The following is a 144179-nucleotide window of genomic DNA, read 5'->3' as shown; positions in this document are numbered from 1 at the left end:
CCGATCCCCACTTAACCAAACGACACCGTTTCCACTCAAGCAAATGATCCAGGCCATCAATCTCGTTTGATCAAATGGCCAGAATTAAAAACCCCACCCACTATATAAGCCTAAAAAAACCTACCCAGCCCCCCCATAGCCAAACCCCCCCTCTCTCACTCTTTCGTCTCTCTCAAACTCGGAGACAGGTTCCCCCTGAAAACCCTAGCCGTCACTCCACCCCTTTGCCTGAAAGCTGGCGGCAACGGTGCCGTTGGCCATGAAATTAACACCCCTGAACCACCATGATCCCCTCTCTCCAAATCCACACTCAGCTTACCTCGAATCTTCCCTGAATGTCTCGAATCTTCATTTGAAGGTTCGAGCAAAAATCTGATCTACACCAACCGACCCCAAATTCACACCAGTCACTCCCCCGGCCTCACTCGTAACCAAACCAAGCTTGGTTTGGTTCAAATCTAAGTAGAAACCTTCGAGCCCCAAATCGGACCGTATAAACCCTAGAACTCAAAACCATGGGGGTCTGTCCAGTTTAAAGGAAAAGTTGGGGTCCAATAGACCTTAATCGAAGTGTTCTCAGTTGAGGACACTTCAATTAAAGTCCGTTCAACCTCAAAGAGGTCGAGTCCAGTTCGAGCATGGGTCATTTTTGTTCTTAAGCTTCCGAGGTAATTTCTCCTTTCTTTCCTTCTGTTTGTGTGCTATTTGTGTTTGTTTACATGTTAGTTTAATTTTTTTGATTTTTCTGTCATTTTTTCTTTTAGTTCTGTCCGTCTTCATAAGACCTTTTATCTGGTCGACTCTTTTGTTTGTCTGTTAATTGTACCTATCGAGATGGACTACGTGTTTAATCTGATTAATGTGGTCAAATGGTTCATATAGGTGCCCTGTTGAGTCTAATTGTGTATCGATTATTTGTTATCCGTTATAGCATGTAATCGAATGTTTAAATATCGTCGTCTAGTTTGATTAAAGGAAGGAGGAAGCATGACAATAGTTTATCTCGTTGACTCATTCCAGTGTTTGTCATTTCTGTTTTTTCTAATCTTATGTGATTGAGTTGAAGTTGTTGAATGAATCTAATTGCTTCTTTGAACCAAGCTGGCTCGCTTATTTTAAAACCACATGAACCTCATTCCCTCATCCCTTCTGCCTGGAATCATTTTGTGTGTTTGGATAGGATTGAATTGGTCATAGCTGTATAATCTGATAGGTAGTAATCAGTGATTAGTTTGAATTTAGAAGAGTTTATATACTGATTATTAAGAGTTAGGGCATAACAGTAATCTTCAGAGGGTTAAGGGTGATTTTGGCATTTGATAGGGTTTTATCAGAATTAACTTAAGGGGGTTGTCAATAGGGTATTAAAATACCATTAAATTGATACATTGTTTAAGAATAGTGGGGAACAAGACTTAATGGCATGGGGAGGTTGATTAAAATAAGTTAAAATACCCATAACTTTGATTAAAAAAGGAGAAAAACATGCGGTATTGGGGCTGTCAGGAATGTCATGGGCATTTCCTGATTAGTTTTAGTATGTTTAAGGGGTATGGGCAGAATTAAAGGCTGAAGGTATCAAGGCAGCCTGGTGCTTGCTTACTCTGCCTATAAATAGGCTCATTTAGAACAAAATAGGGGCTGGTTTTTCTGATTCTAAGAAGCCAGAGAAAAACAAGAGTGTTGAAGCTGGAGAGTTAACCTAAAACTCTAGAGAAATAGAGGGCATATAGGCTAAGCTTTACAAAGAGAGCTTCAGCTTGTCCTTTTCTTTTGGGTGTCTAACAAATCAGAAACTGCTATTTTTTGCATCTGCCTGTGTTCTTTTGGTACTGCTGGATTTTATCTTGGTATTTCCTAGTTTTCTATTGGTTGAGCACTGTTCTATTGGGTTACTGCTTGGTTTGCTGCTTGGTTTTCCTTAAATCTGCCACGGGGTGTCTATTACTGGTTATTATTGGCTTCACTGGTTGTTGCTGTGTTGCTGAATCTGCTGTTGTGCTACTGCTACTACTGCTGATTTCTTTTCAACTCTGTTTCTGTTTCTCTACCAGGTACATGACTTTATCATGGATGTTGTAAGCTGAAAAATGTGAAGCATGAATTCATGTGAAAAGTTGAAGTTGAAATGAAAACCAGAAAAGCAATCTGTTTGTTTAAAATTTGTTGTTACTGTTTTATTTAGTTCCTTAAAGCATTACTGAATCTGTAATTTGTAAAAAATATAGTTTCGTCATTCTAGTTGTTTGTAATGGGATGCAAAAAACTGCTTTGCATTAAATCGTGTTATTGGAATAACGTAGTTTATCTTGTATTCAATCAGAACTCGACCATGTAATGGATGTTGGATATAACTTCCGATAATTTGTAAAGTAGCACTTGTGGTTTGATCCCTGAAATAGCTAGTAGATTGTTAACTAATCTTGGATTATAGCATGATTGTTTGAGTTCTTGGTCAACTAGATCTTAGCATTAATCTTACCATCAATTGTTACTTAAAAATTACTGCAATATTTTAAGGAAAAAGAAGCGTAGTGGTAAGTCTAAGGTTGTTAGTTAAAATAACAAGTAAGGATAGGCAGGCGTGATTGGGTGAGTTAACGATTTCTTGTGGCTCGAATCATGCCAAGATTCCTGTCCGACATTTCGGAACTAATCAAGTATGCAAAAATTATTAAAAGGCTCGTACTTTTCAAGCATGTAAACTAATTAGGACTTTGTCTTCTGTCATATTTAAAGACAAATTTAATAGAAAACCATAGTCACTTTTAGGATTGCCCTTTTAATAATAAGGACGAGATGAGCCTCGATGGATAAACACATAAATGGCGGGGCCCTCGTTAAATGTATGTATTAAATACTTAGATTCTGGGATGGGCCGTTTAGCAAATTTCACGACCCTACCCAAAATAATGATACGCTAGTCGCTTTAGGCGCGTATTTAATAATGTTATCTTCTTAAATTCGGGTGCACATTTATGTGACCCAAATCCAAATCTCAACGGAGTCGAAATGTGTCGCTAATCACGGGTGCATTGACTGTGACATGGTTCGAGATGCATGTCCATGACATTGCAAATTCCTTTAAAAAATAATGAATGAGATGAGCCTCGACAAACAAGAATACACAAATTGCGGGGCCCTCAACGGATAGTTATTTCGAATGCTGAGATTTCGAGACAGGTCGCATAGCGAACTTTACGGCTTTTCTAAAAATAACAACGCGTTAGTCTTTAGGCGCGTATTTAATAATGTTATTTTCCTAAACTCGGGTGCACATTTATGTGACCCAAATCCAAATCTCAACGAAGTTGGAACGTATCAAAAATCGTGGATACCTTTATGTGGCGCAATTCGAGATGCATTCTCACGATGTTGCAATTCTTTGAATAAATAATAAAAAAGCGGTAAACAGTTAAAATTTGCACGTAGGTTCATAATTGTATAAAATCAGATAATCAAGCCGAATATGACAGTTGAGCGATCGTGCTAGAACCACGGAACTCGGGAATGCCTAACACCTTCTCCCGGGTTAACAGAATTCCTTATCCGGATTTTTGGTGCGCAGACTGTTAAATAGAGTCATTCTTTTCCTCGATTTGGGATTCATCCGGTGACTTGGGACACCATAAATCTCCCAAGTGGCGACTCTGAAATAAATAAATAAATAAATCCCGTTTTGATTGTCCTTTAATTGGAAAAAACTCCCTTTCGCGCCCCTTTGCGGCGGCGTGTATGAAAAAAGAGGTGTGACAATGGCAACCATGGAACAAAGCAAAAAACATCTCATACTTGTATTTATATATCATCCAAAAATAGAGTCATACTTACTAGAATTTAAAGACTAAAAATGGCTTTCAAACAATATGTCTAACGTTGCCACTACCAAGAAATGACCAAAAAATTTCTAAAGCAAGGAACTTTCTTTCTTGGATCAAACATTTTAATGCCAAGAACAAGAGCATAATTGTTCAAACATTTCAATGCCAAGAACAGGAGCATAATCGTTCAAACATTTTAACGCCAAGAACTAAAGCTCAATCGTTCAAACACTTCAACGAGCAGAAGCTTAATTCCATCCAAATTTTGCGGTTCTAAAAGAGTACGGTGCAATTTTTGACAAGAATATTATACGGAATTTTTCCTATTACGGTTATGTTAAGGCCATCCATTCTTTCTTTTGCCACGGTCCAAATTATACAGAAGAAACGAGCAAAAGTACAGTTTCCATAAATTACTCTATTCATAGAAATACTAAGGGTGTCTATATTCTTGATCCCCTATGAGGATTATTATTATCTTCTGTTCATAGGTCTCAAAATAGTACGCAGTTGAAAAAGTTTATCCAGAAGAAATATTGAGATTATTACATATTTTTCATGCATTTCACCCATTTATACATGTGCATTGGCCCATGACCAGATGGCATTATATACACGTATATATGTAAATATATGTATATGGGATATGGAAAAAGGCTATGGCGTTATATATGCATCACCACCTGATCAGCTGGTATATGTTGATGATGTTTCCCATAGAGGTCGAGACGATATGATGTGATGCCCTCAGTGGCTTGATGATGTTATGTACACACATACCTATGCATGACACGATATTTATACGCACGTGCATGACATTATAAATGTTTCAAAATTTACAAAGTTATTCATATTTAAAGACGTGTTACTTCATTCCACGTTTCATCTATGTCTTTTACGTACTAATTTTCATGCCTTACATACTCAATACATTTTTTGTACTGACGCCCTATTTTACGGGACCTGCATTTCATGCCCGTAGGTGTAGGTAGGCAAGCTGATGGTCCCCTTTCTTAGGATCCCTGATCAGCGAGAGTTGGAGTGCTCCACTTGAACCGGAGCTACTTTTGATTTTGGTGCGATACGTTTGTGTATATATATATATATGGGGATGACGTGGCTCAATCCCATCTTTGTATAATTATGTTTCTATTAGAGGTCTGTAGACATTATATCTAGTTGGGTTGTATGTGTCCTTGTCGGCTTTCAGTTATTGGATGTATAGTTGTCTATTGCAGCCTTGTCAGCTCGCCCACAGTATTCTGCATGTATACATACATATGCCTTGTTGGCAGGTTTCCTTCATGTATGTTACCTTCATAATTCAACAGATGTTATACAAGTTCATATCCTAGACGCATGCTTAGGGGTGTTTGACATGTAGGACTCAGGCACCCGTCGCGGCCCATCAGTTTGTGTCGTGATAAAAGTGGTATCAGAGCAGTTCTGTCCTAGGATTTTCTACATACTGTATCTAGTAGAGTGTTGTTTATGGGTATGTTGTGTACCACACTTATAGACAGGAGGCTACCGGATATTTAGGATGGTTACTTTTTTTTCTAATCCAGATTGTGCGATAGAACTGAGCTATAAGTATTCACTCCTAATTTTTACATTATTTATGTTTTTAGCGATGCCAGTTACTACTAGACGACAGGCGCAAGACGCTAGCATGGGTCAGAAGGTTATGAAAGTGTTAGACAGAGATATAAGTTACACTATGGAGTCATACCCATCAGAGATCATGATTTCTATTGAGGAGGATCTATCCGAGGATACATATGAGTCATCTGTTCGAGCTATTTCGACCACTCCGGCAGCAGATGGGGTGAGAGGAATTCCTACCTCGCCAAGGCACTTAGTTTCATTATCACAGTCCGTTGATCAGGGTATGAGGGGAGTAGTGCATGGATTGGCATAGCCGGGTTTCCCTCAGGCTCAAAACTATGTCAAGGCATTTGCGGACACCAGCTCTTCTGAGATTCCAGATAGTCCACAATCTTGGGAGTCCATTAATCAAGGTTTGCCAGTGTATGTTATGGGATATACAAAGGAAGAGGATAGTAGTCGGGCCAAGAGGAGGAAGGTAACCGATGAGGATATGAAGGTTCTGCTTCGAAGTGTGTCTAATCGAGGTTCTTGTATAGGACGAGGCAAGGACCCTCTACTGTAGACTTCCTCCAGGTGTCAGCTTTTGGTTAGTGAGTTCCACCTCTTCTTGGAATATTACCAATTCAGGATTCTAAATGTGTTACGTTATTTTATGAGGACGTAGGGAGCCCTGTATATTATGGTTATGCATACTTAGAGGTTTTACAAACATTACCTTGTGTATAGTTTTGGGTATGACATGTCTACGGCCTAGTCGACCCCCATGTATATAAACCTTTTTGTAAGTTAGTTGTGCAAGTTATGTTTTAATATTTGTATCTATATATATGGATGTGGCCCAAAATGGCCCGTGATAGATTTGATAATAAACAAGTATAAGGTACATGGTGTTCAGTTGGGTAGAACTTGATATTATAATGGGTATGGATTGGTTGGCCTTTTGTTATGCTAACATCAAGTGTAGATCAAAGAATGGTTTGATTTCAGTTCCCAGGAGAACCTGTTTTAGAATGGAAAGGTAATACAGCAATCGCCAAGAGGTAAATTTATCTCCTACCTCAAGGCAAGAAAGATGATCAGAAAGGACCATATTTATAACTGAATTTGGGTTTGGGATGTGAAAGTAGAGTTACCAACCATTCAGTCCTTCCCTGTAGTTAATGAGTCTTCCCGATGTTTTTCCCGATGAACATTAGGGTATTCCACTAGAGCAAGAAATTGAGTTGTTATTGACCTACTACAAGATACGCATCCAATATCTATTCCTCCCTATAGAATGGACCCCGCAGAGCTGAAAGAATTAAAGGAACAACTAAGGGGCTTGCTTGAAAAAGGTTTTATCAGACCTAATACATCACCGTGGGGAGCACATGTGTTGTTTGTGAGAAAGAAGGATGGTTCCTTACAAATGTGTATTGATTATAGGCAGTTGAATAAGGTGACGATCAAGAATAAGTACCCGCTCCCAAGGATTGATGATTTATTTTATCAGTTACAAGGTGCCAAATGTTTTTTAAAGATAGGCTTGAGGTCCGAGTACCATCAGGTAAGGGTTAAGGAGGAAGATATTTTTAAGACAACATTCAGGACCAGATACGGGCATTTTGAGTTTCATGTTATGTCGTTTGGTTTGACCAATGCCCCAGCAGTATTCATGGATTCGATGAACCGTGTGTTCAGGCCCTTTTTAAGATCTGTTCATAATCGTATTTATCGACGAAATATATTGGTATATTCTCGTTCAGGGGCTGAGCATGCAGATCACTTGCGCACCGTGCTCAGAGTTCTACAAAAAGGGAAGTTGTATGCAAAATTCTCTAAATATGAATTCTGGTTGAACTCTGTAGCTTTCCTTGGGTATATCATTTCGGGTGATGGCAGCCGGGTGGATACACAAAAGAGTGAGGCATTGAAGACTTGGCCTAGGCCCACAACACCGACGGAGGTTCGTAGCTTCTCCGTTTGGCAGGTTATTACAGGAAACTTGTAACGAAATTTTCTTCTCTTCTAAGCACTTTCGGCCAAAATGGTATGTGATGTCTCGCTTAATGTTCCAGAATAACATAAGAAAATCTATGATGCAAGTAAGTTGAATAAAGGGTGCGAATAAGTATAAATAGATATGTGTAGTTCGCAAGCTAAAGTATGGTAGAGCAGCAAGGTTTTAGGAAGACAGGAGGAAGGATAAGAAAAGATGAGTGAAAAGCTGATGAGAATGGATTAGTCCTTGGGAATAAGTTCATAAGAGAGCTGATGGTTTCTCTAAGTTATAGAAAGCTCAGTATAGCCCGAATGAACTCAAAGGAGTCTAAGACTAGTAACGTTTAGAATAGATGAAATGTTGCCCTAATAGTGGGATAAAGGCGTAATTGTGATGGATAAGGATAAAATTTGGGCCTTCGAAGAGGGGAATTTCCTGAATTGTAAAAGACTAGGATACCCATGTAAGTTAACTCAGAAGAGAACTAAGTTTCAATGGACCAATCCTTGCGAACGAAGTCTTCGGGCATTGAGGACAGATTAACTTCAGCACCGGTTCTATCGCTCCCAGAAGGGACCGATGGTTATATTATCTATTGTGACGCTTCAGGTATTGGATTGGGTCATGTGCTGACGTAGCATGGTAAGGTTGTAGCTTATGCTTCTAGAAAACTAAGAAAGAAAGAGAAGAACTACCCGACCCACGATTAAGAGTTAGTTCTGGTGATTCGTGCACTAAATATGTGGAGGCACTACTTGTATGGAGTTCATGTTGATATCTATGCGGATCATAAGAGCCTGCAGTATATCTTCAAGAAAAAAAGAACTGAATTTACGTCAAAAAAGATGGTTGGAGCTACTTAAAGATTATGACGTTGATATTTCATGCCATCCGGGGAAAGCGAACGTAGTAGCCGACGCCCTCAGCCATAGATCTATGGGTAGCCTGTCATATTTACAGCCAGAAAGAAAAGGGATAATAGCCCATGAGGTTCACCAGCTAGCTAGTCTTGGAGTTCGGTTTCTAGACTCAGGTCATATTGGAATTTCTATTCAGGATACGACAATATCCTCGTTAGTAACTGAAGTAAAGGAACGCCATTACGAGGATCCTGTGTTAGTTCATTATAGGGATACCACCCCTCAAAAGGAGAAGACACCATTTGAAATTATAGAAGATGGGGTCCTCAGATATCGAGGATGATTATGTGTCCCTAATGTTGCAGGGCTGCGTTGGCAGGTTATGGGAGAAACGTATCCTCGTTATACTATCCATCAAAGAGCAACAAAGATGTATCATGATATCCAGGAGATATATTGGTGTGACGGAATGAAAAAGGATAGAGCGGAGTTTGTTGCTCAGTGCCCTAACTGTCAGTAGGTTAATATTGTACATCAAAAACCCGGTAGATTATTGCAGGCTATGGAGATTCTGACTTGGAAATGGGAAATAATCAATATGGATTTCATCGTAGGCTTACCTCATACCCATAATAAGTTCGATTCGATATAGGTGATTGTTGATAGGCTTACAAAGTCAACCAATTTTCTGCATGTTCAAACTACATATTTCTCAGAGGATTATGCAACGCTTTATATTAAGGAGATAGTACGACTACATAGTATCCCTATATCTATTATCTCGGATAGAGAAACTCAATTTATAGCTAACTTCTGGAGGTCCTTCCAAAAAAGGATTGGGGACTCAAGTAATTCTTAGTACAACATTTCATCCCCAGACAGACGTACAGGCTGAGCGTACTATTCAGACACTGGAGGGTATGTTACGAGATTGTGTAATAGACTTCAAAGGTAGCTGGGATGATTATCTGCCGCTTATTGAGTTCGCATATAATGATAGTTACCATTTCGGTATTCATATGGCTCCATACAAAGCTCTTTACGGACAAAAGTATAAGTCGCTTATAAGGTGGTTTGATGTTGGAGAATCTGGATTACATGGGCCAGACCTGGTTCAGTAAGCCATAGAAAAAGTAAAGCTTATCTGGCAACAACTATTGACAGCTCAGAGTCATCAGAAGTCATATTCTGACGTGTGGCGATGAGATATAGAGTTTGGGGTTGATGACTGGGTATTCTTAAAGTGTCACCTATGAAGGGTGTGATGAGGTTTGGAAAGAAAAGTAAACTTAGCCCACGGTATATTGGGCCTTATAGGATCATTCAGAGAGTGGTCCAAGTAGCTTATGAGTTGGAATTGCCCTTGGAATTGGAGTCTGTCCATCCGGTCTTTCACGTATCTATATTACACAAGTACATTGGCGATACTGCCCGAGTGGTGCCCACGGATGATGTACAAATTACAGAAGACTTGTCATACAAGGAAATTCTGGTTGCCATCCTAGACCGACAAATCCACAAGCTATGAAATAAGGAGGTAGCCTCCGTAAAAGTACTTTGGAGAAATAACAATGTGGAAGAAATGACTTGGGAGGTCGAAGAAGACATGAAGTCTAGATATCCTTACTTATTTCCTCCTCCAGAGAAGGGTCCGAGTGAGATGTCATAATCTCAAGGTACGTGTACGGATACTTGTTTTAGTTATTGTCGTTGGTCGTGTGAGGCCATTATCATTATTCATAATTATGGTCATGTGTGGTGTTGGGTTATTAAGCTTTTACGAGGAAAATTGGTAGTAGTGTTGTTACAAAGGCGACTCTGCCAAGGTTATATAGATCCCGGAGAGTTAAACATTCAAGGACGAATGTTTCTAACGGGGGAAGGATGTTACATCTCGCGTTTTCGTACGTTAAAAGTTTCGTCTTCAGTTAATTGACGTAGACTTGGGGATGAGATCATCTCGACGTTATCATATTTACGCTATTTATAACAAGAGATAAAGAAGTGTCATGAAGGATAAAGGGTACACGAATTAAAGAAAATGAGTTTCGTTGAAAGTGGCCAATTTGGGATAAAATACGGGTCGAGCGATAATACCCGATAATTATGGACTAGTACCACGCAAGGTACCATATGACCACGGTAGTATAATGTATAAAGTATATATGAAGTATATTAAAAATAAGTAAAATTTTAAGTAATTTGTGTCAATTCTTAAATATACGGGTAATTGGTTAATTACCGGGTAACGAAATAATACTCGATTATTTAATAAGTGGATAAAAATTTATAAAACCTATCCTCCAAAAATGTGACAGTTGGCCACAATGACTCCTTAGTCATTCAATATGTGGCAACCAAGGATCAAAGCAAAAAACACCTCATACTTGTATTTATATATCATCCAAAAATAGAGTCATACTTACTGCAATTAAAAGACTAAAAGATGGCTTTCAAACAATATATCTAACGTTGCCAATACCAAGAAATGACAAAAAAATTTCTAAAGCAAGGACCTTTCTTTCTTGGATCAAACATTTTAATGCCAAGAACAGGAGCATAATTGTTCAAACATTTCAATGCCAAGAACATGAGCATAATCGTTCAAACATTTCAACGCCAAGAACTAAAGCTCAATCGTTCAAACACTTCAACAAGCAAAAACTTAATTCCATCCAAATTTTTCGGTTCTAAAAGAGTACAGTGCAATCTTTGCCAAGAATATTATACGGAGTTTTCCCTACTCCAAGTATGTTAAGGCCACCCCTTCTTTCTTTTGGCATGGTTCAAATTATACAGAAGAAACGAGCAAAAGCATAGTTTTCATAAATTACTCTATTCATAGAAATACTAGGGGTGTCTATATTCTTGATCCCCCATGAAGATTATTATTATCTTCTGTTCATGGGTCTCAAAATAGTATGCAGTTGAAAAAGTTTATCCAGAAGAAATATTGAGATTATTATATATTTTTCATGCATTTCACCTATTTATACATGTGTATTGACCCATGACTAGATGACGTTATATACGCGTATATATGTAAATATATGTATATGGGATATGGGAAAAGGCTACGACGTTATATACGCATCACCACCTGATCAGCTGATATATGTTGATGAAGTTGCCCACAATGGCCGAGACGATATGATGGGATGCCCTCAGTGGCTTGATGATGTTATGTACACCCATACCTACGCATGGCATGACATTTATATGCGCGTGCATGACATTATAAATGTTTTAGAATTTACAAAGTTATTCATATTTAAAGATGTGTTTCCTTATTCCATGTTTCATCTATGTCTTTTACGTACTAATTTTCATGCCTTACATACTCAATACATTTTTTGTACTGACACCCTATTTCATGAGGCCTGCGTTTCATGCCCACAGGTGTAGGTAGACAAGCTGACGGTCCCCCTTCTTAGGATCCCTGATCAGCGAGAGTTGGCGTGCTCCACTTGATCCGGAGCTGCTTTTGATTTTGGTACGATACATTTGTGTGTGTATATATATATATATGTCACATCCCAGCCTTGGATATGTATATGGGTATGGCGTGGCTCAGTCTCGTCTTTGTACAGTTATGTTTCTATTAGAGGTCTGTAGACAGTATATCTAGTTGGGTTATATGTGGCCTTGTCGGCTTTCAGTTATTGGATGTATAGTTGTCTATTGTAGCCTTGCCAGCTCGCTCACTGTATTCTGCATATACACATACATATGTCTTGTTGGCAGGTTTCCTTCATGTATGTTACCTTCTTAATTCAACAGATATTATACAGGTTCATATCCTAGACGCATGCTTAGGGGTGTTTTACAGGTAGGACTCAGGCACCCCTCGCGGCTCATCGGTTTGTGTCGTGACACCAAGGGACATAAACCTGACTGGAGGAGCTGTAAACTTTGCAGGTATTGTTGCTTGTTTTCTATTGAATACAGTAATCAGTTGTGTGAACATTCAAAATCAGATGTTGACTTGTGGATTCTTGATTCCGGGGCCACAAACCATATGACGTACAATAGAATATTACTATGCAATACCAAAACCTTATTATACCCTTACCTAGTTTCACTGCCCAATGCATACAAAGTGAAGGTGACAATTATTAGTGATGTGATTCTTAGTTCAAAATTCATTCTAAGAAAAGTGCTTTATGTATCCAATTTCAAATTCAGTTTAATTTCTGTCCATTCCCTAAATGTGCAACTAGACTACATAGTTGTATTCACAAAATTCTCATGTATTCTTCTACAGGTCCCTCTACCGAATAGGCCACTGGAAATTGGTAAAGCCAAAAGCATCCTTTACTTCCATGCACAAATTCATGCAATAGTAATTCAGCTTTTTCATCTACATTTGACACTAATGTTTCATCACATAGTTATCAAACTACACCTTGTGCATCCACTACCACTTCCACAAATAATAGAAATAACGTGAAGTCCATTGTAGGAACTACTGTTCAAGCAATAAAAATGGATGTTTTGTTTCAAATGCCTCTTATTACTCTTTTTCTGAAATCTATAAAGTTTGTAGTTCTGTTCCAAATGCATATGCTTCTGAAAATATAAATTAGACATTTTGTGGCATAATAGATTGGTCCATGTGTCTTTTGTCAAAATGAGGGGAATCTCACCCATTCTAACTACCTTTGCGTACAAACAACCATTTTTGTGCCATGTCTGTCCAACGGCCAACCAAAGCAGATCCCCCTTTCCACAAAGAACCACAAACACACTTAAAACTTTTGAGCTAACATATGTAGACCTTTGGGTCCCTATCACATTCCAACTCATGATAGTTGTAAGTATTATTACAGCAGGTCCACATGGACACATCTTCTGACTTGCAAAATCAATGCTTCGTATGTCATCAAAGCTTTTATTGCTATGGTAGAAAATCAATTTTAGACTACCATTAAGACAGTTAGAACAGATAATGGTCTGGAGTTTGTTAATGCTATCAGCACCATATTTTTCCAAAATAATGGAATCATACACCAAAAGACTTGCCCTTATACACCTCAACAAAATGGCATAGTGGAGAGAAAATACAAATATCTCCTTGAAACAGCTAGGGCATTGTTGTATAGATCAAAAATGCCTTTACAATATTGGGATGAATGTATCCCCACCTTAACTTACTTTATAAACAGACTTCCCTCATCATCTATTGAAAACAAGTGTCCATATGTACTACTCCACCAGAAAAAAATACTTTATTCACAGCTTAGGAGTTTTGGTTGTCTTTGCTTCCCAGCCACACCCAAAACTCACAAAGACAAGTTTGAACCTAGATCAACCGCACATATTTTTACAGGATACCCTTTTCGGACAAAAGGTTACAAGGTATTAAATCTTTCCACAAAAAGAATACATATTTCAAGAGATGTATTGTTTCATGAAAATATTTTTCCATTTAGCTTGAAATCAAATTCTAATTTTAACGACCCGGCCGGTCATTTTGAAAATTTAAATATTGTTCAGTGACATAAGGTCTTGAGCAGCTTCGTATTATGTGTTACAACTCGCGTGTGTGGTCGAGTTCATTTACCGGATGATTTGGTGTCAAATCGGAAGAAGGATTCGAGTTTTGGAAGCTTAAGCAGTAAGAGTTGAGCCGGAATTTGACTTTTGTATAAACGGCTCTGAAATGGATTTTGGATGATTTCAACAACTTCATATGGTAATTTTGGACTTAAGCATGAATCCAGATTTGGAGGTTTGCAAGGTAATTTGGAGCATTTCGATAAAAGTTGGAAAAGTTGAAGTTTGGAAGATGGATAAGTTTAACCAATAGTTGACTTTGGTGATATTGGGGTCATAATACGATTCCAAGAGTTAGAACGGCTACGTTATGTCATTTGGGACTTGCTTGCAAAATTTAACGTCATTCCAGGTTGATTTGATAGTTTTCGGCCCGAGTTTTAGAAGCTGGAAGATTTGAAAGTTCATAAGTTCGATTCATGGTTCAATTCATAGTATTGACGTTGTTTGATGTGATTTTAGACCTTGAGCGAGTCCGTGTTTGGTTATGGAACTTGTTGGTATGTTTAGACGGGGTCCCGGGGGCCACGGGTGTGTTTCGGATGGGCTACGAGCCATTTTCTTCTATTTTTGAACTACTGAATCTGTCATCTGGTTTTCTGCTTCGCATTCGCGTCTGCTCCTCCGCATTCACGAAGAGTAATTTTGGAGGAGGAATTAATTGTTCTTCGCATTCGTGAGATTCATTCCGCGATTGCGTACTGCTGCCTTTCCCTTATTCGCGTTCGCAGCTCCACCTTTGCGTTCGCGTAGTAGAAAATAGGAGATGGGTGTTGAAGGCTATTTCCTCTTTGCGTTCGCGACCTTCATTCCGGGTTCGCGAAGGTATGCCATTTCGTTCTTCGCGTTCGCGTTCTACTTCACGCGATCGCGTAGCCCAATTATCGAGCCATCCAATTTTTCCTCTCTACGTTCGCGAGCCATCTTTTGCATTCGCGAAGCACATCTGGGCAGCCTTAACTTTTTCTTCTTCGCGAACACGGTCACTCTTCTACGTTCGCAATACATAAATACCTGGGCAGCAGAATATATCTTCCAAATCGAGGGTTAGGCCATTTTTATCATATTTTGACTTGTAGAGCTCGATTTTGAGCGATTCTTTGTGGGGTTTTCAAGCAAATCGATTGGGTAAGTGTTCTTAACCTACAATTTATTATATTCCATGATTTTATCTTTATTTTTATCATTTAATTTGTGTTTTGAGTTGAGAAAAATGGGGATTTTTGAAGAAAACTTTTAAAATGAAAAATCATGATTTGAGGGGCGAATTGGTATCGGAATTTGTTAATTTTAGTATGGTTAAACTCGCATCGGAATGGTGTTCGGGTTTTGTAAAAAATTTCAGGTTCTGAGGTGCGAGCCCAAAGGTCGACTTTTAGGACGATTTTTAGATTTTGATAAAGATTGAGATTTTATGATCCGGAATAGTTTCTTATGAGTTTTATTTGTGCTTTAAAGTTATTTCGGTTAGATTTGCGCCGTCTAGAGGTCATCTCACCTGAGAAGTCCATTTTAGAGTACCGTTTTTGTCTTCTTTGAGGTAAGTATCTTTCCTAACTTCGTATGGGGGAACTACCCCTTAGGATTTGAGTCTTCTATGCTAAATGTAGTCCGTGCAGGCGAGGTGACAAGTATGTGCTCAGGCTTATTTGTAGAAAGTTAGCCTTTAGGGTTCTTTGGTCCTTATATTCACTGAGTATGAAGTTGTTTTTGTTATGATTAAGTTTTCTTAATTGGTAGTTTCACTCTACCTGTTTTAATTGGGATTAATTGCTTTATGATTCACTCTTATTGCTTATTTGACCCTCACTTGACTTAGTTGAAGATTTTTACATGTTCTATTGTCATGTTATCTTTTCACAATTGCTTGTCTTTATCTGAAATTATTATCTCTCCTGTAGTTGTTTAGTCTTAAGTGAGGTTATGGTTATCTGTCTATTGTTTATACTTAATTGAATTTGTTATTTCTCTTTTGTAATTGCCTAACCTTGAAAGAAGTTTAGATATCCTACATCTTAGTTGACATGTACTTAGTTGCAATACCTGTCTCGCAAGCAATAATGACTCAAGAATTTAAGGCATTATGCCAATAATACCTAGGATTTGGTGCCACTTCCAGTTGGAAAAAGGGCCATACGGTGCAAATGGGCATATAAGATAAAACATAAGGCAGATGGGAGTGTAGAAAGGTTCAAAGCTAGGTTGGTAGTGAAAGGTTACACTCAATAGGCTGGAATGGGTTACACTGAGACTTTTTCACCTGTTGTGAAGATGACAATAGTGAGGACTCTAATTGGGGTAGCAATTAATAAGGGATGGAAAATATTCCAATTAGATGTGAACAATGCATTCCTCTATAGTGATTTACATGAGGAAGTATATATGAAAGTACCACCATGCTTGCTTGTAGAGCAATCTGGGATAGTGTGCAAGGCGAATAAATCCTTGTATGGATTAAAGCAGGCTAGTAGACAGTGGTATGTCAAGTTGACAGAAGCTCATATTCTAGAGGCTATATACATTTTATGTTTGATTACTCCATGTTCTACAAAGGTAAAAGGAACTCAGTGACTTTTGTAGTTGTATATGTAGATGATGTTATCATCACATGAGCTTACTTGGAGGAAATTACCAGCTTGAAGAAGTACCTACATGAGACTTTCAGAATAAAAAATCTAGGCAGACTTCATTACTTCTTAGGGTTGGAGATAATTTATAAAGGGGATGGAGTCCTGATTACACAAAGGAAGTTCACTCAAGATTAAGGAGTTTAACTGTACATGGTGTTCTGTTGTGACCTCACCTCTTGATTCAACAGTGAAGTTGAAAGCAGAAGAAGGGATACTACTTCCAGATCCTAGTCACGATAGGAAACTAATTGGAAAATTGAACTTCTCTTACAGGAACTAGGCCTGATATAGATTATAGTGTTAAAAACTTGAGCCAATACATGCAAAGTCCTAGATATAGTCACCTTAAAGCAGCAACACATGTGTTGAGATACTTGAAAGGAAATTTATATCTGGGCATCTTTCTATCCAACATCAGAAACTAGGAAGTCTTTCAGTAGTTATATAGTGTTACTTGGTGATAGCCCAATCAGTTGGAAATCTAAGAAACAATCTACTATTTCCTTGTCTTCAGCAGAGGTTGAGTATAGAACAATCAGAAAAGTAGTTGGAGAACTGGTTTGGCTTGCACGACTGCTTGAGGAACTCACACTACCCCTTTCTCTGCCCATACCTGTCTTTTGTGACAGCCAAGCAGCACTTCACATTGCAAAGAATCCAGTCTTCCATGAGTGAACCAAGCATATAGAAGTGGACTGTCATTTTGTAAGAGACAAGCTTCAAGATGGCCTGATTTCATTACACTACATCCCTACTCATGAACAGCTCGCAAATATCTTTACTAAGTCCTTACCAGGATACAAACATACTACTTTTCTTGGCAAATTGGTTGTGGGTTCCCCACCTCCAACTTAGGGGGGTGTTGAGTTTATTTAATAGTTAGTCATCTTATATTCATTTTACATAGGCTATTTCTATAAACATTTAGGCTATAATGTAATAAGGCAGTTAGAGTAGTAGTTAGTAGAGGTTAGAGCTGGTGACAGCTGTGCATGTGTATAAATACATTGTACACATATTTTGGAAAGTAAGTAAGTTTTATTTTAGCTTTTGTCTGCTTCTTGAAGCTTCCCAGAGTGGGATTACTTTCCCCTTTCCTCCATTGAAGCTCAATGTGAGCTCAATTACACTGTCAATCCTCAATATTTTGTTATGGTATCAGAGTATAGGCTCTGATTCTCTCTTTAGACACTCAATTTGTTTATTTTCTCTCAGTTCCTTATTCATTTTTTTCTTCTTCTGAAATTATTGATTTAGCTCAATTAGGGCAAGGATCGCAGGAGGAAAAATCACCGCCACTAATTTTGATCGCTATTCGATTTCTACATTTCGACTCATGGCAGGAGACAAAGAAACTTTAGATTCGACAAGCCTTTTTTACATGCATCCATCATAGAACGTCGAGCGATGCTGGTACCAGTGGCTTTTAATGGCATAAGTTATAGATCCTGGAGGAGAGGAATACTTAGGGCATTATCAGTGAAGAAAAAGGTCAGATTTATCACTGGAAAGGTTAAGAAACCAGATGCGGGTCACACTACTTTCGATCAATGGGAACGATGCGATGATATGATTACCTCGTGGATTCTCAACTCACTGTTGAAGGATTTGGCTGATAGTCTGCAATATGTTAGGGATGCGAAGGAATTGTGGCAAGAATTGGAAGATAGATACAAACTAACGGTGCTAAGTTATATCAGCTTTAGAAGGAAATCAGTGACTTAAGCCAGGGAACTCTCGATATCACTAGCTACTATTCCAAAATGAAGAAACTTTGGGAAGAACGTGATACCGTAAATGCACATGCTCAATGCAATTTCACTTGTACCTATAGAGCCAAAGCAAATACGCACAAGGCAGAACATGATAGAAGATTAATTCAGTTCTTAATAGGGCTGAATGAGGTATACATTGTGGTAAGAGGTAGTATTTTAATGATGAACTCGCTACCTAACATTGCACAAGCATTTTCTATACTCATTCAAGAGGAAAAACAAAGGAAAGTTAAGCCACACAATCAATTTGTGATGGAACTTGCGTCTCTTAATGCAAGTGCTGGAAATAATAATTTCAAGACCAGTTATAGTACAAGTGGATACAATGCTGGGAACAATCAAACTGGGGAGGATATCATCAAACAAGTCTCGTCTATTTTGTGAGTATTGCTACAAGCCAAGACATACTAAAGACAAGTGCTTCAAACTCTATTGGTATCCTCAAAATTCAAAGTATCCTAGCTACGACAATAATAATAAAGGGAAGAGAGTTGCATCAAATGTATTTGGAGCACCAAATGAAGGGCCTAGTGTTCCGGATATCGAAGGAGGTCCTCATGAATAGGGAAGGATTATGCAGCAACTAACTCAAGAACAGTATGGACAGCTTCTCAAAATTTTGGAAAAGCTTCAAATAAGAAACACAAAGGAGAAGCCAGGGGATATGAGCTTGATTGGAGGAGCTGTAAACTTTGCAGTTACTGTTGCTTGTTCTTCTTCTACTGAACACAGTAACCAGTTGTGTGAACATTCAAAATCAGATGTTGACTTGTAGATTCTTGATTCGGGGGCCACAAACCATATGACCTATAATAGAACATTACTATGCAATATCAAAACCTTAGTATACCCTTACCTAGTTTCACTGGCCAATGGATACAAAGTGAAGGTGACAATTATTGGTGATGTGATTCTTAGTCCAAAATTTATTCTAAGAAAAGTGATTTATGTGCCTAGTTTCAAATTCAATTTAATTTATGTCCATTCACTAACTGTGCAACTAGACTACATAGTTGTATTCACAAAATTCCCATGTCTTCTTCTACAGGGCCTCCATTGAAGAGGCCATTGGAAAATGGTGAAGCCAAAGGCAGCCTTTTCTTCCATTGCTCAAATTCATGCAATAGTAATTCAGCTTTTTCTTCTACACTTGACACTACTGTTTCATCACATAGTTTTCGCACAGCACCTTGTGCATCCACCACCACTTCCACACACAACAGAAACAATGTGTAGTCCATTGTAGGAACTACTGTTTCAAGCAATAAAAATGAATGTTTTGTTTCAAATGACTCTTTTTACTCTTATTCTGAAATCCATAAACTTTGTAGTTCTGTTCCAAATGCATATGCTTCTGAACAATATAATGTAGACATTTTGTGGCATAATAAATTGGTCCATGTGCCTTTTGTCAAAATGAGGGGCATCTTATCCATTCCAACTACCTTTGCATACAAACAACCATTTTTGTGCCATGTCTATCCAACGGCCAACAAAAGCAGATCCCCCTTTCCACAAAGAACCACAAACACACTTAAAACGTTTGAGCTAATATATGTAGACCTTTGGGTCCCTATCACATTCTAACTCATGATAGTTGTACGTATTTCATTATCCTTATAGATGATTACAGCAGGTCCACATGGACACTGTTACGGAAGCCAAATGTATATAGTGTGAATAAGTCACAACTACTATACCAAAAATTATGGCAGCCACCAAATAATAAATAAAATAATAAAGCAACAATAAAGGGACACCAGAATTTACGAGGTTCGGCTAATTTTGCCTACTCCTCGGACACAACCAATATTTTATTTCACTCCAAAAATACAAGTGAAATAATACTAAAGAGAGAAGATACAAATGCCTTAAACAGATGAGAAGGAAAATGAGAGGTGTGTTTAAATCCTAAACATTAAGCCTCCTTTTATAGGAAAAAGTTTCCCACCAACTCCTTAACCCACCGATGTGGGATGGAAATTTGACATATAATTCAACAAATCTCCACCTTGGCAAAATTCCACATCTTCAATTTTCTCTCGGTAACAAATTTTGGTTGTGTCTTCATCTTCAATCTTCAGTGTTCAACAATGTTGATCAAATCCAAACAATGTTGAAACTTGATCGCAGTCACCACCTTTGTCAGCATATCAGCAAGATTCTCTGTAGTATGAATTTTCTTCACCGTGACTCCATCTTCTTCTATGATTTCTCGTACAAAATGATACCGAACATCAATGTGCTTCGTCCTTGCATGATAAACTTGGTTCTTCGCTAATTGAATAGCACTTTGACTATCACAAAAAATTGTGATACCTTTTTGTTCAACACCAAACTCCTTTAGCAATCCTTGAAGCCAAATTGCCTCTTTTACAACCTCTGTAATAACCATGTACTCTGCCTCTGTTGTAGACAAAGCAACTGTTGACTGCAAAGTAGACTTCCAACTAACTAGTGCCTTTGCAAAAGTAAACACATAACCAGTAGTTGATCTTCGTTTGTCCAGATCACCCGCAAAATCTGAGTCACAATATCCAACGACAGACTGATTGTCTTCCTGCTCAAAAACTAACCCGACATCTACAGTATTATGAATATACCGTAGAATCCACTTCACAGCTTGCCAATGCTCCTTCCCTGGATTGTGCATATATCTGCTAATAACTCCAACAGCTTGTGAAATGTCAGGCCTTGTACAGACCATTGCATACATCAAGCTACCAACAGCATTTGCGTATGGTACCTTTGACATATACTCTCGTTCAGCTTCATCCTTTGGCGACATAGTAGTACTCAGCTTAAAATGGGGAGCAAGTGGAGTACTAACTGGCTTAGTCTTGTCATCTATGCCAAAACGTTGTAGTACTCTCTTCAAATATTCTTTCTGAGATAAACAGAGTTTCTTTGAACGTCTATCTCTTATTATCTCCATGCCAAGAATTTTCTTTGCCTCACCCAGATCCTTCATCTCGAACTCCTTCTTCAGTTGAATCTTCAACTTATCAATTTCTTCCAAATTCTTGGAAGCTATCAACATATCATCAACATATAGGAGAAGATATACAAAGGAACCATCTTTAAGCTTGTGCAAATACACACAATGATCGTATTTGCTTCTCTTGTACCCTTGCCGCAACATAAACTCGTCAAATCGCTTATACCATTGTCCAGAAGATTGTTTCAATCCGTACAAATATTTTTCAAGTTTGCATACCATATTTCTTTTCCAACAACTTTGAATCCTTCTGGCTGAGTCATGTAGATTTCCTCCTCCAAGTTTCCATGTAAAAATGCAGTTTTTACATCCATCTGAACTAGTTCCAAATCCAATTGTGCTACCAAAGCCAACATAATTCTAATGGATGAATGTTTTACAACTGGAGAAAACACTTCATTGTAATCAATTACCTCCTTTTGAGCATATCCTTTGGCCACCAATCTTGCTTTGTAGCGAACATCTACTTGGTTAGGAAATCCTTCTTTCTTTGCAAATACCCATTTGCACCCAATTGCTTTCTTTCCCTTCGAGAGATTGGCCAATCTCCATGTATGATTCTAATGAAGGGACTGTATTTCATCATTCATGGCAATCCTCCACTTATCTTCTTCTGAACTTTGGACTGCATCTTTATAAGTGGTAGGAACATCATCAGCTACAATTGAGGTTGCACAAGCAACCGTTTCTATGAGACGAACAGGTTTCGTTATTGTTCTTTTTGGCCTGCTGGTTGCTATTGATTCAAGTTGTTGTTGAGGTTCCTGAGTTGGAATCTCCTCTACTGGCTCTCCTTCCAGAGGGTAATCTTCATTTGTTTCCTCCTCTGCTTCTTGTGTAGGAAAAATAAATTTTCCCTTAAACTCCACCTGCTTAGAAGCACCTTCATTTTGTTTGGTATCTTCTGTTACCTTATTTACCATAGCAGATTCATCAAAGGTAACATCCCTGCTGAATATTACTTTCTTTGTCATAGGACACCATAAGCGATATCCTTTGACTCCAGAAGTAATTCCCATAAAAATAGCCTTCTTTGCCCTTGGATCCAATTTTGACTCTGTCATATGATAATATGCAGTTGAGCCAAACATGTGCAAAGAGTTATAATCTACAGCATGCTTTCCATACCATTTTTCAAATGGTGTCTTGCCATCAATAGCAGCAGATGGTAGACGATTAATGAGGTGGCATGCATATGTAATTGCCTCAGCCCAAAATTCTTTGCCCAAGCCAGCATTGGACAACATACACCATACCTTCTCCAGCAAGGTTCGGTTCATACGTTCTGCCACTCCATTATGTTGTGGTGTATGTCTAACAGTGAAGTGTCGGACGATGCCATCATTTTCACAGACCTTATTGAAATGATCATTTTTGTATTCACCTCCATTGTTTGTGCGAATACACTTGATCCTCCTGCCTGTTTGATTCTCCACCATCGTCTTCCATTTGAGAAAAATTCCCAGCACTTCATCTTTGCTTTTCATTGTATACACCCACACTCTTCGGGAAAAATCATCAACAAAGGTTACAAAATAGTGTTTCTCACCCAATGAAGGTGTTTTGGAAGGACCCCAAACATCAGAGTGTACATAATCCAAAATGCCTTTAGTATTATGGATCGATGTACCAAATTTAACCCTTGTCTGTTTCCCTTTGACACAATGCTCACAAAACTCCAAGTTGCAAGCCTTTACTCCTTTTAACAATCCTTGATCTGATAGAGTTTTCAAGGATTTTCCTCCAACATGTCCCAAGCGCATGTGCCATAGCTTGGTTGCTTCTGCCTCTTTGTCGTCACTGGATGTCACTTTCGATGTCCCAATAATTGTACTGCCACGATAGCGGTACATATTATTATTCTTCCGATTAGCCTTCATTACCACTAGTGCACCGGAACATACTCTCATCACTCCATTTTCTGCAATGATTTTAAACCCTTTTGATTCTAGGGCTCCCACAGAGATGAGATTCTTCTTCAAATCCGGTACATATCGAACATCTGTTAATGTTCTGATCATTCCATCATGGTTCCTTAATCGTATTGAACCGATGCCATATGAGGTAAGAGGGCTGTTATCCGCTGTGTGGATGACTCCATATTCTCCTTCTTGAAATTCCACAAACCAGTCCCTGTTGGGACACATATGATAGCTACAAGCCGAGTCCATCAACCATATGTCTGATGATGTTGATGACTCTGTTGTAACTAATGAGAAGTATGAATCATCACAATCAGCTACATTTGAATCCATAATGGCATTTCCATTGTTATGTTTGGCATTATTCTTCAACTTCAGACAGTCTTTCTTCCAGTGCCCTTTTTCTCGACAAAAGGCACATTCATCTTTGCTGGGTCTGGATCTTGACTTGGATCTTCCCTTCTTTGTCCTCGTTTGATTTTGAGGACGACCCCTCACAAATAGTGCTTCTCCTTCTTCGCTCTTCTGTTTTTCTTGCTTTCTTTGTTCATAGCTGTACAAAGCCGAACAAACTTCTCTGAGAGAAACTTCGTCATTTCCATGGAGTAGAGTAGTTTCAAGGTGCTCGTACTCATCAGGAAGTGACGCCAACAACATTAAGGCCAAGTCACCATCATCATAAGTTGTATCCATATTTTGCAAATCTGTGACCAACTTATTGAAACTGGTGATATGTTCATTCATCGTGGTACCAGGAACATAGGTGAAGTGAAACAGTCTCTTCTTCATGTACAATTTATTTTGACTGTTTTTCTTCAAAAATTTATCCTCCAGTGCTTTCCATAATTTACTTGCAGAAGTTTCCTTTGTGTATGGATATTTCTGCTCTCTAGCAAGGTAGGATCGAATGGTACCGCAAGCAACACGGTTGATAATTCTCCAATCTTCTTCTCCAATAACATCTGGTTTCTTTTCTTCAATGGCCAGATCTAGACCTTGTTGAAAAAGGACATCTAGAACCTCGCCTTGCCACATCCCAAAATGTCCGGACCCGTCAAATATTTCTACCGCAAATTTCGCATTTGACACAATTCTTGTCATAAGCGAAGATGCCAATGATGACGTGTTGTTGACACTTGATGTAGATTCTTCTTGTTTATTGTCTCCCATATTTGACACAAATATTATTTAATAGCTGACGACACAAATCAAGATTATTTCCTTTCTAATGTAGAAGATCAGACTAAGCTGCAACCACAGAGCATACACAGACAGAACCTTGACTCAGTTACCAAGATAAATCTTTTCTGATGTGGAAGATCAGACTATGCTGCAACCACAGAACATACTTAGACAGTACCTTGGCTCTGATACCAATTGTTACGGAAGCCAAATGTATATAGTGTGAATAAGTCACAACTACTATACCAAAAATTATGACAACCACCAAATAATAAATAAGACAATAAAGCAACAATAAAGGGACACCAGAATTTACGAGGTTCGGCTAATTTTGCCTACTCCTCGGACACAACCAATATTTTATTTCACTCCAAAAATACAAGTGAAATAATACTAAAGAGAGAAGATACAAATGCCTTAAACAGATGAGAAGGCAAATGAGAGGTGTGTTTAAATCCTAAACATTAAGCCTCCTTTTATAGGAAAAGGTTTCCCACCAACTCCTTAACCCACCGATGTGGGATGGAAATTTGACATATAATTCAACAGACACATCTTCTGACTTGCAAAATCAATGCTTCGTATGTCATCAAAGCTTTTATTGCTATGGTAGAAAATCAATTTTGGACTACCATTAAGACAGTTAGAACAGATAATGATCTGGAGTTTGTTAATGCTATCAGCACCATATTTTTCCAAAATAATGGAATCATACACCAAAAGACTTGCCCTTATACACCTCAACAAAATAGCATAGTGGAGAGAAAATACAAATATCTCCTTGAAACAGCTAGGGCATTGTTGTATAGATCAAAAATGCCTTTACAATATTGGGGTGAATGTATCCCCACCTTAACTTACTTTATAAACAGACTGCCATCATCCTCTATAAAAAAATAAGTGCCCATATGGACTACTCTACCAAAAAATACCACTTTATTCACACCTTAGGAGTTTTGGTTGTCTTTGCTTCCCAGCCACACTTAACACTCACAAAGACAAGTTTGAACCTAGATTAGCCCCACATATTTTTATGGGATACCCTTTCGAGATAAAAGGTTACAAGGTATTAACTCTTGCCACAAAAAGAATACATATTTCAAGAGATGCATTGTTTCATGAAAATATTTTTCCATTTAGCTTGAAATCAAATTCTAATGATCTATCTTCTAACTTTGATGTTCCCTTCTTCCCTTTACCTCAAATGCATCTGAGTGTAGAAAATCATGCACCAATTGACCTTAACTCAAACGATTCTGTTGCATCTCCCACTGCATCACCTTACAGTCACGATATGGTGTTACCAATATTTGTATCAGGAGATTGTGACACTAGAAGTGATCATGATCTAATTGAACCTAGTATCCCATTTCCACAACTCCAGAATCAAAACAACCCACATAGTCCTAACAGCTCTTATAGCCCACATAATACTAGTAGCTCATCTGATTCTAACCAAAATATTCCAGCCCCATCTCCAGAAAACATCATACGCCTAGAGTTCACAAACTTCCTACTTGAGTTACTCTCTTTTTACTTTGAGTTATTCTCTTTTCTATGGTTGTATTTAATCTAAATCTTTTTACTTTGAGTTATTCGTTATCATTGCACAGAGAAAACAGAACTTTATGGTTTGATTTTGGGACTTGCGTTGTTAGTAATAAATGTTGAAGTTTGGCAAAATGCCAAAGTCCCACATTGGTTGGGAGTTAAGTTTGGGGGGGATTTTTTCCCTATAAAAGAAAGCCTAATGTTTAGGATTGAAACACACCTCTCATTTGCCTTCTCATCTGTTTAAGGCATTTGTATCTTCTCTCTTTAGTATTATTTCACTTGTATTTTGGAGTGAAATAAAATTTTGTTTGTGTCCGAGGAGTAGGCAAAATTAGCCGAACCTCGTAAATTCTGGTGTTCCCTTTATTGTTGCTTTATTGTCTTATTTATTATTTGGTGGCTGTCATAATTTTGGTATAGTAGTTGTGACTTATTCACACTATATACATTTGGCTTCCGCAACAATTGGTATCAGAGCCAATGTACTGTCTAAGTATGCTCTGTGGTTGCAGCATAGTCTGATCTTCCACATCAGAAAAGATTTATCTTGGTAACTGAGTCAAGGTTCTGTCTGAGTATGCTCTGTAGTTGCAGCTTAGTCTGATCTTCTACATCAGAAAGGAAATAATCTTGATTTGTGTCGTCAGCTATTAAATAATATTTGTGACAAATATGGGGGACAATAAACAAGAAGAATCTACATCAAGTGTCAACAATACGTCATCATTGGCATCTTCGCTTATGACAAGAATTGTGTCAAATGCGAAATTTGCGGTAGAAATTTTTGACGGGTCCGGACATTTTGGGATGTGGCAAGGCGAGGTTCTAGTTGTCCTTTTTCAACAAGGGCTAGATCTGGCCATTGAAGAAAAGAAACCAGATGTTATTGGAGAAGAAGATTGGAGAATTATCAACCGTGTTGCTTGCGGTACCATTCGATCCTACCTTGCTAGAGAGCAGAAATATCCATACACAAAGGAAACTTCTGCAAGTAAATTATGGAAAGCACTGGAGGATAAATTTTTGAAGAAAAATAGTCAAAATAAATTGTACATGAAGAAGAGACTGTTTCACTTCACCTATGTTCCTGGTACCACGATGAATGAACATATCACCAGTTTCAATAAGTTGGTCACAGATTTGCAAAATATGGATACAACTTATGATGATGGTGACTTGGCCTTAATGTTGTTGGCGTCACTTCCTGATGAGTACGAGCACCTTGAAACTACTCTACTCCATGGAAATGACGAAATTTCTCTCAGAGAAGTTTGTTCAGCTTTGTACAGCTATGAACAAAGAAAGCGAGAAAAACAGAAGGGCGGAGAAGGAGAAGCACTGTTTGTGAGGGGTCGTCCTCAAAATCAAACGAGGACAAAGAAGGGAAGATCCAAGTCAAGATCCAGACCCAGCAAAGATGAATGTGCCTTTTGTCGAGAAAAGGGCACTGGAAGAAAGACTGTCCGAAGTTGAAGAATAAGGCCAAACATAACAATGGAAAGGCTATTATGGATTCAAATGTAGCTGATTGTGATGATTCAGACTTCTCATTAGTTACAACAGAGTCATCAACATCATCAGACATATGGTTGATGGACTCGGCTTGTAGCTATCATATGTGTCCCAACAGGGACTGGTTCGTGGAATTTCAAGAAGGAGAATATGGAGTCATCCACACAACGGATAACAGCCCTCTTACCTCATATGGCATTGGTTCAATACGATTAAGGAACCATGATGGAATGATCAGAACATTGATAGATGTTCGATATGTACCGGATTTGAAGAAGAATCTCATCTCTGTGGGAGCCCTAGAATCAAAAGGGTTCAAAATCATTGCAGAAAATGGAGTGATGAGAGTATGCTCCGGTGCACTAGTGGTAATGAAGGCTAATCGGAAGAATAATAATATGTACTGCTATCGTGGCAGTACAGTTATTGGGACAGCGACAGTAACATCCAGTGACGACAAAGAGGCAGAAGCAACCAAGCTATGGCACATGCGCTTGGGACATGCTGGAGGAAAATCCTTGAAAACTCTATCAGATCAAGGATTGTTAAAAGGAGTAAAGGCTTGCAACTTGGAGTTTTGTGAGCATTGTGTTAAAGGGAAACAGACAAGGGTTAAATTTGGTACAGCGATCCATAATACTAAAGGCATTTTGGATTATGTACACTCTGATGTTTGGGGTCCTTCCAAAACACCTTCATTGGGTGGGAAGCACTATTTTGTAACCTTTGTTGATGATTTTTCCCGAAGAGTATGGGTGTATACAATGAAGAGCAAAGATGAAGTGTTGGGAATTTTTCTCAAATGGAAGACGATGGTGGAGAATCAGACAGGCAGGAGAATCAAGTGTATTCGCACAGACAATGGAGGTGAATACAAAAATGATCATTTCAATAAGGTCTGTGAAAATGATGGCATCGTCCGACACTTCACTGTTAGACATACACCACAACAGAATGGAGTGGCAGAACGTATGAACCGGACCTTGCTGGAGAAGGTACGGTGTATGTTGTCCAATGCTGGCTTGGGCAAAGAATTTTGGGCTGAGGCAATTACATATGCATGCCACCTCATTAATCATCTACCATCTGCTGCTATTGATGGCAAAACACCATTTGAAAAATGGTACGGAAAACCTGCTGTAGATTATAACTCTTTGCACGTGTTTGGCTCAACTGCATATTATCATGTGACGGAGTCAAAATTGGATCCAAGGGCAAAGAAGGCTATTTTTATGGGAATTACTTCTGGAGTCAAAGGATATCGCTTATGGTGTCCTATGACAAAGAAAGTAATATTCAGCAGAGATGTTACCTTTGATGAATTTGCTATGGTAAATAAGGTAACAGAAGATACCAAACAAAATGAAGGTGCTTCTAAGCAGGTGGAGTTTGAGGGAAAATTTATTTTTCCTACACAAGAAGCAGAGGAGGAAACAAATGAAGATTACCCTCTGGAAGGAGAGCCAGTAGAGGAGATTCCAACTCAGGAATCTCAACAACAACTTGAATCAATAGCAACCAGCAGGCCAAAAAGAACAATAACGAAACCTGTTCGTCTCATAGAGACGGTTGCTTGTGCAACCTCAATTGTAGCTGATGATGTTCCTACTACTTATAAAGACGCTGTCCAAAGTTCAGAAGAAGATAAGTGGAGGATTGCCATGAATGATGAAATACAGTCCCTTCATCAGAATCATACATGGAGATTGGCCAATCTCCCGAAGGGAAAGAAAGCAATTGGGTGCAAATGGGTATTTGCAAAGAAAGAAGGATTTCCTAACCAATTAGATGTTCGCTACAAAGCAAGATTGGTGGCCAAAGGATATGCTCAAAAGGAGGGAATTGATTACAATGAAGTGTTTTCTCCAGTTGTAAAATATTCCTCCATTAGAATTATGTTGGCTTTGGTAGCACAATTGGATTTGGAACTAGTTCAGATGGATGTAAAAACTGCGTTTTTACATGGAAACTTGGAGGAGGAAATCTACATGACTCAGCCAGAAGGATTCAAAGTTGCTGGAAAAGAAAATATGGTGTGCAAACTTGAAAAATCGTTGTACGGATTGAAACAATCTTCTAGACAATGGTACAAGCGATTTGACGAGTTTATGTTGCGGCAAGGGTACAAGAGAAGCAAATACGATCATTGTGTGTATTTGCACAAGCTTAAAGATGGTTCCTTTGTATATCTTCTCCTATATGTTGATAGCTTCCAAGAATTTGGAAGAAATTGATAAGTTGAAGATTCAACTGAAGAAGGAGTTCGAGATGAAGGATTTGGGTGAGGCAAAGAAAATTCTTGGCATGGAGATAATTAGAGATAGACGTTCAAAGAAACTCTGTTTATCTCAAAAGGAATATTTGAAGAGAGTACTTCAACGTTTTGGCATAGATGACAAGACTAAGCTAGTTAGTACTCCACTTGCTTCCCATTTTAAGCTAAGTACTACTATGTCGCCAATGGATGAAGCTGAACGAGAGTATATGTCAAAGGTACCATACGCAAATGCTGTTGGTAGCTTGATGTATGCAATGGTTTGCACAAGGCCTGACATTTCACAAGTTGTTGGAGTTATTAGTAGATATATGCACAATCCAGGGAAGGAGCATTGGCAAGCTGTGAAGTGGATTCTACGGTATATTCATAATACTGTAGATGTCGGGTTAGTTTTTGAGCAGGAAGACAATCAGTCTGTAGTTGGATATTGTGACTCAGATTTTGCAGGTGATATGGACAAACGAAGATCAACTACTGGTTATGTGTTTACTTTTGCAAAGGCACCAGCTAGTTGGAAGTCTACTTTGCAGTCAACAGTTGTTTTGTCTACAACAGAGGCAGAGTACATGGCTATTACAGATGCTGTGAGAGAGGCAATTTGGCTTCAAGGATTGCTAAAGGAGCTTGATGTTGAACAAAAAGGTATCACAATTTTTTGTGATAGTCAAAGTGCTATTCAATTAGCGAAGAACCAAGTTTATCATGCGAGGACGAAGCACATTGATGTTTGGTATCATTTCGTACGAGAAATCATAGAAAAAGGTGGAGTCACGGTGAAGAAAATTCATACTACAGAGAATCCTGCTGATATGCTGACAAAGGTGGTGACTGCGGTCAAGTTTCAACATTGTTTGGATTTGATCAACATTGTTGAACACTGAAGATTGAAGATGAAGACACAACCAAAATTTGTTATTGAGAGAGAATTGAAAATGTGGAATTTTGCCAAGGTGGAGATTTGTTGAAGTTTGGCAAAATGCCAAAGTCCCACATTGGTTGGGAGTTAAGTTTGGGGGGATTTTCCCCTATAAAAGAAGGCCTAATGTTTAGGATTGAAACACACCTCTCATTTGCCTTCTCATCTGTTTAAGGCATTTGTATCTTCTCTCTTTAGTATTATTTCACTTGTATTTTGGAGTGAAATAAAATTTTGTTTGTGTCCGAGGAGTAGGCAAAATTAGCCGAACCTCGTAAATTCTGGTGTTCCCTTTATTGTTGCTTTATTGTCTTATTTATTATTTGGTGGCTGTCATAATTTTGGTATAGTAGTTGTGACTTATTCACACTATATACATTTGGCTTCCGCAACAATAAAGACTATAAAGTAAAGACAAATAGAGAGAGAGTTTGTTTCTTGATATAAGAGAAGTAATTTTCATATTTGCAAATCAAAAACCTATTAAATTGATCTAAATAAGATCAGAGGAGACGGAATCAAAACGGATATGTGTTTCTAAAAAAATTATAGTCAAAACAAGGTATACATTAAAGGAAATGTAGCACCCACCCCCTTCAATTCCTAGATTCGCCTCTAATTACAGATTTTGAGTAATAAAACCCCAAGTACTGCGACTTCTATACTGGTTCCATGATGGCATTTCATAAAGAAGATTGCGATCCAATAATCAGAACTAAGTACGCCGCTTCCTCTTCATCAGAATCACCACTCTCAAGGAAACATGGATTCTTCTCCTGCAGCAAAAGAAAACGTCATATTGCAACAACAAATATCACTAAAACCGAAGAGGGGACAAAAATTAGAGATAAAAGATTTGAAGCTCAAACTCTTATTCGTTGAATCACAAGCTAAAATCAGGGAACCTCTTTCTTTTATAGAAATGCATAAAGTACCCATTAAACTTGTCACGAAAAATCATTTATACACCTAAATTTTACGGGTGTCCTAACACCCCACTATTATTTTATTTATTTTGAAAAAGGTAATATAGTTGTATATTGATATAAGACTTCACTAAAATTGTGAAGTCCCCCATAATTACAAAAAAAGGATGTCCAAGCAAATCCCACTATTCTTATCTAAACTAAATTTAATACCCCATTGAATAATGAACTGTCATGAAAAGTGTAGTTCATTTCGTAGAAGCGCGTGAGGCAAAAAAAAACAGCTTAAAACTAATTTATTTGTCCAAGTGTCACTTTCCTATTGCATACTCTAACTAATTAAACTTAATACTATTTTTTTCTCTTTTCTTATTCATCTTTCTTTTCTTTTTCGTTTCTTTTGCTCTTTCTTCATTTTAACAGAACCATTGTCACCATCTTCCTCCCCATTTTTTGAAACTAAATCACGGTTTATTTTTTGCTTCTCTTTTATCGCCATTCCCACTCCTATGTTTCCTCCGCCATATTCACCTACCTCCGCTACGTTGGTTGCCGCTAGTAATGGCCTTAACGTCGGCTTCCCTACGCACAAATCTAACACATTCCGGTTCAGAAAATTAACCGCCATGCAATGACGAGAAAAGAATTTTTTTAAAATAGTATTTGAAGAAGATAAAGAATAGTGTTATATTTTAATTTTATAAAGATACAGAGATAGAAGGAGATAGCGGAGGGATAACGGAAATTTTTTCCTGGATCGCTGTACACGGAAGACCCTGGTGGTGATTTTTAGAAATGAAGAATAGGGAAGAAGATTAGAGTAAAAAAAATCCTGATATTTATACTGGTGATTTGGTTAATGGTAATTACCGGTGAGTGGTGATCCATTTTTTCTTTGTTGATTACCTATTCTCCACACATTTTTCTTTTTCTCCCATTTTTTCTTTTACTATATAATATTTGGGATGTGGATTTAGAAATTGAGTCATGGATTTAAGTTGGAATAATTTTAATACTTGATTGGAGAGCTTGAAATACCATTTTTCGTACAAGAAATTTTCTCTTGTTTTCACTTAGATCAGGGTGTGTGTGAGATTAATGTGAAGGACAAATGGTTAAATTAGAGGTGCTAAAGTGGAGTGGTAGGGGAGGTGGTTCTGATTTTTCAGAGATAGAGTTTATGGGTTTAAGGGAGGTTATGGTTGTGACTGTCTTCCATGGTGGCTGAGTGCGAAAATAATGATGAAGGAAGTTGGAGAAGATGAAATGAAAAAAAGAGTGGAAAAAGGAAAGAAAAAGGAAATAGTGCGGTATTTGATACATGGCGCGTGTTAACACAACCCACCACAAGATTGGCTCGGTATTTTGAAGGAGGTATAAAATTTAGTTTAGATAAGAATAGTAGGGTTTTAGGACACCCGTAAAGTTAAGGTGTGTAAATAATTTTTCCGAACAAGTTTAATGGGGTCTTTATGCATTTTCTCTTTTTGATATCTATACAAACTTTGTTTCATTGTCCAATTTTATATAATTTCAATTTAAATGGTGGCGAGCACAGACTACATATGAAAAGATGGAACAGAACATGCTGGTGAAAAAGACCAAAGTAATAAAAGATGTAGCTTAGGTATAAAAGAGAATACCGGTCTAGATTCATGATCAGAGATTCTTCGAGATTCCCTGTGTCGCTTGCGATGATAGTCTATTTTCCTCATAAGATAGAGTTGTTTGTTAGATCTATTCTACTGAAACAGTAGACAGAAAAATACAATGTTGTAGAGCATTAGAACTGAATCAAAAGCTTTGAAAAACATACCTCTACCTTGCCGATAAGAACCTCCATGACCATGATTTCCACCACGTCTACCATCTGCAGTTTTTATTGTATCAGTCATTGCCATAGACACAGTAAAAGGTCTATAGGTGTAACTCTTTTTATTAACATATCGCATTGCAAAACCTAAGGCATAACCAAGTTTGAGCATGGCAGATAAATTTTGATGATGAGAAGTTATTGGAAGTGCAAGAAAAACTCAGTGAAGGTCCAGTGAATCAGCTATTTGAAGCTTAATTTGAAATCCTAAAGGGGTTGTTTCAATCTCTTCCTTTCACTTTTTCCTTGTTAAAGAAATCTCAAAGTTTTTCCTTGTTAAATTTGATTTTCAATGAAACACAACATTAACTAGAAAAAGAACAGTTTAATTATAGGGAAGAAATACGGCTAGCTCAAAATTTAGAACTGGAACAAAACCATAAAACATTAACATCCAGAATTTGCCATTCAACCAGCAGGCATGAAACGCAGGCCTCCATCCAATAGGGGTATCAGTATGAATAATGTACTGAGTATGTTAGGCATAAAAATCAGTATCTAAAAGACATGAAAGAAACATGGAGTGAAGCTCAAACTCATTTCAACCAGAACATTCAGAATGTAGTCATTATGCTTACAGCATTAGTTAATTAAGATCCCTTAAACTTACAGTGAGGTGACTACTGTGACGGCATAACTGGTGGGTAAGCGCCAATGATCCTGTACCATAATCCACTAGCTGTCTTTGTTCCAATTCCTTTTGGGCCAATTTTCCATAACCACCTCGACGTATAACTAGTTAAGGTATTAAAAGACAATCCAAAATTCTTAAGTATAAATGGAGAAAGAAAGGAAATAATGACTTGTTAAACCCTGTTGCTTGGACTATCATGCAAGAGTTTCAACCATTCGACAGATAAGGTGATGAAAACTTACTTAATTGATTAAACATAAAGTATAGCATTTCTGTGCACATTCATGGGTTAGATCAGAAGTCTTTCTTTGAACAAAACCGTAATTCTTCAAATGTATAAATTAGAAAACCATGTAAACAATATCAACCATCTTTCCTATTTTTGATTAACATATCTATGATCCAATATTCACCTTCACAAAAGGATGGTCACTTGCACTAAAAAGTGTACTGCTGCTCTACATCATAGAAGTTCTGATTCCTCTAACAATTCATGACAAACGAATAAATGAAGATCTACTTCGAGGTATTTCCTTGTAACATAAATAACAAAGAAAACCATTGTCTTGTTAAAACTTTGCAATCATTCCATTGGCGACAAGATGGAAATTCTACATCTTTCGTCAAGTTGATTATCCTACAACCACAGGGGAAGGATGTAGAAAATTGAAGCTTTTGAGACCACTAGGTTCAGTCACTCAAAGCAAAACACAATTAAAGAAAATCAAGGTTACTAAGTCCTTGAGAAAGAATGCTCTAGAATCTTATGATCGCAAGAGGTTAAAAGCTTTTATTTATGCACTACCTTGCGGCTTGTGGTTCTTGTAGATGGTGGCATAGAACCTAGAAAGACAACTAGATGCTGATGCACCAGTCTTGGGGTCGAAAGTTCAATCACAATGAGAATGACCACTGAGGAGATTGCCTGTCCACCACTCCTACCGCGGCCCCAGTATCTACCTTCTTGAAATCCCCAATCAAAATCCACACAAATAGGGCGATCATCAACAATTGTCCCACTGATATATTTGACAGAATCTTCGGTGTCGTCCCTAGAGTAGAAGCTGAAAAAAGTTTTACAGTTGTTACAAATGCAAATGATATTCCCCATGCCTCCTTTTTTATTTTACTTCTTCTTCAGCTTTTTTCCTTTGAACAGGGCAGGGGTTGAATGGGAGATAAACGCAAAAGTATACATGTAACAAACCAGAATATACACCTAATCTCATCTTGATGTTTATAATAGAATTTACTTCAGATATTCCATCTTTCTCTGACTTTCAGGCTAGAGACTCTCTCTTTCCTCATTAATGAACTTGTCTTCCATCATTAAGAAGGTAACCAATGAGCGACAACCGAGTAGAACAAGAGATAACATCAAAGACGGCACAGCCAAACTACTCCCTTTTTTTGTTACGACCTGTTAGACTATGCCAAAGATAAACCAACCCCGGATTTGAAGGATTAAGACAAAAATATGAGGGAAATTTTCTTTTTCTTTTCTACCAAGTAGGAGGGAGATTTCCTTTTCAGTTAAAGTAGAGGAAACATGGAGAACGGAGACTCCATTTAACTAAACGTTTTGTAATATCAATAAGGACCTTCAAGATTACGAACAAAATAACTACATATCAGGCGATTAATGTCGAATAACAGTCGCACCTTTCATTTTCTCCAAATAAATGCAGAAAAATACTCCCCTTCCTCTCCTCCCTCTTTTCTTTTCTCCTGCATATCCCTTCCTGTTGTAGGACTCTTTAAAACCAAAAAATCCATAACAAAGTTTAACAGTGATCATTATGTGAGAATTAGATAGATAATTGCAATAGGGTTGAATCCATGAAAGAAGTGGAAATGCTTTCAAATTTTGTAAGTCCCTGCTATTTCCTACCTAGACTTCAAGGACATTTGACAGAATCAGATCAAACGATTGTGGTATAAGCCTATTTAATAATCTTTACAATACTTCTTAAGTTAATAGTTCCTTGTATTAATAGTCGGGACTGTAAAATGTGACATCTAATTCTTAAGACACAGCGACTAAGAGTTGATCGATACTTGTAGGAGTAGAGAACATGATTCTTATATTTGCCAGTCGGCGTGAACAAATGCCAAATGCATAATATCAATATCCTTACTAAACAAGTAGACAAAAACAGAACTAAAGGGAAATAGTTAAAGCTGTAGCAGGCATACCGTAAATGGAGAAGAAATTATACAGTCGAAGGTTAACAACACAAAATGAAAATTGGAGATTGAAAGCAAGGTTCGAGCTATACATTACAAAGCAGAAACCACAAGGAGTTTTGGAATTCTTGTCCAATCCCATCACTATCTTTTTAATCTCTCCAGCACGAGAGAACAGCTCATACACTTGTTCCTCTGTTGTGTAGAAGGACATGTTCCCCACATAAACAGTTGTCGACTTCAGCAAAGCATCTTCAAATTCTTCCTGTGTTCCTGGAAAGCTTCTATCCCTATATGCTGAAATCTTGGCTAAATCCTAATAGAAAAAAAAAGCAGAAAAATGTTAAAAGATCAAAGCAAATAAAACCTAGATTAAGAAAGGACATAGGACACCTCGGACACCACAATCTCTTCATGTTAAAAATTCATGAAATGCCACTGGATATGCAGGAAACTCAACTACTGCACTTCAGTGTTGTTAAAGGCTAGCTTAAAGCGCGGTTAAGCCCTGAAGCTCGGTAAAGCCCAGGTCGTGCTCACTTAATTGGCGCTTTAGTGTAGGCGTCAAGGTGTTAGGCGTCTGCACCTTCACCAGTGGGCTCTGTCTTTAAGGGCACAACATCATATATATAGCTTGATTATAGTTTTCTATTCTTTTGTCCAAATAATTATTATTTGTGTTTGTAGTTACATATTTTTGCATTACATTTCAGTTTTTATTTTTTTTCCACACTTTAATTGTGCTTAAAGCTCCAGCAGACTTTGGAGCTTTTTGTGCTTTTCACTTTTGACTAATCTGCTGCACTTTGCTAACATTATACTAAAATAAAGAAAGGCATAGACGTATCTTCCTTTCTAAACTACAAACTTTCGAGTTAAATTGGGAAACCATGACTGACAGATTGAGATGTTAGCCCCTCATAACACCAAGGTTTAACACGCGTTACTCGTCAAAGTATCCATGCATAAGGTGTGTGTTTGATTCTCACAATACCCTTCCCCAACCCCCCTCTATAACAGAAAAGTCTAGGAAGAAAAAAGTTGTTACCTCCTTTGGATGAGAAGCTATAAAACGATTAAAGCATTAGTGACTAGTATAGTTATAACATGTCTTTTAAATGCTCCTCCAAAGGTTGTTCTTTTCACGGGTGGGAGCAGCCCACAAACCCCACCGACCAGAATTAGCACAATCCACGAAAACACAAAGAAAGATACAAAGTAAAACATTGAATCAATGGACAAATTGCTTATTGAACAAACATCCCATGTATACAGCACAAGTGAAAAGCCAAAGAACACTGAGGCGTTCATATTACCTTGAACAGTGAAGCCACTCCGTTTTGCTCCCAACTATATCTCCCACTTTGGATCTTTTGCGCCGCCTATTAACTCCAAAATTCTACTTCATGTTAGCAACACGCGTTATGATTAGACTGATTCAGAGTTAAACATTAGTTCAAAAGAAGAAAAGGGCTTTTGGAACTATGGGGAAGCACCATCATGATTCAGTTAGAAGAAGCGGACAACAAAAGCTTTGTGTTCACTGCATTTTTTTCAGAATTTCTATAGTAGGAATAAAGCTGGAGGCATTAGGGTGGCAAATGAGACTTTTGCTCTGCTTCAACATAATTGTTCACCTTTATCTTGCTAAAGTGATTAACTTGAGGTAATTTATCCTTGTTATATGTTACCTTGGAATCAGATTTCAGTTGTTTGGTGCAGAAGAAACATGAATAAGTTGGAGAAAATGGTCTAATAAGTAAGGATGTAGAGGTTGGGATTGGGATGGGAAAGATAGAGAGAGTCCATCTAATATAAGCTACTCTAGAGGAAATATGGCTTTATAAATTGTTGCTGAGAAGAGTATCAGGGAAGAGTCAAAGAAGCTGAAATAGCATATACAGGGACCAGCAAAGCGACTAATAGGATGCACAAATGAAGTGTACAAGAGAAAACATTCCATAAGTTTGCCATTTAGCCAACAAGACATACAAAAATGACCAACTGTCGAATTCGATAGTGAACTGGAGGAAGTATTGCTTTCAGATGCCAAAAAATGCGTAGCTCAACATCAATGGTCTGTGCATTCTGTTTTCACTTCTTAAGACTCATCATCAAAGTCTTAAGGTACTAAATTAATCCGACTTCTCTCATTTGCTGCTGTTGTCTTACTTTTAGCAGCTTGATATTACAGATCATACGAAGAGTGATCCTATACCAACAGCCCAAAAATAGTGAAACAACAAAATTCTATAAACAGGAAAACACAAAACTGAACATCAAGAGAAAATGTCAAATACATCAAAGAAACTGGACATCAACAAAGGAGCAAAATCAAAATAAAAAAGAGCATCTTCCATAATTGAACTGTTCATTATAAACAATAAGAATGAACTCTAAGAGTCACCGAGACCTTGAGAAAACGACAACATCATCTACATTGCACAAAATCGATGATGAAAAAATGTGTTGGTTGTTATTGTAACACCAACATAATCTAAATATCCAATAAGTCAATGTCAGAATCCCTAAGATTTCACACATATCTCACGAACAAAAAATACCCTTTTCAAAAATCTACCAAGTTCCAATTTTCCAGAATTAGTAAAGCAAGTCATTCTGCACTGAACCATGATCCCCAAAATCCAATATAGATTCCCAATCAACTTTCTCCTCATCACCTTCGTGATAATAGCATTCTTGATTTTCCACGTTCACCATTCCAAAGAATTCATCAGAATCAGTCTGATTAACAAGAACCAACATTCCATCTTTTGATTCTAGTTGTCCCATAGAGAAAACATCAGCCGAGTTACTTTCCACCATCACAGGACTGTTCTTAGACAAAATCATAGTACTCTGTTCTGAAGTTGACGTTTGGCGATGAACCCCATCTTGTAAAACACGGTCAATGAACATCTTATACTCTACAAGAGAAGCAACACAATTTCCTCTAATTTCTGATCTCGGATTCTTCTTAACCGCACAAATTACAAATTCTCTTGCTTCCTGTTGGGAATAAACCTCGTAAAAATAGTATTCACGGTATTAGTGATAAACGCAGAACACTAAGTTATGGTTAAATCAACAAGAATAGAAATACAACAATAATGACACCAAGATTTTACGTGGAAACCCTTCTGAATAAGGGAAAAAACCACGGCCAAGAAGAGCAACTGATATCACTATAGCGAGGAATTTTACACTATGTAGTAACGAGTAAAAAATACTCCTAAGACCACTACACCCTCAAAAGAAATAAACACTGTTTTGCTTTTTCCACCTCACTACAATATCTCTCACACTCTATTTTTCTTCACAAACTATTTTCTTATAGTTTATGGAATACTTTGCTCTCTTTTTTTCTCTCTTTGTTGGTGTGTCGAAATGAGAGTTAAAGCTCTCCTTTTATAGCCAAAACCTCACTCTCTAAAGTCTACAATATTTGACAATTTACACACCTTTTTCACAATTTCAACAAGGTTGGCTACCAAACCAAACCAAGTCAATAAAATTGGCTACCAAATTATACAAATTCAACAAGGTTGGCTACCAAACCAAACCAAGTCAACAAAATTGGCTACCAACTCATTTGAATGAGATGGACACCATATCAATCTCCCCCTCCAGCCTCATTCATCTAGAGGAGGTAGCACTGTCTTCTAATTTGAGTGCATGCCGACAAGTTCTTTGCATAGCTCGAACTTGTCTCTTGGTACCACCTTGGTCAACATATCTGCAGGATTTTCACTCGTGTGAATCTTTTTGACTTGAAGTGATTCGTTCTCCACTTGCTCACGAATCCAATGATATCTGACGTCAATGTGTTTTGTTCTCGCATGGTACATGGAGTTTTTGCTCAGGTCTATTGCACTCTGACTGTCGCAATAGACAACATACTCCATCTGTCGCAATCCAAGTTCTTGAAGAAATCTCTTGAGCCATATCATCTCTTTGCCAGCTTCAGTAACCGCAATATACTCCGCTTCAGTTGTAGATAGTGCGACACACTTCTGCAACTTCGACTGCCATGATATAGCTCCCCCTGAAAAAGTAAACAAATATCCAGTAGTGGATTTTCTGTTATCAAGGTCACCTACCATATCAGAATCTGTATAGCCCTTCAAAATTGGATTTGATCCTCCAAAACATAAGCATTCACGTGAGCTTCCACTTAGATACCTGAGTATCCACTTTACAGCCTCCCAATGCTCTTTTCCTGGATTTTCGAGAAATCTGCTAACAACACCGACTGCATGAGCAATATCTGGTCGAGTGCATACCATTGCATACATCAAACTTCCAACGGCAGAGGAATAAGGAATCTTGGACATTCTCTCTTTTTCCTACGTTGTTGTTGGACACATCTTCTTGCTCAACTTCAGATGACCAGGAAGAGGTGTGCGAACCAACTTAGCACTTTTCATATTGAAGCGCTCCAGTACACGTTCTATGTACTTCTCATGTGACAAGTAAAGCTTCCTTTCGTTTCTCGAACGAGTAATTCTCATGCCCAAAATCTGCTTAGCATGACCCAAGTCTTTCATTGCAAAAGACTTATTCAACTGTTTCTTCAACTCGTCAATCTTAGAAGAATTCCTGCCCACAATCAACATATCATCCACATATAGCAAGAGGATGATAAAATCGTCATCAGAAAATCTTTGTACAAACACACAGTGATCTGAAGAAGTCTTCTTGTAGCCTTGCTCCCCCATAACAGACTCAAACTTCTTGTACCACTGTCTGGGAGCTTGCTTCAATCCATATAGACTCTTTTTAAGTTTGCATACAAGATTTTCTTTACCTTTTGCCTTGAAGCCTTCAGGTTGTTCCATATAAATCTCCTCTTCTAAGTCACCGTGAAGAAAAGCAGTCTTCACATCCATTTGCTCAATCTCCAAATCAAGACTAGCAGTCAAACCAAGAACTGTCCGAATGGAGGACATTTTCACGACAGGAGAAAATATTTCGTCAAAGTCAATACCTTTCCTTTGACCAAATCCCTTGACAACCAATCTAGCTTTGTATCTGGGCTTCAAACTATGTTCTTCAGCTTTAACTTTGAATACCCACTTGTTCTTCAAAGCTCTTATGCCCTTAGGCAATTTCACCAACTCATAAGTATGGTTCTCATGCAGAGATTTCATCTCATCTTGCATGGCTTCAATCCATTGATCCTTGTGCTCATCTTCTATAGCCTCCGCATAACATTCTGGTTCTCCCCCATCAGTGAGTAATACATATTCATTGGGTGAATAACGGGAGGAAGGAGTACGAGGTCTAGAAGACCTCCTGAGTGGAATATCTAACTCGTCCACAGCTTCGTGAGTAGGAGCATCTACCTCATCAACATTAGCATTGTTATCCCCATCACCATCAATATGTTGATCAGGAATATGGTTCTGGGCATCACCATCATCATTGAGCCCATCAGTGTCATCCCCATTTGTATGAGGAACTTGATCAAGATTAACTAAACCTTCAGAACTTGAAGATTTTAACTTCTCCACTTTGTTAATATCTTCAATGGTTTGATCCTCCACGAAGATAACATCACGGCTTCTCACAACCTTCTTCTCAATTGGATCATATAGCCTGTAACCAAACTCATCAAGGCCATAACCAATGAAGATGCACTGCCTTGTCATGGCAGTTAATTTTGACCTCTCATCTTTAGGCACATGTACAAAAACTTTGCAACCAAACACTTTCAAGTGGTCATAGGAGACATCCTTGTCATACCAAACTTTGTTTGGAACATCACTTTGCAAAGCAACCGCAGGGGATAGATTAATAACATGTGCGGCGGTCAACAAAGCCTCACCCCAAAAGGAATTCGGCAACTTTGCTTCAGAAAGCAAACATCTGACTCTTTCCATCAATGTCCTGTTCATCCTTTTTGCTAAACCATTAAGCTGAGGAGTCTTAGGAGGAGTCTTCTGGTGTCTGATACCCTGTTGTTTGCAATATTCGTCAAACGGTCCACAATATTCACCACCGTTATCAGTACGAATACACTTCAGCTTCTTTCCAGTTTCTCTTTCAACTGAAGCCTGAAACTGCTTAAAGACACCCAACACTTGGTCTTTAGTCTTCAAGATGTAGACCCAAAGTTTCCTTGAACAATCATCAATAAAGGTAGCAAAATAAAGTGCACCACCCAAAGTTCTTGTCTTCATTGGACCACATAAATCTGAATGCACCAACTCAAGCAACTCTATCTTTCTTGAAGGAGGATGAGACTGGAAAGATACTCTTTTTTGTTTTCCAGCCAAGCAGTGCTCACATTTTTCTAATTTTGCACTTTCAAAATTTGACAACAATTTCTTCTTGGCCAGAACATTTAGTCCTTTGTCGCTAATGTGGCTAAGCCTCTTATGCCATAATGTTGAAGAGTTATGGCTCTCAACGGCATTCACCATATCAACATAGGTAGAGGCCGTAGTCCAGTATAGACCACGACGCTTTTCCCCACGAGCCACAATCATGGAGCCCTTAGTGAGCTTCCACTTTCCAGCACCATTGGTACTGACATATCCCTCATCATCCAAAACACCAACAGAGATCAAGTGCAAACGAACATCAGGTGCATGCTTTACATTGTTTAAAACTAGTTTAGTTCCAATACTAGTTTCCAAACAAATCGTTCTAATACCAGCCACCCTAGATATAGTCTCATTACCCATACTCAGAGTTCCAAAGTCACCCTGAGTATATGATGAGAAAAATTCCTTCCTTGATGTCACATGAGATGCGGCACCACTGTCCACAACCCATCTTGACTCATCACAAGCAATATTTATCAGATTTGCATCAAGGAATGTAACAAGATCTTCTGTAGTGACGGTTGCCACACGATTGCCATCTTCTTTCTGTTCTTCCTTGTCTCTATTCTCCTTTTTCAAAATCCAGCAGAATTTCTTTGTGTGCCTTTTCTTCCCGCAATGATAGCACTCAATATCTTTAAGTCTGCTTCTGGATTTGCTTCTATTATGTTCTCTATTTTGAGAACCTGGATTCTTGCTTCTCTCCCTAGAGTCAGTCACCAAGACATCTGATGAGGAGGAACCCTGAGATTTTCTTCTCATCTCTTCATTTAGAAGGCTGCTCTTGGCAAGATCCATAGAGATCACACCATCCGGAGCAGAATTTGATAATGAAGTTCTAAGAATTTCCCAAGAATCTGGTAGGGAACCAAGTAGAAACAAGCCTTGAATTTCTTCATCAAATTTAATGCCCATAGCAGATAACTAGTTCATGATCCCCTGAAAATTATTCAGATGATCTGTCATCGCGGAACCATCGTGGTATTTTAAACCCAACATCTGCTTTATTAGAAACAACTTGTTGTTTCCAGTTTTCCGAGCATACAAAATTTCAAGGTGCTCCCATAGGGTCCGAGCATGTGTCTCCCCAGAAATATGGTTCAAAACATTATCGTCAACCCACTGCCTAATAAAGTCGTAAACCTGCCTGTGTAACAGATTCCACTCTTCATCTGATTTATTATCAGGCTTTACAGTGGCGAAGACAGGTTGATGAAAATTCTTGACATAGAGCAAATCTTCCATTTTGCCCTTCCAAATGACATAATTTGTGCCATTCAAGGTAACCATTCTACTAGTGTTGGCTTCCATCGTTTATCACAAATACAAATACTATTTATTAGGAGACCAAAGTAATTCTTTTCTGATGTGGAAGTTCAGACTGTGCTGCAACCACATAGCATACTCAGATAGAACCTGGCTCTGATACCACTTGTTGGGAATAAACCCCATAAAAATAGTATTCACGGTATTAGTGATAAACGCAGAACACTAAGTTATGGTTAAATCAGCAAGAATAGAAATGCAGCAATAATGACACCAAGATTTTACGTGAAAACCCTTCTGAATAAGGGAAAAAATCACGGCCAAGAAGAGCAACTGATATCACTATAGCGAGGAATTTTACACTGTGTAGTAACGAGTAAAAAATACTCCTAAGACTACTACACCCTCAAAAGAAATAAACACTCTTTTGCTTTTTCCACCTCACTACAATATCTCTCACACTCTATTTTTCTTCACAAACTATTTTCTTATAGTTTATGGAATACCTTGCTCTCTTTTTTTCTCTCTTTGTTGGTGTGTCGAAATGAGAGTTAAAGCTCTCCTTTTATAGCCAAAACCTCACTCTCTAAAGTCTACAATATTTGACAATTTACACACCATTTTCACAATTTCAACAAGGTTGGCTACCAAACCAAACCAAGTCAATAAAATTGACTACCAAATTATACAAATTCAACAAGGTTGGCTACCAAACCAAGTCAACAAAATTGGCTACCAACTCATTTGAATGAGATGGACACCATATCACTTCCTTAGATTTCAACTCCCGAAGAACAAAGTCAGCCAAGAAATACTCCATCATCAACCAACGGCCATTCAAAAAGGAGTCTTTCTTATTCTTGTAACTCAAACTTCTTTTATACCCAATAATCAGACTCTCATCCTCATCAAAAATTTCCTTGCCTTTATTCTGCTGTGTCCAAGTCCCATTACCAGTAGTTCTGTTAAATCTGGCATCAATGGGCTTCTTCTTCTTCAATTGAGTGAGGAAGTAATGGGTTTTCTTGGAACTGTCTCCAATTAATTGCCATGGCTCTTTGCTGTAAACATCTGCAAAGTCAATCAATCCTTCAGTTGGTAAGCATTTTCCAGCCACAAATTTCAACAATTGCATTATCAAATCAGTGTCGGAGGTACGAAATTGAGCAATCTTCTCCATGGATTTGGTTCTTTCTTGAAGCATTTGAAGAACAATAACAGAAAACACTTTCTTGAATGGTGAATGACAGACTTTGAACTAGGAAGAACACGAGAATAAGAAAGACCGTATTCACGAGGCCACCGTTGGTTTATGAATATCCTTGAATGGACACACTTTTGGAAAGTATGACGCGACAAAAACAGTTGTGACTAATAACGTTTTTTTTGTTGTAGGGAAAGGGCCAAAAATACTCTTGAATAGACAAATCTAGTTTTGCTTGGATTCTATATTTATATTAAATATATATAAATATTTAATTATGAATTCGATAATTAAAACAAACTAGGAGAGTATAACTTAACTAATAATATGTGTTAAATTACCTTTTTTAATAAATGTTAGCAATTATCATGTAGAGTATTTGCTTGGCCCATAAAAATTAGTAAGAGGTTACTTTGATTTTGGTATTATTATCTCATTAATATTGCGTTCGATGTAATCCTTTCAAAAATACGCAAGTAAAGCATAGTAATAAGAGAGTTCCATCCAATAGAATTCATTTTCTTTTGTAATTGGAATTAACTAGGATTAAACGTGTTTTTGACTAATAAAAAAATTCCAAAAAAAAAAAATGTGACGGAAATAAACATGAAAGCTATTTATAGGGGTGAGCATAAAATCCGAAAAACCGAATTCCGAACCGGACCGAATTAATTCGGTATTTCGGTTTCAGGTTTTTCGGTATTTCGGTTCAATTCAGTACTAAATTTTCGGTATAACGGTTCGGTACTCGGTATTAGGATCTTGACAATTCGGTATACCAAAATACCGAAAATTTTAAAAATCATGTAGGAGACTAGGAGACTTATACCCTCTATAATTGAAAAGGTTAAAGTTGTTCAATCCCTTGATAAGCAAATGCATTAGTGAGATTTTAAAGTACATAAAACACTATCTTTTAGTAGTAATTAGTCATCTATAGATACCATTTGCTATATTACGCATTATAAATACCTTTTCTATGGTTATAAGATGTATCTGATGTATTTAAGTTATTGTATTCATGAATACAGTAGCAAAAATAGGCGTGAATCAGGGAAGTCCAGCTAATCAGTTGTTGTTGTATTTGAGTGTATTCGACTGTATTCATGGAGTAAAATATGAGATTATAGCTGGACAGATTATTGTATTCGACTGTATTCACGGCATGAAATAGGGGATTACACTGTTTTTAAAACGGAAAGTGAATCAATTAACATAATAGACTCCTAATATAACTCAACAAACTCAATTATAACACACAAAAATTGTATTTTCAGTTATAAAAAAGATTTTCAACCGAAAAATACCCCAAAACATAGCAATCTTCAGAGAAATTATATAATACACATGAATACATAAATTATATTAATTAAAAAATATATGAATTATATAGCGAGATAGTGAATACAATAAAATACATAAAATACAGTAGGATACATTGAAATACAATGAAAAAAAAGACAGTGAATACAATGAAATACATCGAATACAACAACATACATTGAATTACAATGGAAAAAAAGACAATGAATACAATGAAATACATGAAAATACATTGAAATATATTAACAGAAAATCAAGTTGCTCAGCCCCAAACTCCGTCGTCTTTGTTCAAGAACAAACCCTAATTTCCGGCGAATCCGCCGTAGCAATACACTTCAACCAACGACCAAACAATCCACGGAATCCTCTCAAACCCTTCCTATAACGGCGAAATGGCCAAAACCTACCCATTCAAGCTCGACCCATTTCAGGAAGTATCCGTCGCGTGCTTAGGACGTAAAGAATCAGTTCTTGTATTGGCACATACCTCCGTCGGGAAAACAACTATCGTCGGGTACGCAATCGCTATGGCATTTAGGGATAAGCAGAGAGTTATTTATACTTCAACTTTGAAAGCATTGAGCAATCAGAAGTACCATGAGTTTAGTGATATTCAATTCGGTGCAAGAATTGATCGGAATGAAAAGAAAATAGTATGGGTGAGAGGAATTTTGAGATGGAGCATCGTGTTTTCAGGGAATGGGGAAGAGAATGGGATGCATCAAAGTAGAGAGAGAAAGAAAATAGTGTAACTGAATAGCGTATTTAGTGGCTTAGGGCAAGGAGATAACCAAAATTAAATATTTTACTATAACCCTTAAAAGGTATCTATAGAATATAATTTTTTTAAATGGTATTTATTTAAAATAAATAAGGTGTTAACCTTTCCTATAGGAGGTAAAAATTCCTTTTCTTTATGCGCTGATTCCGAGCCCAATATCATAGAAGGGATACTTAAACAATTAAAAGGGAAATGGGCTAAATATATCCCTCTACTTTCAGGTATTGTCTACGTTTAACCTCCGTTATACTATCAGGTCAAATTTATCCCGGGACCATAAATTTATTTCCTCGAAAAGATCACCAGTGATGAAAGAAATTAGAAAATAGAGCAAAATCAGTTGTAATTTAAGGCGTGTTTGGTATGAAGGAAAATATTTTTCAATTTTTCCATGTATGGTCGGCTTAAATATTTTCCTCAAGAACTCATTGGAGGAAAATATTTTTCAAAACCCCTTCTCAACCTTGCTCACCCTACTCCCTATCAACCCCCACCAACCTACCCCCACACCCTACCACCACCTACCCAAACCTACCCCACCCCCACCCCCCACCCCATCCCCACCTTACCATCCACCCTTCCCTAAATAAAAATTATTAATAGTACTTTCTTTTCATGTTGTAGATAGATTTATGTTTTCATTTTAACAAATGAGTGTGTTTTTTATGATATAAAAAAGTATTTTTTTTCATTTTACAAAAAAATACTTTCTTTTTATGTAGAAAAGTATTTTTTTCATTTCACAAAAAAATATTTTCTTTATATGATGTAACAAAGGTATTTTTTTTCATTTCAGCCAAATGAGTATTTTTCTTTTCATGATATAGAAAAAGTATTTTCTTTTATTTCACTAAAATGAGTACTTTATTTTATGTTGTAGAAAGAGTACTTTCTTTTTCAACAACAAAAAAGTATTTTCTTTTTAGTTATGGAGCACAAATTTCAATATTATTTTTGCGTAAAAAAGTAAAGCAGCACATTAGTTCTCTTGGGTTTATGTGAATTTTTAAAGACTTGGGGGAAGGGGGAGGGGTGAGAAGAGTAGTATAAAAATATATTTTCCTAAAAAAAATTCTACTCTCTAACCAAATACTAGAAATTTTCCATTCACCAACCAAACAAGGGAAAATAAGTGATAAAACCACTCATTTTCCGTGAAAATATTTTCTATGAAAAACATTTTCCTTCATACCAAACACACCCATAATATTAAGAGCTAACTTAGTTAATTCTCAAACTTGAACAAATAAGAATGAAATAGTATAAACCAAATTTATCCAAACTGAATCATCATTAATTATTATTTTTTAGTAACTAAAGCCTCTCTACAAAGGTAACATTGTAACCATTGAGGAAAATTAATTGAGGAGACGTAAGAGTCAATTCTTCAATTTATGTTATTTCACAAATTTTTGAGAATTTTAATGAAAGTAGCTAATTTTATTTTTGTCTTCTTCAAAAAATTGATACAATATATTTTAGAAAAACTCTTACATCTTCAAAAGTGATGTGTTCTTCCTGAAACAAAAAGGAAGTATAATAACTTGTGAAATTATACCGATAAAATTATAATAGTGGAACAAAAATTTAAGGTGAATATATTTGAATGATGATTGAGGACTCTACGAGACATAATTTCTTTTTTCATTGAGTTCGCAATATATAATGAATATTTTTCAATTTCTAAAGCTTAATCTTTATTATAACTGAAATATGTTCCTAGAGCTTAACCTTTATTTTATATCTGAAATATGTTTTCTAAATAATATTTATGTAAGTCTTTTTAAAAAATTATTCATTGACAACTTGTTTGGATGGTAGTAACATATTGTTTCATAATCTATTGTATTGTATTGTATCGTTTAATGAATACAATGTTTGGATATATTGTATCGTTTGCCGTTGTTTCATGATATCATGCACCAGCAATATGAAGAATAAATTTGCACTATTTTAAAAAAATATTATGATAAGGGGTAAAATTATTATATAAAAAATCGGGTAAATGATAAAATAAAATTATTTAATAATAATGAAGAATAAGATGAGAGAAAAAGACAAGGTAGCGACGCGACCACACCAAATTGATCGTTACATAAAGTGACACATTTCGTCGCTACATAACAACGGATTTAATGACACGATACAATAAAATTTAAATAACAATCAAAACAAATATCGTATTTAAAGTAACAATACGATACAATACAATATATAACAACCATCCAAACAAGCTATTAATTGGGGTACAATCAATTTAAAAATATGTGAGAAAGTATAGTTCTAATAGTAGGTAAGCGCGTGTATAATAGGAATTACAAAGATTGAACATGTTATATATGTGTGTACCTTTAATGTAAAGAAAACGTGATGGAAATAAACATGATAGCTATTTTTAGTGGTGTTCATAAAAACCGGAAAAATCGAAAATCGAACCAAATCGATCAAAAAATGATATATTTTAGGTTTGAACGGTTTTGGTTTTGAATTTTAAAAACCGATCAAGCTTGGTCTGGTTTTGGTTTAATAAAAAAATGACAAAAATTGAACCGAACCGACTATAGAAGCAACTATTTAAATTTATTATTACATTTATATCTATGTATAAGCAACCTCCACTTCCAACCAAGAAGTTGTGAGTTCGAGTCACCCCAAAAGCAAGGTGAGGAGTTTTTGGAGGGAAGGATGCCGATGGTCTATTTGGAAACAGCCTCTCTATCCCAGGGTAGGGGTAAGGTCTGTGTACACACTATCCTCCCCAGACTCCACTAGTGGAATTATACTGTATTGTTGTTGTTGTTGTTGTTGTTGTACTTATATCTATGCATATTTTTATATAAAGTTTTTAAAATTTATGGTACATATTAATCATTTGTATTTTTAGTCTAATTCTTTACTATTATAATAATCTAATTGATTGCTTTTACATTCTAGTTTGACCGATACTTTTCTTTTGTTAAGTACAAGAATTTATTTTATGTTAAAAATAATCGATTTTTAATTGAGTATTTAAATTATTCATTACTATTTGATTCATTTATCATCAATATATCTTGGTAAATAATAGATTTCACAAAAATCAATTGATTTGACAGTGTTACGTTAAAAATGTGATCGCCGGAATATGTGTTTGGTGGTGTATGTCTCATATTTAAGGAAAGATCGATAAATAACCAAAAAACCAAAAACCCGACAAAGATCAAATCGGTAAAAAATCGACTTATTTGATTTAGTTTGGTTCCAATATTTAAAGAACCAACTTACTTTATTTGATTTCTTTTTAGAGAAAAACCGATCTAAATCGAACCATGAACCCCTAGTTATTTTTTTACATTTTATTATTGAAAAGGTTAAAGTTGTTCGATCCTTAAACAAGATGGCGTAGAAGTGTCGGTTTCAAACTTAAAGGGTCTAAGTGAGTATTTAAGCCCCTAACTTATTTGCTTGGATTAACCTATCTTGTTTCTTTTCTTCTTCTTTTTGATCCCATACAAATAACAATCTCGTCGCCGCCGCTGTCCCCGCCGTCCGCCGTCCGCCGTCCGCCGTCCGCCTTGGTGGGTTACTACCGGCGTTCAATTTTTCTCTAATTTGGTTAAGGTCAGTTCACCACAGTTGCCTTCCATGCCCTCAAGAATAGAGTGTTTAAATGTGTCTTGTTTTTTATGCTTTATCATAAAATTTCTTTTTGGGCGCTGTATATTTTATGGAAGCTTCAAAATCTGTTGTTTCTGTTTGTATTTTTTTTTTGTGATTAATTCTTTGGAATAATTTATGATAGTTACTATTTTACTGGTTTTAGATAATGGTAGTCTTTCATGGTTCACCTAATTGTTGTTAACCAGTAATAATTTAAAGGATCAAAGTTCTAATCTAGAGATAATAGACACAGTAATATCATGCATTTAATGCCCATGAACCAATTTCTCATAATTATAGAGATAATAGTCACAGTAATATCATCCATTTAATGCCCGTGAACCAATTTCTCATAATTGTAGAGATAATAGTCACAGTAATATCATCCATTTAATGCCCGTGAACCAATTTCTCATAATTATAGAGATAATAGACACAGTGATATCATGTATGCATTTGGTAAGAGGGACATGACCATTTCTCATAATTATTATAGAGATAATAGACATAGTAATATCATGCAATATGCATTTGGTAAGAGGTTAAAAAGGACTACCATTTCTCATAATCATAAGAGAGATGTTGGAAATTTATTCTTTGTATTGTGAGGACCATGAAGAGGTGGAGTCAGCCCTGTCAAATGTTTTGGGTGATGTTTCTTTTGCAACATACTCTATTTTTTATAGAAAGGACCCTAGAATTATTAATTTTTGTCAAGTTTCTGAAAATTTTAGCTTCTAAGTTCTGCGGAGAAGTATAGTTCTTTCAGAAATAATTCGATAGATTAGGATGTTGTACCAGTTCATTCTGCAGCAGTGTTCTTTTCTTTTGAAGTAAGCTCTATTTTTTACCAGATGGCTTCACTGGAAGAAAGTTTGCAGAGGTTCTAGAAGCAGCAGAAGAAGTGCCAATCTACACTTAGAGTATAGCTGCCAAAGCAGGACCTCCGATGCCAACTCCGTCAAAATAATACATTGCCAACTGCAACAGTGACAGCTAGTGCTAAACCTCCTGCCCCTGCCGTTTAATTTTCAAATGACTCAGAAAGGCTTCAACACATACATAGCATAAGAAAAGCTCCCGTGGGGCCTCAGATAAAACGTGTCATAGACTTGCTGCTGGAGGTATATCCCTACCCTCGATCTCCTATTTGCTTTTAGCAATTTCATATATTTTTTTCCCTGAATCGTCATCTTTGTAATGCCTTTTGCAGAGTTTTGTCATTGTTTACCTTGTTTTGCTTATGTGCATCTTGTATCCATATATGTACCTTTATCAACTTAGAAGAAATGTGTGAATATGAGTATTGCGTTAAAATTGGAAATATGTACATAAGCAAAACACGAAATGTGTGAATATGAGTATTGCGTTAAAATTGGATCTCGGTGATGTCACTTTGAGGGTAAGTTGTATTTTCTATCTTTTCTGCTTGCAGAGTGAAATTTCAGGGTCAAGTTAATTTCTCATGCCTACATTTAATCTCATGATATATGGCATATACAACTCCTATATGTCTGAAGAAATTCTTGTACATATCACTTCAACATTCCTTAGCTTCTTAAAGACTTGCAACTTTCTTTGCTTAGCAAATAATTCCCTTCTTTATCTCCTCATTTGTTCCTTCATCTTTTCATTCTTGTGTGTGGAGGTGGATTTTGGGTTGATAGGGTTGCAGGATTTTCCATTTGGAGACCTATACCCTTGAAAGATTGTAGGTTTGAGGTGTTTAGCTGGGTGATAAATACTTTAAGTCCTTGTTTGTCAAAAAACAAAAAGAAAAAAGTTGTTTAGATATCCTGCAAGCCCATTCTTTTAAGATTGGGCTTCTTAAAATCTGTCTGCTGGACTTTCATGTACTAGTTTGATTTATTGATCAGTAAGGATGGTGCTGCTCTCTTCAGTTTATGCTTGAGAACGTGATAATCCTTAATCTCTGGCAGTATGGCTGGTGCCTGTGCCGTCTACTTGTTAAGATAAGAAACTAATTGCATGATATGTGCTTTTGTCACTACTAAAAAACAGTGCAATCCCGTCCACTATTTCCGACCGAAATCGGTCGGAAATTGATAATTTTCGACCGAATTTTGACCGATTTTAATTGATCGGAAAAATTATGGTCGCAAACGTGTTCGGTCGGAAATTTCAAAGCGTTGACTGACTGTCAAACTTTAATTTCTGATCGAAATCGGTCGGTAACTATTAATTTTTTTAATTAAATAATTAGTTAATTTATTTAAAAAAATAAATATAAATTCATAATTTCCGACCGAATTCGGTCGAAAATTATGAATTTCTGCGCAAAAAAAATTAAATCTAGGTAAAAACTGGGTAGAAAATGCCTATTTTTAAGCTACACCACCTGCCAATTACAACCAATATCCATCCTATAATGGCAACATTACATTGCTGCCATTCAACCATAATTTTAAATGATAACATTTGTTTATATTATAAAATCAGTACATGGGTTGTACTAAAAACCATATTTACAGGTAAATGCTAACTAGATGCACTAGTGTGCAATCCTAGTAAGATCCTAATATGTCTATGATTGACAATGTATCTTCTGTATAAATCTGTTTACACCAAAAACAAAAAAGAAGAATACAATTGAGTTTGATCTTCTGCACTGAGTTACTTTTGTCTTCAAAACATCTAGCATTCCTTTCCTTCCAAACTGTCCACCAGATGCATGCTGGGACAATCCTCCATCTATCTCTGTTAGTTGCTTCAGCTCCAACTTCTTCCCAACTAAAAAGAACTTCAGTGATCTTATGGGGCATTGTCTATGAAATACCCCTAAGATTAATAAAAATTTTCCATAGTTGGTTTGTTATCTTGCAGTGTAGAAATAGATGGCTAACTGTCTCAGCACTTTTCCCACATAGAAGACATTTTGAGCACAAAGAGATTCCTCTCTTTATGAGATTATCCTGGGTTAAGACAACATCTTATGCTAATAGCCAAGTGAAACAAGCTACCTTATAGGGAATCTTGGTTTTCCATATATGCTTCCATGGCCATTCAACCATAATTAATCAACAACAATGAATATACTAACAACAACAACAACAATTAACTAACACTAACAACCATTATCTAACAACCACAACAACAACTAATAACAACCACAACAACAACTACTAAAATGTTCAATAACAAAATAACAATACAATCATCATTCAAAACTAGTTTCAACTAAATATTGACAAGTTCAATACTTTGTTTAGCAATACACACCATTCGATGAGTGTTTTATCTAGCATAATCTCCATCTTCACTCCTAGAACCTTCATCGTCGGCACATGGGGAAGGCTCACGAGACCGAGAAATGGGGAAAGCACCACTAGCAAGAAGATTGGCCAGCTGACCTTGAAGGAGATTAAATTGTCCGCCCCTCCTTTCTAGTTGAACTTGAAGGGTACCAAATTGTTCATCTCTCTTTTTTCTCTAGCCTTCGTCTCTTCAAGCTCTGCTGTCAGCTTTGCCATCTTCTGTTCCATAGACGATATAGTCGACGTATCAATCGCCTCGCCTTGGGCGGAAGTCCCTATACCTTGTAATCCAGCCCTGTAGCGCCGAAGTGATTTATCTGGAAGGTCGTATGCTATCCCCTTTTTAGGACCATCGACAACATCCAACCATATCCTCTGCGCTTCTTTCGTCTGAAATGGGCGGTCGCTCACCTTGCTCATTCGGTGGCAAGCTCTGAGTGTACTCCTCCATATTAATCTTGTAGCGACCCTTTATTTAGAAGATAGAAAATTACTAACTATATAATATTATAAACATTTATAGTAGTTATGGAACTTACATGCGTAGTCTCCGCCCGGTCCTCGACCTATCTAGTTGGATCTGTCGGTGCCTTCTTCCGGATGTGAGTCTCCATGAAGAACTCATTATGAGTCATCTTCCTCCCATATTTTTTTTCCTACAAATATAATAAAACGTGTTAATGAAATTAACATATGTAAATATAGTTCGAAAAAAATAGACCGAAATATTTTAAGGAATTACCAGTTGTCTCCTTGTATCCCTCATGCTCCTTGAACCCAGACACTGCAATGAGACACCCTTCTCAGATGCTCGGGCCTTCTTTCCCAGTTCACTTTGCTTCTCGAATTTCTCGGTGGCCCAATACCTTTGCAGATCCTCCCATAAATCCGGTAGAACACATGAAGGCTTTTTGTTAACCTTTCGAGCGGAGCAGAAGGAATTAAAGAGTCTCTTACGACATTTGTACTCCCAATTTGTACAAATTTCACGATTATACCGGTCCTCCCGGGCATACTTAATCTGCAAATAAAGTACGTAACGTAGATGAAAATATTGTTAATATAATGCTTAAATAGATAAGAATTGTATTAAAACCTTAAATTAGTTGAACATTTGTTGCACGAGATCCTCTGGAAAGTCACTCCAAGTCGGATATGGTGCATTATACAATCCGCTAAGAATATCAGTGGTTATCTTTGTAACCTGATGATTAGGAATGAACCTGCAACGTAGCAATTACATTAAATAAACAAGAGTAGCTATTATAATTCAGCAAAAATGAAGAAGTAATAAATAAATCTTACCCATTACGATCATCCTATGATAACGATCATAACGCACTTCATCTGGATCATCATCCTCCGATGAATCTGAAGCGTGCACAGAAGTGAGGGCATCTGGCTTAGTGCTACTATCCCGAAGACGAAGTCTAGAAATGCTAAGAGACGAACTCCGTAGAGAGGGAGACGGGGTCCCTGATGAAGATGGATGCGATCCACACCCCTGTATCAATCTAGACCCCTGCTACGATCCATACCACTGCTGCGATTCGGCCGGCTGAAATCTAGGTGGATGCGATCTAGCTGGAGATGAAGCAAATGGAGCAGATGACGGGTGTACACATGGCTGTGACTGGTGACTCGATGCACCCATGTAACTACTTGTATGATCATGTGGAGGAAGCAGGGCATAGCCTTGTGGCGGAGAATGGTGATAATACTGCTGGGCGGGCGAATGGTAGGTAGTATGATGAGTAGATGGATGTGGTGGAATAGTTCTGTGCCTAGAAGATTGCTGCCGGCCATCAGCAGCAGAGGGATGCAAGTGTGGAGTGGAAGGAAGCGAGGATGTATCACCATCATCATGACCAATAGGCCTTTTATCCTTCCTAGACCGACCTCGACCCCTACCGCCCTTTTGCATAAATTAAAGATAATGTTAGAATTGAGAATATAAATCTATATAAGTTGAGAGCGCTTGAAAAAACTAACATGCTAGTCGTCTTCGTCGACGTATCCTTCCTTTTCACTTATTTCATTTTCATTAGGTGATTCTTCATCCTCATTTGGATTGTTATTTCCTCTCTATCAACTTCTTCTAATATCGTTGAGGATTCTCCAAGTAATTTTCTAACTGATTATCCACCATTTGGTTAACACTTGAGGTATCGTTTTGGTTAGCAACATCTAGCACGTTCTCAACTTTCATCCTACCAACATACTTTGTTTTGATTACAACCAACCAATCAGCCATATCCCTCCGCAATGGATATGGAGCATAGTACACTTGCCTAACTCTTTATGTAATTATAAAAGGATCATACTCCCTCTTTTTATTAACCTCAATTATGTTGTACTGCGAGTGTACATTTGTTCCTCTTCTCGGTGTTGGGTCAAACCACTTGCATCGGAAAATTATGATCTTCTTATTTGGCCAACCTGAATATGACAGTTCTAGAATCTCTTTGATCACACCATAATAATCATTTTCCCGATCTTGGTTGCCTTCACCACCTTTGACACACACCCAGTGTTATTGCCTTTTTTTTAATACTTGGAGCATTCCTCGGTGTGAAATTTGTAACCATTCACATAATACTTAGGCATAGTCGTAACCGTAGGTGTAGGTCCCCAAGATATGTCTTTCAAAAATTGATTAACACCGTTGTTTGGATTATTGACCTACATCTAGCGTTAAATAAATCACAAGCGAGCAATTATATTCACAAGTATGTATATTCACATGTGAAAAAGTATGTAAGATGCACTTACACACTCTTTAAACGATGCCTCAAATGTAGATATACAACACCATGACCAAATTGACTCACGAAGTCACTGAGCGACGCATTGAAAATTATTTGTTAGTTGCATCAACCAAATTAAATAGTAGCCCATGTAAATTAATCTTACGTCAACACTTAAGAAAGGGTTGAACTTCCGGACAATTTAGCAACACATGATTTGAAGCTGATTTGTACTCCATACTACTTAGGCCCCTTTTTGTTCGATCTTTAGAACCCCGGCCTGGTTGATTGAATACGGACATTGGTGGATATAATGGATCAATCTCAATCACCACATTGTGCCGATTGGGCCTATTTCTAGCACATGGCACATGACTGTCAAAGTAGTAAGAACAAAAATGGGCAATTTCCTTTGCAAGATAGGCTTCGCATGAGGATCCTTCAATCCTATTCCTCTGTTTAACAAATTATTTACACTTGCCGATAGTCATGCACATTGTCATATAAGACGATCATGCAGGACTATCGGCAAGTGTAAACGATTTGTTAAACAGAGGATTATGATTGAAGGATCCATATGCGAAGCCTATCTTGGAAAGGAAATTGCCCATTTTTGTTCTTACTACTTTGATAGTCATGTGCCATGTGCTAGAAATAGGCCCAATCGGCACAATGTGGTGATTGATCCATTACATCCATCAATGTCCATATTCAATCAACCAGGCCGAGGTTCTAAAGATCGAACAAAAATGGGCCTAACTAGTATGTAGTACAAATCATGTGTTGCTAAATTGTCCGGAAGTTCAACCCTTTCTTAAGTAAGTGTTGACGTAAGATTAATTTACATGAGCTACTATTTAATTTGGTTGATGCAGCTAACAAATAATTTTCAATGCGTCGCTCAGTGACTTCGTGAGTCAATTTGGTCATGGTGTTGTATATTCTACATTTGAGGCATGTTTTAAAGAGTGTGTAAGTGCATCTTACATACTTTCTCACATATGAATATACATACTTGTGAATATACTTGCTCACTTGTGTTATATTTAACGCTACATGTAGGTCAATAATCCAAACAACGATGTTAATCAATTTTTGAAAGACATATCTTGGGGACCTACACCTACGGTTACGACTATGTCTATGTATTATGTGAATGGTTACAAATTTCACACCGAGGACTGCTCTAAGTATAAAACAAAGCAATAACAATGGGTTGTGTGTCAAAGGTGGTGAAGGCAACCAGGAGGGAGAAAATGATTATTATGGTGTGATCAAAGAGATTCTGGAATTGTCATATTCAGGCTGGCCAAATAAGAAGAGCATACTTTTCCGATGCAAGTGGTTTGACCCAACACCTAGAAGAGGTACAAATGTACACTCGTAGTACAACATAATTGAGGTTAATAAAAAGAGGGAGTATGATCCTTTTATAATTGCAGAAAGAGTTAGGCAAGTGTACTATGCTCCATATCCATTGCGGAGGGATACGGCTGATTGGTTGGTTGTAATCAAAACAAAGCCTGTTAGTAGGATGAAAGTTGAGAACGTGCTAGATGTTGCTTACCAAAACGATACCTCAAGTGTTAACCAAATGGTAGATGATCAGTTAGAAAATTACTTGGAGCATCCTCAATGCATATTAGAAGAAGTTGATAGGGAGGAAATAACAATCCAAATGAGGATGAAGAATCACCTAATGAAAATGAAATAAGTGAAAAGGAAGGATACGTCGACGAAGACGACTAGCATGTTAGTTTTTTCAAGCGCTCTCAACTTATATAGATTTATATTCTCAATTCTAACATTATCTTTAATTTATGCAAAAGGGCGGTAGGGGTCGAGGTCGGTCTAGGAAGGATAAAAGGCCTATTGGTCATGATGATGGTGATACATCCTCGCTTCCTTCCCCAGACTTGCATCCCTCTGCTGCTGATGGCCGGCAGCAATCTTCTAGGCACAGAACTATTCCACCACATCCATCTACTCATCATACTACCCACCATTCGCCCGCCCAGCAGTATTATCACCATTCTCCGCCACAAGGCTGTGCCCTGCTTCCTCCACATGATCCTACAAGTAGTTACATGGGTGCATCGAGTCACCAGTCACAGATGTGGTACACCCGTCATCTGCTCCATTTGCTTCATCTCCAGTTGGATCGCATCCATCTAGATTTCAGCCGACTGGATCGCAGCAGGGGTCTAGGTCGATGCATGGGTGTGGATCACATCCATCTTCATCAGGGACCCCGTCTCCTTCCCCACGGAGTACGTCTCCTAGCATTTCAAGACTTCGTCTTCGGGATAGTAGCACTGAGCCAGATGCCCTCACTTCTGCGCACGCTTCAGATTCATCGAAGGATGATGATCCAGATGAAATGCGTTATGATCGTTATCATATGATGATCATCAAGCCTGAAGGTAATGGGTAAGATTTATTTATTACTTCTTTATTTTTGTTGAATTATAATAGCTACTCTTGTTTATATAATGTAATTGCTATGTTGCAGGTTCATTCCTAATCATCAGGTTATAAAGATAATCACTGATATTCTTGGCGGGTTGTATAATGTATCCTATTCGACTTGGAGTGACTTTCCAGAGGATCTCGTGCAACAAATGTTCAACTAATTTAAGGTTTTAATACAATTCTTATCTATTTAAGCATTATATTATTAATATTTTCATCTAACGTTACATACTTTATATGCAGACTAAGTATGCCTGGGAGGACCGGTATAACCGTGAAATTTGTGCAAATTGGGAGTACAAATGTCGTAAGAGACTCTTTAATTCCTTCTGCTCCGCTTGAAAGGTTAACAAGAAGCCTTCATGGGTTCTACCGGATTTATGGGAGGATCTGCAGAGGTATTAGGCCACCGAGAAATTCGAGAAGTAGAGTGAACTGGGAAAGAAGGACCGAGCATCTGAGAAGGGTGGCTCATTGCACTGTTTGGGTTCAAGGAGATGGGGATACGAGGAGACAACTGGTAATTCCTTAAAGTATTTCGGTCTATTTTTATCGAACTATATTTACATATGTTAATTTCGTTAACACGTTTTATTATATTTGTAGGAAAAAAATATGGGAGGAAGATGTCTCATGATGAGTTCTTCATGGAGACTTACATCTGGAAGAAGAAGGCACCGACAGATCCAACTAGATGGGTCGAGGACCGGGCGGAGACTACACATGTAAGTTTCATAACTATAAATGTTTATAATATTATATAGTTAGTAATATCGCTACAAGATTAATGTGGAGGAGTACACTCAGAGCTTGCCACCGAATGAGCAAGGCGACCACCCATTTCAGACGTAAAAGCACAGAGGATATGGTTGGATGTTGTCGGTGGTCCTTAAAAGGGGATAGCATACGACCTTCCAGATAAATCATTTCGGCGCTACAGGGCTGGATTGCAAGGTATAGGGACTTCGGCCCAAGGTAAGGCGATTGATAGGTCGGCTATATCGTCTATGGAACAGAAGATTCCAAATAAATCATTTCGGCGCTACAGGGCTGGATTGCAAGGTATAGGGACTTCGACCCAAGGTAAGGCGATTGATAGGTCGGCTATATCGTCTATGGAACAGAAGATCGCAAAGCTGACAGTAGAGCTTGAAGAGACAAAGGCTAGAGAAAAAAGAAAGATGAACAATTTGGTACCCTTCAAGTTCAACTAGAAAGGAGGGACGAACAATTTAATCTCCTTCAAGGTCAGTTGACCAATCTTCTTGCTAGTGGTGCTTTCCGCATTCCCAGGTCTCGAGAGCCTTCCGCATGTGCCGACGATAAAGGTTCTAGGAGTTAAGATGGAGAGGATGATAGATAAAACATTCATTGAATGTTGTGTATTGCTAAACAAAGTATTGAACTTGTCAATATTTTGTTGAAACTAATTTTGAATGATGATTGTATTGCTAAACATTTTAGTAGTTGTGGTTGTTATTAGTTATTGTTGTTAGATAATGGTTGTTAGTGTTAGTTAATTGTTGTTGTTAGTATATTCATTGTTGTTGATTAATTATGGTTGAATGGCAGCAATGTAATACTGCCATTATAGGATTGATATTGGTTGTAATTGGCAGGTAGTGTAGCTTAAAAATAGGCATTTTCTGCCTAGTTTTTACCCAGATTTCCGAACGAAATAGGTCGGAAATTAATTTTTTGCCCAGAAATTCATAATTTCCGACCGAATTCAGTCGTAGATTTCAAATAAATTCTCCAATTTTTTTGAATATATTCGGTCAGAAATTATGAATTTATATTTATTTTTTAAGTAAATTTACAACTAATTATTTAATTAAATATTTTTTTTATATTTCCCGATCAATTTCAGAAATTAAAAAAAAAATTAATAGTTACCGACTGATTTCGGTCGGAAATTAAAGTCTGACAGTCAGTCAACACTTTGAAATTTCCGACAGACTTGGGTCAGAAATTTCCGACCGATTTCGGTCAGTACACGTTTACGACCGTCATTTTTCCGACCAATTAAAATCGGTCGGAATTCGGTCGAAAATTATCAATTTCTGACTGATTTTGGTCGGAAATAGTGGACGGAATTGCACTGTTTTTAGTGGTGTATTATATGGCTTATGAATTAGTAAATATTAGGGTAACTGAGCCCTAATGGTTGATAGAAAGCCCCATGTCTGTGGATTGGCAGTCTGACTTTCTATTCTTCGTTTTCGCATGAATTCCAAGAGATTGTCGGTCTTTGGAAATAACATTCTTCCATGTAATTTTAGGTCAACCCCATTTTCATAGTATCACACTTGCGGATAGGTGCAGTCACGTAGGACATGATCAAACCATCTTGGACAACCTTTCTCTCTTTTTCTTCTCTTCATGTGCTATTTGTGTTAGAAATTCACCGTCTCTTCTAGAGACTTCTAGTGTGGCCCACATATAAGGTAAGTAATAAATTATTTACCTTGTCTCCCAGAGGAAATAATATATGAGATAATATTCTGTAGTTATGCATATGTGGTAATTTCTTTGATGGAAAGAACTACCATATAAGTCCCTTGGGTAATTATAATTTAATAAGAAGTCTCTAGGGCTAAAGTAGAAACTACCATATATTAGTAGTTCCTTGGGTAATTATAATTTAATAAGAAGTCCTTAGGGCTAAAATATTTGCCTAAGAGTCCCTAGCCTACCTATAAATACGCATGTGACTCTTTCAGTCCGGCATCCTACGATAGACACATGCCAGAAGGCTCCCTAAGGTTTCTGCTAAAAGTTTCAAAGGCAATTTCCTACAACGCTTGAACAACAATGACTGAAGGTATGTTTCTTGATTAATTTCCGTTGTGTCGGCTCTGTGTATGTGTTTAAATTCTACATCGTGGTATCAGAGCCTCCCTTTAGCTAATTTATTCGGGAAATTCTTGTCGCAATATATGGTGATAATCTAGTTGTTCTGGGTCTTCTGTGGGCTTTCCGATTAATTTGACTGAGTGGATCATATAAAAGCATGATATAAATAGTATATACTAGTGGTGATATGTTTCACTATTTCATGTTGTTTGCCCCAGACTCTTCGCATCTCTATGATATTGTCTCCTACCCATTTGCAATACTGGAATAAAGTTTGGTATTGTAGTTTTAATGTTCCATTGGTTTAGATTCATCAATTTTTTTTTATGAGTCATGCTTTGTTCCTAGAAAACGATAATCGTGGAAGTAATACTTTCTAGACACATGATGACATGAATCATGTTTTGTTCAGAATCATTATGATCATTATTTGCTAGTTGTATATTTAGACGTGAATGGAAACATTTATTCAGTTAAGTACTTAGAGCAATCATGTCACTTTTGGACGTGTTTGTTTCTTTGTAATATTTAGATATTTAGATTAATTATAAGAATTGAGACTTGGTTTTTGGAACAATGGCATTGTGCTTATATTTTATGTTCATGTTTTGAAACTAATCAACATCTTCGTTAAGTTGATTATTTTGAGATGTCATATTTGAGTTTTCTTTTGTGTGATGTACTTAGGAGTAGCCACGACATCTTGAGTACTTGATACAAAAGAAATTAAGTTGTTCAATCACATAAAGTTTAGTGATTAAAATTATAGTGACATCTATTTAGTCCAATTATCTCATTAAAATGGTAACCTGGGCCTACAAGGAGGTAACCGTTTTGGTGAAATTAATTGGAATGAGACAGTAAACCTTTAAGTTAGAAAATTATCTTATGCCCACTGGTACGGATTAATTTCTGTGTTTTGGTTTACTAGTCTAATAAAGTAAAGTAAATTCTATGCATGGGTTACAAGTTGCAACCTCTGCCCACAGGAGGGTTTAGAATTTACTTAGAATCGGTATTTTACGCGATTCACCTTTGATGGATTGTACTTCATAGCTTATGTATGTTTATCCTTGTTTTTCTGTCTTTACCGCTTTTCCTACCACTATTTTTAATGAGAATGCTCGAATTCTAATGCTTTCTGGTGACAATTATACTGAATGGAAGGAGAAAATCCTTCTCACTTTAGGGTGCTTGGATTTGGACCTGGCACTCCGTGTGGATGAACCACCTGTTCCAACGGAATCAAGTATGCCAACGGCTAATGTTGATTATGAGCGGTGGGAGCGATCCAATTGCTTAAGTTTAATGCTCATAAAAGCCCATATAAGCCAAAGCATTAGGGGTTCTATCCCTAAATAGCGATAAGGTCAAAGCTTACATGAAGGCAATTGATGAACAATTCGTAAGCTCTGACAAGGCATTGCCCAACATCCTTATGAAGAGGTTCTCAAGTATGACTTTTGACAGAAGTCGTACAGTGCGTGAGCACATTATGGAGATGAGAGATATTGATGCTAAACTCAAGTCCCTTGAAGTTGATATGTCTTAACCATTTCTTGTGCATTTCATTCTCAACTCCTTTCCTGCGGAATATGGTCCGTTTAAGATTTCTTACAACACACATAAGGATAAATGGTCAATCAATAAACTTTTGACGATGTGTGTTCAAGAAGAAGAGAGGTTGAAGCATGAGATACCTGAAAGTGTTAATATGGTGGCTCATGGTAAGAGAAATGCAAAGAAGGGCAAAAGTGTTCCTATGAAGAAGAAAAACACCTTTGACAAAGATGCTTGTCGTTTCTGTAAGAAGAAGGGACACTGGAAGAAGGATTGCCTGAAATACAAGAAATGACTTGAGAAGAAAGGTAATTTTACCTTTGTATGTTATGAATCAAATTTTGCTGAAGTTTCTGATAATACATGGTGGATTGATTTTGGTGCTACAATTTACATTGCCAAAATCACGCAGGGCTCTCTAACTCAGAGAAAGCCGATAGGAAGTGAACAATACGTCTATTCTGGCATGGTATAAAAGGTAAGCAGACCAACAAATCAACTAAAGGTGCCAAAAGGAGTTCTCAGTTGCTTGAATGGTGAGAGATATTTTATTCCATTTATTGATGACTATTCAAGATATATGTATCTCTATTTCTGTTTAACAAATCAGAAGCACTTGATGCTTTTAAAGTATACAAAACAGAAGTAGAGAAACAAACTGGTGCTCAAATCAAAATTGTAAGATCTAATAGGGGTGGAGAATAGTATGGTAGGTACACAGATAAGGGATAAGTTAAGGGTCCAATTGCTGTGTTCCTTGAAAGTGAAGGTATAATTGTCTAATATACCATGCCAGGAACACCACAACAAAATGGTGTGGCAGAAAGAAGGAGCCGGACATTAATGGACATGGTAAGAAGCATGATTAGCAGATCAAGTTTACCTTTATCCTTATTGAGTGAAGCCTTAAAAACTGCTGTGTATATTTTAAATAGGGTTCCATCCAAGGCTGTCTCCAAGACACCTTTCGAGTTATGGAAAGGATGGAAACGTAGTTTAAACCATTTACACGTTTGGGGATGTCCAACTGAAGTGAGGGTTTATAATCCACGACTAACGAAGTTGGATGAAAGAACAATAAGCGGTCATTTTATAGGCTATGCAGTTAACTCTAAGGGATTTAGGTTTTATTGTCCTTCTCATTCTCCTAATATTGTTGAGGCTAGAAATGCTAAATTTCTTGAGGAACATGAAGAAAGTGGGAGTGGTTTGACTCAAAGAGTGGAATTGGAAGAAATAAGGTAACCACCTGTGGTACCTTTATACACCGGGAACTTGAATGTTGCTCAGAAATATTCTCATGAATTATTTGAACAACAAGTTAAAGAGCCACCACCACTTGAGGAGCCACATGAAGATCAACCCTCTGTACCTGAACCCACTGAAGAAGTGTCTAAACCAGTGCGAGTGAGAAAATCCTCAAGAATTTGAAATTAAGCAATTTCTAGCAACTATGTGGTATATCTCCAAGAGTCTGATTATGATATTGGACTAAAAGATGATCCATGCTCGTGTTCACAAGCCATGAGTGGAGAAAACTCTACACTTTGGTATGATGCCATGAAAGAAGAGTTAGAATCTATGGCTAAAAATAAAGTCTTGGATCTCGTCGAATTACCAAAAGGGATCCTCTACCATAGGTTCCAAGTGGGTCTTTAAAACTAAAAGATTCTCATCGGGTAATATCGAACGATATAAAGCTAGACTTGTAGCTAAGAGTTTTACTCGAAGGGAAGACATTGATTACCATGAAACCTTCTCTCCAGCATCAAAGAAGGATTCATTGAGAATAATCATGGCATTAGTAGCTCATTTTGATTTAGAGTTGCATCAAATTGATGTGAAAACCGCTTTCCTGAATAGAAATCTTGAAGAGGAGGTATACATGCGTCAGCCTGAGGGATTTTGTGATAAAGGGCAAAGGTCACCTTGTTTTCAAGTTGAATGAATCCATTTATGGGCTAAAGCAGGCTTCCCGCCAATGGCATATTAAATTTTATAATGTTCTTTCTTTTTTTGGATTTACGGAGAACATCATTGATCAGTGTATATACCTTAAGATAAGTGGGAGCAAATATATTTTTCTAGTCCTATATGTGGATGACATTTTGCTTGCAAGTAGTGATGTGGGATTGCTGCACGAGATTAAATAGTTCCTTATCTAGAATTTTGAGATGAAGGATATGGGTGAAGCTTCTTATGTCATTGGCATAGAGATTCACAGAGACAGATCCCAAAGATTATTTGGACTGTGTCAAAAGGCCTATATTGAAAGAATTCTGGAAAGATTCGGGATGAAAAATTGTTCACCTATAGCAGCACCCATAATTAAAGGTGACAAATTCTGTTGGGAGCCTTATGTATGCACAAGTCTGTACTAGATCTGATATTGCTTTTGCGGTAGGAATGCTTGGCAGATATCAAAGTAACCCTGGTCTTGACCATTGGAAAGCTGGTAAAAGGGCCTTGAGATATTTGCAAAGAACCAAGGATTTTAAGCTCACATACAAATACTCTGACTCATTGGAGGTGATTGGATATTCAGACTCTGATTTAGGTGGATGCAAAGACACTGGTAAATCCACTTCATGATACATTTTTTTCCTTCTTGCTGGAGGTGTTGTATCTTGGAGAAGTGTCAAGCAGGCCATTATTGCAACATCCACAATGGAAGCTGAATTTATAGCATGCTATGAAGCTACATCACATGCGTTATGGTTGAAGAACTTTATTTCCGGCCTTAGGATTGTCGATTCCATTTCAAGGCCATTAAGAATCTTCTGTGACAATTCAGCTGCAGTATTCTTTTCTAAGAATAACAAAAGTGGCAGCCGAAGCAAGTACATCGACATAACGTACTTGATGGTTAAAAACTATGTGAAGAAGCAAGATGTGAGTTTTGAGCATGTTAGTACTACTTTGATGATTGTTGATCCTATGACTAAAGGCCTGCCAACTAATATTTTCAAGGATCATGTAACTCATATGGGTCTTAGTAGCTCAATTTAGCCTTGCTTTATTCTCTAACAGATTGTCTAGTCATAATGTTTATTTTGATATACATGATAGTGCACACTTTGGTTTTTCATGTATTATTTTGTGATCATTGGATCAATAAAGTTGGACTCTAAATGACTTATATTAAGTTCATTCATAAAGTTGTGGACACTTTGTTAGAATGTATTGTGCATAGTAATCCATGGAAGGAAGTATTTGTTTAAGAGCATGACCGTCATGATTCATGTAATGATATGTTCTAGCTAAAGTGATTGTTGCATAATTTTTAGTTGAGTTTTAAAGTCTATGGCCATATTATATGTTTATCTCTCCTAAAGGATTATCTGATTTTAATATGTGGGCCAAGTGGGAGAATGTTAGAAATTTATAATAAATTATTTACTTGGTCTCTCAAAAGAAATAATATATCAGATAATATTCTGTAGTTATGCATATATGATAATTTTTTTGATGGAAAGAAACTACCATATATTAGTAGTCCCTAGGGTAATTATAATTTAATGAGAAGTCCCTAAGGCTAAAGTATTTGCCTAAGAGTCCCTAGCCTACGTATAAATACGCCTGTGATTTCATCAGCCCGACTTCCTACGATAGGCACAGGCTAGAAGGCTCCCTAAGGTTTATGCTAAAAGTTTCAAAGGCAATTCCCCTGAACACTTGAACAACAATGGCTGAAGTTATGTTTCTTGATTAATTTCCCTGCATCGGCTCTGTGTATGTGTTTAAATTCTAAATTTGCTCTCTGACAAATGATTTTGTCTAATCTTGTATTGTCACACTTCTTTTATTTTTCTTTTTTAAATATTCACATTTCTATGTCATTCATCTTGTGGATATAGTGGACTTATAGCCCGTTTGGCCAAGCTGCAAAAATCAGCTTATTTTGAGAAGTGCTTTTTTTCAAAAGTGCTTTTCTCAAAAGTACTTTTGGTGAGAAGCAGTTTGTGTTTGGCTAATTAGTTTGAAAAACACTTCTGAGCAACAATTAGTGTTTGACCAAGTTTTAAAAAACTGCTTCTAAGTGCCTTTTTCTCAAATAAATGCTTTTGGAGAGAAACTATTTTTTTCTGCTTCTCCAAAACTGCTTCTGCTTCTCCTCAAAAACACTTTTTTTCCTTCCAAAAGTTTGGCCAAACACCTCAATTTTTGGCCAAAAGTGCTTTTCGCAAAAAAAAAAAAAAACACTTTTGGCCAAAAAGAAGCTTGGCCAAACAGGCTATTAGTGCCCTAGCATTCATTCTCAGCTATAATTTGATACAGCTGAAAGAAGCCATTTGTGGAAAGGACAATGAAGTAATATCTTGACTATGGTTGAAGCTATAGCCACTAATCCGCAGGCTTATGATGGCTTGAATCTGGTGATGGGTGATATATGAAGCTGTCTGAATGCACTTCTTTTTGGGGGGGAGGGCAGGGCAGGCAAATGCTGTTTCTGTAGAAGAATGAATTTCATCTCAGTCTCAGGAAGAGCACATCTATGTCAGATGAAGATATAGACCCATTAGGCTTGTGGATGTTAGAACTATGACTATGTCTATCTTCGAATATTTGTGAGGTGCTCATTTTGCCATTTCTTTTGGACAAATTGCTCCCACTGGAGGCAGTAGTTTGTTTGCTTATAATCTTGTCAAATATCCCAAACATGATCTTAAAAATAAAGATCAACTACTAGTCCTGATATGAGAATTCCCTAAGGGTATTGTCGCGATGTATAATTGCATCTCTACTTTGATGTACTATGTAGACAGATGTAGGCTCCCAAAGGTGCTATACCGAGGAATTGAATTGCCACTTGACATGCTTGATATTGAGAAGGATCTCCAGAAGAATAGAATGAAGACCTGCCACCACAAACACTGCAAAGAGAAGAGCTATGGCACAAGTTCATGGCATTGCCTCTAACTCTCTAAGCCTAAAGCAAGAAGGAAGAAGCATGAGATTAGAAGAGGGCTAAGCTTACAAACGCCCACCTTCTAGAACTTAAAGTTTTAGATTTATTTTTGGTTCAGAAATGTTCCATTATCGGAAAAGGGGCAGCAGCATTTCATCATCTCAAACGAGTAATAGTCCTCGTTTCGTACAAGAGAAGCAAAGGCTTTCCAGATTCTGATATCAGGTGGTTTACCGTCCCGAGAGTAGGCCAATGTTGCAACCCCACCAAGCACAGATAGCTCCGAATAAATGGCAAACATTTGTATTGCAACTCCATATTACCAAGACTAGTATGGATCAGTGCTCCTCAAAACAAGTAACATTAGTATGGATCAGTGCCAGGTTTTTGGCTTTCTATATTTGGAGGTTAGTGTTTTTATCCTTATGCATTGAAGTTTTTACTTGGTGCTAAAGGTTTGCCATCTGACCAGGAGGTCACGGGTTTAAGCCGTGGAAACAGCCTCTTGCAGATATATAGGGTAAGGTTGCGTACAATAGACCCTGGTGGTCCGACTCTTCCCCGGATCCCGCGCATAACAGGAGCTTAGTGCACCGGGCTGCCCTTTTTTTTAAAAGGTTTGCCACTGTGTAATTGTGTAGGTTTTGGACGTTCAACACCATTGCTATGTATATGTATATTATTTACATGAGGTTCAATAAGTTAAAATTGCAAGGATCTTGTTCTCGACGCCATTACTTGGTCATATTAGAGTTTCAGAATTCAAGGAAGCCTGTAACATGCGAATAGACAAATTTATATCGACCAAAAATCAAGGCCCTTATTGATCCCCCTTTACTAGTAAGCAAATCTATTAATTCCCTTAAAATGATTAACATTTCAAACTTATTACATGACCAGATTATTGTATCATATATCAAAGCCTTAAGGACTTTCTTGATGCAAGTCAATAAATCTATAGACATCGTTGCGCCTTTGATTCTCTAAGGGAAAGCTGTCCCTGCAAATGGTTTTAATGAAGTTAAGATAACTGCAATATCTCATACTGAAGCAACTTGGGATATACAGAAAATTATGCAGATCACCTTGTGTGTTGAATCTTAGCATAATCAATCTCAGCTATAAGAACTGTTTCGCCGTGCCCTGTGGTTCCAATAATTTCACCCATCTGCATAGACAGATCACAGTGTTAGTCTTGAACTTATGAAGGTAACAATTGCAGATGAACGATACAGTTTGTTGACATACTGGTCCAACCACAGTAGAATGACCCCATATCATGTAGCTACCATTCGAGTCTCTGACAGGGTGAGCAAGTTGCCACATAAAGCTATCACCAAGTTTGAGTCAATTTACAGCCTCTAACTTTGAACTTTATAGAGATTTAAGTGTAGTTACCTGGTTATCGACTGCCCTGCAAAATCAAAAGTTTAAGTGAAATTTGTTACATCTCAAATCTCAATCAACAAAATGGGATCCTTAACACTGTGTTTGGATCATTGTTCCCCATCGTTTGATAATGTATTGTATTGTATTGTACTGTATTGTATCGTTTTGATGGATACAATGTTTGGATAGACCGTATCATTTGCTGTTGTTAAATAACATCTTTATTGTTTGGTTTAACTGTACTGCACTGCTAAGTTTACTAAATACCCTCAATTATTTTAAACAAGGTATACATAGAAAAAACAAATGTAAGAACATGCTAAAACATGCATTCATGTGAATAACATTCTCCATTTTGTTTTCACATCCAAATGAGAAACCATTACTAATTCCTATAGATCTCCTTGTTGTTGTAATTAATTCTCATTTTTTTTTAAATATAGGTAAACCTTTAGATGAACTCAATCCACACAATTCAACAGACAGAAAAGTAACTCCACGAAAATCTGTAAATGAGGAAAAATACAATACAATACAATACAACCGGAAACAACCATCCAAACAACGCATAAGAGTACAAGACACTTTCTTGTATTGGGATTGACTGTGTTATTATCCATACGTAAGGGCAGCCCGGTGCACAAGGCATCCCGGGGAAGGGTCGCACCTCAAGGGGTGTGATGTGGACAGCCTACCCTAATACAAGCATTAGTGGCTGCTTCCACGGCTGGAACCCGTGACCTACAAGTCACACAGAGATAACTTTACCGTTGCTCCAAAGCTGCCTTCTTATTATGCATATGTAATACCATTGAAAAAACAAGACAAGGACACTAGAAAGTGCTATGATTTTGCCAAAAGTCTTGCCTTGTTCTCTGTTCCAGTTACCACAAAGCCTCCCCTGTACTCATGTTGAAAGCTCCAGGATAACAAATTAAATTAGCACCTGATTGTCACCAGCAACAAGTTTCTAGTAAATATGGACGATGGATTACATAGCCTAACAAGATTAAACACTTGTTTAAATATGAAAATTATCATTACATCTTGCTCTATACAGAACCGCGAGCTCAGGGAAACGAAGATCATGGCAAATTCCTATGCCAATGCAACCAAAATCTGCAGTATAACCAAAGTTCACTTCCCCTAATAAAGAATGGAGGACTTCTGAAAGATGTCTTACAATGTTCAAGGGCGGAGCTAGAAGTTCGTATTCGGGTTTGGCCTAATCCAGTAACTTTTGCTCAAACAGTGTATTTGCATTAAAAATTCATTAAATATATACAAACACTGAATTTAGTGTTAGAACATGCGCAGCGGAAGCAAGCATACAACCCAGGCATCAAATACATGTGAACTAGACAACGCAATAATAACGAGATTAGAAGCACTAACCTCTTGAAGTAGTTGCACAAACCTTCCAAGCAACAAGAATCTAGGGTTGCAGTCTTCTGCTATTTGCCTAGTAAAACCTTTGGACGATTTTGCTATTGGGTGGGCAAGAACCATACAACTGAAAGGTAAGTTATTAGGTGAAACTAGTCTTCCTTTAATAGACTTATTTTTGGACGAAAATCCTCCTCCAAAAACGTGTAGGATTCTCCTTCTCCAAGTAGAATCCTACTCCAACTCTATTAGATGACTTTTCTCCCAAGTCACTTTTTACCCAAGTCTTGTCCAGGTTTTTACAAGGTATATCAGGGACCACAGAAATAATAAGAGACTACCAATTATAGTATTAATTCGAAATTAGCATGAATTAATTCTTACTATATCAAATTGCAATTTATTCCACTAAAAACTACAATTGAACTCCTCAATATGAATTTCTAAAATTCAATAACACTTATTTAACTCCCCATGTAAGATCTCAAATACCAGTTAATTAAATTAAATCACTGAAAATTTAATTTAATCAACTAATTAAATCATTTACAATCCCGCTTAAAACATTTCATGTGACGGATACAAAATCCACCAGCAAGGGTTTTCACATGAAAACTTATAAGCTTATATAAAAGGGTATCATCAAACTCAAAACGAGTCATGGATTCTATCAACTAATTATTATTCACAAATTTTATTCGTTATTGTCCAATCTATTAGGCATACACTAACTCTAAATAGAGTCGTACCTTTTGATAAATCAAAACAATAAACAAATTACATTGATCATAATAGTTATATCAAGATTAGGAGTATAAGCTCATTTAATGAATTAGAGAAAATATTTTATGTATTCAGTACAAAAAACATCTTTTCTCTACTTGGTCCGTTCAATAGACACTGAGTATACTAGCATAAGAAGTTGGAGTAAAACTACTCCCATAATCAAGACAAATTATACTATAATCTTGTGCTACAATTATCAAGATATTTTGTCCAACAATATCTTTGATTGTGAACATAGTTTATTAATTATGAGAACCAACAATTTAATCTTCTGTGCATGAGCTAAGACTCCATACACTAAATTGTCTACTACATAACTAAAAGGACACACATATAACAAATGATCTATTTAAAATAGTACTTTATTGAATTGAATAAATTAAATAAATAATTGTTCCATAAAGAATAAAATATAATACTATGTCTAAACCGCATGGTTAATAGTATATCCCAACAATCTCCCACTTAGACTCATAACCATGTGTCTACTACTCTAACACCCATTCCTTCTACATTCTTGTCAAAAATCTTCTGTGTCAAGCGCTTTGTAAACGGGTCTGCCAAATTGTCCTCTGACGCAATCTTCAACACTCTTGTATCACCTTTCTAAGTTATGTCCCGAATTAAGTGATATTTACGCTCAATATACTTACTCCTTTTATGGCTTCTTGGTTCCTTCGAGTTTACAACTGCACCACTATTGTCACAATAAAGTACAATTGGTGCTTGAACCGAAGGAACCACATTAAGTTCTTTCAGAAAGTTCCTGAGCCAAACATCCTCTTTAGCTGCCTCAAATGCAGCCACATATTCGGCTTCCATGGTGGAATCAACAACACATGATTGCTTGATGCTCCTCCAACCTATGGCTCCACCTCCTAAGGTAAAAACATATCCTGAGGTAGATTTTCTAGAGTCTCTATCTGACTTGAAATCTGAATCAGTATAGCCAATGGGTGCAAGATCACCTGAGTGATACACCAACATATAATCCCTAGTCCTCTTCAAGTACTTGATTATATGCTTAACAATAGGCCAGTGTTCTCGACCAGGGTTAGACTGAAATCTACTAACCATGCCAACAACAAAGCAGATATCAGGTCTAGTACATAGCATAGCATACATAAGACTCCCTACAGTAGAAGCATAAGGGACCACCTTCATCTTATCTATCTCATCAGTCATTTTTGGGAACTGATCTTTTGACAGAGAGATTCCATGTCTAAAGGGGAGAAACCCTTTCGTGGAATCTTGCATGCTAAACCTGGTGAGAATAGTATTAATATAAAGTGCTTGGGACAAGCCTAATATCCTTTGCTTGCGATCTCGCAAAAGCTTGATCCCAAGGATATGTGCTGCCTGTCCCAAGTCTTTCATATCGAAACGTGAGGACAACCATTCCTTTACTGAATTCAACATGCTCACATTATTTCCTATGAGCAAAATATCATCTACGTACAAAACCAAAAATGTAACTTTATCTCCATTCCACTTCTTATAGACACAAGACTCATTTTCACATTGATCAAAACCGAAGGTCTTAATCGATGTGTCAAAACAAGTGTTCCATGCCCTAGAAGATTGTTTCAATCCATAAATGGATTTCTTTAATTTACACAACATGTGCTCATTGCCACTTTTTATATGAAGCCAACTGGTTGTGCCATATAGATGCACTCATCAAAAAGACTTCCATTTAGAAAAGCGGTCTTGACATCCATTTGCCATATCTCATAATCGTAATGAGCAGCAATGGATAAGATAATCCTAATGGATTTAAGCATGGCTGCTGGCGAAAACGTTTCCTCATAATCGATCCCTTCTTTTTGAGTAAACCCTTTTGCAACAAGTCTAGCTTTAAAAGTTTGCACTTTTCCATCCACTCCTCTCTTTTTCTTATAGATCCATCTACAACCTATGAGTTTGACTCCAGTAGGTGGTTCTACAAGATCCCAGACTCGATTGGAGTACATGGAATCTATTTCAGATTTCATAGCATCAACCCATTTATCAGCATCTGCATCATGTAGTGCTTCGTCGTAATTAATAGGTTCTGTTGGGTTCTTCAGGGATTCTATCATAAGATTCTCCCAAGAGCGCAAACCAGAGAGGTTTTCTAATAATTCTCCCACACTGACTAGTCACTGCAGGTGAAGGTTGATTTTGTTGTTGAATCACATCATTATTTCCTGGAACTGAAGCCTTAATGTTATCCTCCACACCTTGCAATGTTGGGATGTCATTAACTTCTTCCTGGAGTGCAGGTTGCATAATAATTTCAGGTTGTTCAACAATCTGAGGTTGCTCAACATTACTCCCACTACTTTGGGGTAGTGAGATGTCAGGCAATTGCTCTTGTGCAATCTGCTGCCTATTGACATTTCTCCCACTACGATAATGCAGTGGTATGTCAATACTGGCTTCCGGGATACGTTCCAAAGATGAGTCTTTAGTTACTCCTTTGTTTAATTCCTGTAAAACTAGTTTACTTCTAGGAATATGGTTCGTTAGATAGTCCTCTTCTAAAAATCTGGCATTTGTCGTAACAATTACCTTCTTTTCTTTGGGACAATAAAACAAACCGCCTTTTGTTCCTTTTGGATATCCAATAAAAATGCATACTTCTGTCCTTGATTCTAATTTATCTGCTTTCCCTTTCAGCACATGTGCTGGACAACCCCAAACCCGAATATGCCGTAAACTTGGCTTGCACCCAGTCCACAATTCTATTGGAGTTGAAGGTACTGACTTTGAAGGAACCAAATTTAAAATGTAGTTTGCTGTTTCTAAAACATATCCCCAAAAGGAAGAAGGCAAATCAGAATAACTTAACATTGATCTAACCATTTCCATAAGGGTCTTATTTCTTCTTTCTGCCACACCATTTTGTTGTGGTGTTCCTGGGGAAGATAATTGAGATGTAATTCCATTATCTAATAAGTATTTATGAATTCCGCAGAAAGGTATTCACCACTACAATCATATCGCAATGTTTTGATGTATTTATCATGTCGTTTCTCCGTTTCCGTCTTAAATTCTTTGAATTTCTCAAAGCATTCAGACTTATGTCGCAACAGATAAATATATCCATATTTTGAGTGATCATCTGTGAAAGTCACAAATACTTAAAACTACCTCTTGCTTGTATATTCATTGGACCACACAAATCAGAGTGAATTCATTCTAGCTTATCACTGGCTCTATTTCCTTTTGAGGGAAAATGTCTCTTGGTCATTTTGCCTTTTAAACAAGATTCTCATGTTGGTAGTGACTCCACTTTCAATGAACTCAAAGGTCCATCAGAGACCAATCTCAAAATTCTATTTAGATTTATATGGCCTAGACGTAAGTGCCATAAATAAGTTTGACTCAATTCAGAAATACGTTTTCTTTTATGTGGTAGATTAATGTTATTTAGTTCTTTTGGTTGTTGTAGCACATGAGGAGATATATCAAGAATAAAAAGGTCATGTACTCTAGCAGCAGTGTAGATAAAACGTTTATTAAACTTAATAACAACAGAGTTATTAGCAAAATAAACATTATAACCAACATCCATTTTCGAAACCGAAATCAAATTCCTTCTAATAGAAGGTACATAGAGAACATCTTTTAAAACTAAAACTCTATCACTACTAAACGAAACTCTAATATCTCTTAAAGCTAAAGCTGGTGCTGGCTCGCCATTGGCTTGAAAAACGCAAACTTCATTCTCACTTAGCCGCCGCGTTTCCTGAAGCCCCGGCAAAGTAGTGCAGATATGATTAGTGGCTCCCGAATCTACACACCAAAACATGGTAGAAACAGCCGCTAAACAAGTTTCAACGACATTTAAATTTGAATTTACCTTGCTTATTCAACTTTGCCAGATAGGCAGGGCATTGCTTCTTATGATACCCAGGTTGTTTGCAATGATATCACTTGCCTTTGGGCTTTTTCACACCAGCCGCACCACCAGGTGCCGGAACCTTTTGAGCCTTCTTATTTTTCTTATTGCCTTTCGACTTAGAAACCGAAGCTTTCTCAACATTGAGTGCCACAACTGGAGCTTGTTGTTTGATAATAGATTCTGCCGCTTGCAGCTCATTCAACAATTTCGCTAGTGACAAATCCATTTTGTTCATATTATAGTTCAAGCGAAACTGTTGAAAACTGTCAGGCAGAGTCTGCAGGACCATCTCAACTTGAGACTCCTTATCAATCATAGCTTCAAGGACCTCCAGTTCATTTAGAAGACTCATCATCTTCAGAACATGGTCCCTGACCGATGATCCTTCAGCCATCTTTGTGTTCAAAAGGACTTTCATGGCTGTCTGCTTAGCTGCACGATTTTGCTCACTGAACATCTCTTTAAGACTTTCGAGCATATCATAAGCAGACCCCATAGACTGATGCTGATGTTGCAAAACATTTGCCATAGAGGCAAGAATGTAACATCGCACCATCTCATCAGCCTTAACCCATTTGTCATAGGCCTTAACCTGATCATCAGTAGCATTTTTAGGTTTTTCTGGGCATTCCTCAGTGATTACAAATTTCAAACCTTCAGCAGTTAGGACAATATCAAGGTTCCTTCTCCAGTCAACATAATTCAGTCCTTCTAACTTATTTTGGTTCAAAATTAAGGTAAGTGGATTGAATGAAGACATGGTTAATTTGAGAGATATTCACATTAAATAGATCATTAGTTATGTATTTAGAATGATTACATTCAAAACAGCACGTTACACATATAACCATGCTCATTGAACAGTTAGATTCGTTAGGGAAACTTAACGATTCATGCAAAATATATGAGTGATGTTAGATATTAACCCCATAAATTTAAACAGGACCAACTCAGATGGAGAGTAAACTGTTAATTTAAGATAGGTAAATATTACTTTTATAAACTCTAGTTTCATTCAATCAACATGTAACTCAGTTGGAGAGTTAATACAAGTAATGAAATAACTAGAGGCAAAACTACAGTAATCATCTATAATGAATTTATCCGATGTGGAGGAAGACCTATGTCAACATATAAATTCATTATATTACTGTAAAACATGATTGAAAACAATAGGAATTGAACCCTACCATCACAGGTTTCTATTAATATTTTTTTTATTAAAAATAATTCCAGAAAATAGAAAAAAGGCCAAAACTCCATCTAAACGAACCCGAATGCCCAAACAACGACGTACATCATCAGCAAAGCTGATGTGTTCTTTTTAAGTTGGGTCATTTCCAATGAACCTACCAAATTTGAGGTCAATCGGGGTTCGACAGAATTTCAGAATTCTACGCGTGACTAGAATTCTATTTTTGGCATTTTAAGGGTTTTTAATTATTTTGACTTGTTCAAATCACATAATATACTGATGTTTGTTAACACATGGTTTCAGAACTCAAAATAATTTTTTTATTTAATAAAAACGTGTTTAGACAGAATTGTAAAAACAATATGTTTTCACTAGTCAAAAACTATACTGTTCATAATTCTGTATATTAATCCAAAAATACAGAACTAATATCATACAAAACAGTCAAGTTTTTTTAATATAACACTGTGATTATGGACAGAACGTAACTAAAATAGATTAATGATATTAATACACTATTTATGCATATGTGTATTAATCCATAATTACAGCAGTAATAGCATTCAAAAACAGTCACGTTTTATCAAAAAAAATTGCTATTCAGCAAAAAACGTAATTTAAACAGATTGTTATTTAAATATAACACCACTGTTTATACATGTGTATATTAATTCATAATTACAGAATTAAGATACTAATAAATACAATCACGTTTTTAACATAGAATAATCATCCCAAACATGTTTCAATAAATAACACGTTTTAATTTAATCTATGCATGTTGTATTACATTAGCTAGCTATATGTAAGACGACGTCTGATACCAATTGTTAGAACATGCGCAACGGAAGCAAGCATACAACTTAGATATCAAATACATGTGAACTAGACAACGCAATAATAACGAGATTAGAAGCACTAACCTCTTGAAGTATTTGCACAAACCTTCCAAGCAGCAAGAATCCAGGGCTGCAGTCTTCTGCTATTTATAGTAAAACCTTTGGACGATTTTGCTATTGGGTGGGCAAGAACAATACAACTGAAAGGTAAGTTATTAGGTGAAACTAGTCTTCCTTTAATAGACTTATTTTTGGACGAAAATCCTCCTCCAAAAACGTGTAGGATTCTCCTTCTCCAAGTAGAATCCTACTCCAACTCTATTAGATGACTTTTCTCCCAAGTCACTTTTTACCCAAGTCTTGTCCAGGTTTTTACTAGGTATAGCAGGGACCACAGAAATAATAAGAGGCTACCAATTATAGTATTAATTCGAAATTAGCATGAATTAATTCTTACTATAACAAATTGCAATTTTCTTCCACTAAAAAACTGCAATTGAACTCCTCAATATGAATTTCGATAATTCAATAACACTTATTTTAACTCCCCATGTTAAGATCTCAAATACCAGTTAATTAAATTAAATCACTGAAAATTTAATTTAATCAACTAATTAAATCCTTTACAATTCCGCTTAAAACATTTCATGTGATGGATACAAAATCCACCGGTCGGGTTTTCACATGAAAACTTATAAGCTTACATAAAAGGGGTATCATCAAACTCAAAACGAGTCATGGATTCTATCAACTAATTATTATTCACAAATGTTATTCGTTATTGTCCAATCTATTAGGCATACACTAACTCTAAATAGAGTCGTACCTTTTGATAAATCAAAACAATAAACAAATTACATTGATCATAATAGTTATATCAAGATTAGGAGTATAAGCTCATTTAATGAATTAGAGAATTTTTTTTATGTATTCAGTACAAAAACATCTTTTCTCTACTTGGTCCGTTCAATATACACTGAGTATACTAGCACAAGAAGTTGGAGTAAAACTACTCCCATAATCAAGACAAATTATACTATAATCTTGTGCTACAATCATTAAGATATTTTGTCAAACAATATCTTTGATTGTGAACATAGTTTATTAATTATGAGAACCAATAATTTAATCTTCTATGCATGAGCTAAGACTCCATACACTAAATTGTCTACTACATAATTAAAAGGACACACATGTAACAAATGATCTATTTAAAATAGTACTTTATTGAATTGAATAAATTAAATAAACAATTGTTCCATAAAGAATAAAATATAATACTATGTCTAAACCACATGGTTAATAGTATATCCCAACATTTAGAACCCAATTAGTAACACTTGCAGTTGTCGTTTCAAAATTTAGAACTCACAGAGTTGAAATGCTAGCTCTGGCTCAACAGATTAAGCCATTGCTTACCTGTTTTAACGACGGTAGGCTCTTCACCTGCTGAAAAACTATCTGATTCCTTAAAGTGAACATCTCCTGGTAATGGCTTACCCATATCAAACAAATGTATCTGCACAAACACACAGCAAAAATAACATTTCCATTTTCTTCTTCCATAATGGAGCTTCCTGATTCCAATTAACCAAAAGAACTTACTTTCCTGTGCTTAGCCTTTAACTCTCCATTGGGTCCAAACACACAGCAAGTATTGTATAATCTACTGCTACTCGCATCCCTTTCTGGAATTGATCCACCTATAATGGTGACTCCTAGAGAGTAAGCCACTTCAGATAACATTAGAGACGAAGGCGAGCTGTTTATATCATTCAAGTTCTCGGCAAACTCTGCAAACAGATCAGCTGAATATGGGCAGTTCCACATTTCCTACAAAAATTTGGTTGAGAATTCGTTGAATCATCACATCTGACATTGCTAATAAGCTATATTTAACGAGACAGTCTTTCATTCTTGAATCTTGATCATATCTTTTGAATTTGAAAATGAAATGTTGAATTTCCCTCCTTTACAAAGTAACATTGTCCCGTATTGGAGAAGGAAACCTCATTTGTTGGGTATATATATAATTGCACTTCTTGTAGCTTTTAAAGAATTGAGAAGAAGTCAAGCATTGTATCGTCGTTGGATCTGATTGATTGATTAATTTTTTGAACCAAATTCATTTGTTAAATTTTAAAATTATATTAATATTTTTAATCCAAATCAATTGTTTCTGTACGATTTTATTTTCCCATTTTATTTTGCGTAAATAGCCGTTTTTGTTGTAGCTGTTTTACGCGAAAGGCTATTCAGAAGAGTTGCACCTCTTCATTGAACTCAACTTGTTGGCTATAAATACCAGGCCATTTCCTTAGATTTTCCTTACGAAAATTCTGAATTATCCATTTCTGCATTGTTTTCTTATAAAAACAAAGTGTGATTCATTGCCGCCATTTGTGTTCGTTATATACTGATGTTTGAAGTACAGCTACACCAGTGTGCTGTTTGTTCTTCTGGGAGGAAATAATCCTAAATTCGGGTACTAGGAGGGGATTATGTTCTTTAAGGAAATACTGTGAATTCGGTAGGCTCAAATATAATTATGCTTCTTCCACATTTCTGTTTTACGTTGTTTGAGTTTCCAGAATATTTTTCGGATACATATTACTAACAAACGGTGCTCCTTGAATTTGGTTACTTAGAAACGTACAAGTCAAAATGACAATTCACCAGAAAGTCTATATATATATATATATATATATATATATATATATATATATATATCATACTCTTTAGCAGCCCAACTCATCTTCTCGGTTATCCAGGATGTTCTTAACCCACTTTCATAACACATCCAAATTGATAGTGTTCTCCAACTTTTACCTTAGCAGAAATGACAAATAAGGGAAAATTTGCCTTAATATTCTGAAAATAATAAGCAAGGAATGCTCATTTGTCCGAAAATAATAAGCAATCACTAATGACAATTTCTGATCAAAGCTCTATACAAAACATATTATTATCTATGAACAAGGACAAAAATTATAATAGCTTCTTAATTGAGGAAGGGGATAAATGGTGAAAAATATTTAAGAAGAAAACAATGATGACAGTTTAATTAAACTAGTGTATGCAGGCAAGGGCGGGCGGAGCTAGGTGAGCAGAAGGGGATTCAACCTAACCTCCTTCGCCGAAAATTACACTGTGTATATAAAGTTAATTTTTTCCATATATATATATATATATATATTTAATGTTGAATCCTTTTAGCTTTACCGCGTGTTTACTTTTTTTATTTTTTGAATTCCCTTATAAAAAATCCTGTTTTCGCCCTTGTAAGCAAGTTAGCATAAATAACACACATGTAAAAGTTCTAAGAATTTTGCAAAGAAAAAACATTTGAAAAAGGAAAGAAGAGAAAAAGAATGTAAAGTCAGGATCAGAGTAGCAACTAAATATTTGTGAATATACAGCCAAGAATTTAAATATTTAGTAAAAGGACAAAACAACTCACAGGCAATAGTATAAGGTTTGCGCCTTGTTCTGCAGCAGCATGGATAAAATTTCGAGCCTGAGAAATGTTAGCATTCTTGTCTCCAATAACTTTCAGCTGACAAATTCCAATCTTGAACTTCACTTTCCAAAACCCAAAAAGAAAAAAGAAAAAAGAAAGGTCAATTATACATTTTGGCATAAGAGATATTCTAATTTAGTTAAAAATCAGATATGAATTCTTATTAAACCACTTTCCATCAAATTTTATGTATTGTTTCTATTTATTATTTCCATGATTATCAACACAGTAACATTTTCTAAATCTTTAAGTTAATTTTATAATTCAAACCATATGATATTGGTAACTAGTTAGTAAGTAGTATTTTTCTTTTTTATTTTATGTATTTTAGTTTGATTATATACGAATTATGTAGTTTAAGAATGTAATTATGATCTTTGAATTCTATGGTCTTAAATTTAAATGTGTGTCTCACATGTCGAAAATATTTTTTAAATCTTTAAGCTAATTTTATAATTCAAACCATATGATATTGTTAAATAGTTAGTAATTAGTACCTTTTTTGTTTTATTTATGTGTTTTAGTTTGATTACCTACGAAGTTTAAAATGTAAGTATGATTTTTGAATCTTATTATTTTAAATTAAATGTGTGTCAATGAAAATATTTTTTAAATCTTGTAATCTTAAACATAACATAATATTTCTATAAAAAAGTGTTATTAAGGTTAAGACGAGAATGCTAGAATTTATTAAATTAGAAATATGACATCTTTTTTTTTGTCACGACCCAATTTCCCCTCCGTTGGGTTTCGTGACGGCACCTAGTCTTAAGGACTAGGTAAGCCTAATATTTACGGAAGAACAACAATAATACGCAACATCTTAAAATTCTTCTGGAATGAATCCTTTATACAATGGACATATTCCCAAAACCCGATAGTATAAGTCATAAGCTCTACAGAGTTTTGCTAAAATTTTTAAATACAACTGTATGGAAATAAGTACAACAGTGTGAATACAAATATAGGAAGGTGACTCCAAAGCCTGTGAACGCATCAGCAGGTTTACCTTGAGTCTCCACAGCAACGGCCCGCACAGCTACTAACGAACAATACCTGGGTCTGCACAAAAATATGCAGAAGTATAGTATGAGCACACTACAGCGGTGCCCAATAAGTATCAAGACTAACCTCGATGGAGTAGTGACGAGGAACAGTCGAGACACCTACTGGTCTAATAAACTGAACAAATATAAGTGTAGAATAGCAGAACATAATATCTATATAAGGACCACGCGATATGGCTAACTACACAGAAATTGCAATAAGGAAAGAAAACAACAAGTAACAGCGGAACACCGTAATAAGAACACAGAAAAGTGAATGAAAAAACCCAAATCCGAAATAACAAATACAGCAAAGACAAGTCATAACTCAACAACTACGACAATTTTTATTTTTCACATTTGGTCTTAGCTAGAAAACTTCAATCGATTAGTCAAATCTTTCTAAGTGATAAAAATGTTTCAAAATATACTTCGTTAAGATGAATATTTTATAAAAATAGTTCTTTCAAAGTAAATACCTTTCGAGTATAATCTTCTCAAATAAATAACCTTCGAATATAAGTCACCTGATGACACCTCATCTCATAATCATACAATACGAGTCTCAATACCTCAACCCTAATACTTGGCATCCTGTGCCCTCATCAGATCACAAAATCATACTGACAGCTCACTGTCACAACCCGAATTTCCAACCCTCAGGAGTTCTGATGACGCCTACTAGAAGAAGCTAGGCAAGCTACGAAATACAGAAATTCTAACTCTATAATTTTAATCCTTTTAACAACTTGAATTAACAAGAAATCAACAATTTAAAGATAAACGATAATAGAATAAGCGGAAAACTTAAACAACTAAAAATAACCAAATCAGTACTACAATGCCAATATACTCCTCCACCCGGAATCCGGTGTCACAATATTCACGGACTGTCTATGAATACTACATACAAAAGTTTAAAAAAGGAAATAAAGTGTGCTTTGGATACAAGTGGAAATAGAACATATAAATAGATAGAAGAGAACGCCGGACTTGCGGACGCCTGCAGGACTACCTCGGGATCTCTGGGCGGACTGAAGGCTGGCTCCCCAAGTGCTACTATCTAAATGCTGCTACGGTATCTGCACATAGTGCAGAGTGTAGCATAAGCACAACTGACCCCATGTGCTGGTAAGTGCCTGGCATAACCCCGGCGAGGTAGTGACGAGGTTAGGACCAGACTGCAGATAAACCTGTGCGATTACATAATGTACGACGGAAAATAAACAGGAATAAGCAGTTTAAATGGGAGAGGGGTACATGCTTCAGGGAACATATCAAGTCCAGCAGGAATAAAGAGAAATATGAGAGAAACAATTCAAAATCTACGTCAAAGCAATAATAACACTGTTGCGGTGCGCAACCCGATCCATTTATAACATTGTTGTGGCGTGCAACCCGATCCAATATAATATTGTTGCGGCGTGCAACCCGATAATTATAACATTGTTGCGGCATGCAACCCGATCCAATATAATATTGTTGCGGCGTGCCACCTGATCCAATATATTTATATACCTTAAACTCAATCCTACCACGAGTCCCGGCAAGGGATCAACAATAAACTACACTATCCCCGCAAGGAAATTCAACAGTAAAAGTATATACGTCCCGGCAAGGGAGAAGCAGCTATAACCAATCTTAACTCAACTCCTACTCGTCTTAGCTAACACCAATACTCAATCATAAGTAATTTCCACAACAATAAACTAAATCCTTGCTTAATATCGAGAATCACTAATTAAAGAATCCGTAGTATCATTTAAGAACATAAATTATCAATTTAAGACTCACGGTCATGCTCGACACCAACGTATAGATACTTGTCACCATGTCTATACATCGTACTCAACAAGAAGCAAATAACAAATAGGACACAACTCCTAATCCCTCAAGCTAAGGTTAGACCGAACACTTACCTCGAACTTCCATGGCCAACTCAATCCTCAAACACTGCCTTTCCTTTCGAATTCAACTCCAAATCAATTGTATCTAGACATAATCGACTTAATAACATCAATAAATGCTAAGCAATCCAATTTCAATGTCTAATTATAGCTTTCTAATTATTCTTCCCAAAAAGTCAAAAATCGACCCCGGGCCCATTTGGTCAAAACACGAGGTTCGGACCAAAACCCGATCACCCATTTACCCACGAGTCCGAATATATAATTTGTTTTGAAATCGGACCTCAAATCGAGGTCCAAATCCCCAATCTTTGACAAACCTAGGTTCTACCCAAAACACCCAATTTTCCCCGTGAAAATCATTGATTTTGAGTTGAAACCATGTGAAAAGATGTTAATGATTGAAGAAAACAAGTTAGAAATCACTTACCAATGTTTTGGAGAAGTAAAGGTATTTGAAAAATCGCCTCTTAGGTTTTTCGAGTTTTGAAAAATGAAAAATAACTGAAAATCCCGTCTTAATATACCCCTCTCAGGCCGCTTATGCGGACCGCACAGAATCAACTGCGGCCACACAACTCCCATGAACCTGTGCGGACCGCACAAAGTCAACCGCGGTCGCACAGTCACCAGTGCGGACATCACAAAAACTAGTGCGGCCGCAAAGCCCCCACCGCGGTCCGCACAAAATCCAGTGCAGCCACACAAGCCCCTCCGCGGTAGCACTCCACTTTGTGCGGACCGTACTGGTTTGTTCAGAGGCCTTCCACTTCTCTGAACCTGCAACAACTATATTTTTTTAAGCCTACGATATCCCGAAACCTACCCGAAACCTCGGGACTCCAAACCAAATGTGCTTACTAACTCAAAAATATCATATGTACCTACTCGTGTACTCAAATCACCAAAATAACATCATGAACATCGAATTAGACCTCAAGATCAATGAAATTTCTCAAAACTCCTTTAATAATCAAATTTGCATTTAAGATCCGAATCACGTCAAACGGATTCCGTTTCTTACCAAACTTCACAGAATTATCTTAAATCATATATAAAACCTGTACCGGGGACGGAACCAAAATATGTGCTCGATACCAACATGTTCTAATCAAAATTTATTTCCAAAACCTTTAAACAATTTCAAAAAATAATTTTCTTTAAAAAATTTGTTTCTCGGGCTTGGGACCTCAGAATTCAATTCCGAGCGTACGCCGAAGTCCCATATTTTCCTACAGACCCTCTGAGACCGTCAAATCATGGGTCTCGGTCCGTTTATCCAAAATATAGACCAAAGTCAAATTAATTCATTTATTAGACAAAATTTATCATTTTTCACAGATTTTCACATTTAGGCTTTCCGGCTACGTGCCCGAACTACGCACGCAAATCGAGGTGATGCTAAGAGAGATTTTTAAGCCCTCAGAACATGGAATTCAATTTTAAAGAAAGTGATGACCTTTTGGGTCATCACATACTCCACCACTAAAACAACCGTTCGTCCTCGAACGGACCGAAGAAAGAAGTATCTGAGTCGGGAAAAAGATGGGGATAACGACTCCGCATATCGGGCTCAGACTCCCAGGTCAGTGCCTCAGGAGGCTAACCTCTCCACTGAACACGAACAGAAGGAAAACTCCTCGATCTCAACTAACGAACCTACCGGTCTAGAATAGCTACCGGCTCCTCCTCATAAGACAAGTCCCTGTCCAACTGGACAGTGATGAAATCCATCACGTGGGATGGATCGCCGTGATACTTCCGAAGCATGGACACATGAAACACTGGATGCACGGCTGATAAGCTCGGCGGCAATGCAAGTCTATAAGCCACCTCTCTCACTCGATCAAGAATCTCAAACGGGCCAATAAACCTAGGGCTAAGCTTGCCTTCTTTCCAAATCTCATCACGACCTTCATAAGCGACACTCGAAGCAATACTCACTCACCGACCATGAATGCCAAATCACGAACCTTGTGGTCAACATAACTCTTTTGCTTGGACTGAGCTGTACGAAGCCTATCCCGAATAATCCTAACCTTGTCCAAGGCATCCTGAACCAGATCCGTACCCAACAACCGAGCCTCTCCCAGCTCAAACCATCCAATCAAATACCGACACTACCTACCATATAAAGCCTCATACGGAGCCATCTGAATACTCGACTAGTAGCTGTTGTTGTAGGCAAACTCTGCTAAGGGCAAAAACTGATCCCACGAGCCTCCAAAGTCAATGGCACAAGCTCAGAGCATATCCTCCAAAATCTGAATAGTCCGCTCAGACTGCCCATCCATCTGAGGATGAAATGTTGTGCTCAACTCATGCTGTGTGACTAATTCTCGCTGAACTGCCCTCCATAAATGCGAGATAAACTGCGTACCTCGGTCCGAAATGATAGACTCGGGAACACTATGAAGACGGATAATCTCCCGGATATAGATCTCAGCTAACCTCTCGGAAAAGTAGGAGACTGCTACAAGAATGAAATGCACTGACTTGGTCAGCCTATCAACAATAACCCACACTGCATCGAACTTCCTCTGAGTCCGTGGGAGACCAACAACGAAGTCCATAGTGATACGCTCCCATTTCCACTCAGGAATCTCAATCTTTTGAAACGAACCATCGGGCCTCTAATGCTCGTACTTAACCTGCTGACAATTCAAACACTGAGCCACATATGCAACGATATCCTTCTTCATTCTATGCCACCAATAATGCTGCCACAAATCCTGATATATCTTAGCGGTGCCCAGATGAATAGAGTACCTGGAACTATGGACCTCCTCTAAAATCAACTCTCGGAGCCCATCCACATTAGGCACACAAACTCGATCCTGCAATCTCAAAACTCCATCATCACCTAAGGTAACCTGCTTGGCACCTCTGTGCTGCACCGTGTCTCTAAGGACACACAAATGGGGATCATCATACTGCCGATCATATATACACTCCAATAAAGAAGAACGAGCGACCGTGCAAGCTAACACACGACTGGGCTCAGAAACATCCAACCTCATGAACTGATTGGCCAAAGCCTAAACATCCAAAGCAAGCGGTCTCTCACCGACCGGAATATAAGCAAGACTGCCCATACTGGCTGACTTCCTATCAAAGCATCGGCCACCACATTGGCCTTTCCTGGATGATATAAGATGGTGATATCATAATCTTTTAACAACTCCAACCACCTCCTCTGTCTCAAATTCAACTCCTTTTGTTTGAACAAATACTGAAGACTCTTGTGATCCGTGAACACCTCACATGCCACGCCATACAGATAATGCCTCCAAATCTTCAACGCGTGAACAATGGCTGCCAACTCCGAATCATGAACCGGATAATTCTTCTCATGAATCTTCAACTACCGTGAAGCATAAGCAATGACCTTGCCATCCTGCATCAACACCGCACCAAGTCCAATGCGAGATGCGTCACAATAAATTGTATAAGGCCCTGAACCTGTGGGCAAAACCAATATCTGTACCGTAGTCAGAGCTATCTTGAGCTTCTGGAAGATCGCCTCACACTCATCCAACCATCTGAATGAGGAACCCTTCTGGGTCAACCTAGATCGGGGCTACGATAGATGAAAACCCCTCCACGAACTGACGATAATAACCTGTTAATCCCAAGAAGCTCCGAATCTCTATAGCTGATGCTGGTCTAGGCTAGTTCTTGACTGCCTCAATCTTCTTCGGATCAACCTGAATAACCTCTGATGATACAACATGACCCAGGAATGCAACTAAACTCAACCAGAACTCACATTTTGAGAACTTAGCATATAACTGACTATCCTTCAAGGTCTGAAGAACCACTTTAAGATGCTGCTTGTGCTCCTCCCGGCTGCGGGAATATATCAAAATATCATCTATGAAGACTATCACGAATGAATCCAAATAAGGCCTAGACACTCGGTTCATCAAATCCATAAAAGCTGCTGGGGCATTCATCAACCTAAATGACATCACCAAGAACTCATAATGTCTGTACCGAGTGCGGAAAGCTATCTTAGGGACATTAGATGCCCTAATCCTCAACTGATGGTAGCCAGATCTCAAGTCAATCTTCGAAAATACCTTGGCACCCTGAAGCTGATCAAACAAATCATTAATCCTCCGCAATGGATACTTATTCTTTATTGTAACCATGTTCAATTGCCGGTAATCAATACACATCCTCATCGACCCATCCTTCTTCTTAACAAACAATACTGGTGCACCCCAAGGTGAAACACTAGGCCTAATAGAATCTTTTTCAAGCAAGTCTTGCAACTGCTCCTTCAACTCTTTCAACTCAGGCGGGGCCATACGATCGGCGGGATAAAAATGGACTGCGTGCCCAGAGCCAAATCAATGCAAAAGTCAATATCCCTGTCGGGTGGCATACCCAGCAGGTCTGAAGGGAATACCTCAGAAAACTCACGAACAACGGGCACAGAATTAATAGAAGGAACCTCAGCACTAGAATCACGAACATATGCCAAATATGCCAAACACCCCTTCTCAACCATACGCCGAGCCTTCACATAAGAGATAACACTACGGGTAGAATGACCAGGAGTCCCTCTCCACTCTAAACGGGGTAAACCCGGCAAGGCTAAGGTTACAGTCTTGGCATGATAGTCCAAGATAACATCGTAAGGTGATAACCAGTCCATCCCCAATATAACATCGAAAGCGACCATGTCTAGAAGCAACAAATCTACACGAGTCTCAAGACCCCCAATCACAACTATACAAGAGCGATGGACTCGATCTACCACAATAGAATCACCCACTGGTGTAGACACATAAACAGGAGCACTCAACGAATCACTAGGCATGACCATGTACGGTGCAAAATAAGATGACACATATGAGTATGTAGACCCCGGATCAAATAACACTTTATCACAAAACCAGAACAGTACCTGTGATAACTGCATCTTAAGCCTCAGCCTCGGGCATGGCTGGGAGAGCATAACATCGGGGTTGGCCCCACCATCCTGGACTACCTCTTTGGGACGGCCTGCAGCTGGCTAGCCTCCACTTCTAGTGGTATGAGCTCCACCTCTAGCACATCTACCTCCACCTCTAGCGCCTCTACCCCCACCTCTAGCTGGCTGGGTGGGCTGTGGAACACCTGGTGCCCGAACCATAGCACGGGAACCCTGCTGCTGCGATTGAGTACCCACCAACTTCGGACAGGCCCTCCGGATATGACCATACTCACCACACTCATAGCATCTACTTGAGTGATGCGGCTGAGGAAACTGAGGCTGACCTTGGCGACCTGAATGACCACCCTGAAAACTCTAGAGCGGAAGTGCACTGATAGGAGCTGGTGGTGCACCGTAGGGCTGCTGATCAGAATACTACATGTGAGAACCACGGCCACGTGAAGCACCATGAGAAACCTGAAGTGCTGACTGAAAAGGCCTAGGATGATGGCCTCTACCATATGAATCCCTACCTCCAAACGAGGTACTACTGAATCGGCCTGAATGACGGGGCCTCTTATCCGACCTATGACCACCTCCCTATGATAGAACCATCTCAACTCTCCGAGCCACATTGGCTGTCTCCTGGAAAGAGATCTCACTCCCAGCCTCCTTAGCCATTTGAAGACGAATTATCTGAATAAGTCCATCAATGAACCTCCTCACCCTCTCTCTCTCGGTGGGAAGTATGATAAGGGCATGACGAGCCAAGTCGATGAATCTGGTCTCATACTGGGTAACAATCATGGAACTCTGCTAGAGGCACTCAAACTACCTCCGATAGGCCTCTCTTTGAGTGACGGGGAGAAACTTCTCTAGAAATAGCTAAGTGAACTGCTCCCAAGTCAAAACCGGCAATCCGGATGGTCTAGCCAAACAGTACTCCCTCCACCAAGTCTTAGCATATCCAGACAAGCGAAAAGTGGCAAAATCGACCCCATTGGTCTCAACTATCCCCATGTTCCTAAGAACCTCGTGACAACTATCTAGATAATCCTGGGGATCCTCAGTAGATGCACCGCTGAAAGTAGTAGTGAAAACTTTGGTGAACCTATCCAACCTCCACAAAGCATCGACAAACATAGCTGCTCCATCGCCAGCCTGAGCTACCACACCCGGCTGAACCGCTGGAGTCTGAAACTGGGGAGTTATCTTCTCTAGAGTGCGAGTAGCATTTGTTTGGGCTCCTCCTCCAGCTTGAGAAATGGCTGGTGCTACAGGAAGCATGCCTGCTCAGGTGACACTCTCCATGAGGTCCACTAAACAGACCAGAGCATCCTGAAGAACTAGGGTAGCAATAAACCCCTCTGGGACCTGAGCTGGGTCCACCGGAACTGTCATGGGCAGAACCTCATCATCAAAGTCAACTTGAGGCTCCGCCGCTGGTGCTGCTGCTCTAGGCTGAGCTTTGCCCCTACCTCGGCCTCTAGCACGACCTCGACCTCGCCTCCTGCCCCTCGTGGGAGATGCTGCTGGGGGCTCGGGCTGCTGGTCAGTAAATGAGGAAGCGCATGTTCTTGCCATCTGCGAAAGAATAGAGTAGAAATTCAATTAGCATCAAGAAACCAAATCGCACGATAGGAATGAATAAATGTGAAGTTTTTCCTAACTTTGTAGACTCTGGGGGATAAATACAGATGTCTCCATACCGATCCCTCAGACTCAACTAAGTTTGTCTATGAATTGTGAGACCTATATAACCTAGAGCTCTGATACCAACTTGTCATGACCCGGATTTTCCACCCTCGGGAGTCGTGATGGCGCATACTTGAAGAAGCTAGGAAAGCCACGAAATACAGAAATTCTAACTCTATCATTTTAATCTTTTTAACAACTTGAATTAATAGGAAATCTACAATTTAAATATTAATGATAATAGAATAAGCGGAAGACTTAAACAACTAAAAAGGATCAAAATCAGTACTACAATGCCAATATACTCCTCTACCCGGAATCCAGTGTCACAATATTCATGGACTGTCTATGAATACTACATACAAAAGTCTGAAAAAGGAAATACAGTCTGTCTCGGATACAAATGAAAACATAACATATAAATATATAGAAGAGAACGTCGGGCCTGCGGACTACCTCGGGATCTCTGGGCGGACTAAAGGCTGGTTCACCAAGTGCTACTGTCTAAATGCTGCTCCGATATCTGCACATAGTGTAGAGTGTAGCATAAGCACAACCGACCCCATGTGCTAGTAAGTGCCTGACCTAACCCCGACGAGGTAGTGACGAGGCTAGAACCAGACTCCAGATAAACCTGTGCGATTATATAATGTACGGCGGAAAATAAACAGGAATAAGCAGTTTAAATGGGAGAGGGGTACATGCTTCGGGGAACATATCAAGTCCAACAGGAATAAAGAGAAATATGAGATAAACAATTCAAAATCTACGTCAAAGCAATAACAACACTATTGCGGCGCAACCCGATCCATTTATAACATTGCTACGACGTGCAACCCGATTCAATATAATATTGTTGCGGCATGCAACCCGATCCATTATAATATTATTGTGGTATGCAACCTGATCCAATATAATATTGTTGCGGCGTTCAACTCCATCCATTATAACATTGTTGTAGCGTGCAACCCGATCCAATATAATATTGTTGCGGCGTACCACCCGATCCAATATATTTATATACCTTAAACTCAACCCTACCACGAGTCCCGGCAACGGATCAACAATAAACTACACTATCCTGGCAAGGGAATTCAACAGTAAAAGTATATACATCCCCGCAAGGGAAAATCAGCTATAACCAATCTTAACTCAACTCCTACTCATCTCAGCTAACACCAATACTCAATCATAAGTAATTTCCACGAAAATAAACTAAATCCTTGCTCAATATCTAGAATCACCAATTAAAGAATCCGTAGTATCATTTAAGAACACAACAATTATCAATTTAAGACTCACGGTCATGCTCGACACCAAAGTATAGATACTCGTCACCATGCTTATACGTCGTACTCAACAAGAAGCAAATAGCAAATAGGACACAACTCTTAATCCCTCAAGCTAAAGTTAGACCGAACACTTACCTCGAACTTCCACGGCCAACTCAATCCTCAAACATAGCCTTTCCTTTCGAATTTGGCTCCAAATCAATTGTATCTAGACATAATCGACTTAATAACATCAATAAACACTAAGCAATCCAATTCCAGTGTTTAATTATAGCTTTCTAATCATTCTTCCCAAAAAGTCAAAAATCGACCCCGGGCCCGCTTGGTCAAAACACGAGGTTCGGACCAAAACTCGATCATCCATTTAGCCGCGAGCCCGAATATATAATTTATTTTGAAATCGGACCTCAAATCGAGGTCCAAATCCCTAATTTTTGAAAAACCTAGGATCTACCCAAAACACCCAATTTCCCCTATGAAAATCATTGATTTTGAGTTGAAACCATGTAAAAATATTTTAATGATTGAAGAAAATGAGTTAGAAATCACTTACCAATGTTTTGGAGAAGAAAGGTTATTTGAAAAATCTCCTCTTATGTTTTTGGGGTTTTGAAAAATGAAAAATAACTGACCGCCTGTGCGGACCGCACAAAATCAACTGCAGTCGCACAGCTCCCATGAACCTGTGCGGACTGCACAAAGTCAACTGCGGCCGCACAGTCACCAGTGTAGACAACACAAAAACTAGTGTGTCCGCAAAGCCCCCACCACGGTCCGCACAAAATCCAGTGCGGCCGCACATGCCCCTCTGTGGTAGCACTCCACTTTGTGCCGACTGCACTGGTGTGTTTAGAGGCCTTCCACTTCTCTGAACCTGCAACAACTATGTTTTGTTTAAGCCTACGACATCCCGGAACCTACCCGAAACTCACCCGAGCCCTCGGGACTCCAAACCAAATGTGCTTACTAACTCAAAAACATCATATGGACCTACTCGTGTACTCAAATCACCAAAATAACATCATGAACATTGAATTAGACCTCAAGATCAATGAAATTTCTCAAAACTCCTTTAAACATCAAATTTGCATTTAAGGTCCGAATCACGTTAAACGGATTCCGTTTCTTACCAAACTTCACAGAATTATCTTAAATCATATATAAGACCTGTACCGCGCACCGGAACCAAAATACGGGCCCAATACCAACATGTTCTAATCAAATTTCATTTCCAAACCTTTAAACAATTTCAGAAAATAATTTTCTTTAAAAAATTCGTTTCTCAGGCTTGGGACCTCGGAATTCGATTCCGAGTATACGCCCAAGTCCCATTTTTTCTTCGGATCCTCCGGGACCGTCAAATCACGGGTCCGGTTCCGTTTATCCAAAATGTTGACCGAAGTCAAACTAATTCATTTATTAGTCAAAATTTATCATTTTTCACAGATTTTCATATTTAAGCTTTCCGGCTACGCGCCCGAACTGCGCACTCAATCGAGGTGATGCTAAGAGAGGTTTTTAAGGCCTCAGAACACGAAATTCAATTTAAAAGAAAGTTATGACCTTTTGGATCGTCACACTCACGTACCAAATAAAGCCATTCTCACATGGAAGACAAATAAACAAGGGTGTGCGTTTATACGCGATAATACCAAGAATCCTCCTATCCGATTAGGGTGCTTAGCCACGTGTATGCTTGTGTAAGTGTCCTAACATAGTTCATACCAGCTAGTAAGTATAAGGAATAGAACAGGCAACATATATAATGTTTACACAGGGATAGGATCAATGAAAACAACAACTCAGAACACAGTGATTTTAATAGGGGATCTCCCAGGATATTGTCCCGTAGTCCCAAACGTAAATGTGCAGAGAGATCTACCGGAATACCGATCCGTAGTCCCAAAGTAAATATCCAGTACAGGGGGATCTACAGGGTGTCGTCCCGTATTCCCAAATATAAATATGTAGGGGGATCTACCGGAATACCGATCCGTAGTCCCAAAGTAAATATGCAGTACATGGGGATCTACCGGGTATTGTCCCATAGTCCCAAATATAAATGTGTAGAGAGATCTACCAGAATACCAATTCGTAGTCCCAAAGTAAATATGTAGTGCAAGGGGATCTACCAGGTGTCGTCCCGTAGTCCCAAATATAAATGTGTAGGAGGATCTACCGGAATACCGATCCGTAGTCCCAAAGTAAATATGCAGCATAACCAACAGAAATAACAGTTACACACAACCAAAAACTCATACATCACCACAATACATATAACAACAACAATGACAATAATACAAGGTAAGACAAGTAAATCAACTCAAGGACTGTAAATCACAAGGAAACGGTAGAACCAACTCACAAAGAATAACCACAGAAAAGAATGCAGACACAAAGGGAACAATTCAACAATGGAAAAACTAACATGTAGCAATGATCCCAAAATATATAAGTCAATAACAATGAAATCAACACGAATTAAGTAGTCCCAAATAAGGGCAAGTCAACAAGGATATAGGTTTTCTAAACTCCTTTTAAGGTTGGGCAAATTCGAGGATATTCGATAATTCAATTTAAGGAAGGATGATCTTAGCTTCACTTAAGACTAAATAATTTCAAGAGGGAAGATAAAAATTCCCAAATAAGATAAGTAGCTATGTAAAGATAGCATAACAATAGGAGAGGCAGAATTCTTCAATTAAATCAAATAGGAGTCAATTAGGCAATAAGAGTGAATCATGAAGCAATTGATTCCAATTAATCATGTAGAGGTGAAACTAGCAAATAGGAAACTCGTCAGGTCAAGAACACATTCATACACAGTGAATATAAAGACCTAAGAACCCTAAAAGGCCAATTTTCCACAAATAGGTTCGAGCAACATAGAAGACTCAAATCCTAAGGGGAAGTCCCTCACACAAGGCTAGGAAAGATACTTACCTCTATCCGGCCAATTCAATACTCAATTTAGCTTTTCTTTACCAATTCATCAACGCTCGGCTCAAACCTAGCCAAAAATGACTTAAATACATCAAATAATACAAGAGAAAATAATTTCAATTAACAAAGCTACGATTCTTATACAATTTGCATAAAGTCAACAAAATTCAACTCCCCGGGTCCGCACCTCGGAACCCGACAAAATTTACAAAAACCGAATACCCATCCGATAGGAGTTCACCCATACTAGTTTCACTCAAATCCGACTTCAAATCGACATTCAAATCCCAAATATTCATTTTATGAAGTTCCACAAATTTTCACTCCAAATCACTAATCAAATGATAAAATTAATGATAGATTCATGTATTTTAGCCAAATCTGAGTTAGAATCACTTACCCCGATGAATTTCTTGAAAAGTTTTCAAACATTGCCAAGATCCGAGCTCTCAAGGTCAAAATATGAAATAAAACCCTAAATCTCGTATTTTTAGTGCTCATCTCGGATTCCCATCTCCGCTAACAGCCAAAAATCACCACTGCAGCGAACTCCCCTCTGCGGCCGCATAAAAGTAGCGCAGTCCGCGCTTCTGGTGGCTGCACAGACAGGCCTTAGTATTTTGGCCATAACTTTCTGGAAACTAGACACGAAGGGCTACAACCTTCGTTTTTGAATCATCTCAAAATTCCTTGTAGATCAAAAGATATAGGCTTCCGAAGTCGGACAAGTGAACCTACGGATTCTACCCTGGAGCGCCTCAGCGCCCCATTTTCGCCCTCTATAGACATGTAATTTTTGACCCTCCCCGAGATTTTACACATTTTAGCGTTTAAATAGTTATTTTAAGTTTAATATCGCTATTTTAACTAGATTTGACTCTTTTACTTTATTTTACCACAAAAAAATAAAAATTAAGAAAAATAGTTTCATTAATATTTTGTAGTCATACTATTTTACTTGAATTTTTATTTTTACATAATCTTGAAAAAAATACCAAAAACAGTTTCATTTTAGGTTTATCTTTAATAGTTTATTTTAAATAATTAAGAGTGATTTTATATTTTTATAGGTGCTTTATATTGTTGTACAAGAAGAAATGGAGTTAGCTCTATAGTTTATGAATTTTAATTTTTAGCTCAATTTTAATCTAATAATACGTAGACCCAACCCAAAACTCAAAAGCCATCTAAGCCCGAATCTTGTTAGCCCATACCCCATTTCCCTTAAGGAGATTAAAAAAAACCTAAACCCTTCTTCTCTTCTTCAGACCTAAAACACTAGAGGGACCCTTGAGCCATTTTGGATTATCAAAAAAAATACCCCATCGGCTCTCTTCTTCATCGATAGAGACGAACCAAGAGAATGAAAATAAGAAGCTTCAGCCGTTTCCATGGTCTTCTTAACTAAACCTAAGCCTAGAACCCAAAAAGAGACCTCTCATCTCCTCTACACCTGAGTAGCTGCCGGACATTCACCCAAAAACAACCACCCCCACCTCATCTCCAACTCCCCGTCGCTGCACCCCACTGTAGCTTCCTAAAGCAACATCGCCCACCCCTTTCTCTCTCTAACAAATAGCGACTCTCATCCCTATCTCCAAAAACCAACAACATCAACGAACTCCTCCACACAACATCCCTTCTTCTTCACCTCACACCAAATGACCACTCTTCAAAATCATCCACACCCAACATCTCAAGGACCATGCCGTCAGACTTCTCCCCCTTAGTTAAGGAGTGCCATTTTCTCCTTCTTCTTCAACAAACTCCAGCAGCGATGCCACCCAACTTCGTCGGAAATCAGCCATCACTCTCGCCCATCTCCACCAACAAACACCACCCCGTCAACAGATTCGTCGGAAACTCACACACACATTGAAGTCAAGAAAAAAAGGGGAGAGGAAAATTGAGTGAGAAGTCAGGGTTTACAAAGAACAAAATTTTTGCTTCTGTTTTCATTCTCATTTATCAAATTTCTTAACTTAGTTTAATTTAAAAAATATATTAAAAAAAAGCAAAAAAAAGTTATGTTCCTCTTCCCAATTGTGGATTTTTGTCTCAAAAATGAAGTTCAGTTGACGAGGTTTGCTTTGTCAATTTGGGATTCCGTCCGGGTTCGTGTTTGGAATTTTTGCTATTTCCAGTTCGATCGTGGTTATGGTTCATATTCTATCCGTGTACTGATTGGAGATTTGAATATATTGGAAAGCAATTCAGGTCCTTCTCTCCTCTATTATTTCCGATGATATTTTCATGTGTTGTGGTTGAAATAGGTTGCTGGCCTGTTCTCTTAGTTGTTTGTTGATTTCATATGTCTTTTACTTCTTTCTTATTTGTTTGATGTTTTATCTGCTTCGGATTTGTTTCATCCTAATGAACAAGGATTATTGTGTCTGAAATTAAGGGACCGGAATCGGGAAAGACTTAGCCCATTAGTGCTTAATCTACATGCTTTAGGATTGGGCTCGGTCTAAATACATGAAAACGATCAGTTAAAAGAATCAGTTAAAAGAACATAATCATGAATTGAATTTTCTTTTAGTTCTTCTCTTATTTACTTATCTTTATTTTATTTTCGTTATTCGCTAGTAACATGTTTAGGCCAACCACACTTGAGTAGGCAAGCCTTAGGATTTTTGATAGATTTGAGGTGAGAGATTGTTCCCTTAGTTAAATTTATCTGGGGAATGCCCCGAAAGATTTGTAAATATTTTATTCCGGGGAATGCCCCGTAGTATCTTTTAATTGGAGGCCGAAAGCGAACTCGTAGTACTTTTATTTCTATTTTATTTTTAGTTTTATTTTTATCTTTATTTTATTAGGTGGGGGCGACCTCAAGCCTCTTGTGTGTCTATTTTCTTTTTTGTGTTTATTTTCACCTCAATTTGAATAGTTTTAACAACCAACTTGATCGAGTATGCAACTGTGACTTTCATGGGATTTGGGGAGTGCCTAACACCTTCTTCCCGAGTCAAATGAACTCCCTTACCCGAATCTCCGGTAGACTTAGTTTTAGAGTCCAAAGTGTTTTAAAATGAAAAATTATTTTTGAAAATGGTGACCTGGCACACCGAAACTAATGTCAGGTGGCGACTCTGAGTTAATCCTTTTGAACGCAAATTTTTGTCACTTTTCATAATTGAAACCCTTTTGAGCTTCCCAAAATCTTTTTATTTATTTAAGATGGTTAAGTGAGGTGAAAAAAAGAGGTGTGATAGGTTTAGCGACTCTGCTGGGGAGTTGAAGGTTCGAGCTAATACTTGATCTTGTTGGCTTTTAGGATATTCAATTGAAGTGTTTGTTTTCTTTATTTGCTTTATTTATTTAGTCTGTTTGTCATATTTCCTGTTTTGTTGGTTATTTGTTTATCGCTTTTCCTTATATTTTTACTGCTTTATAACTGTCATCATTTGCATAACCATGGGTCTTCTTTTAGCAACAAGTCTCAGAGTACGCGTCGCGTGCACGAACTCTTTGTTGAGTCACCCTTATTTTAGGAGAGGGCTGTCGGACGTATGGAATGGGAGGAAAGCTTGAGCAGCTATCATCGACCATACGCTCCCCCGATTTGCCTTGTTAGTGAACCCCAAACTTAGGTCAGCCTTTAGATCATTTTTATTTGTATCATGCCATTTAGATCTAGCAGAGGTCAGTCCCAGGTACTGTGTCCCTTTGTAGGAGACCTATCCAAATTTTGTCAAAATGGGCTCGTGGCCTAAAAAGACATTCAATCATCTCTATGTGATACATGTTGCATCTTTGAGGGTAGAAAGGTCATTTGGCGGACTGATATTTAGGAAAAAGGGTGAAGTATAAAAATAAAGCCAGTAGGGCCCTGTTACGATTTTCTTTCACAACCTTTCCAAGAAAAGGACAAAAAAAATGAAAATGAAAAATTCAAAAAGATTTTGCACTTTTTCCATTATTTTCCAAAAAATATCAAAAAAAGAGAAAAAGAAAATCCATAAAGATTTTACATGTTGTGAGCACGTGATTTTTGCCCTATATATGAATAATTCTCAAAATTCAAACAAAATAATTTTTCTTTATTTTTACAATTTTTGTACATTTTTGTGTCATTTCCTGTTAATTGTTTGCATTTTATTTGTGCATGTTAATTCATATAAAAATACAAAATAATATTTGCATTTAGGTTTAATTTCATTTTTTAGTATTACTTAGGGGTTGATTTGTTTTAGAGTAAAATATAAAGAAAATGACAAAAAAATAGTTCACTTTAATATTTTTAAATATTTAATTGTGAATTCATCCCGAAATAGATTTTAATATAATTTTAGGAATTAATTAGTTTAATTTTGAAATATATTAGGACTTTATTTTAATTGTTGCAATTTTATAAAATCAGAAAAATAAATACAAAATTACAAAGTGGAAAACAAAATACAAAAATAGATAAAAGAAATAAAAGAGAAAAAAACAAACAAGAACAAAATTGGGCTCATCTCAATTTAATCCAAACCTCAGCCCAATTCAGTGTTCCGACCCAGGCCCAATCTAGTTTCCCACCCGGTCCAAATCCTTATTTCCCAAAACGATCCCGTTTAGGATAGGACTAATCTAGGCCGCCCATCACCATTGATCTAATGGCTCCCATTATTTCCCTACGTTAGTTATAAGTGTCCGAAATTCCTAAACCCTAAACGAACAACCTTCATCTTCCTCATACTCCCTCGTCTGTAACGCCACAGCTTCGCCGCCGGCGAAGACACCATCACTTCCGTCGACCCCTAAAATCACACCCCTAGATCGCCTCAATTCCCTCATCATGAATCTCTTATCAGTTTCCCTCGAATCATACGCGGTTTGCTCGAATATTGGATTGTCACCGCCGTCTCCGCCTTCCACGGCGACGCCGTGCCCAATCACCACCAAATTGACACCCTAGGTCCTCCTACTTCTCCTCTGTCCGTCTCTGACCTAATTTTCTTCGAATCACCCCCAGGCCTGTCAAATCTTAATTCAAAGATTTCATCAAAACCCTAATTTTCCCAAAACCGCTTCAAGTTGATACTATGTCAACACCTCATCTCTCTCATGACGAAATCACCATCAGCGGTGTTCAAATATCACCAGTCACTCGAAATTCGAATTGAGAGGCGGGGGAAGTCGAGTCATAACAGTGAGTGCTTTGGCTCAAGTTTGTTTTTGTTTCTTCTCTGCTTCTTTCATGCTAGCATGAATTAATTACATGATGGTTCCATGTTCAATCAATTGTGAGCTTAGTTTTTAATTTCGTCACTCTTTTAAGCATATTTCCATTCAAATATTTTAGGTCTAGTTCTGATTAATCGTTCTTTAGTTGGATTGATTTGGTTCTCATAATTGTTAATCTCTAGGCTAGTTTCCATTGCTTTTAATTTCTGCTCTAAGTTTTTGTATTCGGATTAGGTGTTGGTTTCTGATTATTTGTTTTGATTTGCTTTAAGTTTTAGTTTTTGATTATCAGAATAATTCTCGTTCAGTAAGTCCTTAATCAATCTCGTTTGAGTTTTGTTTTACTCTAATCTGTTCTCAGTTTTATTTGGTTTGTTACTAGCTGTTTTAATTAGTTTAATTCAGTTTAGTTTAGGATAATCAATTGGTTATAGCTGATAGGGATAATTACAGTTAGTTTTTAACTCTAATAAAGGGGTTTGGGTGGGTTAGTAATTTCAAGAGGGTTTCAGGGGTAGTTTAGGTATGAAAAGGGTAGTTTTATAAAAATTGGTAAATTCAAAACAAAGTCAGGGGTAGTATAGGCATTGCATAGGCAAAAGAACACTCTAGAACCCTCTAGATGGGGGTACACGTAGAATTCCAGTGATTAAAGGTATTTACTTGAGTAACAAGTCAGAAATAAGAGGGTTAAAATGAACATAAGGAGGGACTGAAGTGAAAACAGAAAATTGGAGGGTTGCCCTTATCTTTGCCTATAAAAGGGAATTCCCATGCCTTAATACAGAAGTTTTGGCAACCTAATATTTCCCCTAAAAGTAATCTCCAAACTTCCAGAACTAAAATTCAAATTTCAGATCTTAGCTTCTTCAAAAAAAAAAAACTCAAAAACAGTAAAAAACTTCCAAAAAAATCCAAAACAAACACAAAATCTCTAGAAATCCCAGAAACATGACTGTTCCATTAGTTTTATTCAATTAGCTTCAGATTCCAAGTTTCTAGCTCATATTAGGATCAATACTACTCGAGCTTTTCTCTTGTTTCTGTTCAACAGGGATACTTAAGAGCAATTCTAATCATGTATTAGTGTTTACTGATTATGAACGAAGGACTGAGTTCATTCTGGATAGCTTGACGTTGTTGTGGTTTGACTTATTGAGTGTGTGGCTTTCCTGGTTGTTCCTGGGCAGTTTTGGTGTTGATTTTGATTCTATTTGGTTTTTCAAAAACTTTCTGGGCGGTTGGTTATTCAGTACTGTTGGAAATTATTGGTTATTGCTGTTGATTCAATTGCTGTCTCGCTGACCTTTTCTCCTCTATTTCCATACTGCTTCCAGGTACATACTCTGAAACTTGACACCATGTATCTTCATCTCAATGGAAATATGATTCAGAATTGAAGCAAACCTTCTGTTGTGAAGTCATAGTTTAAAGTATTATTTGATTTTTGAGGTGATGTTTAATATGTTGGATGTTAAACTGGTGTGACGCCTATGTCCGGTAGTCGATTCATGTCACTAAGACTGAAATCATTGGACTGTTGCATAATGGATTCGAGTTTGTTTTTTGCAAAGTCAATAGTCACAATATAGGAAGTAGGACTCTGTGATTCTTAATCTGTGCGTGTTAATAAGTTTATTGCTTCCAGTTTGTTATTCATTTAGGAGTAAATAATTTGATGCTAAGTTGAAGAAAGCCCACAGACAATTCAACCATTGTTTCTAAGCTATGTGAGTGGTGGAAAATACAATTTTTTGTTTAACACTTGACTTCAGTAGTTTAGTTTATCTAATCATGTCCATTGAAATTGGTCTTAAAAATAGTGATTTGCATTAATAATATTGTGGCAGCTTTAATTTTCTGTTTGATTTCCACATTGGAGATATTTAGGAATTGAAATTTAATGCATCGGTATCTGAACTGATTTGGATAAGTGCATAGTGATTTCCTTTTGCCAACTTTTAACTAATCCCTCGTTTTCCATGCATAAGATTCGATCCGTTGCCCATTTACGTTGTCTAACTTGGTTTGCCTGATTTGGGCCAATTTCAGGCCTGAAATTTACATTGCGCTAATTAGAACCCTTTTTTATTTTTGTAGAGACAATTAATAATAGAAAAATCATAGCCACTCTTACGTTGGCCTTTCAATAAAATAAAGAGCCTCGCCTCGCCAAATGAAACTACAAAATTGCGGGGCCCTCAGTAAATAATTATCGAAATAATTAGAATTTGGGATGGCCGTTTAGCGAACTTCATGGCTTTTCCCCAAAATAATACTACATTAGCATCTTTAGGCACGATTTAATTAAATTACTTTCTTAAACTCGAGTGTGCATTGATGTGACCCAAATCCAAATCTCGACGAAGTCGAAATGTGTCAACAACCACGGGTGTATTGATTGCGACGTAGTTCGAAACGCATTTTCACGACGTCACAATTCTTTTAAAATAAATAATGATAAAAAGCGGTTTCACAAATAAAAGGCACATAAGCTAGCATGTTTTGAAATCAGATAAAATCAAATACAACAATTGAGCGACCGTGCTAGAACCACGGAACTTGGGAATGTCTAACACCTTCTCCCGGGTTAACAGAATTCCTTACTCGGATTTCTGGTTCGCAGACTATAACAGAGTCATATTTTTCCTCGGTTCGGGATTCAACCGGTGACTTGGGACACCATTAATTTCCCAAGTGGAGACTCTAATTCCTTAATAATAAATCCCGTTCTGATTGTCCTTTAATTGGAAAAACTCCGGTACAACGCCCTTGCGGGTGTAAATGAAAAGGAGGTGTGACAGCTCTGGCGACTCTGCTGGGGATCGAACCCAGAATTTTTGGTTCAGAGTTCAAAATTCGAGCTTAGATAGATTGTTGTATTTGGCTGTATCTGATTTTCCTACATTTTGTGCTGAATGTGCTAAATGTTACCGCTTTGATATTATCTGAACTATATATAAACTGTGCCGACACCCTTCTCTCTTCACCTTCGGGGATGTGCTTACTGGTTGAGACTCCCTATTCTGTTAGTGTCATACCTTGAAATAAGAAAGAGGCCGGACAAGTTACTAAGCCGGATGGCCTTTTGGTTCCCGGAAAGTTGCCCCCTCCTCGACTCGAGTCATCCGCTCGGGTACACAGTCTAGAACACCGACCCCGGTTTTAAATATAGAATAATGCGACTTCATGTCGGATCCCTAGTAGGAACGATTATTTGCATCATGCTGCATTTGACTTAGGGGACTCAACACTGGGGTTGAGTCTGTCTAGGGCTAGCAACCTGAAATGAAAGGACCATCCTGATGCATCCTACTTGCTCTGTACATATATTTGTTTCGAACCTGCATGTTGACCGGTTTCTGAATCTCGGGAATGTTGAAAAATCGAGAAAAAAAAGAAAAAAAGAGAGAAATAACAGAAAAACCAAGTACTGTCGAAACTCTGCCGAAATTTTGAGAAAACGAAAAAAAGAAGAGGAAAATAGGAAAAAAGAGTCTTTTATTTTCGGACAGTTGTTTGTTGAAAAAGAAAATGGAAAAGATTCTTTATTTTAGTTTGGAAAAATAGGTTGTTTTATTGTTTGTTGAAAATAAAAAAAAAAGTCGTTATTTTGTCTTGTTTTCAAAAATAGAAAAGGAAAATAGTTTGTCTTGCCATGAAAAATGAAAATCAAAAAGAGTCTTGTTTTAAAATGGTTCGGTTAATTCGCCTGAACTACGCCGGTTTGATTCTCACAGGGTGTGGGATACGTAGGCAACCCTCATCGGGTCCAACCTTTCCTTTGCAAAAATAGCCAAAAAATGTCAAAATTCTTATTTTCGTCATAAATAAGTTGGGTGATGCCGTTTTATCAAAAATAGCCAAATGTTCCCAAACGGAACGCCGGAAGGCTGACCTTGCATAAATAGCCACCTTTGGTCATGTTTTCATTTTCAATCCTCACAGCCTTAAGTTTTCGTCCTCAAGGCGTTGAAAGGTCGTGTTTCAATACCGGGTCATTTATTTTAATTTGAAAAAAAAGTGAAGAGTTATAAATAAGTCAAGTAGGGCCGTCTTGTCATAAATAGCCAAATGTCCCCAAAAGGAACGCTGGGAGGCTGACTTTGCAAAACGGCCGTCTTGGGCAATTTTGATTTTTAACCGGTTGACTCTCGCAGCCTTAAAATCTTTGTTCCCGAAGTGCTGAAAGGCCGCGTTTGAGAATCGAGTCCTTCATTTTCAAAAAAATCTGAAACATATACAAATAGTTTTATTTTAAGTCGAATATATATTTAGATAGTTTTATTTTGAGTTGAAAAAATACATAGATAGTTTTTATTTTGAGTCGAATAAAAGTTTTTCTTTTGCTTAATCGCCTTAATAAATGTGCAGGATGAGCACGATGCTAAATGAACCCTTTTCAATAATGACCAAAATCCCTTTTGAGTTGCGATTATGGTGGAATGACTTAGGCAAAGAAGGGAAAGACGAAGTGAAAAAGTATTTGAAAGATCTCCCGGATTTATTAGACATCCAGCCTCGGGGGGATATTATCAGGGCATTGGTCGCTTATTGGGATTCAGCACATAATGTATTTCATTTCTCGGACTTTGAGCTCACCCCGACATTGGAAGAAATAGAGGGGTACATCGGAAGTGATCAAGCTCCGTTGAGGTTGAAATACTTAATTGCTCCCAGGGCCGTTACCGTACACCGGTTTTTGGATTCCTTGAAAATACCCCGAACAGTTCATCATCCAGATTTTACAAAGGGTTTATGCAGTTTCCACTTCATATATGATAGATATAGCCACGTGGGCGGGTTCAATAATCCAGACTTTAAGCTATGCAGTAGAAGTAACCGACAAAAATGGGAGGAACACAGACGGGTGGCTTTTATGATAGCCTTTTTGGGCCTCATAGTATTCCCAAGGGAAGATGGAAATATTGATTTGAAAGTAGCTGGGGTCGTCAGTACCTTGCAAACCATGGAAAAAAGCACTTTAGCACCTATGATCGTGGCTGACATCTTCCGGGCTCTCACTGCTTGCAAAGCTGGGGGCAATTTTTTTTAGTGATGTAACTTGTTGTTACAAATGTGGATGACTGAGCATTTATGCCACCGCTCTCAGCTCTTGAGTTATGGTTCGTTTGAGAAAACTTGTATAGGAGAATTTTACACAAGAATCAAAGGGGCTAGTCTACCTGAAGGAGTCACGGCTTGGACATCATTATTTCGGACCTTCACTGCCAGCCAGATACAGTGGGTGCTCGGATGGTTGCCTGTCGAAGAAGTCATATATATGCCAGCAGCCAGGCCGCATTTTCTGTTGATGGGACTCAAAAACATCCAGCCCTATGCGCCATATCGGGTTATGAGGCAACTCGGTAGGTATCAAGTAGCACCGAGAGATGAAGATCTGAGTACCCAAGTGGTCAAAATTAGTCCTAACGGTCGGTTCCCTGAAGAAGAAGTTCGCTAAATCTGGAGTGAGTGTCAACATTTGATGGCGAACACTTGTGTGTCAGATAGAGCTAAAGGGGAAGTTGCCCCGGGGTATCATGATTGGTTCAGAGGTGACGCGGCGTGCGGGAGACCGGCTAAAAGACTTCATCTCGAAGATTTCGCCGAGTCGTCCCAAGAGCAGTGGGAGTGGTTAGCAAAGGAAGAAGGCTATCGAGCTGAGATTTGTAAGCTGAAGCAGCAAGTTGAGAGTCTATCATTCAAGAACAGTGTACAGGTTGTCGCGGATCAAGGTGATAAGAACAGATTGGCTCGAGAAAACGAGACGCTTAGGGCCCAAATCTGGCAATTAAGAATAACCGTCGATAAGCAACCAAGGAGCCGATCAGATGAGCATATGATAAAAGGGCTGGAAAATGAAGCCAGGGAATGTCGGGATGAGTTAGAAAAATCTGAGAATATCATGGCAGAGCTTAAGCCGTAGTGGGATACAAGAACAAAGGAGCGTCCCCAGTACTTGAATCTGTTGAAAATGGACCACGAGAAAATTGTAGCCAATCTAAAGAGAAAGGTGGTTGCCCTTGAGGGTAAAACGGTTAAGCAGGCTAGAGATTTTGAAATTGAAAGTGGACATTGTTACGACTTGTTGGCCCAAATAAAGATAGAAGTGCAACAGTTGCAAGATCAACACCCGCAGGACTCTCGAGCATTAAAGACGTGCAGCGTTCAGATAAAACGCTTGCTTATAGAAAAGAATCAAACAAGAGACAGGATTGGAGCCATTGCTCACGCCATTTTCAGGAGATGCCGGGTTTGTGAAGACATGACCTATACTACTTTTGTCCCAGTAGTAATGATCTATGTGAAGCGAACCATGAATGAATTAGAGCAGCTTGAAAGGGATTTGGATCCTAGGCCCGCGGCGAGGCCGAACGACGCCCCGCGGACACCTAAGTTTGAAGCATTAGAGTATGCATAGTCCGTGTCTGTAGTTCTCTAGTTTTGAGTCTGTCTTTTATCTATCCGTTGTCTTTTCATGTCAAGTATGTTTGTAGTCTTGGAGTTTGTGTTTGTTTTAGTTTGCGTCTGTTATTTTCATCCTGCAAAAGTGTCTAGTTTGTAATAGTTTGTTTTAGCAATGAAACTAAGATTCCAAAAAGTATTTTATCCTTTGTTTTTGCAGTTATTTTCACGAACTACGCTTGGTCTGATTCGTGCGGGGTCATGATACATAGGCAATCTCTATAGGATTCGACCATAATCGTAAAACGGGAAAAAAAAAGAGAAACAAAAAAAGAGAGAGAGATAAAAAGAAGGGAGCAAAAATAAAGAGAAAGAAAGAAAAGAGCGGAAAAACAAAAAGAAAAAGAGAAAAAAAAAAGAAAAGAGTGGGAAACAAAAGAGAACGAAATAGAAGAAAGAAAAGGACACAAGAAAGGGATAGAGTGAGAAAATTGAAAGAAAGGTAAAAAGAAACAAAGAACGAAATGCCGGGATGACGCATGCAATCGAGCAAACGCATAATAGACATGATTAATTGTATAAGTGCATTCATGCCAACGTGCAGTTGTCAAATTTGTTAAGACTTAATCGCTAACAAAGTGGTTGTCTAAATGTGTGAGTTCAGGCAGGTGGTTAGTTGATTGGCAGTTCTAGCAACTCACCCGTACAACACCAGGTCGAAAGATAAAGTAAACATGACAGGACATGACTCAGAAATCAGCCTCGTGGACCCTTCAAATGAAGTTGAGGTAACAAATGTGGGTGCTATGAAAGAAGAGATGAGGAAACTAAAAGCGCAAATGGCCGAAATGCATCGGGCATGGTCTCAGGGACATCCGACACCACTATACCCCGCTAATCCATCTTACATCCCACCTCTGGCTCAGGCTCAGGAGCCCACCACTCCCCACGCATCTTCAGCCTTCCCCTATCACACCCAGGGCTATGGTACCACTTCATACGCCCCTCCAGCTCCACTACCCAAACAGAACCCTCCCCCACCTATGGGTCCAGTCTTCGTGGCATCTCCACCAGCCACGTTACATAGATCGTCCAGTGAGCCGCTATTCCAAGCTCACGACACCCAAATTTACCCTCTTGAACCCACTTTTAAAATGCCTGAGCCATATACCTTTACTCCCCATTTTGAAATCCCGGGAGAAGTTGAGAAACCGGTTAAGAATGCAGAACAAGAGGAAGTGATTTGTAAAGTCAAAAGCCTGGAGCAATCCTTCAGGAACATGCATGGTTTAGGCAACCAAGTCAGCGTTGCATACAAAGATTTGTGCCCTTTCCCTGATGTACAGTTGCCCGCAGGTTTCAAAATGCCCAAGTTTGATTTGTACGAGGGATATGGTGACCCGGTGGCCCACCTCCGGGGTTTCTGCAGTAAAATGAGAGGAGCTGGGGGGAAGGATGAATTGCTGATAGCCTATTTTGGTCAAAGTCTGAGCGGGTCCGCACTGGAATGGTACACGAGACAGGACCCCGGCCGATCGTATAAATGGGATGATTTGGTGCAAGAATTCATTGGCCATTTTCAGTATAACCTTGAGATAGTCCCCGATCGTCTGTCATTGTTGAAGCTGGAAAAGAAGCCCGGGGAAAGTTTTAGAGAGTTTGGTTTCCGCTGGAGGGAACAAGCAGCAAGGGTTGATCCTCCGATGAGGGAGAGTGAGATGGTAAATTACTTCTTGCAAACGTTGGAGCCGACCTATTTTGGTCATCTGGTGACATCTGTTGGAAAATCATTCAATGAAGTGGTAAACATGGGAGCCATGATTGAAGAAGGATTGAAGTCTAACAAAATATTCAGTTATTCGGCATTAAAAGCAACTACCCAGGCCATCCAAAGCGGTACTGGTGGTGTACTCGGAAAGAAGAAGAAGGAAGAAGTTGCCACAGTTGAAGCTAGTACTTGGTCCAGGCCCAATAACCCTCTGCCCTACTACAACCAACCCAGACCCCACCCAAATTACCAGTATACCCCATATGGCCCACCACAACATTACTATCCACCACCAGAACCATATGTTTCTATCCACCATGCCCAGACATACACTCAGCCTCCGGCGCACTCGTAATGGCGTGCACCGACTCCCCAAAACACACATCCACCCCCACAAAACACCTATCCACCCCCCAGGACAAACAGACCAGGAACCGGCTTCCGCCAAAACCAAGCTTTTAGAAGTGAGAAGGCCCCAAATAGAAAAACATTTACTCCACTGGGAGAATCTTACACCACTCTCTTCCATAGATTGAAACAGTTGGGAATGTTGACCCCAATTGAGTCCAAAGTACCAAACCCCCCTCCCAGAAAACTGGACCATTCTGTTAGCTGCGAGTATTGCTCAGGGATGCCGGGGCACGATACTGAAAAATGTTGGAAATTGAAAAATGCGGTACACAAACTCATTGATAATCGCTGTATTGAAGTACAGGCTTCAGAGGCTCCAAACATCAATCAAAACTCGTTACCAGCGCATTATGAAGCCAATATGATCGAACTGATACATAAGGGGACAGAGCCTAAAAACCCTCGCAGACGATCATGGTGATCCGTTCTACGGAAGCCAAGTCCAAAGAAAAGACAGTTAGCGTGAGGTCAGCGGTTCAGCTAAAAGCGATAAAAGATAAGCCAGTGTTGGTAATGGGAAAAGGACCATTTGTTGCTGCAAAGAAGCCAGAGCCAGTCAAGTTAGTGGTACCAGGGTCATCATCTGCACTCGTGGTTGTTGTGAAAGGGGCCTACATAGAACCAGTTGTCATAAAGACGATAGTACAATTACCCGTGGCTGATAGCAAAGCCGTGTCGTGGAAATATGACAAGGTGTGATGACATACAAAGGAAAGGAAATTGAGGAAGAGAGTTGTGAAGCACAAGGATTAACTCGGTCGGGACGTTTTTTTGCTCCCGAAGAGTTGAGAAAGGCTAGGGGAGCTAAAGACAATCTAGTGCTAGTCAAGAAGGCTGTGACGGAAGAAGAAGCAGAGGAATTTCTGAAAAAGATGAAAGTGCAAGATTATTCCATTGTTGAAAAATTGAGAAAAACACCGGCCCAGATCTCGTTGTTGTCATTATTTATCCATTCTGACGAGCATTGCCGAGCTTTGATGAAGATATTGAATGAAGCTCATGTGCCCGACAAAATTTCAGTGAACCATCTGGAGACAATTGCCAACAAGATCTTTGAGGTAAACAGGGTAACATTTTCTGATGATGAATTGCCTATGGAAGGCACAGAACACAATAAAGCTCTCTACTTGACGGTCAAGTGTGAAGATTCAATGGTTACTCGGGTGTTGATCGATAATGGGTCAAGTGCTAATATTTTTACGTTGTCCACATTGAACAAGTTAAAGATTGACGATGATAGAATCCGAAAAAATAGTGTTTGTGTTCGAGGGTTCGACGGAGGGGGAACAAACACAGTGGGGGAAATTATACTCGAATTGACTATTGGCCCAGTTGAGTTCACTATGGAATTTCAGGTGTTGGATGATGCAGTGTCCTACAATCTTTTGTTGGGTCGAACATGGATCCACGTAGCCAAAGCAATGCCTTCCACACTGTACCAAATGGTCAAGTTCGAGTGGGACAGACAAGAAATCGTGTTATATGGGGAAGATCCCATATGCGCTATGAATGATGCCATTATGCCCTTTATAGAAACTGAAGATGATAAGGGACCATGGGTTTATCAGGTCTTCGACACGGTCCCGGTGAACAGAGTGCCCGAGGGTAAAAGCATTCCATGTCCCAGGGTGATAGTTGCGACCGTCATTGTAGTATCAGAAATGCTGAGTAATGGGTTCGTGCCAGGAAAAGGTCTGGGGGCTGAGCTTCAGGGCATTATTCAACCTGTTTCTCTACCCAAAAACCTGGACACCTTCGGATTGGGGTTCAAACCAACAGCGGCAGAGGTTAGAAGAGCTCGTAAGTTGAAAAAGAAAGCTTGGGTTCTTCCCAAACCGATTCCACGCTTGTCCAGGTCCTTCATCAGGCCGGGTGTCAAGAAGCAGTCATTGGCAAAGGTATCGGGTCCACTGATTGGTGCAGAGGGGAACTTGGATAAGGTGTGCGAGAGGGTATTTGCTGAAGTGAACATGGTTGAGGCCGGGGAAGGGTCAAGCAAATCAGATATACAGTACATCGGACCATGTGCTAATGTCAACAATTGGGAAGCTACTCCTCTTCCAATTCGGAAGGAGTCGTGGTAGTGGGTTTTGTCTTCCTTTTATTCACCTGGATTATTCTAGGGTTTGTAATTCAGTTGCTATGTTCCGTCCGTTTGGATAAGTTAAAACCATGTTATCTTTACATTCAATGAAATGCAATTTTCTTCTTTCTTCATTCCTAATTTTGTTTCCATTTTTCTTTTCTTGTATGTACAGTTCTTTTTATGCTGATATCAATGACATGACATGCATGAGGAATCTTCGGCCCAGTTTTAAAAGCCAATCTAACTCAGAAAAAATAATACACGAAATCGAGTGTGATGATGAGGTGGAATGCGATGATGACGAGGCGTATGAAGAAATTAGCAAAGAATTAAGTCACTTTGAAGAAAAACCCAAACCAAACCTAAATGACACAGAAACAGTTAATCTAGGGGACCAAGACAATATTCGCAAAACTAAAATAAGTGTTCATTTGGAGCCACAACTCAAGGAGGAGATAATTAAAGTATTGTTCGAATACAAGGATGTTTTTGCATGGTCGTATGATGATATGCCGGGACTAAGTACCGATTTAGTGGTTTATAAATTACCCACTGATCCGGCACTCCCTCCTGTCAAGCAGAAGTTGAGAAAGTTCAAAACGGACATAAGTGTGAAGATCAAAGAAGAAATTACCAAGCAATTTGATGCAAAGGTCATTTGGGTTACACGGTATCCCACTTTGTTAGCTAATGTTGTGCCTGTGCCGAAGAAAGATGGCAAGACCAGGGTGTGTGTCGATTATCGAGATCTTAACAAGGCGAGTCCAAAAGACAATTTCCCACTACCTAACATCCATATACTGATTGACAATTGTGCCAAACATGATATTGGTTCTTTTGTGGATTATTACGCGGGTTATCATCAAATTCTAATGGACGAGGAAGATGCAGAAAAGACAACATTCATCACTGCCGTGGGGAACGTACTGTTATCGGGTCATGCCGTTCGGTTTGAAAAATGCTGGGACAACTTATATGAGGGCCATGACAACAATATTCCATGATATGATACATAAGGAAATCGAGGTGTACGTGGATGATGTGATTGTGAAGTCTAGACAGCAGTCTGACCATGTCAGAGATTTGAGAAAGTTCTTTCAAAGGCTTCGCAGGTACAATCTTAAGCTCAATCCTGCAAAGTGTGCTTTCGAGGTGCCATCTGGGAAGTTGTTGGGGTTTATAGTCAGCCGGCGGGGTATTGAATTAGACCCGTCGAAGATCAAAGCTATTCAGGAATTGCCACCTCCAAGAAACAAAACTGAGGTGATGAGTTTATTAGGAAGATTGAATTATATCAGTAGGTTCATTGCTCAGCTCACGACAACTTGTGAGCCGATTTTCAAGCTGTTAAAGAAAGATGCTGCAGTCAAATGGACTGATGAATGTCAAGAGGCTTTTGATAAGATAAAGGGGTATTTGTCAAACCCACCCGTGTTGGTCCCGCCAGAACCAGAGAGGCCTTTGATTCTATATCTGACGGTTTTGGATAATTCATTCGGCTGTGTACTGGGGCAGCATGATGTTACGAGTAGAAAGGAGCAGGCTATCTACTATCTCAGCAAGAAGTTCACATCTTATGAGGTTAAGTATACTCATATGGAGAGGACATGTTGCGCCCTAACTTGGGTGGCACAGAAGTTGAAACATTATTTGTCATACTACAACACTTACCTCATATCTCGCTTGGACCCATTGAAGTATATTTTTCAGAATCCTATGCCCATAGGGAGGCTTGCAAGGTGGCAGATCCTGCTTACAGAGATTGACATTATCTATGTGACACGGACTGCAATGAAAGCACATGCATTAGCTGATCATTTAGCTGAGAACCCCGCCGATGAAGATTACGAACCTTTGAAAACTTATTTCCCTGATGAAGAGGTGATACACATTGATGAATTGGAACAAGCTGAGAAGCCGGGATGGAAACTTTTGTTTGATGGGGCTGCAAATATGAAAGGCATGGGAATAGTAGCGGTACTTATTTTGGAAACAGGTCAGCATTACCCTGTTACAGCTCGACTTTGTTTTTACTGTACGAACAACATGGAAGAATATGAGGCGTGTATATTGGGATTGAGATTAGCTGTAGATATGGGTATACGGGAAGTCTTGGTCATGGGTGACTCGGACCTACTAGTACACCAAATTCAAGGAGAATGGGAAACACGGGATTTAAAGCTTATACCGTACTGACAATGTCTGCATGAGCTTTGTCAGCGGTTTCAGGCTATAGAGTTCATGCACATTCCAACGATTCATAATGAGGTTGCCGACGCTTTGGCTACTTTGGCGTCGATGTTGCATCATCCAGATAAGGCGTATGTTTACCCGTTGCAGATTCAGGTCCGTGATCAGCATGCTTACTGTAATATGATAGAAGAGGAACTCGACGACGAGCCGTGGTTCCATGATATCAAAGAGTACATCAGGACGAGAGTATATCCGGTACAAGACACCAGTGATTAGAAAAGAATGATTCGGCGATTGGCAAGCAGGTTTTTCTTTAGTGGAGGAGTGTTGTACAAAAGAACTCCAGACCTCGGGTTGTTGAGATGCATGGACGCAAGACAGGCCACATCTATCATGACTAAGGTACATTCCGGAGTTTGTGGACCGCATATGAGTGGGTACGTTCTAGCAAAAAAGATTCTCCGAGCAGGTTATTATTGGCTCACTATGGAGCGGGATTGTATCAGTTTTGTGCATAAATGTCATCAGTGCCAAGTGCATGGAGATTTGATTCATTCTCCACCATCAGAACTACATACGATGTCCGCACCATGGCCTTTTGTTGCATGGGGCATGGATGTTATTGGGCACATTGATCTAGCAGTATCAAATGGGCATAGGTTTATTCTGGTAGCTATAGACTATTTTACCAAATGGGTGGAAGCTAAGACGTTTAAGTCTGTGACTAAGAAAGTTGTGGTCGACTTTGTGCGCTCAAATATCATCTGTCGCTTTGGGATTCCAAAGGTAATCATCACGGATAATGGGGCTAATCTTAATAGTCATTTGATGAAGGAGACATGTGAGCAGTTTAAGATTACCCATAGGCATTCTACTCCATACCGTCCCAAGGCAAATGGTGCAGTTGAAGCAGCCAATAAGAATATAAAGAAAATACTCCGGAAGATGGTTGAAGGGTCTAGACAGTAGCATGAGAAGTTACCTTTTGCATTGTTAGGGTACTGCACCACCGTTCGTACCTCGATGGGGGCGACTCCTTATTCATTGGTGTATGGCATCGAGGCAGTTATACCTGCAGAGGTGGAAATCCCGTCTCTGCGAATCATCACGGAGGCTGAGATCGATGATGATGAATGGGTGAAAAGCTGCCTCGAGCAGTTGAGTTTGATTGACGAGAAGAGATTGGCATCAGTGTGTCATGGTCAACTGTACCAGCAAAGAATGACTAGAGCGTACAACAAGAAAGTGCGTCCGAGGAAGTTTGAAGTAGGACAGTTAGTGCTGAGACGTATTCTGCCTCATTGGGCTGAAGAAAAAGGAAAATTCGCCCCAAACTGGCAGAGGCCATTTGTTGTAACCAGAGTGTTGTCTAATGGTGCACTATATCTGACAGACATAGAAGGAAAATGTGTAGAAATGGCCATCAATTCCGATGCGGCCAAGAGATAATATGTATGATTCTTTATTCTGAATGTACTTGTTTGTATTTGGCCCCTTTTAAAGATTGAAATGACGAAGGCGTTTTGTTATGCTATCCAAATACTTTATCCACTATTATCCCCTTTGAGCCTTACTTATTTTTCATACCCCTCTTTCGGAATCAATGGCACTATCAAGGAACACAGGTGCCGAACATAAAAGAAAGAAAAGAAAATCAAAGGAAAAAGGAAAGAAAAGGAAAGAAGAAAAAAAAAAGAAAAAAAAAAGAATAGAAAAGAAAAATGAAAAGTGAAGGAAAAGAGAAAGAAAAGAAAAGAAAAAGAAGAAAAGAAAAGGAGAAAAAGAGGAGAAAAGAAAGGAAAAGAAGATGAAAAGAAAGAAAATAAAAGAAAAGACACAACAACAAAGGTAATTATGATGCAGTGAACTACGTTTGACTTGATCCCGAAAGGGTACGTAGGCAGCCTTACTCCGAGGTTCAGTCATACCCAAAATAAAAATCCAAAAGTCCCCAAGCAAGAAACTGGAGCAGAAGTTGTGATTGTTGTTAGAAGTTGGATTCCGAAAGTTGTAATTTGAACCCATTTGAATTGTTTTGAGCCTTTTATACCTTTATTTCTAACCCAATCCAAAATCCTACATTACGGTCCAAAAAAAAGACCTTCTGATTAGTTTTTGAGAAATGCCAAGTTGAGCAGGTAGAAGTAACTCATGATAGGGGCAACATTCGGGTTCAAGCAAGAAAAACAAAGTAAAAAATGAGAGAGTCTTATTGGTGAAAACCTTCACAGGCACCATAAGGCGACGGGAGCTGAGAGAAAAATAAATGAGAGAGTCTTATTGGTGAAAACCCTCGCGGGCACCTTGAGGCGAAAGTGAGTTGAAAGATAGTTAATTGGCAAAAGGTCTGTGGGTGGAAAACTGTTTCAAGGAACCGCAGGATGAACAAATCTAAGGTTTGGGTAAAGTAATCAAGTGATGGAAATTCTGGGGCAACAAAGTATGGCAATTAAAAGTTGGTTAGTTGGACAGATTGGGCCGATTAATCCAAAATGCATGTCATGACCATTGGTACCAGCCGTTCCGCTCAGATAAGTTTCTTTTCCTTCTCTTTTTAAACAATCATCTGGTTTTGGGTTCATCTTATCCTTAACCCGTAAAACCATTGCATTTCATTCTCTTTTGGGGGTTTTGTTTTTCTAAATGTTCCAATGTCAGTTTTGTTTAATACAAAGGGGAAAGGATCTCAAAGCCCACTACCAGCTTTTGAAAATGGTAAAGCATAATGTTGTCAGAGCATGTCAACAATGATGTGATGTAAAATGGAATAGGGAAAGTCATCGAAAGTTGCATCGGCAGAATATTTGGGAAATGTTATGGGAAATGTAAAGGTTCAGGCAAAAGGGGCCGGAAAGGTAAGACATGGGTACAAAAGCATTCAGGTGGTCAGAAATTGGGGAATGCGGAAGTCGGTTGGAAAGACAGGCAGTTCAGAGGAAGTCAGGCAGTACAAAGCAAGGCAATGGAAGGACGATGCAGCAAGAATGCCATCAACTAGCCACCATTTTTTTAACTAACGAAATTTTCGGTGATTGAAACAGGGGCAGAAAAAATTGTTTGTCAGGAGGAATTCACTGTGAGGGAAGAGCAGGTATTAATCAAGTTTAATCGCAAGTGTGGCATGGTTAAAATCCAAGAAAATGAGGAGTAGCATAGAGAGATCAATCAGGAGTCCACCTGGAGAACAGAGACATGCATTCAAATATCAGTAGTTAGGAGTCCCCCGGGAGAATGGAGGTATTTATATTCAAGTTGTAGTTGAAGTCAGGAGCCCGCCTAGAGAATAGAGGTATTACAATTCAGGTTTTAGTTTTTAAATTCTCATCCAGTAACATGTACCCAGTTTTCAAACTGGGGCAGAAAGTTTTTCCTTGTTGTGTTTATGTTGTGAAGTCAGGAGCCCACCTGGATAATAGAGGAATACTTTCAATTTCAAAATTCAGAAGTCAGGGGCCCGCCTGGATAACAGAGGAATACATTCAATTTCAAAATTCAGAAGTCAGGAGCCCGCCTGGATAACAGAGGAATAAATTCAACTTCAAGTTCAGCAGTCAGAAGCCCGTCTAAAGAACAGAGGCATGCATTCAAGTTATGAAGTCAAGAGCCCGTCTGGATAATAGAGGAATACTTTCAAATTCAAGTTCATGCAGCTAGGGGCCCGCCTGGATAATAGAGGAATAAATACAGTTTCAAATTTAGAGTCAGGGGCCCTCCTGGATAATAGAGGAATACTTTCAATTTCAAGGTCAGCAGTCAGGAGCCCGCCTGGATAACCGAGAAATACATTCAAGTTCAAGTTTATTCAAGTTCAGCAGTTTGGAGAGAAGGAACAACATCTCAGTTGACCGTTTGAAGTAGCAACAAGGAATTTTACCGAGAAAATACAAGACAATGAGACAACAAGAGAACACAAGACAATGAGGCAACGAGAAAATACAAGACGACAAGGCAACAAGGAAGTACGAGAGCAAGTTTGAAGAATCTAGATAGGACTTTTGTAATTCATAGAGCATAGTTAGTTTAACTTCTTTTTATCTTTGACGTGGTGTAATAAGGGAGGTCAACAAGCAGTAACAACAGCAAGTGCAGTGAAATCACAGCTCCTGGTAGGCCCAGCTACCAGACACTCACGAACTACACCGACTTGATTCCTGTTTAGCCCAGGATATGTAGGCAACCTCTAAAGCAGGGTGCGGTCAAAACTTTTCAAAAATGCTTCACACGGAATATTCAAACGGGCAAAAATTGCTCATTTCCGCTCATTTGTCTTTGCACGAAAACTCTTCGTGTTTCCGGGCAAAGAGGGGCAGCTGTGAGCACGTGATTTTTGCCCTATATATGAATAATTCCCAAAATTCAAACAAAATAATTTTTCTTTATTTTTACAATTTTTGTACATTTTTGTGTCATTTTCTGTTAATTGTTTGCATTTTATTTGTGCATGTTAATTCATATGAAAATACAAAATAATATTTGCATTTAGGTTTAATTTCATTTTTTTAGTATTACTTAGGGGTTGATTTGTTTTAGAGTAAAATATAAAGAAAATGACAAAAAAATAGTACATTTTTACATTTTTAATTATTTAATTGTGAATTCGTCCCGAAATAGATTTTAATATAATTTTTGGAATTAATTAGTTTAATTTTGAAATATATTAGGACTTTTTTTTAATTGTTGCAATTTTATAAAATCAAAAAAATAAATACAAAATTACAAAGTGGAAAACAAAATACAAAAATAGATAAAAGAAATAAAACAGAAAAAAACAAACAAGAACAAAATTGGGCTCATCTCAATTTAACCCAAACCTCAGCCCAAATCAGTGTTCCGACCCAGGCCCAATCCAGTTTCCCACCCGGTCCAAATCCTTATTTCCCAAAACGACCCCGTTTAGGATAGGACTAATCTAGGCCGCCCATCACCATTGATCTAATGGCTCCCATTATTTCCCCACATTAGTTATAAGTGTCCGAAATTTCTAAACCCTAAACGAACAACCTTCATCTTCCTCGTACTCCCTCGTCTGTAACGCCACAGCTTCGCTGCCGGAGAAGACACCATCACTTCCGTTGACCCCCAAAATCACACCCCTAGATCGCCCAACACCCTCATCATGAATCTCTTATCAGCTTCCCTCGAATCATACCCGGTCTGCTCGAATATTGGATTTTGTCACCGCCGTCTCCGCCTTCCATGGTGGCGACATCCCCAATCACCACCAAATTGACACCCTAGGTCCTCCTCCTTCTCCTCTGTCTGTCTCTAACCTAATTTTCTTCGAATCACCCCCAGGTCTGTCAAATCTTAATTCAAAGATTTCATCAAAACCCTAATTTTCCCAAAACCGCTTCAAGTTGATACTATGTCAACACCTCATCTCTCTCATGACGAAATCACCATCAGCAGTGTTCAAATATCACCAGAGTCACTCGAAATTTGAATTGAGAGGCGGGAGAAGTCGAGTCGTAACAGTGAGTGCTTTGGCTTAAGTTTGTTTTTGTTTATTCTCTGCTTCTTTCATGCTAGCGTGAATTAATTACATGATGGTTCCATGTTTAATCAATTGTGAGCTTAGTTTTTAATTTCGTCACTCGTTTAAGCATATTTCCATTCAAATATTTTAGGTCTAGTTCTGATTAGTCGTTCTTTAGTTGGATTGATTTGGTTCTCATAATTGTTAATCTCTAGGCTAGTTTCCATTGCTTTTAATTTCTGCTCTGAGTTTTTATGTTCGGATTAGGTATTGGTTTCTGATTATTTTTTTGATTTGCTTTAAGTTTTAGTTTTTGATTATCAGAATAATTCTCGTTCAGTAAGTCCTTAATCAATCTCGTTTGGGTTTTGTTTAACTCTAATCTGTTCTCAGTTTTATTTGGTTTGTTACTAGCTGTTTTAATTAGTTTAGTTCAGTTTAGTTTAGGATAATCAATTGGTTATAGCTGATAGGGATAATTACAGTTAGTTTTTAACTCTAATAAAGGGGTTTGGGTGGGTTAGTAATTTCAAGAGGGTTTCAGGGGTAGTTTAGGTATGAAAAAGGTAGTTTTATTAAAATTGGTAAATTCAAAACAAAGTCACGGTTTTTATTTTTGTAGAGACAATTAATAATAGAAAAATCATAACCACTCTTAGGTTGGCCTTTCAATAAAATAAAGAGACGAGCCTCGCCAAATGAAACTACAAAATTGCGGGGCCCTCAATAAATAATTATCGAAATAATTAGAATTTGGGATGGCCGTTTAGCGAACTTCATGGATTTTCCCCAAAATAATACTACGTTAGCATCTTTAGGCATGATTTAATTAAATTACTTTTTTAAACTCGAGTGTGCATTGATGCGACCCAAATCCAAATCTCAACGAAGTTGAAATGTGTCAACAACCACGGGTGTATTGATTGCGACGTGGTTCGAAACGCATTTTCACGACATCGCAATTCTTTTAAAATAAATAATGATAAAAAGCGGTTTCACAAATAAAAGGCACATAAGCTAGAATGTTTTGAAATCAAATAAAATCAAATACAACAGTTAAGCGACCGTGCTAGAACCACGAAACTTTGGAATGCCTAACACCTTCTCCCGGGTTAACAGAATTCCTTACTCAGATTTCTGGTTCGCAGACTGTAACAGAGTCATATTTTTCCTCGGTTCGGGATTCAACCGGTGACTTGGGACACCATTAATCTCCCAAGTGGCTACTCTAATTCCTTAATAATAAATCCCATTCCGATTGTCCTTTAATTGGAAAAACTCCTGTACAATGCCCTTGCGGGTGTAAATGAAAAGGAGGTGTGACACATGTTTCATCATTTTTTTATTAAAAAAAATAAGACAAAAAGATATGTTTTCTTCAAATTAGTGTTTTTTAATTCTCTCTCGTATCCAATCTGCCCGAACTACGCATACCAGATTCTCGTCTTTCGGGGCGGGATACGTAGGTAGCCCACATAGGGTCTGGTCTTCCTAGTAATTCTTAGGTTCTGGGCTTCGCGGGATCTTAGCCAAATCTTGCGTGTCTAACCACGTTCGGCCACATCGGCCATTTTTGCAAAATAGGGTCATTTTCACAAAAGTGTTTCAATGACACATGTCTTAGGATCTTGAGTCCACAACTAGGTATCATATTACTTTAAGGTCCGTCCTTTTTGAGTTTGCATCTTTAGCCACCTCTGGCCATATCGGCCGTTTTTGCAAAATGGGTGATTTCTGCAAATTAATTTTAGGCCATGATTATTGGGAGTTTGAATCCATATAAGCCTTAGTGAGGTATTTTTCCATGTCTTAGAGGTCACCTTTGTTGAGTTTGTATTAATAGCCACTCTTGGCCACGTAGGTTAATTTTCAAAAGTAGCTCAATCGTGTCTTGCATGTGTCCAATAGGAGGCGTTGTGGTCTCACATAGTGTCTCTGAGTCATTTAATTTGTTTGGCCTAATTTTTCTCATTCAGGTATGGATTCATTTACCAGAGCTCGAGCATGACAGATACCCTAGGACCATTCCAGTTAAGACCCTTGCAAACTCGAGCTGTTTGAGGAAACTTTTTATTTTTTTAGTCTATTTTATATTGTATTTTAATTTTTAGTCTTGTACAGTAGTATCGATTCTGTCAGTCTAGTTAAGATTGTCGAGTCTTTTATTATAGTACTTCCTGTTCTGTATTTGAAAACCGAAAAAAGGTTATAAATGAAAAATCCATAAAGATTTTTGTTTTTAGTTTATTTTGTCCATTACTTTTCCAGAACTATGCTTGGTCTGATTCATGTGAAACATGATACGTAGGCAACCTACATAGGGTTCGATCGAATCATTTTTTTCAAAATAAAAAAAGGATGAAGTTCTAGGATGTGACAAATGAGAGGAAAGAAAATGAACAAGCCAAGAAGTGATAGAAAAGAAAGAAAAGAGAAGATTAAAATGAACAAAATTGGGATGATGCCAAATGACCTTATGACCCTCAAAGTCATTCTAGAACCATTAATTGTTGCTAGGTGCATTGCATGCAATGTGATATTTCTATCTGATAAATGTCTTAACGCTAACATGTTGGCTTTATTTTGCTCTTCTTTGTTACTTTCATTGTTATCATAACAGAGGGTGGTTAGTTTGTGTCACTTTGGCGATTCATCCAAACAACATAAGGTCAAAGAGAAAGGTATCCATAGCTAGCAAAGACTTGGACACATGAGTTGTAGACCCACCGAAGGAGATTATTGAATCGGAATCGAAACTGAAAGAGGAGGTCCGAAGGTTGAAATGTCAGATGGCGGAAATGTATCAGGCCTGGATTAAGGGACACCCTCCACCTTCATTCCCTACCAACTACGCAGAAAACCATGCTTCTGTTCCACCACTGTCCCATGTCGACGCCCCCTTTTTCTCTAACCGTGGGGTCAGAAATCGGGTATACGACATTGGGAGGACAACTCTATTACCTTTCGAGAATTGGGTTTAGAAGTTGAAGAGTCGTCACCTAATGATATAGTGCATTAGGACACTTTTTTAGAAGAGTTTGAGTTGGAAAACCAGAGTTCGGGTAAGGGCTAGAAATTATCTCGAGGGGAAGGTGTTAGGCACCCGTCAAGATCTACTAGTGTGGTTCCCAGCCATGTTGCAATTGTGACTTTACAAGTAACAATCAAAGCTCAAATAAGGACTCACATATAACATTGCAATTAGGTTGAAACTTATGAAAGTAAGTAGAGAAGGCAGAATTTAAAAAGATTTAAAGAGTTTTATAAAAGAGATAAAGCAAGTAAAGGGAAGGGGGTCCTAGGTTTATGATTAATATGGATCACTTCAATGCAATACCCAGCAATAACTCCTCATAAGAGGGGTCGCGCGTGATATTAGCGCACCGGTCATTATATCCATATCTACCCTTCCCACCCCGTTAAGGTGTTAAAGCGCGAAATGGTATTGTTACTTATTGCATGCTATTACCCGTCCCAATCCTATCAATCCCGGAGGCATATGGGACTACTAATCCTAAAGGGGCAGGAGTTGGGGCTTTTGTGGAGTTTCAAAAGGACAAAATACTAAGGCGTCAATCAAAACACATAATGCAATAAATGGGAGGGAAAATAAGCAAGTAAGGCTCAAGTAAACCTCCTTAAATCAGATAAGCCATAGAGTTTAGCATGTCTTGCACATACTAGTTTGGTTTGTATTAAACTTAAACATTAAGGCAGGTTGATTTATCACATATTTCAGATAAGAAGTCCGAATTAGGTCTGCCTGCTGGTTGTAATTATCAAAGACTGATGCAGTTATAAAATTTTACCCCAAGGCTTACCTAGGTGTTAAACAGAACCTATAGGCATGATATCTATCAATTTTAGGGAAACCAAAGAGAGTAAACTGATTGCAAAAAAGATTTGTTAGTTACAAAAACATAAGTTCTGCAGGTGCTTACGCATTATTGCTACTGATTTTAGACGAATTGGCGATTCAAGTTAGTTAACAGCTCCTGTAGGCATGCTTTCTAAGTGTCACTGATTTTAAATAGTTGCAAGAATCCTATAGACATGATATCTAGGCGTTACTGATTTTGAACGTTTATAGAAGTGCAGAAGTCCTATAGGCCTGGTGTCTGAAATACGGATTGTTATTTAAACCTATATACACGTTTGCCTAATGATAGATGTATATGCAGAATACAGAAAGTCCTATAGACATGGTATCTATACGAAAGTGCAGAAAATCCTATCGGCATAGTATGAAAATGCAGTGCTCCTACGGACATGGCATCTATATAAAAATGCAGAGTTTCAGTGATTTGTAAAACGTAGAACTTTTAGAGACATTAATTCCTACAAGCATGCTCTCTAGATGAGATACAGAATTTCAAAAATGGTAACCCCTATAGGCATGATATCTACCCCTTGCATGCATAGTTCCCTCCCCATTTCCACTAGCCAACCCCAAATGTTTATTACAAGATTATTACTGACCATAATTAATCAAAAATAAATAAAATACGTCCGAAATCAGAATTCCAACCAAGGAGGGCCTAATTCAGACTCCCAGTCTGACATATGTAGTAAACCAACTTTCAAGGATCCAGGTTCCGAAGCCCTCTCTTATTTGGGAACTGTCAAAGTTCCAAGGAGCTTCAAGAGCTCCAGGCAGTGCTTACACCCCAAACATCATTCCATAATTACAGTAAAGTGCAGTGCGGAAAGGCCAGCCCTCAAATGTCCAAGTTCAGAGGGAACTCAAGGTCCCAAGGCAAGGCTCATATGAGAGGGGCAGAACTTAAAGTCTAAGAGTAAGTGCAAATGCAGGGGAGGGGAAATGATAAGCTGGTGGTCATGCCAAGCAATTTGAAGTGCTGGCACACCCCTGACCAATTTGTCATTTTCAAATTGAGGAGTTATGACTTATTGAAAGCCAGGTTCAGGCCTAGATAGCCATTCAAAGACTACCAGACCATAAACTTTAACTCAGCATACATAGGAGGTAGGGATAGGGGATTCATAACAGAAATTGTAAACAAAGGAAGAGGGTGCAAAGGGCATGATCAGCTATGAAACATACTGACACACTCTTTACTTGGGGTCAAAATTTAGTTCATGAACAACAATTCATGTTGCCATGCCCTGAATCCCCATTTACAAACACATAGAGGGTAAAGGTATAGGGATCAAGCATTCGCAATAAAGAAAAGCAAACAACAGCATATGAACATGTCAAATTTTGCAGGTAATAGGCATAGATGTAAAGGTTCTAAGTAAACACATTAGGATGATTGCTAGGAACTGAATCAAGAAATACCAGTAAAAGTGTAAAAGCAGGATGCAAAGACAAAGTAGTAGCAGTATATTAGCCTTGACTTTCAGCCGGCTAATAATAAGTCGGAGCAAAGAACAGCAGTAGAGAAAGAGCAAGAGGGAATGCAGGTTCTGAAAGCAGTAGTGTGTGTAAGAGTATGCAATTCCTAGTGTGTCAAAAGTGTAGAAGGGTAGTCCCTTTTATAGTGCAGAGAAGCAAGTAAGAAAGGTAAGAAAATAACTTGCAATCAATCACATAGAATTTCCCTTCAGCTAAGGGATTTGATTTCAAAAGGATAGAAGACATTTAAGGAAATAAATTTTGATTAAAACATTTTCAAAGTAGCACAAAGGGGTAAATACATAAAAGTTATTTAAGGAAAAGCTCAGTGGTACACGGTTTGTGAAAAATAAGGAAAGGGAATCAATCAAACAGCCAGGAAAATCAAAATTACAAGCTCAATTCGAATGAACCAAGTCAGGAAAAAGTAAAGGAGGTTCAATCAAAGAAAATCAGTAACAATCAATCAAACCCCATTAGAGGATTTCAGAATCAATCAATTAGTTAGTAAAAACCTTTGAAAGCAGAGTTCTCATATATAAAGCACACAAATATGTGAATTAAGAAGAGGTTGTCAAATTATTTAGAAGAGAGTTTAATTGAAGAGAAGTTCAGGACCATAAGTAAAGAGATACAGGTTCAATTTGCAGACTCATAGTGAGTCTGAGAGTTTAGGGTCCCAAAGTGGAGCCTTAACTCGAACACAAAAATCAAAATCGTCACAGGAAACCCTAAAATCCTAGAATTTCAAAATTGAATCAGACATGGAAGTGAGAAAGCAAGTCATTGAAACAGAGATGATAGCAGGTTTGAAACGCAAGGCAAGAAAGCCGATTTAAGAGCATAAAAGAACATGTTTTAGAAAAGTCGGGGCTTAAGCAAGTTCAGAAGAGAAGAGAGGATACGACCTTAAATAAAAGTAGATGAAACATGCTTAGCAAGAACACAAACAGAGTTTAGTAAAGCAAAAATCAACGAACTCAACAGTAATCATATATAGTAAAAGAGTAAGGAAAACATAACACGAATTAACATGTGAGTACTGGAGTAACATGCATAGTAGAAAAAGAAAGTGGAAGAACAGTACATGCGTAGTAAAAGAAGTCATACGAGCCTAATATAGACAAACACACATAAAGAAAGAATAGAAAGAATCAGAAAGATGCTTTTGAAAAACCTTTCAGAAACCCTAAATCGAAGGTAAACGATTTTAAAAAGAAAATCTGGGGAAAACCTTTTAAATGACAAGTAAAGCATAGATACAGCATAGATCTAAGCAAACAAACAGAGAAAGAACCTCGAATAGATTAGGGTTTCGGAGAAACCCTAGAAATGAGAAAGGCTTGGAAGAAGGTCCGATCTAAGTCGGATGAGGTCAGAAACAGGCTCAGAAGACCAAGAGCCACCGGAGCAAGGTCGGAGATGGCCGGAATTTTCGAATCGGTGAAGGTATGACCTCGAACCTTCGAGCATCAGGCATGCAAGAGCCGGAGGAGGTGCTTATAGGCTCTCCATGGCCTGAGAAGCCATCGACTCCGGTGAAAACACGGTGGAACAAGGTAGGAGGAGGCTAGGGTTCCAAAGAACCTTGAGAGAGTCTAAGAGCGTTTGGGATTCAAAGGAGGCGGGTCAGGTGGAAATGAAGGAATTAGGGTAGGTCGTTTGGTTTAATTATGGAAGGTAGGTTATGGCCGTTGATCTTGAATGATCAACGGTCCAGATTTGAAATGGTAAGTGGGAATCGGGTAGGGTCATTTAGATTGGGTTATGGGTTGGCCAGGTTAAAAAGTGGGCCGGTCCAGTTGGGGTTGGGATTGAGTCAAATGGTGGTTAAAATTGAAATATATAAAGGGTTGTAATTGAAATAAATGAAGCTATATGTTAAACAGCCATTTCTTCACTTTTATTTTATAAAAAATAGTAAAAAATAATTTTAAAAGCAAATTAAAAGTACTGACCCAATTAATAATATATAAATATCAATTTAAAAATATTGGAACCAATTTTACAATTATAAAATGCTATTAATCTTAAAGTAGGCTATAATTGCAATTATATGCAATTTAACTTTTAAAATACCGAATGAATTTGTAAAAAACGTACAAAAATTACCTTAACTATATTTTGGTATAAATATGGGAATAAAATAAATTATTCACCAAAATTGATGATTTTGGGAATAATTATGGATTTTGTACTGCTAAACTAGACAATACATTGGTTTTAAAAAATCTTTAAAAATTTGGAAAAATAAACACTTGGGCATGCTTATATATGCATACACATGCTATTTTGAAAGTATTTTGAGTATAAAAATATATAGGGAAAAATTGGGTATCAACAGCTGCCCATCTTTACCCGGGAAGGATAAGAGAGTTGCCGGGTAAAGATATGATGGCCAATATTGACCAAACAATTTGAAGAATTTTGATCGAGCTCTGGTTCCTGAGATGCCTACATATCCCTGGTTTTATAGGAATCAGGCCATATGTAGTTCAGGACCCATCGGCGGAATATGCCGATGGAGATTTGAAATGGACGAACGCGATGTTTAGATTGGGAAGGATGGCCAGAGTTCGATAAGCTGCGTGAACTGGAGTGGGATCGCTCCTGATGAGACGGCCGTTGCTAGCTGGTTTACTTGCAAATGAGCAATACGAACATATATTGTGCATAAATTTAAACGTGATGCACATTCCCATTGGACCATGAATGTTGTCTTTGGACGGTTAGGATGACGTCCTCGGACCATGACGTCCCGGGCTATGAAGAGCGTAAATAAAAATTTGCAGGCCATGAAATGATGTTCTCGGGCTATGAGAATGGTACCTCCGAATTATGATGCCTTTGAATAATGATATGCAAAAGATAAAATGGGGTCCTCAGGCCATGGCATGGCGTGCTCGGGCTATAAAAATGGTGCCTCCGAACAATGACGCCTTTGGACAATTTGGCGATCTTTCAGCCCATGAAATGTAGAAGGTGGCGATCTTCCAGCCGATGCAAGACGTAAATAAAAAGTGGCAGTATTTCAGCCGTGCAAGAAAAAAAAAGTGGCGCTATTTAAGCCAATGCAAGACGTAAAATAAAAGTGGCGATATTTCAGCCGATGCAAGAAAGATAAGGTGGCGATCTTTCAGCCGATGAAAGAAAATAAAGTGGCGATATTTCAGCCATGCAGGATGGAGACAGAACTTAGTCTCGGAAGGCAGAAAGGCATCCTTATGCAGATGATGATGGAGGTAGAGCTTAACCTCGAAAGGCAGAAAAGTAGCCTTATGCAAAATGCAGATGGAGACAGAGCTTAGTCTCGAAAGGCAGAAAGGTAGCCTTGTGCAATGCAGGAAATGCAGATGGAGACAAAGCTTAGTCTTGGAAGGCAGAAAGGTAGCCTTATGCAATGCAATAAATGCAGGTGGAGGTAGAGCTTAACCTCGGAAGGCAGAAAGGTAGCCTTATGCAATGCAGAGAAATGCAGATGGAGGTAGAGCTTAATCTCGGAAGGCAGAAAGGCAGCCTTATGCAGATGATGATGGAGGTAGAGCTTAACCTCGAAAGGCAGAAAAGTAGCCTTATGCAAAATGCAGATGGAGACAAAGCTTAACCTCGGAAGGCAAAAAGGTAGCCTTGTTCAATGCAGAGAAATGCAGATGGAGGTAGAGCTTAACCTCGGAAGGCAGAAAGGTAGCCTTATGCAGATGATGATGGAGGTAGAGCTTAGCCTCGGAAGACAGAAAAGTAGCCTTATGCAAAATGCAGATGGAGATAGAGCTTAGTCTCGAAAGGCAGAAAAGTAGCCTTATGCAAAATGCAGATGGAGACAGAGCTTAGTCTCGAAAGGCAGAAAGGTAGCCTTGTGCAATGCAGGAAATGCAGATGGAGACAGAGCTTAGTCTCGGAAGGCAGAAAGGTAGCCTTATGTAATGCAGGAAATGCAGAGGGAGGTAGAGCTTAAACTCGGAAGGCATAAAGGTAGCCTTATGCAGATGATGATGGAGGTAGAGCTTAGCCTCGGAAGACAGAAAAGTAGCCTTATGCAAAATGCAGATGGAGACAGAGCTTAGTCTCGAAAGGCAGAAAAGTAGCCTTACGCAAAATGCAGATGGAGATAGAGTTTAGTCTCGAAAGGCAGAAAGGTAGCCTTGTGCAATGCAGGAAATGCAGATGGAGGTAGAGCTTAACCTCTGAAGGCAGAAAGGTAGCCTTATGCAATGTAGAGAAATGCAGATGGAGGTAGAGCTTAATCTCGGAAGGCAGAAAGGTAGCCTTATGCAGATGATGATGGAGGTAGAGCTTAACCTCGAAAGGCAGAAAAGTAGCCTTATCCAAAATGCAGATGGAGACAGAGCTTAACCTCAGAAGGCAAAAAGGTAGCCTTGTGCAATGCAGAGAAATGCAGATGGAGGTAGAGCTTAACCTCGGAAGGCAGAAAGGTAGCCTTATGCAAAATGCAGATGGAGACAGAGCTTAGTCTCGAAAGGTAGAAAAGTAGCCTTATGCAAAATGTAGATGGAGACAGAGCTTAGTCTCGAAAGGCAGAAAGGTAGCCTTGTACAATGCAGGAAATGCAGATGGAGACAGAGCTTAGTCTCGAAAGGCAAAAAGGTAGCCTTATGCAATGCAGGAAATGCAGAGGGAGGTAGAGCTTAACCTCGGAAGGCAGAAAGGTAGCCTTATGCAGATGATGATGGAGGTAGAGCTTAGCCTCGGAAGACAGAAAAGTAGCCTTATGCAAAATGCAGATGGAGACAGAGCTTAGTCTCGAAAGGCAGAAAAGTAGCCTTATGCAAAATGCAGATGGAGATAGAGCTTAGTCTCGAAAGGCAGAAAGGTAGCCTTGTGCAATGCAGGAAATGCAGATGGAGGTAGAGCTTAACCTCTGAAGGCAGAAAGGTAGCCTTATGCAATGTAGAGAAATGCATATGGAGGTAGAGCTTAACCTCGGAAGGCAGATAAGTAGCCTTATGCAGTGCATGAATGTAAAAGGATGATCAATAGTAAGATCTCGTAGCTGATAGCCGATTACGACAATATGACTGTTGGGGAGATTGTGTATGGATAGCAATTGCGGGAAAGTGATGATTCTGAGAAGTTGTATTCTTGGGAAAGTATGCGTACATAAATATACCAGACGATATTGCGAGTTGAGTGCCTGCATCCAAAGAAAATCGTGAGTTCTATGAGGGGAAAGGTTAGTTCGTCTTCCCCAGGCTCTTGATGTTGTGTGTCATTGGGGTAGCGTCACTAAACAACAGTAATCCGGATAATAGTTATGCATGATTTAGTAAATATAACGTAAGTATATAATCAAAAATAGTTTTCTTTAGATGATCCAACGACTGCGACGTGGTTCAGGACATTGCAACCTCTTTTCTCCTCCTCAAAATTCTGCCCCAGTTTGCTGAGCGGACATTTCTGATGACTGTGCTAAATGACTTAAAAAAACATCTTTGGAATTTTGAGGGTCCTCCTCAAAATTCTGCCCCAGTTTGCTGGGCCGACGCTTCTGGCGATGCATGAACTAAAATTAACTTTGGAATTTTGAGGGCCCTCCTCAAAATTCTGCCATTTTTATTAAATTATGACCGAACCCATAGGGCTGCCTACGTATCCCCTCTTAAACGGGAATCATGTCAGGCGTAGTTCAAATTACATCATTAAGAGAATCATAAGTGGTCACACATAATATCGTTTCACTGCATCTGAATTGATTGGCTTCGGCCAGACTTCTCCATCCATCTCTGCAAGAATAAGGGCTTCTCCAGTTAGAACCTGGTGAACCATGTACGGACCCTGCCAATTGGGAGAACTTCCCCTTGGCTTCATCTTGATGCGGGAATATTTTCTTCAACACCAGCTTCCCCAGTGTAAATTTCCTTGGTTTAACTCTTTTGTTAAAGGCTCTGGACATTTTGTTCTGATATAACTGACCATGGCAGCCTGCATTCATCCTTTTCCCGTCTATAAGGGCTAACTGCTCGTAGCGACCTTTTACCCATTCTACATCATCCAACTCTACTTCTTGTATGACCCTTAGGGAGGGAATTTCTACCTCGGCGGGGATGACCGCCTCTGTACTATAAACCAACATGTAGAGAGTTGCTCCGGTAGATGTGCGGACTGTAGTGCAGTATCCCAATAAGGCGAATGATAACTTCTCATGCCATTGTTTGTGCCTTTCGACCATCTTTCTTAGTATCTTCTTGATATTTTTGTTGGCTACTTCCACAACTCCATTCATTTGAGGCCTGTAGGTTGTACAGTTCTTGTGTTTGATCTTGAAAGTTTCACACATTGCTTTCATCAAGTCGCTGTTGAGATTGGAACCATTATCGGTGATGATTGATTCCAGAAACCTGAACTGACAAACAATGCGGTCACGGATGAAACCCGCCACAACCTTCTTAGTGACCACCTTGTATGATGTTGCTTCGACCCATTTGGTAAAATAATCGATTGCCACTAGGATGAACCTGTGCCCATTTGATGCGGCAGGCTCGATAGGTCCGATAACATCCATTCCCCAAGCGGCGAATGACCATGGTGAGCTTGTCGTAGTAAGCTCGTTTGGAGGCGCCTTTATCATATCTGCATGTATCTGACAGCGATGGCATTTGCGAACATACTAGATACAGTCTGTTTCCATAGTCATCCAAAAATACCTTGCTCGGAGTATCTTCTTTGCTAAGACAAAATCATTCATGTGCGGCCCGCAGGTCCGTACATGCACTTCGTCCAATAGCCTGGACGCTTCTTTTGCTTCGACACACCTTAGTAAACCCAAATCGGGAGTCCTCCTGTATAGGATTCCTCTACTGTGAAAAAAGTTGCTGGATAGCCTACGAAGTGTACGCTTCTGAGTAGCGTTGGCAAGTCCTGGATATTCCCCTATTGTCAAGTACTCCTTGATGTCATGGAACCATGGTTTTACATCCGCTTCCTCCTCAACGTGGGCACAATAAGCTGGATGATCATGAATCTTTACTGGGATGGGATCAATGAAATTTGTATTTGGATGCTGGATCATAGACGATAAAGTAGCTAATGCATCCGCAAATGCATTCTAGACTTTGGGGATGTTCTGAAATTCTGTCTTTGTGAACCTTTTCCTCAACTCCTGTATATGATGCAGTAGGGAAGTATCTTAGAGTTCTTGGTTTCCCACTCTCCTCGAACCTGATGTATGAGCAAGTCTGAATCCTCGATCACTAGAAATTCCTAAACGTTCATGTCAATGGCCATTTTGAGCCCCAAGATGCAGGCTTCATATTCGACCATATTATTGGTGCAAGGGAACCTGAGCTTGGCGGATACCGGGTAGTGTTGGCCGGTTTCTGATACTAAGACTGCTCCTATGCCAACTCTTTTGAAATTTGCCGCTCCGTCGAAAAACAACCTCCAACCATCATAGGATTCTGCAATATCTTCTCCTATGAAAGATACCTCTTTATCGGGAAAATACGTCTTTAGGGGCTCGTATTCTCCGTCCACGGGATTCTCGGCGAGATGGTCCGCCAAGGCTTGCCCTTTGATTGCTTTCTGGGTTATGTAAACAATGTCGAATTCACTTAGCAGGATCTACCACTTGGCGAGCTTGCTAGTGGGCATGGGCTTCTGGAAGATATACTTAGTAGGATCTACCACTTGGCGATATAAGATAAGTAGTGTAAGCACAGAAGTAATGCCTTAACTTCTGCGCGACCCAAGTCAAAGCACAGCAAGTGCATTCTAAAAGAGAATACTAGGACTCGTACGGTGTGAACTTCTTACTGAGATAGTATATGGCTTGCTCATTTCTCCTTGTTTCATCATGTTGTCCTAGAACACAATCGAATGCTCTATCCGATACCGCAAAGTAAAACAATAGGGGTCTTCTTGGCTTAGGCGGAACCAAGACCGGCGGCGTTGACAGGTATTCCTTAATTCTGTCAAAATTTTTCTGGAAATCATTAGTCCATTTGGTAGCAGCGTCCTTCTTCATCATTTTGAAGATAGGTTCACAAATGACCGTGGATTGAGCTATGAACCAACTGATATAATTGAGTCTTCCCAGGAAACTCATCACGTCCTTCTTTTTCTTTGGAGGCGGCAATTCTTGGATAGCTTTGACCTTTGACGGATCCAATTTTATTCCTCGACGACTCACGATGAAACCCAATAATTTTCCGGCAGGGACCCCGAATGCACACTTGGCGGGATTCAGTTTCAGATTGTACCTCCTCAGCCTATTAAAGAACTTTTTTAGGTCTTCCATGTGATCCCTGGCTTTCTTGGATTTGATGATGACATCATCCACATATACCTCGATCTCCTTGTGTATCATGTCATGAAAGATGGTAGTCATGGATCTCATGTAGATGGCACCAGCGTTCTTCAAACCGAATGGCATCATTTTGTAACAGTACATTCCCCATGGCGTAATGAAAGCCGTTTTCTCTGCATCTTCCTCATTCATCCATATCTGATGATACCTAGTGAAACAATCAACAAAAGACTGCAACTCATGCTTGGCGCAGTTAGGCAAGGGGAAGTCATCTTTGGGACTGGCCCGATTAAGATCCCGGTAGTCAACACAAACTCTAACTTTCCCATCCTTTTTTGGCACTGGCACGATGTTGGCTAATCATGTCGGATACTCTACTACCTTGAGAACTTTGGCTTTGACTTGCTTGGTAACCTCTTCTTTGATTTTCAAACTCATGTCGATTTTGAATTTCCTGAGCTTTTGCTTTACTGGCGGGCATGTTGGATCTGTTGCCAGTTTATGAGCTACAATGGATGTTCTGAGACCAGTCATATCATCATACGACCAGGCGAATATGTCTTCATATTCCTTTAGGAACTCCGTGTACTCTTTCTTTTCTGATGGTGACAGGTGAACACTAATGCGCGTTTCTTTGACATTCTCTGTATCTCCCAGATTAACGACCTCAGTTTCGTCCAAGTTAGACTTAGGCCTATTTTCAAAATTCTCAACTCCTCTGATGACCTCTTCTGGTATGTCATCCTCTTCTGAGTCTGTATCCGTTTGTTGTGTTGTCTTGTTGCAAGTCACAATTTGGTTCATCATCAAGGCAAGTAATAGTAATGTTGTGTAAAATAAAGTAAATGATAGAAGAATAATAAGAGCGAGATATATAATAAACTGAAATGCTTCAATTAAATTTGTAATTGTTTTGAATATCAGAGCTCTTTTCAAAATTAAAGACAATGCGGAAATCAAATCAGCTGGTAAAAAGTAAAATGTGATGTATGGTGCTTTTGTTTAGCCTTGCTACCCCGAAGCCTTCCGGACCCTGGTGGTTCTGATTGACCAATTGCTGAGGCACCCTCCTCGGTTCATAACTTGTATAGAAGGGCCTTCCTCCCCTTCCTCCTCGAAAATAACACTACAATCCATATCATCATCCTCCAGGAACAGATTCTTCACGACTGCCAATTCTTCATCTTCCTCCGACCCATATATAGTATCTACCGGTTGGAAAGTCTACCCCAGGTGAGGTATCGGGTGGTTCAGTGGGTAGTAGGGACCACGCCATGGTGGCGACCAATGATTGAACTCCTTCCAAGTGTACTCATACCCAAACCAAATGTAGTGCCATGTTTCTTCAGCTTGATGGGTTTGGCGATTCCCTGGAGGTTTTTGCCGAGTCCTTTTCCAAGTTCGTATCCACACCAATTCAGGATACTTTCAATCTTGTTATCCCACCATTTATCTTTGTCTATAGCGTTGACTCTTTCAATGTGGTGGTATGTTTCTCCGCCTATTCTCCTTCTGCCTCCAATCATCGGGATGGTTTGGCGACTATATATGGGGTTGCTACCATCGCCATGAATGATCACCTCTTGGTGATTCCATTCGAACTTTACTGCCTGATGCAGGGTCGATACTACAGCTCCAGCGGCATGGATCCATGGTCGTCCCAACAGCAAATTGTAGGATGCTGGGACATCTATCACTTGAAAGTCAACGTCGAACCAGGTTGGCCCCATTTGCAAGCATAGGCTGATATCTCCGATAGTAGACCTTTGGGACCCATCGAAGGCTTTGACATTGATGGCCCCATCTTTGATCTCGTGCAGGCTCTTTACCAATGTTCTGAGAGTTATCAATGGACAGATGTTGAGGCTGGAGCCTCCATCAATCAAGACTCTAGTGATGAAGTAATCCTCGCATTGCACGGTGATATGTAGGGCCATGTTGTGACTCAGTCCTTCCGGCGGTAGTTCATCTTCGTGGAAGGTGATTTTGTGGCTTTCCAATATTTGTCCTACTATATTTGCCAGTTCGCCCGCAGTTATGTTGCTGAGCACATAAGCTTCGCTCAATATCTTCATCAAGGCATTTTTGTGTGCGTTAGAGCTCTGTAGAAGAGCTAGGATGGAGATTTGTGATGGTGTTTTTTTCAACTGCTCAACGACCGAATACTCCTTAGCTTGTATTTTCCTCCAAAGATCATCGAGTCCAGTTTCAGTAGTCCGTTCCAAGGCTTGCTTACTGGACTCAATTAGGTGCTCTGGAGTGTAAACACTGCCTGTTCTGGTCATACCCTGCGCAACAATTGCTTCTCCCGTTTAGGTCTTTCCTTTCCTCCTTACTTCAGCTGTGTAATCCCATGGTATGGCATTTGAGTGGAATGATGTTAGGTCTGACATTGCTACAGGAATGGGTACCCTCGGTGGTAACACAACAACTTCAAAGAGTACAGGTGACTTTGGAGCCCCAAACTCAACCTCAATTGGCCCGGCTATCTTCGCAGAAGAAGGTGCTTCAAATTCGAGAGGTGTAGACATGTTGACTTCATCGCCCTTGAAGGGCTGGTTCTGTACAACAATCGGGTTAAGTGTGACTACCCGTTTCTTTGGCTCATCATCCTCAGCAATCAATCCTATCGATCCCTTGGGGTCCCCAGCAGAGTCGTCATGCTGTCGACGCCCCCTTTTTCTCTAACTGTGGGGTCAGAAATCGGGTATATGACATTGGGAGGACAACTCTATTCCCTTTCGAGAATTGGGTTTAGAAGTTGAAGAGTCGCCACCTAATGATTATAGTGCATTAGGACACTTTTTAGAAGAGTTTGAGTTATAAAACCAGAGTTTGGGTAAGGGCTAGAAATTATCTCGAGGGGAAGGTGTTAGGCACCCTTCAAGATCCACTAGTGTGGTTCCCGGCCATGTTGCAATTGTGACTTTACAAGTAAACAATCAAAGATCAAATAAGGACTCGCATATAACATTGCAATTAGGTTGAAACTTATGAAAGTAAGTAGAGAAGGCAGAATTTAAAAAGATTTAAAGAGTTTTATAAAAGAGATAAAGCAAGTAAAGGGAAGGGGGTCCTAGTCATCTTCGATCTCGATCATGTGAATGTCCCCACCTCTGTGATCAGGCAGAGGGTTGTTGCGGACATTGGGAGTAGGCTCCTTTGCTACGATCACCTTATTGTCGATCAAAGTTTGAATCTTTTCCTTTAACGAGCGACACTCATCAATGGTATGTCCCTTCATGCCGGAGTGGTACGCACATGTCTTATTAGGGTTGACCCAATGGGAAGGATTTTCTGGAGTTATGGCAGGGATAGGTGAGACGTAACTAGCAACTTTAAGTTTCTCATACAGCTGGTCAATTGGCTCAGCAATGGCTGTATATTTTCTAGGAGGTCTGCGGTCAAAATTTGGTCTAGGTCTAGGGAAATTTTGGCGAGTGGGAGGTGATTGGTAGTGAGGGGGTTGGGCATTATAAGCTTGGTAAACAAGTGTAGGTTGAGAGCATCTGGGTGAAGTGGGTTGATATGTGGGAGGTGGAGATGATTGGTAAACGGGTGGTGGATTTTGGTAAGAGGGTGCGGGTGCTTGGTAATTCGGGATAGGCTGATATATAAGTGGAGGTGACGGGTAAGTGTGGTATTTTAGTGGTGGTTTGGCTCCCTGTGCGACCATCACGACATTGACGTCCTTCTTCTTGGACGTGACACCAGACTATAAAGCCTTGTTGGTGGCCTGCAATGCTTCAAGATTAGTAACCATACCATTCTTAATGCCTTCCTCAATTCTTTCTCCTAGGTTAATGATATCGGAGAATTTCTAGCACTCAATCAGCATCAACCTCTCATAATATTGTGGGTCCTAAGCCCGGACGAAGAATCTGTTCATTTGTTCCTCTTCTAAGGCCGGCCTGACCTTAGCAGCCTCTGATCTCCAATGAGTAGCATACTCGTGGAATGTCTCGGTAGACTTCTTCTTCAGATTCTGGATGTAGAATACATCCGGTGCATTCTCTGTATTGAATTGGAACCTATCCATGAAATACGATGTCATACCTACCCAGCTTGTCCATTTTTTGGGGTCCTGACTAATGTACCAGGATAAAGCATCCCCCTTCAGGCTTCTCATGAAGAGTTTCATACGGATTTTCTCATTCCTTCTGACTCCAACCAGCTTATCACAATATGTCCTCAAATGGACTCTGGGATCTCCCGTGCCTTCAAACATTTCGAACTTGGGAGGTTTGTATCCCTCCGAAAGTTCAACGTCTAGCTAAATGCAAAGGTCCTCATAATTCAGCCCCTCTATGCCTTTGTTTCCTTCCATGCCCTGGACTCGGCTGGTCAATTTCTTGAGCTCTTCTGCCAAGTTTCTGATAAGAGAGTCCTTGTCATCAGACTCAGGTGCACTTGAGATTGGTTGAGTGTAGTGGGGTATGGTATCTACGTAGATGGGAGTGTTGTGGGGGTGGTCGTTTGTGGTATTCAGTGGTTCAGGAATGGGTAATGGAGTGTGGCATGTGTTGCAATGTTGAGTATGAGTGGGTTGCATCTATGGTTGTGAGGTGTTCTATGGAGGTGCAGGATTTTGAGCATTTGAAAAGTTGACATTAGGAGCGGTGAGAGTGAATGATAGATTTGCCAAGTTAAGAACTTGATCCAGTTCTTCGTGGAACTTCAACAGTTTCTGCTCAAGTTGGGCAGCAGTTTCCTTAGCAACCGGGGTACCCTGAGAAATCTCAATTCTTTCAATTTCCTTTCTGGCGCTTGAATCTCCCATTCTACCTTTGTTCTTGTTCCGGATAAGACTCGGAGGAGGAGGAGGGACCTTGGATCTCGTACTGTATGATGATGGTGCCAGAATGCACGAACTATCCTTTGGGGAGGGGAATAAAATAAAGAAAAACAAAAAAAAAAGGTAACAAGTTAGTGCGGGTTATGAGAAGAAAATGTTGCAATATTTAAACACATTGTGCAAGAATATAAATCGCGTCCTAATTTGGGTGCCTCGTTGTGCCTGAGGTAGGCCTAGCAACAAATTAATTTGGAAAACTTATAATGCTAAATGCCTCATTTTATTGATAAAATAAGACGAATTCACAACGATGCTAAATAATAAAATGTCACTAGTGGTCATTGGCCTTATTACATCATTAAAATCAAAATAAAAGACTCATAACTACTTGGTCCCAGAAGGACCTTCCCCAGATTTGGCATCTTTATCCCCCTCGAATAGCTTTACCAGCTCGCACAGTCCTAGCAGCAGATACGCTTGGGCCAAATGTCCACCTGCATTCCCTTCAGCGTTTTGACAATCTTCAATCCTCTTGAGGAACTTTCCTTCTAGCTCCACTAGACCCCGCTCCAAATACCCTAGTCGTTTGTTGGCGCTGACAGTCATATCCTTCCATTCTTCGATCAACCTTTGATGGGCTTCTTGTATTTCCCGATGCTCACTTTCACACTTTTGAATTCTCTTTCGCAGTTGATTGTACTTAACATGTGCTTCAGCTTTTTCGTCGATGATTCTGTGTCCGTGAATGAACCCGGGCTGACCCATACCATTGTGATCATCTTCCAACCAACCCGAATAGTGCGGCACGCAACCAGCGTGATACCTGTCTGGATCAATAGATTTTTTCCCCAAAACAAGCTTGCAATGCCATATGTGTTGAGCTTAGCATTTGTAAGGGCTATCATCGTCCTGGAAATCATCCCTAAAGTGACTCATTTTGTCGACCCTTGGTATGATTTGCTTCCTTCCAGTCTGTCTCATGGCTCGGAGAGGAACGTAGGGATAAGTTCCTCTTAGACCAATGAGTATGAGAAATGGTGTGTCTCGGGATCGAACAATGAATTCTTCCGTAGGGAACCATTCGACCATCGAATGTACCTGGTCTTCTTTTAGATTCTCAAATAGCTCCACCCATCTTCCAGCGTTTTCTGGCAGAGCGAACATGTTAGGCATATAATTCATACGCCTTGGCTGGTGGAAGGCAATGTGATCATCCCAGTCTCTGCGTAAGATCTCTTGTCGGTATTCTCCTTTCTAGAGGTGCTCCATGAGCCAGAGCTGAAGTAATAAATTGCATCCTTCAAAATGACTGGCTTTTCGCTGACAGTTGTCCAGAGCCCGGTATATCTCAGCAACAATCATGGGCATTATACTGAAAGGCTGTCCGCCAATTCCTTCCATCAGAGTTTTGGTTACCATGGCCAGTCTAGTGTGGATCCTAGCCTTCTTCATAGGGAACACTATCATCCCCAGGAAACAAAACATGAATACGAAGACCCTTCTGTGAATATGCCCCAGTGAGGTGAGGTCAAATTCATTTGAGTAGGTGTGGTATGACTTGCTATGGTCATACCTCTCGTATAGATAGTCGAATGGGATGTAGGAGTCTTTCAAACAGGTCAAGTCTGGGTTCTTCTTCAGTCCTATCATCTTAAGGAAACCCCTACCCTTGCGATTCTCTGGCATAAGCAAACGAGGAGTCTCCCAAGGAATACCAACTAAGACTCCTATTTCTTCGAGCAAAGGAGTCATTTCAAGGTCCCCGAAGCGGAACACGGACCTGTCACTATCCCAGAACAGAGTTGCAGCCTCTATGATTTTGTTGTCAGGCTGGATTTTTAGAAGAGAAGGCAGATTCCCTAAGTATTTACGGACGAGGGTCTGATCACTGGAGTGGAGATCTTCCCACCAATTCAGCAGCCTTGGATGAATGTTGGTTACCATGCCAAATCTGGGGACTTCATGCCTCATTTTCTGCAAAACAAAATGTTAGACCCCTACCCTACCAGACTCGACTATTTAAACCGATAATTAGCATAAAAATCATTTAGTTCTCCAAATAAATGCACAGAACATGTAGGTGTCCGTTTGGGTTTCAGGGAAACCCGATGGACTTGGAGAAGGCTATCTTAATGAGTCATATGTGGACAATATAACTGACTCGGCTAGGTTTGACCATGATACATGCACAATTAGACAGAGTAAGGTTTCTATTGGGGTATTAAACAGGTACCCTTGAGTGGACAACTCAAGAGGGAAAGGCACGGAACCGTCAACTGCACCGCTGATCGACTGGTTTTACCACAAATACGCCTTTGCCGAATTTAAAGGGTGATAATATTGGAAGAGCGCAACCACTCATTATAAGCGTTGCTGTGGTATTTGTTTGGCACGAGTGGAATATGATGTTGAAGATGCAGTTTACAAGAATGAAATAAATTGACATGTATTTTCACGTTCATAAGATAAATGATTACAATAATTGCAGTAATTACAACAGTATTGAAATAAAGCAGTAAAGGAAAGCAGCTAAAGGAAAGAAAAGACATAAAGAGCCAAGTTAGTTTCGTAGCGAATAAAAGACAGTAAATAAAGCAATTAATGAGATAGTAAAGTTGCAAGCAACATGCAATGGTAAAAGCCTAAAGAATTTCCCCAGCAGAGTCGCCATGCTGTCGACGCCCCTTTTTCTCTAACCGTGGGGTCAGAAATCGGGTATATGACATTGGGAGGACAACTCTATTCCCTTTCGAGAATTGGGTTTAGAAGTTGAAGAGTCGCCACCTAATGATTATAGTGCATTAGGACACTTTTTTAGAAGAGTTTGAGTTGGAAAACCAGAGTTCGGGTAAGGGCTAGAAATTATCTCGAGGGGAAGGTGTTAGGCACCCCTCAAGATCCACTAGTGTGGTTCCCGGCCATGTTGCAATTGTGACTTTACAAGTAAACAATCAAAGCTCAAATAAGGACTCACATATAACATTGCAATTAGGTTGAAACTTATGAAAGTAAGTAGAGAAGGCATAATTTAAAAAGATTTAAAGAGTTTTACAAAAGAGATAAAACAAGTAAAGGGAAGGGGGTCCTAGGTTTATGATTAATATGGATCACTTCAATGCAATACCCAGCAATCACTCCTCAGAAGAGGGGTCGCACGTGATATTAACGCACCGGTCATCATATCCATATCTACCCTTCCCACCCCGTTAAGGTGTTAAAGCGTGAAATGGTATCGTTATTTATTGCATGCTATTACCCGTCCCAATCCTATCAATTCCGGAGGCATATGAGACTACTAATCCTAAAGGGGCGGGAGTTGGGGATTTTGTGGAGTTTCAAAGGGACAAAATACTAAGGCGTCAATCAAAACACATAATGCAATAAATGGGAAGGAAAATAAGCAAGTAAGGCTCAAGTAAACCTCCTTAAATCAGATAAGCCATAGAGTTTAGCATGTCTTGCACATACTAGTTTGGTCCGTATTAAACATAAACATTAAGGCAGGTTGATTTATCACATATTTTAGATAAGAAGTCCGAATTAGGCCTGCCTGCTGGTTGTAATTATCAAAGACTGATGCAGTTATAAAACTTTACCCCAAGGCTTACCTAGGCGTTAAACAGAACCTATAGGCATGATATCTATCAATTTCAGGAAAAACAAAGAGAGTAAACTGATTGCAAAAAAGATTTGTTAGTTACAAAAACATAAGTTCTGCAGGTGCTTACGCATTATTGCTACTGATTTTAGACGAATTGGCGATTCAAGTTAGTTAACAACTCCTGTAGGCATGCTTTCTAAGTGTCACTGATTTTAAATAGTTGCAAGAATCCTATAGACATGATATCTAGGCGTTACTGATTTTGAACGTTTATAGAAGTGCAGAAGTCCTATAGGCCTGGTGTCTGAAATACTGATTGTTATTTAAACCTATATACATGTTTGCCTAATGATAGATGTATATGCAGAATACAAAAAGTCCTATAGATATGGTATCTATATGAAAGTGCAGAAAATCCTATAGGAATAGTATGAAAATGCAGTGTTCCTACGGACATGGCATCTATATAAAAATGCAGAGTTTCAGTGATTTGTAAAATGCAGAACTTTTAGAGACAGTAATTCCTACAAGTATGCTCTCTAGATGGGATACAAAATTTCAGAAATGATAACACCTATAGGCATGATATCTACCCCTTGCATGCATAGTTCCCTCCCCTTTTCCACTAGCCAACCCCAAATGTTTATTACAAAATTATTACAGACCAGAATTAATCAAAAATAAATAAAATACATCCGAAATCAGAATTCCAACCAAGGAGGGCCTAATTCAGACTCCCAATCTGACATATGTAGTAAACCAACTTTCAAGGATCCAGGTTCCGAAGCCCTCTCTTATTTGGGATGTGCCAAAGTACCAAGGAGCTTCAAGAGCTCCAGGCAGTGCTTACACCCCAAACATCATTCCAGAATTGCAGTAAAGTGCAGTGCGGAAAGGCCAGCCCTCAAATGTCCAAGTTCAGAGGGAACTCAAGGTCCCAAGGCAAGGCTCATATGAGAGGGGAAGAACTTAAAGTCTAAGAGTAAGTGCAAGTGCAGGGGAGGGGAAATGATAAGCTGGTGGTCATGCCAAGCAATTTGAAGTGCTGGCACACCCCTGACCAATTTGTCATTTTCAAATTGAGGAGTTATGACTTATTGAAAGCCAGGTTCAGGCCTAGATAGCCATTCAAAGACTACCAGACCATAAACTTTAACTCAGCATACATAGGAGGTAGGGATAAGGGATTCATAACAGAAATTGTAAACAAAGGAAGAGGGTGCAAAGGGCATGATCAGCTATGAAACATACTGACACACTCTTTACTTGGGGTCAAAATTTAGTTCATGAACAACAATTCATGTTGCCATGCCCTGAATCCCCATTTACAAACACATAGAGGGTAAAGGTATAGGGATCAAGCATTCGCAATAAAGAAAAGCAAACAACAGCATATGAACATGTCAAACTTTGCAGGTAATAGGCATAGATGTAAAGGTTCTAAGTAAACACATTAGGATGATTGCTAGGAACTGAATCAAGAAATACCAGTAAAAGTGTAAAAGCAGGATGCAAAGACAAAGTAGTAGCAGTATATTAGCCTTGACTTTCAGCCGGCTAATAATAAGTCGGAGCAAAGAACAGCAGTAGAGAAAGAGCAAGAGGGAATGCAGGTTCTGAAAGCAGTAGTGTGTGTAAGAGTATGCAATTCCTAGTGTGTCAAAAGTGTAGAAGGGTAGTCCCTTTTATAGTGCAGAGAAGCAAGTAAGAAAGGTAAGAAAATAACTTGCAATCAATCACATAGAAAATCCTTTCAGCTAAGGGATTTGATTTCAAACGGATAGAAGGCATTTAAGGAAATAAATTTTGATTAAAACCTTTTCAAAGTAGCACAAAAGGGGTAAATACATAGAAGTTATTTAAGGAAAAGCTCAATGGTACACAGTTTGTGAAAAATAAGGAAAGGGAATCAATCAAACAGCCAAGGAAATCAAAATTACAAGCTCAATTCGAATGAACCAAGTCAGGAAAAGGTAAATGAGGTTCAATCAAGGAAAATCAGTGACAATCAATCAAACCCCATTAGAGGATTTCAGAATCAATCAATTAGTTAGTAAAAACCTTTGAAAGCAGAGTTCTCATACATAAAGCACACAAATATGTGAATTAAGAAGAGGCTGTCAAATTATTTAGAAGAGAGTTTAATCGAAGAGAAGTTCAGGATCATAAATAAAGAGATACAAGTTCAATTTGCAGACTCATAGTGTGTCTGAGAGTTCAGAGTCCCAAAGTGGAGCCTTAACTCGAACACAAAAATCAAAATCATCACAGCAAACCCCCAAATCCTAGGGTTTCAAAATTGAATCAGACATAGAAGTGAGAAAGCAAGTCATTGAAATAGAGATGATAGCAGGTTTGAAACGCAAGACAAGAAAGCCGATTTAAGAGCATAAAAGAACATGTTTTAGAAAGGTCGGGGCTTAAGCAAGTTCAGAAGAGAAGAGAGGATATGACCTTAAATAAAAGTAGATGAAACATGCTTAGCAAGAACACAAACAGAGTTTAGTAAAGAAAAAATCAAAGAACTTAACGGTAATCATATATAGTAAAAGAGTAAGGAAAACATAACACGGATTAACATGTGAGTACTGGAGTAACATGCATAGTAGAAAAAGAAAGTGGAAGAACAGTACATGCGTAGTAAAAGAAGTCATACGAGCCTAACACAAACAAACACACATAAAGAAAGAATCAGAAAGATGCTTTTGAAAAACCTTTCAGAAACCCTAAATCGAAGGTAAACGATTTTAAAAAGAAAATCTAGGGAAAACCTTTTAAATGACAAGTAAAGCATAGATACAGTATAGATCTAAGAAAACAAACAGAAAAAGAACCTCGAATAGCTTAGAGTTTTGGAGAAACCCTAGAAATGAGAAAGGCTTGGAAGAAGGTCCGATCTAAGTCAGATGAGGTCAGAAACAGGCTCAGAAGACCAAGAGCCACCTGAGCAAGGTCGGAGATGGTCGGAATCTTCGAATCGGTAAAGGTCTGACCTTGAACCTTCGAGCATCAGGCATGCAAGAGCCGGATGAGGTGAGTATAGGCTCTCCATGGTCTGAGAAGCCTTGGACTCCGGTGAAAATACGGTGGAACAAGGTAAGAGGAGGCTAGGGTTCCGAAGAACCTTGAGAGAGTCTGAGAGCGTTTGGGATTCAAAGGCGGCGGGTCAGGTGGAAATGAAGGAATTAGGGTAGGTCATTTGGTTTAATTATGGAAGGGTAGGTTATGGCCGTTGATCTTAAATGATCAACGGTCC

The 144179-nt window shown here is 38.6% G+C and overlaps 1 protein-coding gene, 1 long non-coding RNA gene and 2 pseudogenes across 3 annotated transcripts; 1 reads left to right on the top strand and 3 right to left on the bottom strand.

The window, feature by feature from the left end:
* Positions 1–31126: 31126 nt before the first annotated feature.
* LOC107823671 (uncharacterized) lies at positions 31127–40550 on the bottom strand (annotated as a pseudogene).
* Positions 40551–43921: 3371 nt separating this feature from the next.
* On the bottom strand, positions 43922–44991 carry LOC142181682 (NAC domain-containing protein 83-like). Its single transcript, XM_075255083.1, has 2 exons — positions 44573–44991; positions 43922–43931 (listed from the first exon to the last, which is right to left on the bottom strand). The coding sequence occupies exons 1-2, from the start codon at positions 44989–44991 to the stop codon at positions 43922–43924; spliced, it is 429 nt and encodes a 142-aa protein (XP_075111184.1).
* Positions 44992–50549: 5558 nt separating this feature from the next.
* On the top strand, positions 50550–67940 carry LOC107815961 (uncharacterized). 2 transcript variants are annotated; one of them, XR_012710223.1, is made up of 6 exons: positions 50550–50719; positions 51613–51882; positions 59293–59419; positions 59496–59772; positions 59859–59977; positions 60060–67940. It is a non-coding gene; the product is annotated as an uncharacterized LOC107815961 (long non-coding RNA). The 2 variants fall into 2 exon arrangements; XR_012710224.1 differs by lacking the exon at positions 59293–59419 and having other exon boundaries at positions 50552–50719.
* Positions 67941–68430: 490 nt separating this feature from the next.
* LOC107766326 (omega-amidase, chloroplastic-like) lies at positions 68431–100173 on the bottom strand (annotated as a pseudogene).
* Between the last annotated feature and the right edge of the window lie 44006 nt (positions 100174–144179).

Source organism: Nicotiana tabacum, chromosome 6 (genome assembly GCF_000715075.1).
Source record: "Nicotiana tabacum cultivar K326 chromosome 6, ASM71507v2, whole genome shotgun sequence".
NCBI classification, from domain to species: Eukaryota; Viridiplantae; Streptophyta; class Magnoliopsida; order Solanales; family Solanaceae; genus Nicotiana; species Nicotiana tabacum.
This window is presented reverse-complemented; position numbering and strand designations above follow the sequence as displayed.

Excerpts from the sequence above, each read along its gene's own strand:
- LOC142181682 (XM_075255083.1), bottom strand. The coding sequence starts at position 44,991 with ATGGAGAAGATTGCTCAATTTCGTACCTCCGACACTGATTTGATAATG.